The following is a 134788-nucleotide window of genomic DNA, read 5'->3' as shown; positions in this document are numbered from 1 at the left end:
GTGTCCATCCTGATTATCTTGTATGTACCCCAGTGTTTAGAACAGTACCTGGCAAATAGTAAATGCTTAGCAAATAACATTAAAAAAAACTGCAGTATTCAAGGGGGCAGTAGCCTGACAGGACTGGGGGAGGAGAGGGAGGTGGTGAGGGAAACATCAATTAAAGCACTCATCCCCAGTCAGAAGCAATGCCTAGGTTACAGGAATTTTGCAGAGGAATTCAATAGCCTACCCAATCTGCCACAGTGATGTCAGTGTGGGAGTCAGTGGACGAGGGTTCTAAAGCCTCCTCTGCCTCTTGTCTGCTGTGTGACCTTGGGCAAGTCACTTAACTCCTCTGTGCCTCAGTTACCTCATCTGTAAAATGGGGATTAAAAGTGTGAGCCCCACCTAGCACTTAGAACAGTGCTCGGCACATTTTAAGCACTTAACTAAACTCTTATTATTATGTCATAGCTCAACATAATGTTGTCATAGTTTCATATAATGATGCACTGCAGATCAAACAGGTGTAAGGGGAGCTAATGTTTGTAGTCAGTTTTGTCTAATTCCCTGATCGTGTTCAACTCAATCTGTAGTTTGAAAGAATTGAGTTAATTTATATTGCCTTTTCAGGGCCCAGTGGAAAGAGCACAGGCCTAGGAGTTAGAAGACCTTGGTTCTAATCCTAGCTCCTCCACTTGCTGCTTGCTTGACCTTGGACCTCAGTTTCCTGATCTACAAAATGGGGATTCAATGCCTGTTCTCCCTCCTGCTTAAACTGTGGGCCCTATGTGGGACAGAGACTGTGTTTGACCTGATTGATTTGCATATACTCCAGCACTTAGAACACTGCTTGACACATAGTAAGTGCTAAACAAATATCATAGAAAAGCACCAGGGGAAGTCCCAAATAATCCTTTGTAAAACCTGATTATCTAACTTAGAAACACACACATACAAATATGCAGAACAATCTACTGTTTCTTTATTGTAGCTCAAAGATTCACTATTTAGTATCAACTTCAATCCCTTAGATAACACTAGATGAAAGTTTAGTTTATATTACCCACATGTTTAAAGGAGCCATACCAATGAAATTGTGGATTTAATTGGTTTCCAGCCTTGCAGGTAATTGCTCCTGATTTGTTTCCCAGAAGTCTTTCTTTAGGATATTCTCTCTCTGCCCCTATTCTCTTTCTCCTCCCTCACCCACCACCCTCTCTCTACTCTTCCCTTCTAAGGAGGTTTGTGAGGACAACGTTCTAGTTTCTACACAGTATCCTCGTGCATTAAGCTCCTGTTAGGCAGGGACTATGCTTTAGCAACTTTGTTGCATTTCACTTTCCCAAGTGCTTAGTATAGTGCTTTGCACATAGCAAGTGCTTCATAAATACCATTGATTGATGGATTGATTTTAGGCAACATTAATGAGCAAAATAAGGGAGAAGGACATTTTCTATTTTTTACAATCAATCACCATTCTAAGTTTATAGGGCTGAGCACCATTTGGACACCTGATTTTCTTGCCCCAAGATTTAATCAGTGAGAGGATGAGGAGAGCTGAGGTCCTCCAAAGGTCTAGTCCTGGCTTCCGATTCAATTTTGACCTCAAACTCACTTCATCTTATTTTTGCTTAGTTTCCTCATATATCATGGGACTACCTCCAATTCCCATATTAAGAAAACACAATGATGAGCTTTTTGTTTTGCCCAAGCTTTAGAAAATGAGTTTGCATGTATTACAGAACAAAGCCAAGGACATATTATATTTACAAGAATCAATTTAGCTTCCCCTGAGGTACACAATAATATATCGCAGATTAAAGGATGAGGTACCAAATGAAAGGATTAGAAACTAAATCAGTTTGTCATGCGTTCCAGGATAGTTGGTGATGTGAGCCCCGCAAAACATGAGCTACCATTCTGGTATTCTGTGAAACTCCCCAACCTGGGTCAGTCCCTCACTGAGGTCACCAAACTAATGGTGGGAAAGAGAGATGCAAATGGCTCCCTCCCCACACCAGCAAATGCCTGTGGTTCAGGGATGCTATTCAAAAGCATTCCTTGGTTAGGGTAGTCAGTGATGGCTCTTTTGGATCCCAAATACAAAAAGCACCTGAGCTTAATGACATAATGACATTACAGGTAACATTCTGCGGAAGTCCACACCTGCCTGCCCAAATATAGAACGTTTCTCCGAAAGATCCTTAATCCTCCTCCCCCCACTCTGGAAATTTTGAGTTGCCCCTCCCAGGTCCCTTTGAACAGAGGGACCCCTTTCAAGCTATGGGATTTGGCAGCAAGAGCCAAGGCAGAGGGGGGTTGAACATTTAAAAGAAAAGTTAAGTATGTAATGGCGGCAAATGCTGTATTCGCACTGGACTGGGGACACATGATCTGAAAACTTGTTCAGTTGTGACTTGACCCTTGTTGTGAGGAATATCTGTCCCAGAGGTTGTAGCAGATCGGGGATTTGTAGAGCTAGGCAGATCAGAGATTGATTTCTTGTTAGAGGCACTTCCCTCTCCAAGTTGCAATGGGAGATGGGACTTGAGAGTTGGGGATGAGGGAATGAACCCCCCACAGAGGATGGCAAATGAGTCCTGAAGAATGAGCCTTCCCACAGTACTTTTGTGAGGAACTCAGATAACTAACCAAAGACAGAGACACAATAAACTCACTTGAAAGGTAGATCTATAAGCACTTAGTGCAAATAATAATAATGATAATAATAATTGTGATATTCATTAAGTGCTTGCTATGTGCTAAAAACTGTGCTAAGTACTGGGGTAGATACAGTGCAGTCAATCAGACCCAGTCCCTGCCCCACATGGGGCTCATATTCTAAGAAAAAGGAAAACAGGTATGGAATCCCCATTTCACAGGTGAGGAAACTGAGGTAGAGAAAAGTTATGTGACTTGCCCCAAGTCCAGCAATAGACAAATGGCAGAACTAGGATTAGAGTCCAAATCTCTTTACTCCCCCTCCTGTGCTCTACCCATTAGGTGACACTGCTTCACTGGTATTTAATAAATATAATTCATGGGATATCAAACAATCAGTGGTATTTATTGAGCACAGAACACTGTGCTAAGTGCTTGGGAGAGTACAATACAACAAAGTTAGTAGACACATTCCCTGTCTACAACAGGCTTACAGTCAAGAAATAATAAAGTAACAATGATGCAATGTGAAGCCATCTTGTCAGGGGCAAGCAATCCATCTGAAGAAAATAAAAAATACTATTTATATCCCCGTCATCAACAACATCACCGTAAATTGAAAACAGAATTGTCCATTTTTATATTATTAGATATGCAACAAAGAGCTTCACAAATCTGGAGTTTCAGAAGAAATGGAAATTATCGATGGATCTCTTTGTGTCTCCCTCAACAATAGATTTAATGATAATAATACCGATGGTATTTGTTAAGCGCTTACTGTGTGTCAAGCACTGTTCTAATCACTGGGGTAGATACAAGCTGATCAAATGGGACAAAGTACATGTCCCACATGAGGCTCTCAGTCCCAATCTTCATTTTATAGATGAGGTAATTGAGGTACCGAGAAGTTAAGTAATTTGCTCAAGGTCACACAGCAGACAAGAGGCAGAGATGGAAATCGAACCCAGGTCCTTCTGACTCCCAGACCTGTGCTCTATCCACCGAGCTGTGCTGCTTCACTGTCTTCAGTGACATTTCTCAGAAAACTGTACATAAGAGAGCGGTATCATGCACAACTCTGAGACCTCGATTATAACAAAAACCAGTCCAGTAGCCACTGTCATATCTCATGATTGGAATGGGCAGAGTTGTTGGAATAAACCTCAGTTGTCTGTGGTTGAGTAGAGTATGTAACTGAATGAAGAAAGAGATAGGTCACTTCTTCCTGGAAGGAGATGGAGGGGGAAGTTGAGTTCGCTCCAAACAAAATGCATCTCCTGTTTCCTGAATAAGGTGTCTAGCAAAAAAAAAGCCCCCTTCCACAAACCCCCAAGTCCTCCTCCTCATCAACCCCCAGTCTTCCATGTAATGAATTTCATCAGTGTTATTATTATTACATTTGATACTCCTGCTAGTCACCTGCTAAGATATTGCCCAATTGGCCCGTTACCTTTTGAAGATTTAATAATGCTTCTAACCTCTAGATCCAAAAAGCCCAATCATTTCTATAATTTCGTTTCCACCGACATGAAAACAGAAACCCCAAGCTACCTCTCTGTCTTCACAAACCAGTTAAGAAAAATGACTGAGGTATGATCTTGAGCCTCTTCTAGGCTTAAAATGAATGGTAGTTGTAAAACTCAGCCTGAGCTAAAGCTTTCCTAGAAACCTGATGATGCACTTGTACCATCATTTTGGTGGGTAAACAGTCAAACCACCACCTTGCCCTTAGAAACATTTTTTAAAAATTGTTTTCATCAGGAAAATGATGTTTCAAGCATCCAAATAAGAACACTTTCTTTGTACTCAGTTGCCTCATCTGTAAAATGGTGATTGTCTGTGAGCACTCTGTGGGATGGGAGCGGTGCCCAAACCGATTATCCCGTACCTATCCCAGCATTTAGTACAGTGTCAGGTTCACAGTAACTGTTTAACAAATACCCAAAACTAAACAAAAAAATCAACAGATGACTGATGTTGCAAAAGATAATAAACCCTAAAGGAGCTGGGGATTGAGCCAGCCTTTACTGTTGCCCTCTACTAAATGGCTGGAAATACACCTCCCACTCCCTCTCCTACATATTTTTCCCTCCCACTAGTCTTGTGAGAAATGACAGTGACAATCCTGGCAGCTTTTGCTTCAAATAAAAATTAGAACAAGAGCTGTTCAACTCCCCCTCAGAAATACTTTGCTGTGAAGGGAAACTGTTTAATTTTCCTAGGTACCATATTGCAACTGTATTTCAACGGATTTACTTGGCTGGATTTTCTGAACAATTTGACTGTCCCTCTGGCAGCCATTTTACACATGAGAGTAAAAGTCTTGTTTTTTGGTGGGAGAAAGAAGTGAAACCAAATAGAAGATGTGCATGCTTACTGATTTGTTAGCTTCAGCCATTTCTAAGCCACATAAATGCCTTAATAAACAAATGGGGGGGAGAGGCAGTCCCCTGCTTTACAAGTAAATATGGCCTGAGGATCCCAACTTATACCCAGAACCCCTAAAAACCAAACTGGCCTGCAAAATAATTTCTCGAGTAGGGATAGAAGAAAAGAACAACATGGGCTGAGAATGTTTTTTTGCCAGTATTCCATCCTTCCTGAACTGTCTGCCTCCTCCCTCCCCACATCCTAAAGTTTAGCTTTTCATTCAGTCCATGCCTTTCTCCATTGCTCCTACTCTTCTTTCACCTCTCTCCTGCCAGCTAACTCCTAAAAAAAAACCAAAAAAAAAAAACCCACTCCGGAAACTCCTAAGAGGCTCTAGTATTTCTAATTGTTTGCAAAATTAAAAATTTTAAGTGGTGATCCTGTTCAAATGTAAAGTCTTAAATGTGAAAGCAAGCTTACCGTGATTGAAGGAGCGGTTAGATCTGGAGAGGCTATTTGGCAAGAGGAGCTGGTGGAGGGGACTCCTTAAGGGAGTTTGAGGCACCTGAAATAGTGTTTGCAGTAACTTATTACTGTGCTTGGGAACTACAAAGGGGAGCCTGTGTTTTAACAAGAGAACTGTGGAGCATGCTCAGTGGCGAGCCATGCATTGGCTGCACATGGGAAGGTTTTGAAGTAAGAGAAAGATTGGGCTCCAGATTTGACTGATTTGAAGCTTCAAGGGCTGTAATGATGTATCTTGTAGAAGGTTGTGGTCATTTTATTTGGCGGCATTTCAGTACAGTTTTCTCAGCTAACCAGTAGAAGAACTACTCTATCGTGATGGTAAAATATACGATTTTACTGGACAAGATCATCAGTCCTGATCAGTTCAATTCTGTTCATATGGTAATGAATAACAAAAGGAATGTCAAAGTGGGTAGTGGCTAGAAGGAAAAGATGTATACCAAAATGACATCCTGCTTCAGGTACTGAAATGTAGCAGAAATCTTTAAGATCCAAAGGTCACCAAGTGTTTTCTCTCATTACCCCCACCCCCGCATAGAAAGGTGGCTGGAACCTTTCTGGCAATGAGCCCAACTGGGCTTATTTTCATTTTCCAACTGGGTACTTTTGCCCATGTTTTAATGCTGTTACAAAAAGGCCTGAATTTTAGGAAGCATTGTCTTGCCAAATCATCATTTTAGATATTGTATTCAGAATGACACCCGTACTTCTGTTTTATGGCCGAGTTTATTTACCAAATTCAATTTTAAGTTTGCAAGAAAACCATTCTTCGAACACTATCAGTACATCTGTGAAAGGTGCTTATCTAAACCTCTGGTTTATTTTCATGGGCTGGTGTGAGAAGAAAAATCAACACAGAATTGGGCAAATGGGGTCAGAGATGGGGATGAAGATTTTTCAGTGGTTCCTCTCTTGGGCTGTTTACTGGGGATCTCCAACCCCTCCCCACCACTACTAGTTCTGTCAAATGAAGGCAGAAGTCACGAATGTAAGCTTGTTCATTCATTCAAGCTTACATTTGTGACTTCTGCCTTCATTTGACAGAACTAGTAGTGCAGAGCACTGTACTAAGCTTTTTGCCCAGCTTTGAGGGCAAGTGTAATCTGATGAGCCTGTGCCACTGTTCAGAATCAATCAATCATATTTACTGTGTCCAGAAGGGTGGCCACTAATGGCACTCAAGAAGCCAGATACCCCTTTGCCACCAATCCACAAAAAGTGCCAGGCAGAGAACAGACCCACTGAATATCAGTCTGTCCGACATAAACCAGGATGAATGAACATCAAGTGTTGGCCCAGGATCCAGAAAAACCCAGGCAGTATAGATGTGGGCAGAAAATGAAGTGAAAATCAACCGTTTTTTCATCTCATTATCGGTCAGGTATAATTATGGTATTTCTTAAGCACTTACTATGTGCCAGGCACTATGCCAGGAGAAGCAGCTGGAGAAGCAGCTTGGCTCAGTGGAAAGAGCATGGGCTTTGGAGTCAGGGCTCATGAGTTCAAATCCCAGCTCTGCCACTTGTCGGCTGTGTGACTGTGGGCAAGTCACTTAACTTCTCTGTGCCTCAGTTCCCTCATCTGTAAAATGGGGATTAAGACTGTGAGCCCCACGTGGGACAACCTGATTCCCCTATGTCTACCCCAGCGCTTAGAACAGTGCTCGGCACATAGTAAGCGCTTAACAAATACCAACATTATTATTATTATTATTATTATTATTATACTAAGCCCTGGGGTGGATACAAGCAAATCAGGTTGGACACAATCCCTATCCCACATGGGGCTCACAGTCTCATCCTCATTTTACAGATGAGGTACGTGAGGCACAGAGAAGTGAAGTGACTTACCCAAGGTCACACAGCAGACAAGTGGCAGAGCAGGGATAAGAACCCCTGGCCTTCTGACTCAGTCAATCAATAATATTTCTTCAGCAGTTGAAGTGTGCAGGAGAACTATACTAAGCACTTGGGAGAGCACAGTTTAACAGAGTTGGTAGACAGGTTCCCATCCCATAAGGAGCTTAGAGTCTAGAGGATTTAGGATGGCTTAGCTAGTACAAGGGTCAGTTAAAATGCATCCCATAAATCAATCAGTCAATCAATCAATCATACTTATTGATTGCTTACTATGTGCAGAGTACTGGACTAAGTGGGTGAGTACATAGAACAGAATTAGAGGAACGCAAGTTCAGACAACAATATTCTTTGAGGAGTCATTTTCCTGAAGTTTCTTCTCTGGCAGCTTTTACTGCTGTTTCCTGGGTGCTTTTTCTGAGGAGTCCCCAGACTCTTTTCTCTGCAGAAGCATAGTTTAATTAGTGAAAGATATCTCACCTCCTCCAATGAGTCTGCCACATTTCTCTCTTTCAAAAAGACATAAATGCATGTCTACCAGGAAATAATCAGCATTCGAATAGTTGCTTTTCATTGTGGTTTGTGATAATGAATGTAACTGTTTCATGTTGGCTGCTTCAGATTTTATCTGTCACAGGCCAGCTTTAAAATGATTAGTAGAAAGTATTTTTCCTCTCTTCATTTCTTTTTTCACCTAGAAGAGCCATTCAGGATAAATTAAAAAGGAGATTTAGAGGATTATGGTTCAAGTTTTCAGATGTTGCCTCTAGATTTCATCAGATGCAGGCCTGATTTGAGGTCAATTGATGTAGAGTTCACTCATCATAAACTGCACAAGTTGAATCTATATTTGTCATTTTTTTGCTTTTTTGTGTGTTTTTAATTCACACGGCCCCTTCCCAAACCTTTCAGTACTTTATAAATCATGAGTGTTTTCTAATTACCTGGCTGTTGGGGTTATATTTCCTGATTCATTTTCTAAATCATAAAATTCATAATTCATAAAGCAAGGATATCCATCAGATCTGAAAGATTTGACATTATTGATGACTTTGCCAAGATGACTCTATTAAGTGCTGGGGCCTCCACATACTGGCTAGGAAATTATTCTTCAGAGAGCAACATCTTCAGGGCTGGAAAGTGTATTAAGATAATTGAAGAATTACTGCCATTTTGTGAAGATTTCTTCTTGGTGTGGGTGGAGATGAGGGTGAAACCACTCATGTTCTTCTAACAAGCCTTCTCTGATTAATACCCAATATTATATCTCAACTTAATACTTGTAGTATTTATTAAGAGCTTACTATGTGCCAAACACTGTATGAAGCATTTGAGTAGATTCAAGACAATCAGGTGGAACCCAGTTCCTTCCCCATATGATTTCATACTCTTAGTAGGAGGGAAAATAAGGGATTGAATCCAAATTTTGCAGATGGGGAAACTGAGAAGTTAAGTGACTTAGCCAAGGACACACAGCAAGCAAGTGGGAGAGGTGAGATCAGAACTCGGGTCCTCTGACCCCCCAGGTCCAAGCTCTTCCTATTAATCCACTCTGCTTCTCAACCCTACGGGTATCTCCTAGAATTTATATATTTATTCAACTGTACATTCAAAACTTTATTCTGATTCCACTACATGTGAGTATTTTTACATCTACCTCCCTGCATAGTGCCTGGCATTTAGTAAGCATTTAACAAATTATTATTATTATTGTTATTATCATGTAACAATTTGTGGGCAACAAATGCATTTTATGTTTTTGCTGGACTTTCCCAAGTGTTTAGTAGTGTGCATTGCTCTCAATGGGGGTTTAATAAATAATAATAATAATTATGGTATTTGTTAAGCGCTTACTATGTGCCAGGTACAAAGTAGGTTGGACACATTCCCTGCCCCTCATAGGGCTCACAATCTTAATCCCCATTTTACAGATGAGGGAAACGAAGCCCGGAGAAGTTAAGTGATTTGCCCGAGGTCACACAGCAGACAAGTGGGGGAGTAGGATTAGAATCCATGACCTTCTTACTCCCAGGCCCATAGGCCACTACTATTACAGATAGACTTCAAGAATAGAGAGAAATCCTTGGTTTGATTTAAATCTGCCCTGTCTGGTTTCCCATCAGCCTTGGCCTGAATCAATCAGTCAATCAATCAATCAAGCACTTCCTAAGTGCTTGGGAAAGCACAATACAACACAGATGTAGACACATTCCCCACCCACAAGGAGGATAGAGTTTACAAGGGGGAGACCGACTTTGAAGTAGATCATGGGTAGCAGAAATTGTAAATTGTAAGAATAATTACAATCTGCTTCTTTGCCTCTGCAAGTTTCCAAAATGTAGGCCTCCTTTGGGTCAGGATTGGAAAGGTCTACAAAGTGCGATTGATAATTTGCTCTTTTTCCTGCAGATACAGACACACCCAATTGTTCTTACAGTAGTGTCAAGTTTTTAAGGAAAACTCATGCTCTGGTTCTCATTTTGTGTAGCACAACATACATATGCCTTACTGCTTCTTCAAAAACAGGTTCAGACTTTCAGGAAATATTCCTTAATTCCCTTTCACTATTCTATACACCCTGACTTCAAACCTGCTCACATTTCCTTTCCCCTAAAAGATATCACTGGATCCAGATGCTCCTTCCAGTTATCATCCCATCTCCCTACTCCCATTTCTGTTCAGACTCATCAAATGAGCTGTATATGACAGCTGCTTTCACTTCCTCTCCTCCAATTCCCATCTTGTCCCTCAACCATCCATCTGGTTTCCTCCCTCTTCTCTGCACTGAGGCTGCTCTCTCCTGGGTCACTAATGACCTGCTCCTTGCCAAATGATTATTTTGAATCAATCAATCATCAAAGCCATTTATTGAGCACTATGTGGAAATCACTGTTCTAAGCGCTTGGAAGAGTACAATGCAACAGAACATGTATTAGCAGACATTTCTTTGCCCTGTACTAAGTGCTGGAGTAGTTACAAGCTAATTCAGTCCCTTGGGATCACATGGGAATCAGTCTCAATCCCCATTTTGCAAATGCGGTAACTGAGGCACAGAGAAGTTAAACGACTTGCCCAAGATCACATAGCAGACAAGGAGTGATGTCAGAATTACAACTCAGATCCTTCTGTCTCTGAGGCCCATGCTCTATCCACAAAACCACCTGGTTTCTCTTGTTCTAGGTCCCTTTCTCTTTTCATTTTTAACTGGTGCCTCAAGCTCAAAAGATATAAAACTGAACTCCTCATCTTTCCTCTTAAATCATCTCCTCCACCTAACTTTCTTATCAATTAGTCCATCAATCACTGGTATTTATTGAGAGCTTACTGTGTCTTATCACAGTAAAAACCACCATCCTCCCTGCCTCTGACGCCCACAATTTCAATCTCGGTCCCTTAACCTCTGGTCTCTCCCTCCCAAGTCCATACTTTATTTGGCTGCCCAGATCATTTTGCTTTGACATTATTCTCATTTGTGGTATTTTTTAAGTACAGGTCCAGGCACTGTACTAAACACTGGGGTAGAGACAAACCAATCAGGTTAGACACATAGGGCTCACAATATTAATCCCCATTTTACAGATGAGGTAACTGAGGCCTCGAAAAATTGTGACTTGCCCAAGATCATATAGCAAAGTGGTGGAGCCAGCATTAGAACCCAGGCCCTTCTGACTTCCAGGCTGCTTCCCTGCACAACACCCCACATCTCATTATTTACCCATTCGTCTCTTCATAAAAAGCAGAAACTCCTGACCTTTAGCATTAAAGCACTCAGTCAGTGGTATAGTTGTACAGTACAATAGAGCTGATAGACACCATCCATGACCACAAGGAGCTTACAGTTTGTAGGGGGAGGCAGACATTAAAATAAATACAGATATGGGAAATTAGTAGAATATGAGAATATGTACAAAAGTGCTGTGGGGCTGGGTGAGTATCAAAGTGATTAGGGGGTACGCAGCCAAGTGCATAAGATGCAGAAAGGGCAGGTAGTGGAAATGAGGAATTAGTTTTTAGATGTGGTTTTAGAAGGATTTTGCAAGTGGGAAGAGTGAGAGTCTGTTGGATATGAAGGAGATGGGAGTTCCAGGGCAGACACGGACAGAGGGTTGGCGGCAGGAGAGATGAAATCAAGGTTCAGAGAGAAGGTTGGCTTTAGAGGAGCAAAGTGTGAGTTCTGGGTTCCATTAGCTCTCTCTCTCCTACTTATCTACTCTCCTCCCACTACACCCCATCTTCACTCTTTGTTCCATGAAGGTGTAGTACTATACCTTGAGTGCCTGTTTGACGTGGTACACCCTACTAGGTGCCCGGGAAATGCATAATAGAAAGTGATACTTTCCCTGTCCACAAGGAACTTAAACTCTGTCTAACTTATTCATTCATTCAAAATTCATTCATATTATTGAGCGCTTACTATGTTCAGAGCGCTTGGGAGAGTATAGTAAAATAACAGACACATTCCCTGCCCACAAAGAGCTTAGAGTCTAGAGGACACCCAGCCTGAACCATCCAATAATAATAATAATTATTATTATTGGTGGTATTTGTTAATCACTTATCTACCAACCAACTTACCTACCAACTTCCTGGAACTCCCTCCCAATGAAATTCTCCCAGCTACTCTTCTCCTCATCCTCAAAGCCCTCTCAGAAATCACATCTCTCTATGAGATTGTCCCTGATTAATCTCCTGGGCAGGACATGTGAAGAGAATGAGTGACAACAGATACCTAATCAGCTGCTCTATGGTGAGTAGAAACAGGGTTATCACTCACAGGGTGGATAGAAGAAACCTCAAATGATGTGATATCTTTGGACAGTTGAGAGAGAGAGCCAGAGAAGTAAAAAAATGGATCGACTGCCTTTTAACAGAGCTTTCAGGAACTTTGTGACAAGTGGAAAAACAAAAATAGGGTCAACTACTGCAGCACTGTCAGTAACAAAGGCAACACTGCAGCAAGGGGCAATCATTTTATGCATCAAAGTGAAAGATTGTCAATCGCATATTTATTTTATCAGCCACATCAACACACCCTGATAATAATAAAATCTCACCATCTGGAGTGACATCTTCGAATGCAAGAAACAGCTTTGTATATATAAATTATGGACAATCTTGGTAATTTTGGTATAGGGAAATGCATTGCTAAATCTCTATACCCTGCAAAAAAGTAAAAAAAAATCTGGGCCTAATGAGATAAACCTATTAATGCAATTAAGTTAAGTCAGTGAGCTCTTCAGATGTACAGGAGGCTTTTGAATCAATTAGTTGTTCTTTTCAGCTTTATCTAATGTGCTGTGCCTTGTGTATTCCAGTTTTAACTGGAGACTTTGTGCCCTCTGGCACATATTAAGCACTTAGCAAGTACATATTTAAAAAAAACCCCAAAAAACCCAATAGAGAAAGGCAACAAAAGTGTGGCCCACTTTGTTCTGTGGGTTAGTTCATTCATTCAATCATATTTATTGAGTGCCTACTGTGTGCAGAACACTGTACTAAGCACTTGGGAAAATACCATATAACAATAAACAGACACATTCCATGCCCAAAATGAGTTTATGGTCTAGAGTTTCCAGTTGGTGTTTGTCCCTTCAACCCCTTCATCATCGCAGGTCAGTGGGGCACCTGGAAGAGCCACTATCACCAGCAGTGAGGAAGCTCCATTTTAGAGTCGGTGACGACAGAGATTCCTGTCATGACTTACAGACGAGCTCAGTCCTGAGACCTTCAGACAGAGACTCTACGTGAAAGGATTGATTACAATGAGAGTGGTTTAAGCAGTCCCCCTCACATGTGCTCTCTCTCTCTCTGTGTTTCTGCAAGGACTCCAAGTTCAACAAACCCACAGATGGGCTAAAGGTGTAACACATTGCCAAGAGCAAGCAAAAGGTTTTTCTTATAGGCAGGACATATTTTCTTAATGGTGTGTGTAAAGCATCTACTTTTTGCAATGCACTGTACTAGGCGCTGATGTAGATACAAACTAACCAGGACGGACACGGTCCATGTCCTCCATGTGGCTCACACTGCTAATCCTTATTTTGCAGATTAAGTAACTGAGGTGCAGAGAGGTGAAGTGACTTGCCCCAGGTCACAGAGCTGACAGGTAGAGGAGCTGGAATTAGAACCCAGGTCCTTCTGACCCCCTGGGCCCTTGCTCTATGCACTAGGCCATGCTGCTTCTTTACTAATGCTCCACTAATGACCGAGGTAAACGCAGCATAGGGCAGACGCTTCAGGGCTTTAATGCCATAGCCTGTCAAGCAATCCATCAATGAGTACTTACTCTGTGCAGAACACTGTACTAAGTGCTTGGGAAAGTACAGCAGAATTGGTGCTGCTTATAGCTGCCATAGTCTTTGCTGTTCATAAGACTCAGCTAGTTTTTCTGCCAAGGCTGTTTTATCCATGGAATCCCCCTACCTGGTTTTTCACCAGTGAAAGTATAGTTCTGGCAAGCAGAACTATAAAATAAATACAGATCTCCTGTTACCCACAGAAGCGCTCTTCCACTGGACCAATAGCAGGGTTATAGTAATGAGAAGCAGCTTGGCGCAGTGGAAAGAGCACGTGCCTGAGAGCCAGAGGACCTGGGTTCTAATCCTAGCTCTGTCATTTGCCTGCCATGTGACCTTGGGCAAGTCCCTTAACTTTTGTGCCTCAGTTTCCTCACCTGTAAAATGGGGCTTCAATACCTGTTCTCCCTCCCATTGAGACTGTGAGCCCCATTTGGGAGAGGTAGTGGGTCTGGTCTAATTATGTTGTATCTACTCCAGGGTTTAGTGCAATGATTGACACATAAGAAGTGCTTAACAAATACCACAATTATCATAATTTTTATTATTCTGTGAGTGAGAAATGGAAGAGAATATTCTATAGAATATTCCCGAGTTCCATTTTCTATTAAAATGATGATTAAACTAACCTGACTCACAATACCTCCATAGCACTGAGGCAGTGAAAATTATAGAGTTAATATTAAGAGATCATCTCTCTGCTCCCCCCGTAGTCTGAACAACCAAACATAGTTATGTGTGTTACTTAATTTTCTGCAGCTTACACCAGAATTTGGGGAACTTCCTTGGGAACGGAGAGAATAACATAACTTTCTGTGATGTGTCACTCATCCTCCCCTCACTTATATGCGAGTCCAAAATCTGGTCACAATTTAGCTCTATCTTTAGAAGCTCCTCTCCAGAGTTAATAATACAAGGTCCAGTCCTGATAAGAAAGTTTTTAGTTGGAATCTCCCTGCTTACAAGATTACCAGACTAAATACAGGTGTAAATTATTACTAATGAAAGTAAATCATTATTTGATTCCTATTGAGGTGATATTTATCAGTTGGTATTGAATCCAGTCAGTCACAGTACATACAAACAAAGATGAGGCAGAGAGCCACCAATTTCATGATCTCGTCCAATTTTTTTATGGTATTTGTTAAGTGTTTACTCTGTGGCAAGCACCGTTCTAAATTCTGGGGTAGGTACAAGTTAATCAGATTGGACACAGTCTCTGTCCTGCATGGGGGTCACAGTCTCAGTATGAGGGAGAACAGGTATTGAACCCCCACTTTACATTTGAGGGAACTGAGGCAAAGAGAATTTAAATGACTACCCCAGGTCACAGAGCAGGCAACTGGGAGAGCCGGAATCTTCTGACTCCCAGAATCGGGCTCATTCCACTAGGCCGTGCTGCTTCCACTTTGAATCAAGGGTGTTACATTCTCTCCTCAAATTCTGATGCCTGAAGTATATTGGGTGCAAGGTGAGTAGGCACATTACTGAGGGGAAAATTCAGCCATTAACCTTCAAATCCATATCCACTCTGTACAAAAAGCTTATTAATATTTACCTGTTGAAAGCAGGAAGGCTCAAAATATTAATCCCAGCCCATGTGTTACAGTTCTAACCAAATTTTCCACAGCTCTTCCAACATTTAGTTGTAATAGTAAAGTATTTATTGAGCAACCACTGGATGCAATGTGCTACATTAAGTGCTTAGGAAAGTTCAACAACAAAAAACAGACAGGTTTCTGTAAAAATAACTTACTCTTCTTAGCTTTAACACCCACATGAACTAAACTGCTGACTTTTCCTGCTTATTGCCCTCAAATGCATCTCCTCTAGGAGGCAACAGAAATCACAAAAAGTAGTGTTGACACCCTATCTGCTGGTAGCATGGCTGAGAAGTCTATGGTGCTGGATTTAGGCTCCAGTCCCTTCGAGGGGCATAGGTTCAAATTCCGTGGCTGACACATTCTCTTTCCTTCTAGACTATATGCTTGTTGTGGAAAGAGAATGTGTCTGTTATTACACTGTACTTTCCCAAGCGCTTAGTACAGTGTTCTCCACACAGTAAGCACTCAGCAAATATGATTGACTGACTACCTAGATATAAGATATGTGTGTATGTTTCCTACTTTCATTCCTGGTTAAGAATTTTAAACAGAAAAATTCTTACTTGCCTGAAGCTGGATTTATGAAGCATATTCATGAAGCAGTATTGCCTAGTGGAAAGAGCATAGGCCTGGGAGTCAGCCACTTGTATCCTATATGACCTTGGACAAGTCACTAACTTCTCTGTGCCTCAATTCTCTCATCTGCAAAATGGGAATTCAATACCTGTTCTCCCTCCCTCTTAGACTGTGGGGGCTGAAACTATCTTGTATATACCACAATGCTTAGTATAGGTCATTTTTTATAGTATTGTTAAGCAGTTATTATGTGCCAGGCACTGTACTAAGCACTGTTGTGCTTGTAGATACAAGCTAATCAGGTTGGCAGAGTTCTTGTCCCACATGGGGCTCATAATTTTAATCTTCATTTTACAGATGAGGTAACTGAGACCTAGAGTTAAGTGACTTGCTCATGATCACAGAGCAGAAAAGTGACAGAGAGGAGATTAGAGCCCAGGTCCTCCAACTCCAAGGCCTGTGCTCTTTCCACTAGGCCACATTGGTTCTCCATTGTGCTTGGCACATAGTAAGCACTTGACAAAAAAACCCACACATTTATTATATAAGGCCTGGCCAGATTTCTTCTAGGACTTGAGAACTTACAATAAATTGTATATTGTGAGAGCTTTAATAGCCAAAATGGTCTTACTCAGACTGAAAACCTCTATAGATGTATTCAATGCCCTTGAATACTGCTGATGTTATGGAGATACCCAATACAAGATGAACAATTGAACTGGATGGATTTAGGAGAAAGATGCCAGAGTGATATATGCTTAATCTAGTCTCAGTGAACTGTTGATCTTATACCTGCAAATACAAACCTCCCTTAAAAAGCCTCCTCCTCCAAGAGACATTCCCTAATGAATTTCCAGTCTTGGCCATGTGATCGGATCAGCTACTTTAGAACTCTTAGGTAGTTGTGTCTACCTTTTTATTTAACAACTTTGTTCCTACTTTCATTTTTATTATTTGTATCTATGCTTTCACTCTTTTGCTTATTGTGTGTGGGCAATAGAGTGGTCAATTACCCGGTTTTACTCTGAGCAGTTTTGTTTTCCTCTGCTCTGTTCCCTGTCCAGGGTGACTATGGCACTGGATACCTTTAAGTCCAGTATTTGCATTTTTAATTCATTCATTTATTCATTCAATTGCATTTATTGAGCACTTGCTGTGTTCAGAGCACTGTACTAAACACCTGGGAGAGTACAATGTAACAATGAACAGACATGTTCCCGGCCCACAGTAAGCTTACAGTCTGCTCAGCCTTCCTCTGCCTCAGTTCCCTGTCACTGAATTCTGTCACTCAGAGATGGCCCCCGGGGTTCCTTTAGGGAACGCAATGACCCTGAAGCCACTGTTGGGGGTCAGAAACCCTCTAGGTCTGGTGATCTTGGCATTCTTTGTCAAAATAACATGTACAATGCCATCTCATTATGCTTTGCTCCTAGCATATTATTATTATTATTATGTTTAAAGCACGTGATAACAAATACATCTAATAATAATAATAATTACAGTACTTGTTAAGCACTTACTATGTGCCAGGCACTGTTCTAAGCTCTGGGATAGATACAAGTTAATCAGGTTGGACTTGGTCCCTGTCCCGCATGGGGCTCACAGTCTAAATCCCCATTTTACCGATGAGGTAACTGAGGCCCAGGGAAGTTAAGTGACTTGCTCAAAGTCACACAGCAGACATCTGGTGGAGCCAGGATTAGAACCCAGGTCCTTCTGACTCCCAGCCTCATGCTCTATCCACTAAGCCATGCTGCTTCCTCATTGACCAAAGTGTTTGAGTGCCTTTATTGGTCCCCTTAGCTTGAAATCTATGTTTGTTTCTCTCCCCCATTACAGTGCAAACTCCTTCTTGGTGAGTTTTACTTCTAACCTAATGCATGTTCCCAAGTCCCTTGTACACAATAGGTGCTCAGTAAACTTCGATGATTGGGGGGGGGGGTAGAAAAATAAGTCTTTCCCCACTTAGCCCTCTTTTCTCCAACTCCCTTTCCCTTCTGGGTCTCCTACACACTTAGATCTGTACCCTTAGGGCCCTTGATATTCACCCCACCCTCGGCCCCACAGAACTTATGCACACATCCATAATTCACTCATTTATATTAATGTCTTTCTCCCCCTCTGGCCTATAAACTCGTTATGGGCAGGGAACATGTCTACCAGCTCTGTTGTATTGTACTCTCCAAAGCACCTAGAACAGTGCTCTGCATACAGATTGATAAATAACATTGATTGATTGATCTGTAAGCTCCTTGTGGGCAGGGAATACAACTACCAATTCTGCTATTTTGTACTTTCCCAAGTGCTTAGTTCAGTTCTCTGAACACAGTAAGCACTCAATAATTACGACTGATTGATCGGTTGATGTCGTGAAATTTCTGCGTTCAGATGACGGATTGATTTTGGTTTGGCAGAATTTGGTGTTTGAAAAAATGTGCATCCTCATTATGTTTATCAGATGTTGAGGCGGTTAAAAAATTCCCCATTTTTCTTCCCCCACGTGGGGTAATCAGATCTGAGAAACCACTGAGGAACTTGGCTAATTCAGAAGGAATTAAGTGCCAACTTTTGGGAGGGCAAAAGGCCATTTGCTGTGCTTGCTCCCACTGCCTGACTTGGCCACTCTATCTTTTAAACCACATTTGTGTGCTCTAATGATGTGCCATGGAAACCCACACCTACCCAGTACTAAGAAATGAAGTGGCAGATAAATAGATCATTACTCATGATTTCCATCTTCATCTTATCTGAGTCAGTCTTGTAAAAATCCCATGTAAAACATTCTCCTAGTTACAAAATGCAACTGGCAATTCAGCACAAAGCTAATCCGAGCTAGAATCGCAAAGATGGGTTCTAGGCTGTAAGCTCATTGTGGGCAGGGAACATATCTACCCATATCTATTATGTTATACTCTCCCAATTGCGCACAGTAAGTGCTCAATAAAGATGATTGATTGATTGCAGGTGTCCAGTGTGGTAGGTGGTATATTCAATCATATTTACTGAGCACTTACTGTGTGTAAAGCACCGTACTAAACTTTTGGGAGAGTACTATAATACAACAGATAGACACATTCCTGCCTACAACGAGCTCAGAGTCTAGAGGGGAAGATATTTGCCAGGTATATGTCAGACTGAGCTTGGGGTGAATTTTCCTTTGGCCACTGGGTAAATTTTGCCTGCTAGGGGCACTCAATTAGGTTGAAATCTTCTGCACCACCTGGCTCTGTGGCAAGAGCCCGGGCTTTGGAGTCAGAGATCATGGGTTCAAATCCCGGCTCTGCCACTTGTCAGCTGTGTGACTGTGGGCAAGTCACTTCACTTCTCTGTGCTTCAGTTACCTCATCTGTAAAATGGGGATTAAGACTGTGAGCCCCACATGGGACAACCTGATTCCCCTGTGTCTACCCCAGCACTTAGAACAGTGCTCTAGTAAGCGCTTAACAAATACCAACATTATTATTATTATTATTGTTCAGTGTCCTTTTATGAGCTGTAGGTCCTTGATGAATGAGCTGATTTGATCAGCAGTTCCCTCTGGAGCATAGATAAGTTCATTCCGCTCACGTTCATTCATTCATTCATTAGTATTTATTGAGCGCTTACTATGTGCAGAGCACTGTACTAAGCACTTGGAATGAACAAGTCGGCAACAGATAGAGACAGTCCCTGCTGTTTGACAGGCTTACGGTCTAATCGGGGGAGACAGACAGACAAGAACAATGGCAATAAATAGAGTCAAGGGGAAGAACATCTCGTAAAAACAATGGCAACTAAATAGAATCAAGGTGATGTACAATTCATTAACAAAATAAATAGGGTAATGAAAATATATACAGTTGAGCAGACGAGTACAGTGCTGAGGGGATGGGAAGGGAGATGTGGAGGAGTAGAGGGAAATGGGGGGAAAAGAGGGTTAAGCTGTGGAAAGGTGAAGGGGGGGTGGTAGAGGGAGAAGGGGAGCTCAGTCTGGGAAGGCCTCTTGGAGGAGGTGAGTTTTAAGTAGGCTTTTGAAGAGGGGAAGAGAATCAGTTTGGCGGAGGTGAGGAGGGAGGGCGTTCCAGGACCGCGGGAGGACGTGGCCCAGGGGTCGATGGCGGGATAGGTGAGACCGAGGGACGGTGAGGAGGTGGGCGGCGGAGGAGCGGAGCGTGCGGGGTGGGCAGTAGAAAGAGAGAAGGGAGGAGAGGTAGGAAGGGGCAAGGTGATGTAGAGCCTTGAAGCCTAGAGTGAGGAGTTTTTGTTTGGAGTGGAGGTTGATAGGCAACCACTGGAGGTGTTTAAGAAGGGGAGTGACATGCCCAGAACGTTTCTGCAGGAAGATGAGCCGGGCAGCGGAGTGAAGAATAGACTGGAGAGAGGTGAGAGAGGAGGAAGGGAGATCAGAGAGAAGGCTGACACAGTAGTCTAGCCGGGATATAACGAGAGCCCGTAGCAGTAAGGTAGCCGTCTGGGTGGAGAGGAAAGGGCGGATCTTGGCGATATTGTAAAGGTGAAACCGGCAGGTCTCGGTAACGGATAGGATGTGTGGGGTGAACGAGGGAGAGGAGTCAAGGATGACACCGAGATTGCGGGCCCGAGAGACGGGAAGGATGGTCGTGCCATCCACGGTGATAGGGAAGTCTGGGAGAGGACCGGGTTTGGGAGGGAAGATGAGGAGCTCAGTCTTGCTCACGTTGAGTTTTAGGTGGCGGGCCGACATCCAGGTGGAGACGTCCCGGAGGCAGGAGGAGATGCGAGCCTGAAGGGAGGGGGAGAGGACAGGGGCGGAGATGTAGATCTGCGTGTCATCTGCGTAGAGATGGTAGTCAAAGCCGTGAGAGCGAATGAGTTCACCGAGGGAGTGAGTGTAAATGGAGAACAGAAGAGGGCCAAGAACTGACCCTTGAGGAACTCCGACAGTTAAAGGATGGGAGGGGGAGGAGGCGCCTGCGAAGGAGACCGAGAATGACCGGCTAGAGAGATAAGAGGAGAACCAGGAGAGGACGGAGTCCGTGAAGCCAAGGTGAGATAAGGTGTGGAGGAGGAGGGGATGGTCGACAGTGTCAAAGGCAGCAGAGAGGTCAAGGAGGATTAGAATGGAGTAGGAGCCATTGGATTTGGCAAGAAGGAGGTCATGGGTGACCTTAGATTGAGCAGTCTCGGACCACGTCTCCCTCATCCTAAAAAAACCCGCTCTTGACCCCACTTCCCCTCCAGTTATCGCCCTATCTCCCTACTACTCTTCCTTTCCAAAATCCTAGAACGAGTTGTCTACAATCGCTGCTTAGAATTCCTTAACTCCCATTCTCTCCTGGACCCCCTCCAATCTGGCTTATACTCATAGAGGACAGTTTAGTCATTATGACTCACCATAGGATCAAACCCAATATTAATTTTCAAGCGTCTAAAGAATTAGACCTCACTATCAACTAGTAAAAATCAAAATACACCTATTCAACACAAGCCCAGAGAAGAGGAATGTATCCAGTGGGAAGGTAGGTAACGACCCAGAGGAGAAACCAGGAAACTTTTAAGTCAGTGATTGTCTGGGGGGGGATTCCAAAATGTATTCAACAGAAGTAAGTCTTGAAAGAGCCCTGTCAAGCCAAAACTCCTCACCACCAGCTTTAAGGCACTCAATCTGCTCTCTTCCCTCCTACCTAACCTTGCTCCTCTCCCACTATACCCCAACCCACACTCTTAGTTCATCTAACATCAACCTACTTACTGAAACTCAACCTTGTCTCTTTTGCCTCTTGCTTACACCTCCTCTTTGCCTGGAACTCCTTACTCCCTTCATATCTGACAGACCACTACTCTCCCCATCTTCAAAGGTCTTCGGAAAACATATATCCTCCCGGAAGCTTTCTCTGACTAACCTCTCATCTCCTTACCCTTCCTCCCTCCCTTCTGCCTCACTAAGGCACAGCAATTCATACTCTTGAGGGCTTTAAAAAAACTCAGCCTACTTACCCCATCCCCACCCTCCACAGCACATATGTACATATTCTTATACTTTGCTCCTTCTCTTACCTGTAATTTATTTTAATGTCTTTCTCCCTCACAAGACTGTATACTCCTTGTGGGCAGGAGTTTGTGTCTACCAACTGTATTAATCTTTCCCAGGGGCTTAATACCATGCTCCGCATACAGAAAGTGACAAATAAATACCACTGATTGATTGTTAGATGAAGGGGTTCAGGGGAGAGAATCTGGCAGGTCAGAGTGGCAAAGTATAGTCAAAATCAGGGAAAATATTGAAAAATCTGATCCTCGTGGTGAATGGGAAGCAGGAGAGGGAACCACTTCATTATGAATTGGCTTTCCCATCCATTTATTTATTTCAAGAAATAACCCTGCTTAATGGTCACTGACAAAAGTCAGTTACTTCTGGGGAGACACCCAAACAGCACCCCTGAAAAAGAGCAACAGCAGATCAGAAAACACTCATTTAGACAGAAAGTGAGACTGTCTTTAAACATCCCTTCTTCAGAGTTTCCCATTCAATTATCAGTGCTTCTTGGCATGTGGGCAGGACATAATCACTAACCACTAAACCAGAGTTTAACAAGAGTTCACAGATCATGACATTTTGAAATAATCCTTTCCCATTCTCTTAGTATCATACTAGTCACTGCTGACCAGCTTGTTTAATACTTCTCTTCCCCATCTTTACCTATGCAGTCTTCCTCGTTCGTCTCCTCCTCCTCACTGTCAGTCTCCAAGTGACAGTAATAATTATGGTACTTATTAAACATTTACTATGTGCCAAGCACTGTAGTAAATACAATTTAATAAGGTTGGACACAGTCCCCGTCCCATATGGGGCTCAAGGTCTAAGTAGGAGGGTGTAATATTTAATCCTCATTTTACAGATGAGGTAACAGAGGCACAGAAAAATTGAGTTGAACAAGGTCACACAGCAGGCAAGTGGCAGAGCCAGGATTAGAAGCCAGGTCCTCTGACTGCCAGGCCTGTACTCTTTCCATTAGGCAGCACTGCTTCTCATGTACCAAATGTGCATTTGGAGTTTAGAATAAGGTGTGCAGGAAAAATAAACACTTCCTCTCTTCCCCCGTGAATTGAGACAAAACACTACCACATCTTGGTCTGTTCCCAAATTGTTGTAGAAGTGAAAGTTTCTATAGGGAGGACACCATATCATCCTGTAGACTGTAAGTTCCTTGTAGGTAGGGATCACACCTACCAACTCTATTATATGGAACTTTTCCAAGTGCTTCAGTACAGTACTCTGTACACAGTAAGCACGCAATGAATATCTTTGATTGGGAAATTAACCACTGAGCAAGGTTCACAAATATGTTTCGATGATATATAATGAAATTGCCGATAGTTGCATTTTGAAATTGGAAAACCCAACAGATTGTAATTCAGTTGTTATTAAGATTAAGAAGCCAGAATTCCAAAGGTTAATTTATGTGTGTATGATTAGTCTCCTCACCATTCTATGCCATTGTGGTTTTTACTCTAGAACACAGAAGACATCTTATCTCAGTAGTGAGGGGCTCTTACAAAGCAAGTGTGCAAGATAAACAAGGGTCTCGAACATATCCATAATTTATTATCTTAATATCAGTCTCCCCCTCTAGACTGAGGTAAATACCTTGAGGGCAGGGAATGTGTCTACCAACACTGTTGTATGGTACTTTCACAAGGGCTTAGTACAGAGCTCTACACACAGTGAGTGCTTGATAAATACAACTGATTTATTGATTAACTGATAACTCATGGTTTGGGAAAGTTAATTTCAGCTGGACACCAATAGGAGAAATGATGTTAGGAAACCTCTATCTCCATTTTCTCCTCTGTAAAATTAGAGTTATAATTCAAAAATGACTCCTCTGGGACTTGTTGACAAAAAGTGATAAAAATAGCATTAACAATTTAGCCAGTTGGAAGTGTTACATCATTCCTTTTTATTTAGAAGTATTTCCCTTCCACTTAACTTTCTTGTCCATGGTGTCATCATCATCTTAAACTCTTACAAATGCACATTTTGTACTTGAGAAGCAGTTTTGCCTAGTGGAAAGAGAACAGGCTTGGAAGACAGAGGACCTGGGTTCTAATCTTGGCCCTGCCATTTGTCTACTGTGGGACCTTATACAAGTCACTTGAAAATGATATATTTGGAAGTGTTTTCCATTGACTTTAGTTTCATTCATTCATTCAATAGTATTTACTGAGCGCTTACTATGTGCAGAACACTGTACTAAGCGCTTGGAATGAACAAGTCGGCAACAGATAGAGACAGTCCCTGCCGTTTGACGGGCTTACGGTCTAATCGGGGGAGACAGACAGACAAGAACAATGGCAATAAATAGAGTCAAGGGGAAGAACATCTCGTAAAAACAATGGCAACTAAATAGAATCAAGGCGATGCACATTTCATTAACAAAATAAATAGGGTAATGAAAATATATACAGTTGAGCAGACGAGTACAGTGCTGAGGGGATGGGAAGGGAGAGGGGAGGAGCAGAGGGAAAGGGGGGAAAAGAGGGTTTAGCTGCGGAGAGGTGAAGGGGGGGTGGTAGAGGGAGTAGAGGGAGAAGAGGAGCTCAGTCTGGGAAGGCCTCTCGGAGGAGGTGAGTTTTAAGTAAGGTTTTGAAGAGGGGAAGAGAATCAGTTTGGCGGAGGTGAGGAGGGAGGGCGTTACAGGACCGCGGGAGGACGTGGCCCAGGGGTCGACGGCGGGATAGGCGAGACCGAGGGACGGTGAGGAGGTGGGCGGCGGAGGAGCGGAGCGTGTGGGGTGGGTGGTAGAAAGAGAGAAGGGAGGAGAGGTAGGAAGGGGCAAGGTGATGTAGAGCCTTGAAGCCTAGAGTGAGGAGTTTTTGTTTGGAGCGGAAGTTGATAGGCAACCACTGGAGGTGTTTAAGAAGGGGAGTGACATGCCCAGATGGTTTCTGCAGGAAGATGAGCCGGGCAGCGGAGTGAAGAATAGTCTGGAGCGGGGCGAGAGAGGAGGAAGGGAGGTCAGAGAGAAGGCTGATACAGTAGTCTAGCCGGATATAACGAGAGCCCATAGCAGTAAGGTAGCCGTTTGGGTGGAGAGGAAAGGGCGGATCTTGGCGATATTGTAAAGGTGAAACCGGCAGGTCTTGGTAACGGATAGGATGCGTGGGGTGAACGAGAGAGACAAGTCAAGGATGATACCGAGATTGCAGGCCTGAGAGACGGGAAGGATGGTCGTGCCATCCACGGTGATAGGGAAGTCTGGGAGAGGACTGGGTTTGGGAGGGAAGATGAGGAGCTCAGTCCTCATGTCACTGCTGTCATCATGCTGAGCAGTGGGGAACACATCCTTAAGCATTAATAGTGTATCTACTGATTTTTACCAAATCAGTTCAATAGTATTCATTCATTCAGTAGTATTTATTGAGTGCTTACTATGTGCAGAACACTGTACTAAGTGCTTGGAATGAACAAGTCGGCAACAGATAGAGACAGTCCCTGTCCTTTGACGGGCTTACAGTCTAATCGGGGGAGACAGATGGACAAGAACAATGGCAATAAATAGAGTCAAGGGGAAGAACATCTCGTAAAAACAAAGGCAACTAAATAGAATCAAGGCGATGTACATTTCATTAACAAAATAAATAGGGTAATGAAAATATATACCAGTTGAGCAGACGAGTACAGTGCTGAGGAGATGGGAAGGGAGAGGGGGAGGAGCAGAGGGAAATGGGGGGAAAAGAGGGTTAAGCTGCGGAGAGGTGAAGGGGGGCCAGTAGAGGGAGTAGAGAGAGAAGGGGAGCTCAGTCTGGGAAGGCCTCTCGGAGGAGGTGAGTTTTAAGTAGGGTTTTGAAGAGGGGAGGAGAATTAGTTTGGCGGAGGTGAGGAGGGAGGGCGTTCCAGGACAGCGGGAGGACGTGGCCCAGGGGCCGACAGCGGGATAGGCGAGACCAAGGGACGGTGAGGAGGTGGGCGGCGGAGGAGCGGAGCGTGCGGGGTGGGTGGTAGAAAGAGAGAAGGGAGGAGAGGTAGGAAGGGGCAAGGTGATGGAGAGCCTTGAAGCCTAGAGTGAGGAGTTTTTGTTCGGAGTGGAGGTTGATAGGCAACCACTGGAGGTGTTTAAGAAGGGGAGTAACATCCCCAGATCGTTTCTGCAGGAAGATGAGCCGGGCAGCGGAGTGAAGAATAGACTGGAGCGGGGCGAGAGAGGAGGAAGGGAGATTAGAGAGAAGGCTGACACAATAGTCTAGCCGGGATATAACGAGAGCCCGTAGCAGTAAGGTAGCCGTTTGGGTGGAGAGGAAAGGGCGGATCTTGGCGATATTGTAGAGGTGAAACCGGCAGGTCTTGGGAACGGATAGGATGTGTGGGGTGAACGAGAAAGACGAGTCAAAGATGACACCGAGGTTGCGGGCCCGAGAGACGGGAAGGATGGTCGTGCCATCCACAGTGATAGGGAAGTCTGGGAGAGGACCGGGCTTGGGAGGGAAGATGAGGAGCTCAGTCTTGCTCACGTTGAGTTTTAGGTGGCGGGCCGACATCCAGGTGGAGACGTCCCGGAGGCAGGAGGAGATGCGAGCCTGAAGGGAGGGGGAGAGGACAGGGGCGGAGATGTAGTTCTGTGTGTCATCTGTGTAGAGATGGTAGTCAAAGCCGTGAGAGCGAATGAGTTTACCAAGGGAGTGAGTGTAAATGGAGAACAGAAGAGGGCCAAGAACTGACCCTTGAGGAACTCCGACAGTTAAAGGATGGGAGGGGGAGGAGGCGCCTGCGAAGGAGACCGAGAATGACCGGCCAGAGAGATAAGAGGAGAACCAGGAGAGGACGGAGTCCGTGAAGCCAAGGTGAGATAAGGTGTGGAGGAGGAGGGGATGGTCGACAGTGTCAAAGGCAGCAGAGAGGTCAAGGAGGATTAGAATGGAGTAGGAGCCATTGGATTTGGCAAGAAGGAGGTCACGGGTGACCTTAGAGAGAGCAGTCTCGGTAGAGTGGAGGGGACAGAAGCCAGATTGGAGGGGGTCCAGGAGAAAATGGGAGTTAAGGAATTCTAAGCATCGATTGTAGACGACTTATTCTAGGATTTTGGAAAGGAAGGGTAGTAGGGAGATAGGGCGATAACTGGAAGGGAAAGTGGGGTCGAGAGCGGGTTTTTTTAGGATGGGGGAGACGTGGGCATGTTTGAAGGCAGAGGGGAAGGAGTCATTGGAGATTGAGTGGTTAAAAATAGAAGTTAAGACAGGGAGGAGGGCAGGGGCAATATTTTTTATAAGGTGAGCGGGAATGGGGTCCGAGGCGCAGGTGGAGGGGGTGGCACTTGCGAGGAGGGAGGAGATCTCCTCTGAGGATACTGCAGGGAAGGATGGAAAAGTAAGGGAGAGGGTTGGTGCGGGGGAGGGGAGAAGAGGAGGGGTGACTTGGGGAACTCAGATCTGATTGTGTTGAGTTTTTGTGATGAAGTAGGTGGCCAGATCAGTTCCTTCTCAGGCCCACTATAGTCGAGAAGTAATGATTCCAGCTAGTTGATTCCCCCTCACTCAGGGCTGGTGGCTGTGGAGATGGAATTCTAGTTGTGTCTGCCAGCCCTCCTAGCTTTAGTCAGTCCGGGGGAACCACTGTTTGGCACACATACCCCGAACAAATGACTCATGCTCCAGGAAAACTAGGCAGAAAGAAATGTGGAAAAGACTCAGAACATAGCTGTCCTAGGATGCTATTTCTGTGACACTGGTTACACCTACAATTGGAAATGATCCAGGCCTGAGTTTTCTCCATTATGTTCTAATGGTAGTCAAGCAGAAAAATGGATCAAGACAACCAGTGATAAATTTGGTTTTCAGTAGAAGAAAGATTATCCAGCTTTTGCCTATCCAAGCCAAAACTAGTTTACATAGTCCCAAAAGGCTAGGAGTAGTCTAGTATTAGGATTAGTAATAGAGTTAGATGCAAATCTAGCGGAGGTCACCAAAACTCGATTTACTTAGTGATTCAAACTTTCAGTTATAAGGACACTAATCGTGCCTTGTACTCTATAAAACATTTTTACAACAGTTATCTCATTTTATTTCATTTTACCTTCAGTGGGGAGCTGCAAATATTATTATCTCTATTTACAGATGGGAAAACTGAGGCCCAGAAAAGCTAAGTGACTTCCCCAAGGACATAAAATGGGCAGGACAAAGCAAAGATTTGAACCCAGCTCTTCTAACTCCCCAGCCTCATTCTCATTTTTTGAATTAGTTAGGAGAGCCAGGTTTCTTTAGGTACTTACTACTTTAACCTAAACTTTCCTCATTAAAAAAGTGCCTTTTGACATTCCAGGCTAAGTCCCAATCATAATTACATTTTGTGCCAAGCCCAGATAACAATAATAATAATAACTGTGGTATTTGTTAAGGACTACTATGTGCAGACACTGTACTAAGCACTGGGATGAAAACAAGCAAATCGGCTCAGGTGCAGTCCCTGTCCCACTTGGGGGCTTGGAAAAATCTGAGTGTATTTCCCCAGGGGGATTCCTGGAGATAGCTCCATTCCACAGGACCTACGTTCAAAGAGGCTTTGAACCTGGAAACCACAGCTGCTTGAACCCCAACCCCACACTTTCAATGTTCAAGATGCAGTATTTATACCCAGAGAGAGGCATTCAAAGATCAACAAAGGTGATTCAATTTGAGATTCTGAGAAACGATCAAAGAACAACAACACCTAGCAGAGAGGATATCCCCTACTGCAAGCTATCTGATTATAGGAATCCCATTCCGTATCCACCTCTTGACTAAGGACCTTGAAAATTCCGAAGCACAGAGATCACCTTCCAGAAAATTTCTTAAGCTATGCACTGCCTGGCTCTCAGTTCTGGATCTGAAAACTTCTGACTTGTCAGCCCTTATTCTGCTTCACACTCAACACCATCATTAGGTAACTTTGCACATGCAAGTCTTTAGAGTATCTTTCAGATGTTGTTCTAGTTAATACTGGCTCTTTTATCTTGGCATATTTTTGCTTCCTGTTGTGCTTGAAACATACACACACACATTCGCTCATTGGCTCTTGCTCAATTGATGCATGATATCACTGTATACAATGAATAAGATCGGTCCCCTCTGCCAGCAAGTTTCACGTTACTGAATATCTGGCAGGCCGCAAGAAGTTTCAAAGGCATACGTAGGATTTTTGGGCCAGGTGAGAAAGGAGAGACAGTGTCCCAAGCATACAGTGGGTCATAAAGAGGTAAAGAAATCAGGAAGATGAGAGCATTTATAAGTAGCAACTTGGTGGGTGGCTTTATCAACAAAGAGCAAGCATGACCTTTTTTCAAACTTTCTTCAATACAAAGAGTGCTCAAACCCACAGCTGTTTCTCTGGTACCACTGGGCTCTTAGCTCCTCCTATAGGAAAAAGAAGAGAAGTGATTCTCCTCCGGATTCGTCGCTTCGGTCCGGCTAGGCCGCGGAGCATGAATCCCATGGACTGGTAATTGTACCTCCTGCTGCTCAGTACTGTTCTGTAGCTAAAAACCCATGAAGCCTGCTGATGTGTTATTTTAGGATGACCATCTACCTCTTGCACCCACATTCACCGCTGTCCACCTACCAGCAGTTCATTCACATCCTCTAGATTGTAAGCTCATTGTGACCAGGGAACATATCTACCAACTGTTATATTATGCTCTCCCAAGTCCTTTCTACAGTGCTCTGCACATGATAAGCACTCAGGTGCTTAGCACAGTGTTTTGCACACAGTAAGTGCTCAATAAATACGATTGAATGAATGAATGAATGAATCATTTATGCACTTGGATCTTTACACTTGGGCATTTGATATTCACCCCACCTGCAGCACCAGAGCACTTATGTACATAACTGTAGCTTATTTCTTTATATTAATGTCTGATTTCCTCTCTAGACTGTGAGCTCATTGTGGGTGGGAAATGTGTCTAGCAGCTCTTTTGTACTGTACTTTTCCAAGCGCTTGGTCCAATGCTCTACACAAAGTAAGTTCTCAATAAATACTATGATTGATTAATTGATTGCCTCCCTAAGTCATTCATTGCCTGATTCTGGACTTGGACTTCCACTTAGGTATTTCCTACTCTCTTTCATTCTTCACCTCTTTTTTTTCATGTTTTTGCTAAACACTTCTTTTGTGGCCAACACTGTACTAAGCCCTGGGATAGAGACAACATAATCAGGTCAGACGCCATCCTCCTCCCACACGGAGCTCACAGTCTAAGGTGGAGGAAGAACAAACATTTCATCCCCATTTTACGGATGAGGAGGGACAGAGAATATGTGACTTGTTCAAGGTCATACAGCCGGCAAGTGGAAGAACCGAGATTAGAACCCAGATCCCCTGTTTCCTAGGCCAAGCCTCCTTGCACAAGGCCACGTGCCACTTCCCTGCTGCTGGTGTCATTTGCAATCATATTTATTGCCTGCCTTCTGTGTGCAGAGCACTTTCTGAGCATTTGGGAGAGAGAGTTAAAAGACACAATCTCCTGCCTTCAATGTACGTACAATTAAATGGGGGAGTTAGATACCAAATATTGCCAAGTAAATCATCTTAAATCATTCTGGGTTTCTCGGTGGAGTATATCTTTAATTATAAAGAATAGCTCATATGAATCACCCTTACTCTGGCAAAAACTGGAGTGTCAGTAATAAAATAACCAGTTAAATGACTATATAAATTGGTTTTAAACTGCAACTGAGATTTTTATTAGTTTTCTTTTTGCCATCCGAATACTGTCATTATAATGAACTAGTTATAATTAACTGGTTCATTATAATTAACTAGTAGGTAGGAGATCATGATAACATGGACCAAATGGTTTATTTTTCAATGGCAGGTAAAAATAAAGAATCTAACCTCTCATCTTCAGAGATGACAAATAAATGGCTGTTTTATATTTATGATGTAAACTTGGAAAATTGCAACTTCCTGAGTTGACTATATTGGACGCGGCCACAGGACACTTTTTGAGATGTGTAAAAATTCCTCTGGCTACCACAAGCCCCTGAAAATAGGTCACTGAGATTATCTTCCGAGTTACCAAAACACTGGTTATTTCTGCACTAAAACAGAGAAAGAGCAGGCAGGAATGTCTTGATGTTCAGACAAATCTTTCCAAGCAGGTAACTTTCCCTTCTCTTTCCCAGACCAAAACTTGGACGTCTTTAATTTCACACTCCAGATGGCTTTTTAGGGGTTATGTTCAGGGCTTGCTTAGGTGACCTCCTGCGTGAGGGTCTTCTTTAGGGGCTGGTAGGGTCCACTTAGCCTGAACAAGGTCTCTTCTTGTAGGTTCCTCTCAGTCTGAGCCAACTCTCTCCTTGTAAGTTCTTTTCAGTCTGAACTAGCTCTCTCCCTCAGCCAAGCAATCCTGTTCTAGACTCAGCCCTGGCAGACAAAGCTGTCTCTATAACTTCCCAACAGTAGAAGCAGTGTGGTTTTTCTACATCACTTGATGACAGCTTTCTATATCACGTAAGGAAGTTTTCTGCCTTTCTGGTCCGTGGCCTACCTCAAACCAGCAGTCTCCTGGCAATGCATACCCTGATTTTCTGGGTGTGTACGAACATGCCATGCCATGCCAGCCATGGCCCCTTCCCTGCAACAAATCCAGGGCCTGGGACGCACATGAAATCCCATGCATTATGGTGGCATGCAACTTGACAGGATGATAGATCAATCAATCAATCAAAGGTATTTATTGAGCGCTTACTGTGGGCAGAGCACTATACTAAGCACTTGGGAGAGTACAATGTTATACAGGTGCCAATTTGTGGAAGTCCACTCAGCTTGGCCTCTATCAGCCTAAACCTTGACCCTCCCAATTGCTGACGAGTGTTTAGGTTCCCTTCCAGGAAGTAATAGTAATGCTATTTATTGAGTGCCTACTGAATGCAGTGCCCTGTTCTAAGCACTTGACAAGTACCACAGAAGGACAAAACACGATCTCTGTCCACAAGGAGCTTATATTCCTAAGGGGAAGACAGACAGAAAATTCCACCAGCAATGGATCAAAATTAATAAAGTCAAATATTCAATAGAATATACCAAGAGTTAAGGCTGGGCATAAATTAATGCCTAATTGCAGGAGGCAGCTGAAGGGTTGATAAGATTCAGGGAGCTGATAAGCAGACCCTACAATCGAGTCATGAAACTCAGTGGGCGATGCTGTGGCGGAAGGAAGCTGTGTGCTGAAAATTGAAATTATAGAATTAAAAGCATTTGTTAGCAAATCAATGCCAGAAAAGGGACAGACCAGCCAAGAACTGACTCTTTGGTGAAAACTGGACAAATGGCCAACCTAGTTCTACACTCCCCTCCCTCCCTACCCCGTTCTGAAATCAGCTTACTTGGTTTGGTTGGTTTCCTGTTGCTGACACTCTTAAATTCTCTTTTCCTGGGTACCGGTCCAGAGCATAAAATGGTTTTCCCTAGCTCTGGATCATAACCCCAAATCTGAAAAATGGCATTAGATTCTCTGAGGCTCACAGCTTCAGTGCCAAGTGAGTGCTGCAGTATAAGGAGGCCATAAGGCAGTAAATGTCTAACACAGTAGACTCCAGTCTTATTTTTGAGCAGGGGTCTGGTAGTCAGAAGGACCTGGGTTCTTATCCTAGCTCTGCCACTTACCTGCTGTGTGACCTCAGGGAAGTCATTTAACTTCTCTGTGCCTCAGTCACCTCATCTGTAAAAAGGGCATTAAGACTGCCCCGTATGGGACATATACTGTGTCCAACTTGATTAGCATGTGCCTACCTGGAACATAGTAACCACTTAACAAATACCATTTAAAAATTATTATTCTTATCCATTATTCTCATCTCCCCTCTTATGAATCAACACCTTACTGTGGTAGGAGAGTATTTGCATGCCAATGAAGCATAGAGCTATGCCATAGAGCAATACTGTCTCGCTAGGGTTACCCATAATGGAAAGATTTAAGCTGAAGTGTCAGAATAAGTTGATTCACCTGTGCTGGGCAGCAGTGGCATGGAAAAGAGTCAAAGGTGGATGATTGAAAGATCAAAATGTCGATCAAAGACGACAGCAGAGACTCCAGTTTTCACCGCACAGAAGAAGGCAATGGTAAACCACTTCCGTATTTTTACTGAGAAGACTCTATGGATACACATACCATAATTCTGGAGAAACCATATCCATAGAGTTGCTATGAATCAGAGACAACTCGACGGCACTTGATAATAATATTCTCATCTCAGGAGACAATAATAATTGCGGCTTTTATTAAATACTTACAAGGGGCCATAGAACCATGCTGATTGTGGAGCAAATACAAGATTATCAGATCGGGCATAGTTCCTACAAAGACTCATAATCTAAGAGAGCAGATACCTTCTTCTGAATTTTAGAGAGGAGGAAACTGAAGCTTAGAAAGGTTAAGTCACTTACCCAAAATCACACTGCAGCCCAGTGGCCAAGCTAGGACAAGAGCCCGGGCCTGCTGATTTCCAGGCCTGTGCTCTTTTCTACTTTATCACACTGCCTTCCCAATGGGAAATGAGAATAAGCAACCCAACAAACGTTGCACTGGGGTTGCCATAAGAAAACCCTGAGCACTAAATAATAATTTCCAGGGTCTTCCCTTTGCCACACAGTGACTCCCAAAGCCATAAGTAGTAGCCCAGTCACCTCACCCTCCCTTGATCCTTCAGGCAGCCTAGAAAAAATAATACAAAACAGACTAAGCTCAACAAGAATTCTGATCTGCAGGAGATCTAGGTCCTGGGCACTGTTCGTGAACAGAGTGCACTTTTTCTTTTTTTAATGGTATTTGTTAGGCAGTCACTAGGTCAGACACTGCATTAAGTGATGGGGTGGATACAAGCCAGTCAGATTGGACACAGTCCATGTTCTGAAAGGGGATCAAAGTCTTAATTTCCATTTTATAAATGAGGTAACTGAGGTGCAGAGAAGTTAAATGACTTACCCAAGGTCACACAGCAGACCAAGAGCCAGAGGCAGAATCAGAATTAGAACCCAGTTTTTTCTAGGTTCTTATTAAAAGAAGACTCCAGGAGCAGCAAAGGGATCATCCCATTCTAACAGATACCATATCCCAAATCCAGCAAGTGAGAACCCCTCACAAAAAGGAACACCAAGAGACCCCAGAAAGGCACCCTTAACACAGGATTCCTCAAAACCCAACAAGTGATCCAGATAATTTCCAGCAGGCTCCTGGGAATGGAGAAAGACCCAAATGAATACCACAGTTATGTCTCACTTAAAGCCACAGGGAACAGATGTGGTCAAATGAGGAAAAGATCCAGCAAGAAGAGAACTAACACTTGGCAAAATGTCTAAATGCTGATGTAATGAAATTGTCAACTCGCTTATTTTTTTCCCTTTTATTGTTTTCAATTCTTTCTGCTCTACCAAAATGTTCTTAGTGTGTTGGAATGACTTAACAAACCATTTCCCTCTGGAATTCCCATCATTACTGAGCTCAGTCATGCAGCTGGGAGTTCAACAAGTGATCACGCAATCACCATTTCTGGCTTTTTTCTTTTAAAGATACAGTTGCCTCTTTTTATTTTTTTGAGCTGGCTAGAGAGGAACAGAACTGCAAGGTGCTCCCAGTTCCCTGACCTTGTAAATACTTTTCTACTAAATGTAAGTCCAAGGTGAACAAACCATTTTATGTTTCCTGTTAAAAACCACAGCACTATTAGCAGTCTCAAAATAATCCAAGATAATATCATTCAGAAAAGTCAAGAAAGATAAACCACGATAATGTTTGCTGCAAAGCATCTGACTTATATGGTCTGAATAGCTGAATTTTATGTGCTAGGCAAATAAAAATCCATACAGTTGAGGCGGAAATACTCTAGAATTAAGCAATCTAATGGAGCAATCCGTTTCTTTCTTGCAGTCCCTGTCTCCCACCTAAATCAGCCAGATTTAGTTGTGATTATTGAGTCCTTTTAATGCTAGTCATTCTCTAATAATTCCCTGGATAGGCTTGGTTTTCCAGTAATTAGAAGTCAATCAATCAATCAATCAATCAATCACATTTATCGAGTACTTATTGTGTGCAGAGCACTCTACTAAACGAATGGGAGAATACAACATAATATAGCAGACACATTCCCTGCCCACACCATGTTTACAGTTTAGAAGATTAATCAATCACTCAATCAATTGTATTTATTGAGCACTTACTGTGTGCAGAGCACTGCACTAAGTTGGTAGATACGTTCCCTGCCCACACTGAGCTTACAAGTATAGAAGGGGATAGGGACATTAATATAAATAAATAAATTACGGATACGTACATAAGTGCTATGGGGCCGAAGGAGAGATGGGTAAAGGGAGCAAATCCAAGTGCAAGTGTGACACAGAAGAGAGTGGGAGAAGAGGAAATGAGGGCTTAGATAGGGGAGGCCTCTTGGAGATGATGTGCCTTCAATAAGGCTTTGTAGGTGGGGAGAGTAGTTGTCTGTCAGATATGAAGGAAGTTTATCTGGAAGACAGTGACACCATGAAGGTTCCTGCCCTGCCCTGGTCAAAGTTTATCTGGAAGACAGTGACACCATGAGAAGCAACGTGGCTAAGTGGAAAGTGGACAAAGTCGGTCTGACATTTAGATTTCTGCCAGTCGTGCTATGTGACTCATGCGCAAGAACAAAGGAGGTGGACTATGGAGGTGATCCAGTGCTGTGGGTTCGGTGAAGGGATAGGGGAGCGAGTGAGTTGAGTTCAGTAGAGAGGGTGGTGTTGAGAGTGTCAATTTAGCGTGGCTCAGTGGAAAGAGCATGGGCTTTGGAGTCAGCCATCATGGGTTCGAATCCCGGCTCTGCCACTTAGCTGTGTGACTGTGGGCAAGTCACTTCACTTCTCTGTGCCTCAGTTACCTCATCTGTAAAATAGGGATTAACTGTGAGCCTCACGTGGGACAACCTGATTACCCTGTATCTACCCCAGCACTTAGAACAGTGCTATGCACATAGTAAGCGCTTAACAAATACCAACATTATTATTATTATTATGAAGGTCCCTGCCCTGCCCTGGTCAGTGTGATGAATGTGGCATATATCAGTTCCATGGAAGATTAGTATCATTTTGAACTATGACCTGTCGATCTTCAAGATGACTGGATATGCCGCTGCATTTTCTAACTGCCTCATCCATGGTCTAAGTGGTTTAAGTCATATAGTTGCTGGCCTAGAGACGAATGGGCAGTGACGGGGAAGAAAGAGGTGAGAAATTTTCTGAATCCGGCTCCCAGCCCTCCCAAAGTGGCCTCTGTTTCCCCTTCCCAGGCAGCAACTCAAGCACTCCCCTTCCCGAGAAGAAGCGTGGTTAGTGGATAGAGCATGGGCCTGGGGCTCAGAAGGTCATGGTTTTAATCCCGGCTCAGCCACTTGTCTGCTGTGTGACCTTGGGCAACTTACTTTGCTTCTCTGTGCCTCAGTTATCTCAACTGTGAAATGGGGATTAAGACTGTGAGCCCCAAACAGAACAGGGACTGTGTCTAACATGATTACCTTGTATCTGCCCCAGGGCTTAGAATAGTGCTTGGCACTATACTGAGGAAGAGGGAGGTTGGGCTTTCAGTCAGCCCAGCTCCTACTCCTCCTGGATCCACCTCTCTGTCCCTTTCCAGCTCTATGACACCCCCTTAGCTCCCCTCTCTGACCCTCTTCGTCCTCTCTGACACTGGAGTGGTGGAGGCGGCAGTGACACAACGCTGGAGTGTCCTAAACCTCCTGTCTGACCAGGAAGGGAGGTGATGAGTACAAAGGACTGGCAAAGATGGGGAAGGATATTGATTTTGATTTTTCAGAAACAGCCTCTCTTTCATTCTCTGTGTCCCACTATGATTTCACCAGGTCGGAAGATTGATAGATGTTCCTATCAATCGGAACTTGTCTACAGGAACCAATCGGAGGACATGACTAACGAGTATGTCATAAACCTGCACCTTCAGCTGGTAGAAGATGATCAGCTAGGGGCACCCAGGGACTACCATAATCCAATCAAACATACCTTTATGAAATTTGCACCTGTTTCAGGTATCCCATCATACTGGGTATACTTGGTGTCAGTATGAGATTACGTGGCTGTTCGTCTGTTCCTCCCTTTAGAGTGTAAGCTCCTAGAAGGCAGGGGTCATGTCCTGAGTTATACTCTCCCAAGTGCTCTGTGTAGTGTTGCACATTCTATAATTACTCAGTAAATAGCATTGATAGATGATTGACTGATTCTTCAACTTTTTTATGGTATTTGTTAAGCACTTACCAAATGCCAGGTACTGTACTAAGTGCTGGGGTACATACAAATTAATCAAGTTGGACACAGTGCATGTACTATGTGGGGCTCACAATCTTAATCTCCATTTTTCAGATGAGATAACTGAAGTGCAGAGAAGTTAAGTGATTTGCCCAAGATCACAGCAGACAAGTGGCGGAGCTGAGATCAGAACCCAGGTCCTCATACTCCCAGGCCCAGGGTCAATCCACTAGGCCATTCTGCTTATCTTTGTAGTCTTCCCTTTTCATTTTTTGGAGGAAGGAGAAGGGCAAGACACTGACACTGACTTTTCATTTCAACGTTGAGTGTGAGCACTTGGAAGAGGAGGATAATGTGGGCAACAAAGAGGCTCTCTACCTGTTGCCTCACTTCCAAACTTCCAGTCCTGTTCCCTTCCCTTGTCCATGGTCCAGGGCTCTTGCTCCAGGACCCCATCAGTTCTCCAAAGACACTCAAGTCATTCACTCCTTTCCTCCAAACATCCAGCTTTTTCTTAAAAACATTCTTTGTGAAGGTGTTTTCCTCAGTTTCTTCCCACATCTCAGAAAAATCTTCAGTCCTCCACCTTCAGCCCTTAAAGAAGAGAGCCTCCATTGATAAACCCCAGAGGTATATAGCCACCATCAGGACCTAGATTTTTCATTTTTAATGGTATTTAAGTATTTACTATGTGTCAGGCAACTGTACTAAACACTGGGCTAGATTTTTTATTTATTTTTTAGAATATTTGCTAAACGCTTACTTGTGCCAGGCACTGTACTAAGTGCTAGGGTAGATAAAAGATAATTGGGTTGGACATAGTCCCTGTCCTACATGGAGCTCACACTCTTAATCTCTCTTTAACAGATGAGGTAACAGAGGCACAGAGAAACTAAATGGCTTGTCCAAGGTTATACAGTAGATATGTGACAGAGATATATCCAGTTTAGAGCTAAGCACTTAGTAAAGTGCTCTGCACACAGTAAACTCTCAATAAATATGATTGAATAAATATGTCCATTTTCCCATTCTGCCCACCCTGGGGCTGCTGACTAATGATAATAATAATGATAATAGTTAATCTTCTTACTATATGCCAAGTTCGGTACTTGGCCTTCTAGTGTACCTGATCTGTACTTGACCTTGTGGACCTTCTAATTTCACAGCTAATCGATATATACAATTAAATGAATGAATAGTATCCAAAAAGACTGAAATACTTGTTAACTGATTGCATCATGGTGACGCTCAGAGGAAGAAGGGAAGAGGAGGAAGAGGAGAGTGGCAGACAGGTGACAGGAAGGGCGGCAAGAGACAGCATGACCTAGTGGATAGAGCATGGGCCTGGGAGTCAATCAATCAGTCATGTTTATTAAGAGCTTACTGTGTGCAGAGCACTGTACTAGTGCTTGAGAAAGTATAATAGAATAATATAACAGTCACATTCCCTGCCCACAATGAGCTTACACTCTAGAGGGGGGGACAGACATTAATAGAAATAAATAAATTACAGACAGGACATAAGTGCTGAGAGGCTGGGAGGGGGGAGTGGATAAAGGGAGCAAGTCAAGTTGACAAAGAGGGGAGTGGAAGACTTATCTAAGCACTTCTCCTACTACACTCCATTTCATAGGCTCTGCTCCTCTTAAGCCTTCATACTTACAGTGCTTCTCTCTTGTCTCTTGAGAAAGCAGTGTGGTTTAGGGGAAAGAGCATGGGCTGGGGAGTCAGAGGTCATGGGTTCTACTCCCGGTTCTGCCACTTATCAGCTGGGTGACTGGGCAATTCACTTGAGGGAGTCAGAGGTCGTGGGTTCTAATCTTGCCTCCTTCACTCGTCTGCTGTGTGATCTTGGGCAGGCCACTTAACTTCTCTGGCTCTCAGTTACCTCATCTGTAAAATGGGGATTAAAACTGTGAGCCCCCCGTGGGACAATCTAATTACCTTGTATCTACCCCAGCGCTTAGAACACGGCTTGACACATAGTAAGTGCTTAACAAATACCACAATTATTATTATTATTATTGTCTTTTTCACAGTCAATCTTTTGCTCATCTCCTTCCTCCTGCCTGGAAATCCCTCCCACCTCACAATCAACAGACAGCTGCTCTCCCCAACTTCATGAAAAGCGCTTGGCCTAGTTATTCTAATCCTCCTTGACCTCTCAGCTGCCTTTGACACTGTCGACCATCCCCTTCTCCTCCACATCTTATCTCACCTTGGCTTCACGGACTCCGTCGTCTCCTGGTCTCCTCTGATCTCTCTGGCCGGTCATTCTCGGTCTCCTTCGCAGGCTCCTCCTCTCCCTCCCATCCTCTAACTGTTGGGCTTCCTCAAGGGTCAGTTCTTGGCCCTCTTCTGTTCTCCATATACACTCACTCCCTCGGTGAACTCATCCACTCTCACGGCTTCAACTATCATTTCTATGCAGATGACACACAGATCTACATCTCTGCCCCGTCCTCTCCCCCTCCCTTCAGGCTCGTATCTCCTCCCGCCTCCAAGACGTCTCTACCTGGATGTCTGCCCGCCACCTAAAACTCAACATGACCAAAACTGAGCTCCTCATCTTCCCTCCCAAGCCCTGACTTCCCTATCACCGTGGATGATATGACCATCCTTCCCCTCTCTCAGGCCCGCAACCTCGGTGTCATCTTTGACTCGGCTCTCTCATTCACCCCACACATCCGATCCTTCACCAAAACCTGCCGGTCTCCCCTTTATAATATGGCCAAGATCCGCCCTTTCCTCTCCATCCAAACAGCTATCTTACTGTTACAGGCTCTTGTAATATCCCTGCTAGATTACTATGTCAGCCTGCTCTCTGATCTCCCTTCCTCCTCTCTCTCCCCACTCCAGACTATTCTTCACTCCGCTGCCCGGCTCATCTTCCTGCAAAAACACTCTGGGCATGTCACTCCCCTTCTTAAAAACCTCCAGTGGTTGCCTATCAACCTTCGCACAAAACAAAAACTTCTCACTCTAGGCTTCAAGGCTCTCCAACACCTTGCCCCTTCCTACCCCTCCTCCCTTCTCTCTCTCTACTGCCCACCCCGCACGCTCCGCTCCTCTGCCGCCCACCTCACCGTCCCCCGTTCTCGCCTATCACGCCGTCGACCCCTGGGCCACGTCCTCCCGCGGTCCTGGAATGCCCTCCCTCCTCACCTGCGCCAAACTAATTCTCTTCCCCTCTTCAAAACCCTACTTAAAGCTCACCTCCTCCAAGAGGCCTTCCCAGACTGAGCTCCCCTTTTCCCTCTGCTCCCTTTACCCCCCCTTCACCTCTCCGCAGCTAAACCCTCTTCTACCCCCTTTCCCTCTGCTCCTCCCTCTCTCCCATCCCATCCCCTCAGCACTGTACTCATCCGCTCAACTGTTTAATAATAATGTTGGTATTTGTTAAGCGCTTACTATGTGCAGAGCACTGTTCTAAGCGCTGGGGTAGACACAGGGGAATCAGGTTGTCCCACGTGGGGTTCACAGTCTTAATCCCCATTTTACAGATGAGGTAACTGAGGCACCGAGAAGTTAAGTGACTTGCCCAAAGTCACACAGCTGACAAGTGGCCGAGCCGGAATTCGAACCTGTGACCTGTGACTCCAAAGCCCGTGCTCTTTCCACTGAGCCATGCTGCTTCTCTAAACTCTATTTATTTTGTTAATGAGATGTATGTCACCTTGATTCTATTTATTTGCTATTGTTTTAATGAGATGTTCTTCCCCTTGATTCTATTTATTGCCATTGTTCTTGTCTGTCTGCCTCCCCCGATTAGACTGTAAGCCCGTCAAAGGGCAGGGACTGTCTCTATCTGTTACCGATTTGTACATTCCAAGTGCTTAGTACAGTCCTCTGCACATAGTAAGTGCTCAATAAATACTATTGAATGAATGAATGAATGAATGGAAGGAGCATGGGCCTGAGAGTCAGAGGACCTGGGTTCCAATCCTGGCTCTGCCAGTTCATTCACTCATTCATTCAATTGTATTTATTGAGCACTTACTGTATGCAAATCACTGTACTAAGTGCTTGGGAGAGTACAATATAACAACGAATGCACACATTCCTGTCCACAGCGAGCTCATGGTCTAGAGCAGGAGACAGACATAAATGCAAATAAATAAATGAGCTCTTTATTCATCCCCCCTCAGCCCCACAGAATTTCCATACATATCCGTGAATTTATTTATTTGTATAAATGTCTGTCTCCCCCTCTAGACTATAACCACAGTGTGTACAGGGAACATGCCTACCAACTCTATGTGCTCTGCACATAGTAAGTGCTCAATAAATATGATTGATTAATTGATTAATTGACCCTGCAAGAAGCTAGAGCTCAGCCTCCATGGTTCCTTTCTTCCTTGGTCCCTGCTTCTCATCTTTAGTAGAATTGAATCAGGGCCTCCTATGATTCTTCCTTTAATCTCCTTTTCCTATTTTGTTTCTTTTGGGAAATGTCATTTAGCATTTAAAACTCACTGGTTATTTTATATTTCTGAAGTGGTGTATGTGTGCGGAGAAAATGGTGCTTTAAATATTTCCCTGCTCATTGCTGGAAGGGTATCAAGCATTTGGACCATACTTTTCCTACAAGGTAGGTAGTGTTAGTCTAAACCAATTACTTGATAAAGGGAGTAATTTGGCCAAGGTCATACAGCCAGCAAGTGGCAGAGTCAAGATTAGTCAAGATGGGGGGCCTCAGACTCCCAGGCCCCCGCTCTTTCCTTATTAAAAGCACACCTCCTCCAAAACGCCTCTCCAGACAAGCCCTCATTTCCTATTCTCCCACTCCCTCTGTCGCTTTTGCACCATTACTCACCTCTCCTTCAGCCCCACAGCACTTATGTACATATCCGTAATTTATTTATTTATATTAATGCCTGTCTCCCCCTCTAGACTGTATCCTCATTGTGGGCAGAAATCATGTCTACCCACTCTCTTATTTTGTGCTCTCCCAAGCTCGTAGAGCACATAATAAGCGCTCAATAAAAAAGATTGATAATGTATATGTATTATATATGTGTATATCTGTAATGTATTTATCTATTTATTTATGTTAATGCCTCTCTCCCTCTCTAAACTGTGAGCTCCTTGTGGGCAGGAATGTGCCTGTTTCTTGTTATATTGTACTCTCCCAAGCACTTAGTACAGTGCTTTGCACACAGTAAGTATTCAATAAATATGATTGAATGAATGAATGAATGATTAAATGATGGATTTCCTCTAGACCAAACAGCTTCCCTCCTCTTCTGCCGTGGCCGTTGATGGCTCCACCACAAAACATTCTCTTGTCACTGCTTGGTGCCCCTCCCATCCCATTCCCTTTAAAAGCCCTCTGAATGCCATCATGCACCGCTCCCTGGCAGCTAATCTCTACCCACCCACCCACCCAGTGTCCTATTACTGCTGCTCACTATCTTCCCCAACTCAAAGCCATTCTGCTGCCATCACCCCCCATGCAACTCTCTCACCATGGCCCGCCCCATGTCCTGCCCCAATCCTTACTGGAAGATTCATACCACCCAATCCCATGTCTCTTCATACACTAGGCTGGGGAATTGGTGGAGGAAGGACTTGGGTTTATATGGTTTCTCAGAGAAGTGCTATAATTATCACACCATGAACTACCTCTTCATGGAACAAGTCTTTTTTTTTCAGAGTTTGTGGCCACAGAATGAAGCTCCCACAGATCCAGCAATGACTTGCAACCTTGAAAAAAGCTTCTACTCATATGGTGTTTGGTGGCAGAGGCGGGGGGAGGGGGTTTCCAGTGTCTTTCTTCCTGTACCTTTACCAATCCAGGTAATAGATGATTTTCTCCTGTTGGCTTGTCTTCTCAAGTGTCTTACTCCAGCAGATTCTTATAAATTAACATTTATTCATTCATTCAATCACATTTATTGAACTATTACTGTGTGCAAAGCACTGTACTAAGCACTTGGGAGAGTACATTATAACAACAGACACCTTCCCTGCCCACAATGAGCTTACAGTCTAGACGTGACCTTCATGCATATCCCTCAAAAAGTAGTCACTGATGATTGTACTAGTAGCCATGAGAGGCAGTATGGCTTAGTGGCAAGAGCACAGACTTGGGAGTCACAGGACATAGGTTCTAATCCCGGCTTCACCACTTGTTTGCTGTGTGACCTTGGGCAAGCCACTTCACTTCTCTGTGCCTCAGTTACTTCCTCTGTAAAGTGGGGATTAAAGCTGTGAGCCCCATGTGGGACAACCTGATTACCTTGTATCTACCCCAGTGCTTAGAACAGTGCTTGGTACATAGTAAGCACTTAACAAATATCATTATAATTATTATTAATCCCTTTATTCATCTCCCCTCCCAGCCCCACAGAACTTATGTACATATCTCTAATTTATTTATATTAACCGTCTGTCTCCCACTCTAGATTGTAAATTCACTGTGGACAGGGAAGGTGTCTGTTTATTGTTATATTGTACTCCCCCAAGTGCTTAGTACAGTGCTTTTCACCAAGTAAGCACTTAATAAATACAACTGAATGAATAGTAGTAGCAGCAGCAGTATTAATAGAAAGAGTAAAAGAAATAGTAGTTGGAGGAGAAGTAGGAGGAGGAGGAGTGATAGTAGTTATACCACTATACTAATATTACTATTAGTGGAAAAAGCACAGGCCTGGAAGTCAGAGGATCTGGTTCCTAATCCTAGCTCAACCACCTGTGTGCTTCGTGACCCTGGGCAAGTCACTTCACTTCTCTGTGACTCAGTATTCTCATTTGGGAAATGGGGATTCAATTCCTGTTCTCTCTCCAGCTTAGGCTGTGAGCCTCTTGTGGGGCAGGGATTGTGTCCAACCTGATTAACTTGATTACCTTAGTGCCCAGTACAGTGCTTGGCACTCAGTGAGAGCTAAATACCACAATTATTATTATTAGCAGCAGTAAGAGTATCTATTTGAACAATTCAGCATCATCATCAAGGGCTGTACGATTCACAGAGGCTCCACTGACACACTTTCCCCAGAATGTCCTACCTTCGCCATCTGTGGACATTCTGGTATGTGTATCCATTGAGTTTTCTTGGTAAAAATATGGAAGTGGCTTACCATCACCTTCTTCCATTTGAGCAACTACTGAATGTAATTAAGCATATAAGAAGTTTACAGAAGCACAGAGCATTTTCCCTAGACTAAAAAAACGCTATCTTGCTAAATAATCTCTACTTCTCCGATCACTCTCTCCCTCCACCCCATCACCTTTCTCTCTCCCTTAATAAATAATACGACTTCATTTTGAAAGATAATTCAAGCTTATTTCCATGGAGACCAGAATTCTGAGTAATCTAAGGAGGTCAGCAATCCTCTCTTCACCACTGGACCCCACCAGCCCCAGCTCAGGGAAGCCTATTCAAAAACCTGGGGGGTGACAGAGAGACCCACAAAATTGGCCTGAAATGGAAAAGATTGTTTGCAGTTAAAAGTCTTCACAGAGCCTGATTTACAGTAACAAACAAAACTAAAAGTTGTGGTAACTGAAAAGAGGCAAGAAATCACCCACAGTATTGCACATTTGGATTTTTATTTTGGCCAGTGATCTGAGATGTGAGTATTTTTGAAATTTGCTTGGGGTAAAAGTGCCATGATTTTAAAATTCATAATTTTCTCCTAATGGCTTTTTTTTAAAGTTTTCCGTCTTTAAATTAATTGAGGGTTTGGTTTTTTCTGTCACTATTGTAGTTCCCCTCTGGAATTAGGCAGCATGTTAAAATGGGCAAGTCTATGATTTCACTCTGAATTCCTTTGTTTTCACCTCATGGAGAAGTAGCGTGGACTAGTGTAAAAAGCATAGGCCTGGGAGACAAGTGACCTGGGTTCTAATCCCAGCTTCACCACTTGTCTGCTGTATGACCTCGGGCAAGTCACTTAACTTCTCCATGCCTCAGTTTTCTTATCTGTAAAGTGGGATTCAATTCCTGTTCTCCCTCACACTTGGACTGTGAAACCCATGTGGGACAGGGACTGTGTCTGCACTGATCAAGTTTTATCTACCCTAGCACCTTGACCAGTGCTTGTTACAAAGAAGTACTTAACAAATATCATAATAATAATAATAATAATAGAATTAGAGATACATATACATATCAGAACAAGTAAAGCATGCATTGTTATTATTATTATTAGGACCCCAGGAGGAAATAAAGCTGGCAAGAGAGTAGCTGTCCCCCTTAATCAACCTTGTAAATTTGGTTTCAATTTCTGCAAAACAATCAGATCTGGTTAGGATTTCATCGTGTGTTTCACGCTCCTTCTTCTAATAATTAGCTTTGATTTCTTTTTCTAGTTTTGCTCCAGTTTGCATCCAGTTTTCCCAGTGCCCAAAGTCAAGAACGTAAGAGTATAATTCCTTTCCTGGTTCAGTCCCCTGGTCCAGTCAGCCCAATATTCTGCCTCTGACATGACCAACAAGATGACTGGAGGGTACATCATCATCATCATAACTGTGGTATTTATTAAGTGCTTACTGTGTGCCAAACACTCCTCCAAGCCCTGGGGTAGTCAGAAGATAATGAGATCAAACACTCTTCCTTCCACAGTCTAAGGAAGAGTGAGCACAGGTTTTCAATTCCCATTCTACAGTTGAGGAAACAGAGCTACAGAAAAGTTAAGGGACTTACTCACAGTCTCACAGCAGGCAAGTGGTAAAGCTGCGATTAAAACCCACTCCCTCCAACTCCTAGGCTCGTGCTCTTTCCACTTGGTCACACTGCTACTCTATGGAAAGACTTAATGTCTCTCCCAATTTGCCTCACTTCCTTTGATATGATAACAGGGAATCTTAACTTTAGGGACTGGGGGAATTGGGCCCAACAATAATAATAACTGTGGTATTTGTTAAGTGCTTACTGAGTGTTAGGCACTGTATTAAGTGCTGGGGTAGATGCAAGCAACTTGGGTTGGACACAGTCCCTGTCCCAAATCAGGCTCGCAGTCTCAATCCTCATTTTAAAGATGAGGTAACTGAGGTAAAGAGAAGTGAAGTGACTTGCCCAAGGTCACATAGCAGATAGGTGGCAGGGCCAGGACTAGAACTCATGACCTTCTGACTCGCAAGCCGATGCTCTAGCCATTAAGCCATGCTGCTTCTCACGCAGATACTGAAGACAGAGGTCTATAGAGTGTCATAGAGGGAAAAGGGCAGCATATATAGAGAACAAGTGTCTGTAGGGATTAAGGACGTAATTTGGAAAGATGTTTTCGGAAGAAAATATTTCAATTCGCCCATCAATAATACCTAATATAATGCCTAGTAGATAAAACACTTGCCTGGGAGTCAGAAGGATCTAGGCTCAATCCTGGCTCCACCACTTGTCTGCTGTGTGGTCTTGGGCAAGCCATTTAACTTCTCTGTGCTTCAGTTACTCCATCTGTAAAATGGGGATTAACACTGTGAGCTCCATAAGAGTCAGGGACTGTGTTCAATACAATTAGTTTGTATCTACCTCAGCGCTTAGTACAGTGCTTGGCACAGAGTAAGTACTTAGCAAATACCTTAAAAAATTGCTTTTGGTCCAATGGAAAGAGCCCTGCTCTGGAAATCAGGAGATCTGGGTTTGAATAATCCTGGTTCTGCCTGCTGGGCTCTATCATTTGTGGTGAAGGATTCTGACCGAAGCGTTTCCCCCTTCTAGACTGTGAGCCCATTGCGGGGTAGGGATTGTTGCTATCTCTTGCCGAACTGTACTTTCCAAGCACTTAGTACAGTGCTGTGCACACAGTAAGTGCTCAATAAATACTGAATGAATGAATGATTAAATGAATGAATGGATGAATGAATCGGTTATGTGTTCCGTGCGTTGGAAGGGCCCGGCAGAAATCCCGGAAAGTAGTTGGCTAACGTGGGCGGCAAAAGCCCATAAATGCTACCAATGCAACCAATCACCTGCTGAGTCATGGCGCTTTAGCTCGACATCAGCAAGAGGCTGAGGTGCTTTTGGTCACAAATGGATCCTTCAGGGAAAAAAAAAACTTTGTACACTCTTCACAGTGTGCCGTTTCCCAGTTGCCTACTCATTTTTTCCATTCCACGCCCCGGCTGGGGACACCAAGGGCAGGGACAAGAGAGCACAGGTGGGGCTGCATAATCCGGTAGCAATTCCTTCATGCAGGTTCTTGGTCCTCAAGCCTCAGGACCATGGTTATCCATCATTCCTGAAGGGAGATTGAATTTAAGTGCAGAGCACTGTACAAGGTACTATAGAAGGAAAAGATACAACACCTGCCCTCAGGAGAAAAAAGCATGGGCTAGTGGAAAGAGTCTGGGCCTGGGGGTCAGAAGGACCTGGGTTCTTAATCCTCCCTCTGCCATTTGTCTGCTGTGTGACTTTGAGCAAGTCACTTTTCTTCTCTGTGCTTAGTCTCCTCAACTGTAAAAGGGGGATTAAATACCTGTTCTCCTTCCTGTTTAGACAAGGAGCCCCAGGTGGGACAAGGACTATGTCTGACCTAATTAATTTGTACCTACCCCAATGTTTAGAACAGTGTTGGACACATAGTGAGGGCTTAACAAATACCCACTGAAAAAAAAAAGCTTTCAATCAAATGTATTTTTGGCCTAAGTCTGTACAGGGCATGCCCCACACTAAACCCCAACTTAATGTGAATGGTGCTTGATCCAGATAAATGCAACCTATTTTTTTTTTATGTACTCTCTACTACTCCTGTCTCTAAGTCTGTCCTAGGAATTCTGACCTAATAATTATCATGGTATTTGCAAAGCACTTACTATGTGCCAAGCACTGTAATCGATACAAGATCATCAGGTTGGACACAGTCTATGTCCAACATCAGGCTCGTATTCTAAAGGGAGACAGAACAGGTTTTGAGTGCTCATTTTCCAGATGAGGAAACAGAGGAACAGAGAAATGAAGTGACTTGGCCACGGTCACCCAGCAGGCAGCTGGCAGAGCTGGGATTAGAACTCTGGTCCTCTGACTTCCAGGCCTGGGCTCTACTCTCTAGGCCACACTGGTTCTCAGCAAAATAACCTGATTGACAATTAATATTTCAGTCTGTTCTCTCTTGCCACTATCTGTAAGCCTTGGGTAATCATCAGGGAGCTTATGAGACCTCTGAATACTTTATAGACCTGGATCAATCAGGTGACCCAGACAAGGAAGCAATCTTGATCATCCCACTCCCTCCACAACATAATCCAGTGTTTTTCTGACATGAGGAGCAGAATGACTGCCATCTTAGGGCTCTATTTATTCAATCATATTTATTGAGCACTTACTATGTGCAGAGCACTGTACTAAGCATTGCTCAGTGGCTAAGGAGTCACATCACTGGACACCACTAGTACTCATACAAATCTGAAAATCTTTTCAACCCTGGCCACAGTTTTGCCCCAAGCAGGTCTAAGCAAGATTTCAATTCAACTCAATAGCAGTACCTATTGAACTCAGAACACTGTACTAAGAGCTTGGTAGAATACGTCAATCAGTGACATTTATTTAGGGTTTACTGTGTGCAGAGCACTGACATTACAGCGCTTGGGAATCATAATAGAAGTAAGATAGTGATCCTGTCCTTGAGGAGTTTACGAGCTAACAGGATAGACAGGCAGATATGAAATTTATGCTTACAGTGGGTACAGGAGGACAAATATAGACACAGTGAGAAGGGCAGACTACTCAGAAACCTATTCCCAGGTATCCTTTAGTTCCCCAAAAGAACACAAAGGTGAACAAGCAGTTTACCGCTTTCATGCTCAAACCAAGCAAACCTCAAAACCCTTAACTGAGTTTTACTTTGAGTCTCACAGGCCTCTAGAGCACAAATCTCAAAGATCACCTCCGAGCAGGGGGAGCATGGGAATGGAAAGAAAAGCAGGGTTGTCTCCAACCTTTGAATTCTCAAACCGGGTGCCTGTGATGAAGAAGCCGAAGGGTGGGCAGTCGCCTCGGGGAGTCGCCTTGGGGAGTAACTGTTTTTCAGGAAATTGAATAGGTTCAATTTTTTCCTTTGACACTGCCAGTCTTGCTGGTTTGCAAATTCGGACGAGCTGTTTTTCAGAGTCATCCAGAGGGTGGGGTTGACATTCCATAGGTTGTATGCACTGTCTCAAAATGGATGACTTCTGGGTAAGGGAATCCCCCATTGTTCTCTACAAAAAAACACATCTCCATGGGGAGCAGTAGGGTGTGGAGCTGAGACTTCAACCATCCATTTAAGCTGTAAATTCACTGTGGGCAGGGAACGTATCTATTAACTCTGTTGTACTCTCCCAAGTGCTTAGTACAGCTCTCCATCACCTTGCCCCTTCTTACCTCTCCTCCCTTCTCTCTTTCTACCACCCACCCCGCACGCTCCACTCCTCTGCCGCCCACCTCCTCACCGTCCCTCGGTCTCGCCTATCCCGCCGTCGACCCCCGGGTCACATCCTCCCGCGGTCCTGGAACGCCCTCCCTCCTCACCTCCGCCAAACTGATTCTCTTTCCCTCTTCAAAACCCTACTTAAAACTCACCTCCTCCAAGAGGCGTTCCCAGACTGAGCTCCCCTTCTCCCTCTACTCCCTCTGCCATCCCCCCTTTACCTCTCCGCAGCTAAACCCTCTTTTTCCCCTTTTCCCTCTGCTCCTCCACCTCTCCCTTCCCATCCCCACAGCACTGTACTCGTCCGCTCAACTGTATATATTTTCGTTACCCTATTTATTTTGTTAATGAATTGTACATTGCCTCGATTCTATTTAGTTGCCATTGTTTTTACGAGATGTTCTTCCCCTTGACTCTATTTATTGCCATTGTTCTTGTCTGTCCGTCTCCCCGGATTAGACCGTAAGCCCGTCAAACGGCAGGGACTGTCTCTATCTGTTGCCTACTTGTTCATCCCAAGCGCTTAGTACAGTGCTCTGCACATAGTAAGCGCTCAATAAATACTATTGAATGAATGAATGAATGAATGAATGAATGCTCTGCATGCAGTAAGCGATCGATAAATACCACTGACTGATCACCCACTGACCTGACAGACATATTGAAAGACTGAATCTCCTTATAATTATGGCATTTGTTAGGTGCTTACTATGTGTCAAGCCCTGCTCTAAGGTGCTGGGGTAGATGCAAGATATTCGTTCATTCAATCATATTTATTGAGCACTTACTTTGTGCAGAGTTCTGGACTACAATCAGGTGGCACACAGTCCCTGTCCCACATCGGGATCAAAGTTTAAGTAAGAGAGAAAACAGGCAATGAATTTCCATTTTACAGTTGAGAGAACAGAGGCACAGAGAAGTGAAATGACTTGCCCATGATTACACAGCAGGATGGTAGCAGAGCTGGGTTTAGAACCCAGATCATCTGTCTCCCAGTGTCATGCTCTTTCTGTGGGCAAGTCACTTCACTTCTCTGTGCCTCAGTTCCCTCATCTGTAAAAGGGGGATGAAGACTGTGAGCGTCACATGGGACAACCTCGTTCCCCTGTTTCTACCCCAGCACTTAGAACAGTGCTCTGCATGTTATAAGCACTTAACAAATAACATTATTATTAAGCCTCACTATTTCCCTTATAGTCTCCATTCCCCCATTTGTGGAATGGGAATAGGATCCCCATCCTTAAAACCTGATTCATTCACATGTTGGGTAGGAAGTACAGCTTGGGTGTTGATCCTAAGCAGGCAGAGACATGTTTCTCGGTATTGGGAATTCTACCCTGCCACCTTTTAATTTTCCATCCTCATTTACCAAGTGTCTAATTGAGTGCTAAGAACTATATTAAGCACTTAAGAGAGTGAAACAGAAACAAGACCCATAGTACTAGATGGCAAGCTCACTGTGAGCAGGGATCATGTGTACCAATTCTGGTGTTATTGTACCCTCCCAAACATTTAATACATGCTCTGCATAGAGTAAGCACTCACTCCTCATTCAATCAATCAGTCATATTTATTGAGAACTTATTGTGTGCAGAGCACTGTACTAAGCGCTTAGAAGAGTACCATATAACGGTTGGTAGAAATGTTCCCTATATCACTGATTGATTGACTGATGGCCTAAGCAGGTTTTTTTTAATGGTATTTGTTAAGCCCTTACTATGGGCCAGGTACTGTACTAAGCGATGGGTAGGTACAAACTAATGAAGTTGGACACAGACCTGTCCCATATAGGGCTCACAGTCTTAATCCTCATTTTACAGAGGAGGTAACTGAGGTCCAGAGAAGTTACGTGACTTCCCCAAGGTCATAAAGCAGATGAGTGGCGGAGTGGGGATTAGAATCCAGTTCCTGTCTCCTAGACCTTTTCTCTATCCAGTGGGTCATGGGTCATAGGGGAGGGCTACAAAAGTGAATCACCTTCTTGGTCCCAGTAGCCCAGTGGCCAAGTGAGATGCTGGGGGTCCAGACTGGATCAAAGACTCTGGTAATGATCCATCAGTCCTTACCTCAGCCTCCCCAGACACTGGAAAGACTGTTCCAGGAAGGGATACATTTTCCTATTGGGCATTTCCAAATTGAAAGAAGTCACTGAGATTATAATCGTGGCATGAATTGCTGTTGACTTCACTGGAGATCTCTATAAGTCGTTGGTGGCTTCTGTTAAGTCTGATTATCAAAACCTGGGTGGGGAGGAGGGAGAGAGAGAGAGGAGAAATTGAGAGCCCCATTATTCAATGGTAATTTTAATCATACTAGATATAGTAGCAGTAGAGATAGTAGCTGCAGTTTAATAGGAGGAGGAGGAGAAGGAAGAGTAATTGAACTGAAGCTTCCTTTCATCGTTGACCTTTTCCTGACCCAGTCACTACTCCTCCTCACCCTCATTGAAAACCAGCTTTCCCCACATGACACGGTCTCCTCTACTGCTCTCTCCAGAGGGGACCACATCTTCTCCCACTTCCTCAGACTCAGTGGGAAAGGAGGAGGTGTCGGCTTCCTTCTCATGCCCCAGTGCAGCTTTCACACAATATCTTCACCACCATCTTCTTTCCCTTCCTTCAGAGCCCATATCATCCACCTCTACCATTCCCTCTAGATTCTAGTAACAGTCATCTACCTCCACCCAGGTCCCACCTCCAACTTTTTTAACCATTCATTCATTCATTCATTCATTCAATCATATTTATTAAGAGTTTACTGCCTACAAGCAGAGCAGTGTACTAAGCACTTGGGAGAGTACAATATAACAATAAAGAGACACATTCCTACCTAGAATGAGCTCACAGTCTAGAGAGGTAAGCAGACATTAGTATAAGTAAAATACAGCTATGTGCACAAGTGCTGTGGGGCTGGGAGGGAGGTGAATAAAGGGAGCAAGTCAGAGAGATGCAGAAGGGAGTGGGAGAAGAGGAAAGGGTGTCTTAGACAGTGAAGCCCTCTTGCAGGAGATGGGCCTTCAATAAGGTTTTGAAGGGAGGGAGAATAATTTTTATCCATTTTGATCAATTTTAACCATTTCAATCCCCTTCTCACATTCCTTCTGCCTTTCTCCATCTCTACATTGACCCTTGGGGACTTCAAAATCCAAACGGATGTTCCTGACAGCAGACCCATTGCCCACTTTCTATTATTCCTCAACTCCACTGTTCTACTGCTCCACACCACCTCACCCACTCACCAACTCGCACACACGCTTGAACTCATCATCTCTAGTCACTGCACAATTTCTACCTTCACCAACTCTGACCACAACCTCCTCTCCACCTTCTTTCCCACACACCTCCTCCTCACAAATCTGTGCTGTTTCCCCCACCGAGACCTCTGATCTTTTGACCCCATCCAATTTTCTCAACTCATCATGCCCCATTTAGTCTCCATACACAAAATCCCTTCTTTTGATGGATAATAATAATAATAATGTTGGTATTTGTTAAGCGCTTACTATGTGCCGAGCACTGTTCTAAGTGCTGGGATAGACACAGGGGAATCAGATCGTCCCACGTGGGGCTCACAGTCTTAATCCCTATTTTACAGATGAGGTAACTGAGGCACCGAGAAGTGAAGTGACTTGCCCAAAGTCACACAGCTGACAAGTGGCCGAGCCGGGATTCGAACCCATGATGGCTGACTCCAAAGCCCGTGCTCTTTCCACTGAGCCACGCTAAATTGACACTCTCAACACCACCCTCTCTACTGAACTCAACTCACTCGCTCCCCTATCCCTTCACCGAACCCACAGCACTGGATCACCTCCATAGTCCACCTCCTTTGTTCTTGCGCATGAGTCACATAGCACGACTGGCAGAAATCTAAATGTCAGACCGACTTTGTCCACTTCAAGTTTATCTTTGTATGCTTTAACCCTAACTTCTCTTCTGCCCAGCAAAATTATTTCTCCATCCTTATTGACACCCATGCCCATTGTCCTCACCATTTGTTCCAGACAGTGAACTCCCTTGTCAGGCCCACAACCCTGCCTCCCCATCCCTTGCCTCTGATGATCTGACCACCTATTATTTTATTGAGAAGATTGACACTACCAGGCGTGATCTCCCTAAAATCTTTCCAGCCCCTCTCCAGTCTCTCCCACCTCCTGCACCTTCTTCAACTCTCCCCTCTTTCCCAGTAGTATCTCGAGAGGAGATCTCCTGCCTTCTCTCAAAATCCACCTCCTCTACCTATGCATCTGACCCCATCCCTTTGAATCTTGCTCCTTCCCTTCCCCCCCACAGCTGCCATCTGTTTGCTTTCCATTGGCTTATTCCCCACTGCTTCCAAACATGCCCGTGTCTCCACTATCCTAAAAAAATACCCTCCCTTGATCCCATGGCTCCCTCCAACTATCATCCCATCTCTCGTCTACTACTCTTCTCCAAACGTCTTGTGCTAGTTGCCTACACCTGCTGTTCCTTTCCTCCAATTCTCTCTTTGACTCCCTCCAGTTCTATCCTTGATCGCCCATCCCCTTCACTCCACAGAAACCTCCCTCTCAGAGATCACAAATGATCTCCTTCTTGCCAAATCCAATGGCCTATACTCCATCCTAATCCAACTTGACCTCTCAGATGCCTTCAACCCTATAGGCCACCCCCTTCTGGAAACATTATCCAACCTCGGCTTCACTGACTCTGTCTTCTCCTTGTCCTCCTCCTATCTTTCTGGCCATTCATTCTCAATCTGTTGCAGGCTCCTCTTCTATGTTCACAACATTGCTAAAATCCTCCCTTTCCTCTCCATCCAAACTGTAAAGATATTAATCCAATCACTTATCCTACCCTTCCTTCCTGACATTCCTGCCTCCTGTCTCTCCCAACTCCAATCTGTACTTCACTCTGCTGCTCAGATCATTTTTCTACAAATATCCTCAGGCCATGTTTCCCCACTCTTCAGGAAACTCCAGTGGTTGCCCATCTACCTCCTCATCAAACAGAAACTCTTCATCATTGGCTTTAAAACATTCGATCCCCTTTCCACCTACCTCACCTCGCTACTCTCCTACTACAACCTTGAACACCCACTTTGCTAACTTCTTACTGTACCTCAATCTCATCTATCTCACCACCGACCTCTCACCCACATCCCGCCTCTGGCCTGGAACTCCCTCCTCAAATCCGACAATTGCTCTCTCCCCTTCAAAGCATTATTGAAGCCACATCTCCTCCAAGAGGCCTTCCCTGACTAAGCCCTTCCTTCCTCTTCTCCCTCATCCTTCTGCATCACCCTGACCTGCTCCCTTAATTCATCTTCCCTCCCAGCTCCATGGTACTTATGCACATAACTGTAATTTATTTATTTATATTAATGTCTGTCTGCCCCTCTAAACTGTAAGCTCATTATGGGCAGGGAATGTGTGTGTTATATTGCTATATTGTACTCTCCAAAGTGCTTAGTACAATCCTCCGCACACAGTAAATCCTCCATAATAATAATAATAATAATAATGTTGGTATTTGTTAAGCGCTTACTATGTGCAGAGCACTGTTCTGAGCGCTGGGGTAAACACAGGGGAATCAGGTTGTCCCACGTGGGGCTCACAGTCTTAATCCCCATTTTACAGATGAGGGAACTGAGGCACAGAGAAGTGAAGTGACTTGCCCACAGTCACACAGCTGACAAGTGGCAGAGCTGGGATTCGAACTCATGAGCCCTGACTCCAAAGCCCGTGCTCTTTCCACTGCGCCACACTGCACTCAAAAAATATGATTGACTGTACCAAGTGCATGGGAAAGTACAGTAGAAGCAAAACACACATACCATGGCCAAAGGATCTTACTGTCTAATAGGGGAAAGTCCACTATAAACAGTGGAACCAGAATAAATATATTGAATGTTCAATCACATATAAATTCATAAAAGTGGAAAGCGTGAGAATAAATAGATGCAATAGGGAAATGAGGGCTGAAATGATTCAGGGTGCTGTTAATTGAGGAAGTTTGTGGACAGAGGTGGGATTTAGGTGGGATTTTCCCAGGAAATGTGTAGTGCTGAAGTCACTGGAGGAGACTCCCATATCCTCATCAGTTATTATGAGTTCTTTAAGGTTAATTTAAAAAGTCTTAATGTAGCAGTCTCTTGACATAATTTTCCCTCAGTTGGGATATTGTCATCCAACTCTTCATTGCCCAGAAACAGTGCAGTTTCTATGGGAGACAGGAGGTGGCTGTTCAACACTGACTCCAAAATCCTCTTGCTCAATCAGTCAATCAATGGAATTTATTGAGCACTTACTGGACCAACTCTTCTATACTATTATATTGTACTTTCCCAAGCACTTAGGGAATGTACCTGTTTATTGTTATATTGTACTCCCCCAAGCGCTTAGTATAGTGCTCTACACAAAGTAAGCACTCAATAAATACAACCAAATGAATGAATGCATTAGTACAGTGTTCTACACACAGTAAATGCTTAAAAAATGCAATTGATTGAGTGATAGAAGACTTAATCCCTGCCCTCAGGCTATACAGTGCAGTTAAACAAAGTGCTTTAAAAACAAACTGACATAGAACATCCACAGGATGAACTCCCTCCCCAAATGACAAGAATTTCAACATGACTGCCAAGATTGTCTGTTATTGTATTGTAGCAGTCACTGCACTAAGTGCTGGGGTGGATACAAGCAAATTGGGTCGGACACAGTCCCTGTCCCATGTGGGGCTCACAGTCTCAATCCCCATTTTACAGATGAGGGAAATGAGGCACAGAGAAGTAAAATGACTTGTCCACAGTCACACAGCAGACAAGCTGTGGAGCTGGGATTAGAACCCATGACCTTCTGAATCCCAGGGCCTTGCTCAATCCACTACACCATGCCGCTTCTCAAAAATGGCAACTGCATTGGCCAGGAATCAAATGTTGGCCTCCCGCATATCAAAAGAGAATTCTACCAGTGAACCGCCAATACCATTGTAGACTCCTAAATGCTTAGTATAGTGCTTTGCACCCAGTAAGAGCTCAATAAATGACTGAATGAATGAATGAGTGTCATCATACATACAGCAGGGAATGAGTTTATTGTTTTATTGTACTCTCCCAAGCGCCCTGCACGGAGTAAATGCTCAATAAATACAATTGAATGAATGAAGTAATACATACGTAAAGACCCCACCATGGTTATCCTGGAGACCCAACCCAGATCCAAAATCAGCACTGGGGCTATGGAAAGATCAAGCTTGTAGGACACAAACTTGCATTGCTTGTTAGGAGATAGTATCAGACCCTGGAAGAAATTGCACCTATCGCTGCTAACAATCTGTGGTGGTAGGATCTTCCGCAAGCCTCACATACTTTTAAGAGGGAAGCCCGCAGTGGAGTCAGGGGAATCTAAATGGCTCAGGAACTGATTTTTTTAATCCACTTCCCCATCCAAATTTGCCATTTTAGCAAACTTGGCTAGAGTGGAGAATGAGACTGTAAGCTCATGCCTTCCGATTCCACAGGATTTTAGTTTCCCAAGCACTTAATCCAGTGTTCTTCATACAGTAGGTGCTCAAATAATAATAATAATAATGGCATTTGTTAAGCACTTACTAAATGCCAAACACTGTTCTAAGCACTGGAGGGATACAAGGTAATCAGGTTGTCCCACATGGGGCTCATGGTCTTAGTCCCCATCTTCTAGATGAAGTAACTGAGGCACAGAAAAGTTAAGTGAATTACCCAAAGTCACACAGCTGACAAGTGGCGGAGGTAGGATTAGAACCCAGGACCTCTGACTCCCAAGCCCGTGCTCTTTCCACTGAGCCACGCTGCTTCTCACTTTCATAGAATCAATAAATCATTTGTATTTACTGAGCACTTACTGCACACAGAGCACTGCTCTAAACACTGGGGAGAGTACAATATAACAGATTTGGTAGACTGGTGTCCTGCCCAGAGTAAGTGCTCAATAGATACCACTGACTGATTGACTGATTGACTGATTGACTGATTGACTGAATTGGGCTGGGGAACTGCCCTGAGCAGAACGGGGAGGATTCTGAGTGTCATTACCGCTTGCTCCGCTTCACAAAATTCTCCACCACCAGTGGCCTTGTTGACCCAAAGGCAAATCGACCCTGCCACTTCTTCCAATGGATGCACAAATGCAGGTGGCCTTGGATCTCAGAGTTGAGCGAAAACAAAATTCACTCCAAGCCCCATAAGGAAATGTGGATTCCAGGGTGAGTCACTTGCGTGATTCAGCTATGCCTTAGCCTGAGTTCGCTCAGAGAAGAGAATTGGGTTTAGCAGCTATTCAGCGGGAAATCTGAACCCATTTGTGCCAAAGACTCAGTTCCTGGACCCCTTAACAGATGAAATAGTTTATTTATTTGGATCGGGGCACTGGTCATGCTGAGTAACCAAATCACTGAATCTCTGTTCCTGCCCCAAGGAGAATACTGTTTTCTTGAAATGTGAAGATATTAAAGGCCAAAAAGTCAGTTAGTCAGTCAATCATATTTACTAAGTGCTTACTTCAGGCAGAGCACTGAACTAACTGCTTAGGAGAGTACAAAATAACAATGCAACAGACACGTTCCCTGCCCACAGTGAGCTAACAGTCTAGAGTGGGAGATGGCCATTAATATAAATAAATAAAATTACAGATATGTACATGTGTTGTGTGGTTGGTAAATATTTTCATGTCTGTTTCATTTGTTAAAGGGTAAGTTCCTTGGGGGCAAGAATATGAGTCTTGCTTCTGTTGTGTAATTCTCTAAGCACCTAGTACAGAGCACTCAATAGGTACTCAGTACATACTATTGATTGATTGAGTAGCCTGGGGCCCATCATTCCTGTATTTCTCTCCTTTTGGTGTTTTTTTAATGGTATTTGTTAAACGCTTACTATGAGCCAGGCACTGTTCTAAGTGCCGGGGTAGACACAAGGTAACCCGCTTGGATACAGTCCCTGTCCCAAATGGGTCTCACAGTCTTCATCCCCATTTTACAGATGAGGGAACTGAGGCACAGAGAAGTGACTTGCCCAAGGTCACAAAGCAAACAAGTGGCAGAAGCAGGATTAGTTTCTCCCCTGAGAGACACTGGGCAAAATCTAATCAGCTCACCACAAGTGTTTTGCAAAGCTAATATGAAGTCACTTTTTCCATTGGAAAGGAAACTCCTCAGGGCTTGCCAGAGGACAGATCTGCATTCAAAATGGGGATTTAAATTGCAAGAGAGAAATCTGGCTCAGAGTCAGAGGCTTCCCCTGGAGAGACTCACAAGCCCCTATCTGACCGATCAGAGGGGAGGGGGTGTAAGAAATAGCATATGCAGGAAATGGAATTGTGGGGGTGGTTTGGTTAAGAAAAAAAATGGTGTGCTTTGAAAGGTCCAGCTTCTCTGGGTCTATGAAAAGTTCAAAGTTGTGCATTCTGTCCCTCCCTCTAGTGAGAAAAATCAATTAATTAGGAAGCAGCGTGGCCTAGTGGGAAGAGCATGGACATGAGAGTCTGAGGACCTGGCTTCTCTACCTAATAATAATAATAATAATGTTGGTATTTGCTAAGCGTTTACTATGTGTAGAGCACTGTTCTAAGCGCTGGGGTAGGTACAGGGTAATCAGATTGTCCCGCGTGAGGCTCACAGTCTTCATCCCCAATTTACAGATGAGGGAACTGAGGCACAGAGAAGTGAAGTGACTTGTCCACAGTCACGCAGCTGACAAGTGGCAGAGTCGGGATTCAAACCCCTGACTTCTGACTCCCAAGCCTGGGCTCTTTCCACTGTTGCCTGTTGAGTGACCTTGGGCGAGCCACTCAACTTTTCTGTAACTCAGCCTCCACATCTGTAAAATGGGGATTAATTCCTCCTCTCTCCTACTTAGACTGTGATCCCCATGTGGGACAGGGACTATGTCCAACCAACCTTACATACATCGCCTTATATCTACCCAACACTTAGTACAGTGCTTGGTACAAAGTGCTTTATAAGGATCTTTTAAAAAATCATAACTATTAAGCATCTACTAGTAGAATGAGAAGTGATGCATGCTTTTTTCTTAAAAGGAGTAAGATGCAAACTCTTCAAAAAATGGCATTACTGGCTGTAAAAGCCATAATACGAAACACATGGCTACTCAAGGTGTAGAAAGATTATGCTTCCTAGAAACCTAGTCTATGGAAACCTGAATAGGGAGAGAGGTTAGATCACACAAGGGCATGGAAACATCCTTGCAGATAGAACAATAATTGGAACTTTTTCGCCGTCTAGACTGTGAGCTGGTTATGGGCAGGGAATGTGTCTACCAACTCTGTTGTATTGTACTCTTCCAAGTGCTTAGTACAGTGATGTGCACACAGTTAGCATTCAATAAATACCACCAGTTGGTTGATAGATTGCTTTATCCTTGACATGATTGCTGTCAAGAAAAAAAGAGCAGTTAAAAGTCAACTTCTCAGTAGCAAGATTTCTTTTGGAGACATGTGGGATATGGTGAAGTCCCGCAGTGTTTCTGTCTAATCCTGTTCCAGGACCCGTGACTGGAGTGATGTGGGTGAGGCTCTAGGGGTTCTGAGGAGCTGAAAAATTAAAAAAACTTCCAACCCCTCTCTCCTCAAATGCTACAATTACTTTCCCCACCTTCAAAGCCTTATTGAAGGTACGTCTCCTCCAAGAGGCCTTCCCAGACTAAGCCCCACTTTTCCTCATCTCCCAAGCCCCACTGTGTCACCCTGTTTTGCTCCCTTTGGCTCTTCCCACTCTCCCAGCCCTACTGTACTCATGTATAGATCTATAAGTTTATCAATTTGTATTAATATGTCTGTCTCCTCCCCCTCTAGATTGTAAGCTCATCATGGGCAGGGAATATCATTGTTTATTGTTGTATTGTACTTTTCCAAGCACTTAGTACAGTGCTCTGCATACAGTAAGTGCTTAATAAATATGATTGAATGAATGAATAGGTACCTAAATTTAATATGCATACATCTACAAAATTAGGTCGCAAGATGTTTGTATAAGTGTATATCCAGCAGGCCTTAATTTTCAAAAATGTCGTTACTGAGAGATTGGATCCACTCATGACTGGAGTCAATGCATTAGTGTGGTAATCTGGGGTTGCTCTGGCTCTTCTGCTATCAGAGAGGGCTCCAGATTTGCTGGGAAGAAGGCACTCAGGACATCTGGAGGAATCCTCAGAAACCAGGAGCCCTCAGATTATCTTCCTTTCCAATATAGGGGCCACCTTTAGGAGTTTGTAACTTGTACCCCAAAACACCCACCCCCCAAATTTCACTGCCACCTCCACTTTGGCTTTCTGATTAAGTCCCCAAAAGGCAAGGACAACTTTTGTGCTTTCGCCTGCAAATCCCTACCTCTAAAGGGATGCTTGGCAAAATAATACCATAATAATTATGGTATTTGTTAAGTACTTAATATGTGCCAGGCACTGTACTAAGCACTGGGATGGATACAAGCACATTGGTTTGAACACAGTTCCTGTCCCATATGGCACTCACTGTCTCAAGCCCCATTTTACAGATGAGGTAACAGAAGCACAGAGAAGTGAAGTGACTTACCCAAGGTCACACAGCAGACAAGTAGCAGAGCCAGAAGTAGAACCCATGACCTCATATCTCCCAGGCCCGTGCTCTTTCCACTACACCATGCTAGTAAGCACATATACTATTACTACTATTACTAACAATAACTACAGGAGCTTCACCCATCCCACTATACCCATGTCTAAGTCCCAGGCATATTTCCCCTGGCCCACATCCTCCCACTGTCCTGGAATGCCCTCCCTCCGCCAAACTAACTCTCTTCCCCTCTTCAAAACCCTACTGAGAGCTCACCTCCTCCAAGAGGCCTTCCCAGACTGAGCTTCCCCCTTTCCCTCTGCTCTCTCTGCTCTCTACCCCCCTTCACCTCCCCTCAGCTAAGTCCCCTTTCTCCCCTTTCCCTCTGCTCCTTCCCCTCTCCCTTCCCCTCCCCTCAGCACTGTGCTCATTTGTATAGATTTTTATTACCCTATTATTTTGTTAATGAGGTGTACATCCCCTTGATTCTACTTATTGTGATTAAGTTGTCTTGTTTTTGTCCATCTGTCTCCCCTGATTAGACTGTAAGCCCGTCAGTGGGCAGATACTGTCTCTATCTGTTGCCAAATTGTACATTCCAAGCACTTAGTACAGTGCTCTGCACATAATAAGAGCTCAATAAATACTATTGAATGAATTTCCCACCTTTCCTCTTTCCCTAAGGAGGCTTGAGTCCTCCCCCGACACCTTCGTGGGGCTCACAGCTTAAGTAGGAGAAAGAAGGGCCATGGGAAAGTCCTTATCCCATTCAGAGCCATCCACCCAAAACTACCTGGAATGATATTTGATAGTAGAATGTGAGTCATTATAAGCTTGGTTTTACATATAATGTTTGCACCAAGTGATAAGGCATTTCTCAAACAAGTAACAATATATCATGGGTTCTAATCCCAGCTCTGCCACTTATCTGCTGTGTGACCTTGGACAAGTCACATCTCTTAACTGTGCCTAGTTACTTCATCTGTGAAATAGGGATTCAGACTGTGAGCCCTATGTGGGACAGGAACTGTGTCCAACCTGATTTGCTTATATCCACCCCAGTGTTTAGCACAGTGTCAGGAACACGGTAAGAGCTAAACAAATACCACAATTATTACTATAAAAATATATATACATTCCCCACCCCCCCACCCCCCGACCCTAAGTTCACTTTCAGTGTGGCCTAGTGGAAAGAACATGGGCCTGGGAGCCAGAGGTTCTAATCCCACCTCTGCCACTTGTCTGCTGTAACTTCACTTCTCTGTGCCTCAGTTCCCTCATCTGTAAAATGGGGATTCAATACCTGCTCTCCCTCCCACATAGACTGCGAGCCTCTTTTGGGACTTGATTATCTTGTACCTACCCTAGTGCTTACAACAGTGTTTGATATATCGTAAGCGCTTAGCAAATGTTATTATTATTATTACAGGCAATGTCTCTAGTCTGCCCCAGTGCCCTCTGGAAGTGAGAAGAAGCCAAGGGAGAAATGGAGAATTTCTGTCCTCAAAGAGCCAAAATGGGGCCTTCCCTGCTTCAGCTGCCAGCCCAGCCTCTGAGCTCTGGGGCTTGTTCAGGCATCTGCTCCTTTTACTGAAGTGATGGCAGCAGTGATGACATCCCACAATTCCTCTTGCCACTACCCCAATCTGGTGGCTGCCCATATTTCTAGATATCCAAATACATTTTAAAGACACGGCCAAATTGAACTCATTTTTATGATCTGTTTATGGATTGATGGACAGTTGGCAACCATATCAGGAAGCAAGAATGAAAACTCAAACTTTGTAACCTGTCTGTTGGTTCGAAACATTTTCTTCAAACAAGTCAAGTTTGCGGTTTCCCTCCAAACATAAGCAGCCAGTTGGAAACCCTCATCAGTCAGCCAAGCTCCTAATGAGCAGACAAGCCATCGAGTCATCCTGAACATAATATAAAAAAAATCAAGAAAGACTAGGCCAACTTTGGGCCAGGAGAGACAAGAACATTCTGTCTCAATCTCAGCTCCTCTGTGAAAATGCTTTGTGACTCACTCCTACTATCCTCAGTAGGGTGGTTTGTGAATGAATGAAATCAGCCATAATACTAGCCCAGGGCCTAAAATAAATCAAGCCAGGTGCAATGGAAATCAGGCAATGGACTAAAAGAAATTCAATACAGTAATCTCTTCCTCTTTTTTCTAGGTCATTTTAGCTGGCTTGCAGGGTTTCTAGGAGACCATGGTCTCTTTTTGGAAGGCAGATACCTCTTTTCTCTGAGCTGAGTAACAACAGCAACAGGAAAAATAGTTGAAGAAGCCTGGGGTGGGGAGGGAGGGGGGATTTGGGGGAAACAAGTCCATTAAGTCATTCCAAACATAGGCTGGGATTTCACTTCTGGCTTCGACTTTGAAGCAAAAGGCAGAGAGACATATGAGGGAAAGAAGGTCCATTTCCAGGATCCAGTTTTGGAGTCAGACTCCCATCTAGAGGTTCTTCTCCTTTCTGGTCCTGAAGGATTCCTGGCACAGTCTCAATTTGGGGCAGCCTGGCTTCACTGAGGCCTGGGCACAGGAGGCGGTGTGACCTAGTGGACAGAGCACAGGCCTGGGAGTGAGAGACCCAAGTTCTAATCCCAGCTCTGCTACTGTTCTGCTGTGACACCTTAGGCGTGTCACTTAATCATTGTGAGCCTCAGGTTCTTCATCTGTAAAATGGGGATAAGATACCATCTTTTGGTTTGGGACATTTTCTTAAAGTATGTAGAATTTGAGGGATTCCTCTGAATATAAGCAACAAAGTGATGACTCTCAGCAGAGAGCAGGGCTCCAGAAGAGCTCCTCAGTTTGTGAACATTGTGAATCTAGTGCAGGACAATTCTTATGTCTGTACTTATTAGGCTGAATTTATCCCACCACTTAGTAGCGTAGTTGTAGTTGTGGTAAAGAAGATATTTATTGAGCACCCACTGGGTGCAGTGCACTGGTCAAAGCACTGGGGAAAGTACAATAGAAGTATGAAATGTATTTCCTGCCCAGAGGAACTTAAACTCCAATGGGAGAGACAGACAAGAGGTAACAAATATATAGATAGTACAATCAAACTATATATAAATATAAATGTATTGAGGGAGAGTATAAAAGATAAGTATTTAAGGGCTAGAGGTCACTGAGGAGTTGCGGGGAAGCCTTATTGATAAGGGTAGGATTTTTGGAGGATTTTGAAGATGGGGAGAGCTGCGGTCTGTCACTTGGAATCTACAATGTGTTTAATAATAACAACAGTAATAGTAGTAATAGTAGTAGTAGCAGCAGTAATTGGATTTATTGAGTGCCTAGTAGTAGAAATATTATTAGTTGTAAAAGTAGTAATTCTAGAAGTAGCAATGGGATTTACTGAGTGCCTACTGAATGTAACAGTGTAGTCTGCCTTAATTTGAGACTGTGCTGGAAATCTTTCAGGACCGGAAAGGAGAAGAACTTCTCGATGGGCGACTGACTCCAAAACTGGCCCTTAGACACAGTCCTGTGTTAAGCTTTTGGGAAGTTTACGGTGCCTCTCAAGTCATATTCCCTGCCTACAGGATGCTAACACTTACACTCCAGTGGGGCACACAGAAGGATCCACAAGCAGGAAAATCAAGATAAAGTCGAATGTTCAATCAAATATATATATATATATACACACATAAACACTGCTATTGGGCATAAATGCATAAGTGAAAATGGTAGTTGAAGAGTTAAAGAGATTTGAGAAGATCCAGTATTAATGAACACCAGAATTACTGGGCTGAGGTAAATCCTTAAATCAGAGGATTGGCTCAAGGAGGAGCCCTCACCCTCCTTCTCCAAGCCTCTTTTGGTGCTGCTGGAAGAGCTAGATTTCTGGACTGGATGGACAGTTGATCTGACCTCATATGAAGTCACTTAGGTCAGTCAATCGTATTTATTGAGTGTTTACTGTGTCCAAAGCATTGCACTAAGCACTTGGGATTGTAATATTCCAATAAACAGGCACATCCTCTACCCACAGTGAACTGGTCTTATGTAGTGTGGCTCTAGACCATTACCCAGACTTGTGCTCAGGAGACCCCTGTTAGCTGTGACAGAACATTTTTATTCTTGAAGAAAATCGACTTCTAAATATGTTTTCAAATAAATCTGATCCTGAACATACAAGGTTGAAGTTAAAAGCCCCAGGCTGAGTTCACGGTGTTTTTAAGATTCAGCCAATAGTTGGCATTTAGTGAGTGCCCACTGAGCACAGGGTATTATTCATTCAATAGTATTTATTGAGCGCTTACTATGTGCAGAGCACTGTACTAAGCGCTTGGGATGAACAAGTCGGCAACAGATAGAGACAGTCCCTGCCGTTTGACGGGCTTACAGTCTAATCGGGGGAGACGGACAGACAAGAACAATGGCACTAAACAGCGTCAAGGGGAAGAACATCTTGTAAAAACAATGGCAACTAAATAGAATCAAGGCGATGTACAATTCATTAACAAAATAAATAGGGTAACGAAAATATATACAGTTGAGCGGACGGGTACAGTGCTGTGGGGATGGGAAGGGAGAGGTGGAGGAGCAGAGGGAAAAGGGGAAAATGAGGCTTTAGCTGCGGAGAGGTAAAGGGGGGATGGCAGAGGGAGTAGAGGGGGAAGAGGAGCTCAGTCTGGGAAGGCCTCTTGGAGGAGGTGATTTTTAAGTAAGGTTTTGAAGAGGGAAAGAGAATCAGTTTGGCGGAGGTGAGGAGGGAGGGCGTTCCAGGACCGCGGGAGGACGTGACCCAGGGGTCGACGGCGGGATAGGCGAGACCGAGGGACGGCGAGGAGGTGGGCGGCAGAGGAGCGGAGCGTGTGGGGTGGGCGGTAGAAAGAGAGAAGGGAGGAGAGGTAGGAAGGGGCAAGGTGATGGAGAGCCTTGAAGCCTAGAGTGAGGAGTTTTTGTTTGGAGCGGAGGTCGATAGGCAACCACTGGAGTTGTTTAAGAACTGTATTAATTACACTGAGGTCTTGAGAGAATACAGTAGTAGCAAGACATCCATTCCCTACTTCAAGGAGCTTATATTCAAATGGGGGAGACTGAAAAAATGTATTTGCCAGTAGTGAAAACCTGGGGAGAAAAGGATAAATCAGGAAGCGGTTTGAATACATCAGTTGAAACATACCCCTGTTCTCTGATGATGTTGTAGGAGTGTCTCTTTCTGTAAGGTGGCTACTATTTCTGGAAGCCAACATGAAAACTACTGCAGCTGCCTTTTTTTTAGCCATGGGCTTCCATCACGATCCATTTAACTTTGGTCATTCACTGGTCAGCTGATACCAAAGATATGCAAAAAGTTCCTTAGTGTTTGTGAGATGGATCAGAACAAATATTTCTCAAAACAGAATGACTTTGAACTTAAAAAAAAATTGTTTTGGTTTGAAAAGGGCAGATGGCTAGTTGGAAGAGGGACAGAGCAGTCACTTCAAAAGTAACAGTGAGCTAGATTCTTTCCCATTTTGAAGTTTTGGGGAGGAAGCAAATGCAATACTGAAGGGTTCCCTGAGGTAAAGATATTGAAAACAGAGAAATTGCCACTACCTTCTGGTTTCTGACCTCTTTGCCCTGCCCAATCCAATGTTGCTTGTATCCAACCCAAAGCTTAGTATGGTGTCTCGCACATAGTAAGCATTTAACCTATATCATAATTAAGTGCCGGAACAGATTCAAATTAATCAGGTTGAACATAGTCCCTGTCCCACATGGGGCTCGCTCTTAATCCCCATTTTACGGATGAGGAAACTGAGGCCCAGAGAAGTGAAGTGACTCGCCCAAGGTCACACAGCAGACTCGTGGCAAAGCCGGAGTTAGAATCCAGGTCTTTCTGGCTCCCAAGTCCGTGCTCTATCCACTAAGCCATGCTGCTTCGCAATCCATTGAGAACCCATTCCTTCCTTCCTGCTTAGAGTGCCAGTTCCCAGCTCCATTCCCAGCTGAGGGGATGGGGACAGGGACAGGCAGAGGGGCAGAATTCATTCACTGAATCATATTTATTCTCTGTGCCTCAGTTACCTCATCTGTAAAATGGGGATTAACTGTGAGCCTCATGTGGGACAACCTGATTACCCTGTATCTACCCCAGAGCTTAGAACAGTGCTCTGCACATAGTAAGCACTTAATAAATACCAACATTATTATTTATTGAGCGCTTCCTGGGTGCAGAGCACTGTACTGAGTGCTTGGGAAAGTACAATCCAGCAATAAAGAGAGAAAATACCTGTCCTCTAGAGCTCACTGTCTAGAGGATGACGGCCTACAGCTGTTGCTGTGTGCACAGCTGCCAGAGCTTCCCTCCCCAGCCTTACTGCCGACTGGGGTCAGGGAGGGGGATCAATTAATCAATTGGATTTGAGCACTTACTGTGTGCAGAGCACTGTACTAAATGCTTGGGAGAGTACGATATAATAGATCTGGTAGACATGTTCCCCGTCCACAGGGAGATTGCAGCCTAGAGGAGGAGGGGTCAATGGAGTTAACTGTGCCGAGAGCACCACCTGTTACCTCATCCGTAAAATAGGGGTAAGATACCTGCTCTTCCTCCCCTTTAGACTATGAGCCTCATGTAGGACAAGAGCTTTGTTCTGTTTATATTGAATCTATCCCATGCTTAGCACAGTGTTTCGCACATAGTAGTAACAATAGCAATGATAATTATGCTATTTTTTAAATGCTTATTACGTTCCAGGCACCGTACTAAACGCTGAATACTGGTGGGTCGGACACAGTCCTTGTCCCACATCGAGATCACAGTCCTAACAAATACCACAAATGCTTTTTTTAAAAAAAAATTATATATGTAAAATATATGTGGAAGTACAGGTGGGGGGTTGGGGAGAACCTACTGCAAAGGCAGGAGAGTCAAGAGAGCCCCTAAGGAGAGGGAGTGAGGGACGAGGGGAGGAAAAGAGGAAGGAAGCTTTTTCGTCTTTGGCCCAGAGGGGGAGGTAGAGCTCCAGGGCTGGGGTTGAGACTACTCCCCGCCTGCTCTGGAAAATTCATTTATTCCTCAGCTTGGCTAAGCAGCATGGTCTAGTAGGAAAAGCACAGGCCTGAGAGTCAGACAACCTGGGTTCTAATACCTGCTCTGCGAATCCCAGCTCTGCCACTTGTCGGCTGGGTGACTGTGGGCAAGTCACTTAACTTCTCTGTGCCTCAGTTCCCTCATCTGTAAAATGGGGATTAAGACTGTGAGCCCCACGTGGGACAACCTGATTCCCCTATGTCTACCCCAGCGCTTAGAACAGTGCTCGGCACATAGTAAGCGCTTAACAAATACCAACGTTATTATTATTATTATTATTTGTCTGCTCTGTGACCTTGGGCAAATCACTTAACTTCTCTGGGCCTCAGTTTCCCCATCTGTAAAATGGGGATTAAACCCTATCCCCTCCTACCTAGACTGTGAGACCCATGCAGGACAAAGAATGTGTCCAACCTGATAACCTTGTATCTGCTCTAGTGTTTAGAACAGTGCTTGGTACATAGTAAGTGTGCAATACGATTTTTTTTTAAAGCTCAGAACGCAGAAGCACCTGCTTATTGGGTATGGAAAAAATGTTGGGCTCCCGGCTCCACCACTTATCTGTTGTGTGATCTTGGGGAAGTCACTTCACTGTGCCTCATTTACCTCATCTATAAAATGGGGATTGAGTCTGTGAGCCCAGTTGGGACAGGGGACTGTCCAACCCGATTTGCTTATATTCACCCCAGAGCTTAGTACAGTGCCTGGCACTTAAGTACTTAACAAATACTGTTATTATTATCAATATTATTATAGGAGGATGGTGGGGAAGATTGGTAATGTAATTTTAACTTACCTGCAGGGCTCAGTCATCACATTAGGCTGGTGCTGGAACAGAATCTAACCAATTGCACATAAGTCTCTGGGAAAACATATCCTTGATATGGATGAACATTTGAGAAACATAACCTGACTGTATCGTGGGGTAAATCTGTAGTAGTCGAGGCATATCTGGGCATGACACATGGTACTAAGGTAGAGGTGAACTTTGGCTCGAAGATGATGTGTGAAACTGCATCTGTGAACGTCAGGAATGGAGAGAATCTCTGGCACACTCGGTCCCTGAAAATAGTTGGCTACCTTTTCAGGGACCTTGCCCTTAGAATTGCTCAGACACCAACGGTTAATAGTGAAAAGGATGTCCTAACACCAGGAGGAAACACACTAGAGTTGTTCTGCTGTAGAGATGATGGACCATACTATTTGGGAATGTTCAACAGGTATTAAGAGACTCATGCCCTGCACACAAGGCATTTGCAATCTAACAGAAACATTCATAATTTCAATGCAACTTGATCCTGTGACCCTTCTTGGATGAGAATTTAGCACCTACTATTTGTTCTTTTGGGGGTTGGGGGTGATATTAAAGAACCAACTTTTCTCCCTTTAATATTGACAGGAGGGAGAGGAGGAGTGGGGGAAGAATGGGAGGAAGGGGAGGGAAAGAAGGTGGGGAGGTCAGGTAGGAATTAGCTGATTCAAAATCACGATGAGCAAGAACTTACTTCTCATTTTGCGGGATGCCTTTTTTATGCTTTAGGAACCTGCCTGCAGTAAACAATGAATAAATTCTAGCTTCTCCGCTTGGAACAATGGATGGATTTGGGCTTTAATTAGTTACTTATGATCTGTATTAAATGGTGACTAAGTGTCCAGCACTGAACCATTTATTTTTGGTGAAACAAACACTTTGGGAGCACAATTTGCAAAGAAAATTCGTGGTTTCAAATGGCATCTTTGGTAACTAATAACGAATTTCTGAGCAATGGTGGTTACTCTCGGCTACTGTAGAGGTATATAACCTGCGGTTATAATATTATACACGTTTCTCTACAAGAAGATATGAGATCTGAGAATGTGAATTAGAGAAATGTCTCCATTGTAAATTGTTCAGACATTCAGACCTTCAAAGGCTCCATCCTCCTGTGAAGACTAAACTAGACACAAACAAACAAACAAACAAAAATGACTTGGAAATGAGGATTTGAGAGAGTCTCAGAAATTGCTATTTCCACGCTGGCCAGAAGAGGGAAAACACAGATGGGTAATGTCCCTCGATTTGGAAAATCCCAGAAAGCAGAAATGTGGACACAGAAGATCGGAGGCCTTAAGAGGGTTATCAGAAAAGAGCTGCAGATATAAACCTCACATTTATCACAAACTAAAAAAGTTAAAGTTAACCTAAATGCAAACTTCCCTCCCTCTGATTCTTTTCTTTTTAGGATGAAAGACCTGGAGTTTTTGAAACTTTTCATATGACAAAGGTTGAGAAGGCAGCTGAGACTTCCAGAGCTGCCCACTGTATTGGGGGAAAAAAAATCTATTCAAATGGGATTGTTAGGTACCTAGAACCGAGAACTGGGTCTTCCTTCAGCCCAAAAGTGGGTTAATTCCAAATTGGAACAAGAAGTCTAAAGATGAAATGAAAACATCATCCCTTCGATAAAGATCCATAGGCAACAAACACCCTGAACGGCCAAACGCTATCTAGTAACCTGCTACCCATCAATCTAAAAACCATTTGCCAATGCATCCGTATCTTTTTTGTAGGACCATTTAATTTTTGTTAAAACCCACAATCCATAGAAATGCAATAAAATTAAACATACAAATAACCTTCAAAATTTTTTTGGTTTGATGAAATATTTAACATCCATAGCATCTGAGGTACAAAGGCACGACACCAGGCACTCGATATAGTGAACTTTCATTGTTGGAGGAGACTGAAATAGACCACGGGACAGAGAGGAGGCGATGGTCATCGAACAGGCAATGATAAACACCAATAGTTCCCAAACCAGGTCTGTCTTCCCTAGTCAGAATCCACTCGGCTGTGTTACAAAAATTCGATCCCACTGATTGGCCGGTTCTCTTTAGAAACAGATGGGTCCCTTTGGAGGAGTGAACTGGAAGACGGGCAGAAGACGTACAGGGGGTGAGGGTATGGCTGGGGCAGGAAGTGACATTCAATCAACTTCTGTGGATCCGCAAGGCCGCAAGAATTCCTGTCCTCGTTCATGGAACCATTTATTTGAAACTGTGAACGGATTAAATATCCCAAATTAAATCACACACTAAAACGAGAGAATCACCAAAGCTACGCACGCTCCTGAGAAATTATGTTCTACTACATATAGCTTATCTCTTCTTTTCTTTATTGGTTTTGGACATCTATGGGCATTTCTGACTTTGTTTCAGGTATTTGCCCCCTGGCTAACTTTGAAGAACAGTGGGTGCCCAGCAAAATTTCACCCCTCCAGTTCATCTATAGGAAATGCAGTGTTGTAAGCTCCTCTCTGGTCTTGTGGGCAGGGAATGTGTCCATCAATTCTATTGTACTGTACTCTCCCAAGTGCTTAGTACAGTACTCTGCACACAGTAAGCACTCAATAAATACCACTGATGGATTGATTCCTAGGCATCCAGAGTAAAAAACCTGCCGGCCCTGCTCTTCAGGCCTCTGAAGGTCCCTTTTCCAGGCGTATTAATTCTGTCTGTGACCTTAGCTTATGCTGCATCTACTCAGGACTGGCTGCAGATGGTAAACAAGATAAGCACCTGCTGATGGGGGTGGCTGAGTGATCCCCCAAGATGGAGGCCAGATGGCCCCTCAAAAAGATAGCAGAGGCTAGGACTAGGTGTCCTTCTGCCCCTCGTGAAGATGATGACAGCAGGGTTGTATATTTTGCAGGAAGGAAATGATCCACAGCAGGGTGGGCGTTGAGGTCATGCAGTTAGGCCACTCAGGGCCTTTGGTTAACAGGCAATGCTGCTGTGGGTCACTTTTGCGATGCTCTGCATATGTCATTGCCTTCTGCTACCTGCATACTCAGCTTGAGGTAATGAGGCCATATGGAATGGGGGAGGGGAGGCCGCTTTTTCTCCACCTCAAGGCGGCCAACTGTTTGAATCTCACCCTATGTGGGCATTTTAATCACACTGCAGTTTCATCTCTAACTGCGTTTGTTTCTGTGCAGCTCAAATGAAACCAAAAATAAACACTTATCCTGGGTATGCTGGGCACTTGGATGAACAGAATAAACCTCTGCTCCTTCTCCCAGGGTGTGTGGAAATGGGATAGGATAGGATAGAAAGCAGGGGACCCCAATGCCCTGTTATTACTGTTATCATAATTATATGTGTTAAGTAATAATACTAATAATAATGCTGGTATTTGTTAAGTGCTTACTATGTGCCAAGTACTGTCCTAAGCGCTGGGGTAGATACAAGGTTATCAGATTGTCCCATTTGGGGCTCAGAGTCTTAATCCTCATTTTACAGATGAGGTAACTGAGGCACGGAGAAGTGACTTGCCCAAAGGCACACAGCTGACAAGTGGCGGAGCTGGGATTAGAACCCGTGACCTCTGACTCCCACACTTGTGCTTTTTCCATTAATCCATGCTGCTTCTCTTCTATATGTCAAGCACTGTACTAAGCACTGGGATAGATACAGGTTGGTGAGTTGGACCGATCCCTGTCCCACATGGGAGTGAGAACAGGTTTTGAAACTTCATTTTACAGTTGAGGAAACTGAGGCACTGAGAAGTGAAGTGACTTGCCTAAGGTCACATAACAGTCAGGTGAGAGAACCAAGAGTAGTACCCAGATCCTTCTGACTCCCAGGCCCAGGCTCTTTCCACTAGGCAATGCCACTGCTTCTCTCTTTTTTATGGTATTTGTTAAATGCTTACTATGTAATAATAATGTTGGTATTTGTTAAGCGCTTACTATGTGCCGAGCACTGTTCTAAGCGCTGGGGTAGACATAGGGGAATCAGGTTGTCCCACGTGGGGCTCACAGTCTTAATCCCCATTTTACAGATGAGGGAACTGAGGCACAGAGAAGTTAAGTGACTTCCCCACAGTCACACAGCTGACAAGTGGCAGAGCTGGGATTCGAACTCATGAACCCTGACTCCAAAGCCCGCGCTCTTTCCACTGAGCCACGCTGCTTCTCCGTGCCAGGCACTGTTGTAAGAGCTGGGGTAGATACACAGTAATCAGGTTGGACTCAGTCTATATCCCACATGGGGCTCACAGTTGTAATCCCCATTTTATAGATGAGGTAACTGAGGTACAGAGAAATGTAGTGACTTGTACAGGGTCACACGGCAGACACGAGGCAGAGCCGGACTAGAACCTAGGTCTTTTTAACTCCCAGGCCCATGCTCTATCTATTAGGCCATGCTGCTTCTTGTTGAGGTCATGCTCTCTGGTTGAGGAAACACCTAAAGTCTATGTTTATTAGTTCCTGCCTCCTGGTTAGAGCTTGCTGATTGTTTCTAAGTCCAACCAAGCTAACTTTCATAAATCTCTTTCAAATACAGAAATCAGAGGCCTGGGCCCCAATGGCCTTTAGTCAAGCAGGACCACAGGCATGAGCATCGTGGGAATTGGCCAATCATCAGGCTTCGGCCCTGGCCTGCAGACCCGGGGCCGGAGGTGACCTTCACTTACCCCACTTGCACCCTACTAGTACCGGACAAGCCGCATGTCGTGTCCTGTAATCTCCCTCTCCGCTTCTGAACAGATTATACCAAAACACCGCTGTCCCCTGGAAAGAAAAGGGCACACTATAATTTGTTGGTGAAGCAGTGTTCACCCTCACAGCCCCCTCATCCCCACCCAACCTCAACCCAAAGCCGGTGTGCTGGTGGGGTTTGGAAATGAGTGCAAAGTTCAGTCGCTGACCACTCCCCACACCCAATATGGGAGAGCTGGCAAGCACAGAGGGTCCCTGGGGTTTGAACGGAAAACACGAGGCTAAATTAATCCAGGGACAAAGCTGTTAGGAAGAGATCCATTCTACCCACCGCGCAGCCCCAGGGACCCAGAAGCAGAGCAGAGACATAAAGGTGATAGGGGGCATAGAGAGCGTGACTAACTCAGTGATTTGTTCGTTCCCAGCCGATTCCACAGTTGCATCATTCTTCCACTTTCTGATGGTGGTTTACACATAATTAGCATCAGACATTGTGGTTTTTATTCCACCCAGGCACACCCGACACTGTTCGTGGAGCCAAAGTGTTTTAAAAAGCTCCAGATTCTCCTCCTCAACCAAGACCGGGGAACACTGTTGAGTGTAATCAGGTCCATGAAGACAAAAGATCAGAGCTTTGGGGTTTGATTCATGAAACGCGAACCTTCAGGGCAGAGCCGTGCCTAGGCCTTGGAGGACCTCACCCTTCCAGCCACCCCAGAGACACTTCAACAGACCCATCGAACATTTAGACTGTGAGCCCGTTATTGGGCAGGGATTGTTGCTATCTGTTGCCGAATTGTACATTCCAAGTGCTTAGTACAGTGTTCTTCAAATAGTAAGTGCTCAGTAAATACTATTGAATGAATGGATGAACTGGCTCTCACTGTGGGCAGGGAAAGGGTCTGTCAATTTTGTTGCATTTGTTGCACTCAACAAATACCATTGATTGACTAATTGACCCAGGGGATGGCAGCCAGGGCAATTGTATTCCGATCCACTATGCACCCACCCACTCATGTGAGAGCTCCGGTTGCCCCAAGCCAGACTGGGGTAATCCCAGATACTGCCCTGCTGAGCAGGGATTGGTATGCTCCTCAACGAGGGGGGCAAAGGATTCGGGGGTTGGTATTTGGGCAGGAGATGGGAGTGGGGAGGTTGAGGAGTCTCTCCCGTTGGCAGGGAATCACTCTGCTCTTACAGCTGGCTCCTCTCAGTTGCTCTAGGAAGCCATCGTTGACAAGGCCAAGCCCGGTATTCGAAGGGAACGGGACAAAAAATGGCATCAAGTACCATAGCATTCTCCCAACTCAACCCTTGGGCTGAGCAGGGATGGAGCAGACCACTTACCTTCTTGGGCCAGATTGCAGCCCCAAAATCCGGGAACACTGTGGCACCACCGGCTTCGACGTCACTCATCTACAAAGACAAGACCTCAGTAACAGACCTGGGTGTAGGGCTCAGGGCAAACCATGCTGTTTACTGATTATTATATCTACCCCAGCACTCAGTACGGTGCTTGGCACATAGTAAGCACTAAACAAATCTCATTATCATCATCGTCGTTCCTCTAATCAATTCTTTCACACAGGTGGGACCCAGGCTTGCCATCATTATGGATGAGAGACTCCTTCACTCTGCGGGATTTGGATGTGACTATTTTTTGGAATGGATTCCATCCACCAGTGCCTCTGCAGGCTGCCCATAGGCTTGGTGCCAGAGTGCAACCAGTCCAGAAGAAAAGCTGTCCCAGGGTTCAACCTGCACGCGTAGTGACAATTCACTATTTACTTGTTTTCTTTAAAAAAGTAAGTATCTTTACTTATTGGAGACCCTGATTCTCTACTGATACATTTCCTGTTACTGTTTCTAATTCCCCCATTCACCGCAAATGGGGGCCACAGATGCCCATTCTGGAGATCCATCCAAATGGCTATCGTGCTGGTACAAGCTGTCATAATAACCCGGTTGGATTATTGTGTCAGCCTACTCTCTGATCTCCCTTCCTCCTGTCTCTCCCCACTCCAGTCTATTCTTCATTCTGCTGCTTGGATCATCTTCCTGCAGAAATGCTCTGGGCATGTCACTCCCCTCCTTAAAATCCTCCAGTGGTTGCCTATCAACCTCCGCACGAAACAAAAACTTCTCACTCTAGGCTTCAAGGCTCTCCATCACCGTGCCCCCTCCTACCTCTCCTCCCTTCTCTCTTTCTACTGCCCACCCCGCATGCTCCGCTCCTCTGCCACTCACCTCCTCACTGTCCCCATTCACGCCTATTCTGCCATCGACCTCTGGCCCACGTCCTACCGCTGTCCTGGAATGCCCTCCCTCTTCATCTCTGCCAAACTCTCTTCCCCTCTTCAAAGCCCTACTGAGAGCTCACCTCTTCCAAGAGGCCTTCCCACACTGAGCTTCCCCTTTTCCCTCTGCTCCCTCTACTCCCTCTCTGCTTCCCCTCTGCCCTCTGCTCCCTTCCCCTTCCCCCCCTTCACCTCCCCTCAGTTAAGCCCCCTTTCCCTCTGCTCCTCCCCCCTCCCTTCCCCTCCTCTCAGCACTGGGATCATTTGTATATATTTTTATTCCCCTATTTATTTTGTTAATGAGGTGTACATCCCCTTGATTCTATTTATCATGATGTTGTCTTGTTTTTGTCTGTCTCCCCCAATTAGACTGTGAGCCCGTCATTGGGCAGGGATTGTCTCTATCTGTTGCCGAATTGTACATTCCAAGCACTTACGATAGTGCTCTGCACATAGTAAGCGCTCAATCAATACTATTGAATAAATGAATGGATAACCTGCCAGGGTTAATAATTAATAATAATAATACTTATGGTGTTTGTTAAGCACTTACTATGTGCCAAGCACTGTTCTAAGCACTGGGGTAGATACAAGGTAATCAGGTTGTCCCAAGTGGGGCTCACAGTCTCAATCCCCATTTCACAGATGAGGTAACTGAGGCCGAGAGAAGTGAAGTGGCCTGCCCAAGGTCACCTAGCAGACATGTGGCAGAGTCGGGATTAGAACCCATGACCTTCTGACTCCCAGGACAGTGCTCTATCCCCTATACCATGCTGCTCCTCTACAGGACTGTAGACTCCAGAGGAACTGTAACTCGCTTAACCCTGAGAAGCAGCGTGGCTTAGTGGAAAGAACACAGGCTTGGGAGTCAGAGGACGTGGGTTCTAATCCCGACTCCGCCACTTATCTGATGTGTGACTTTGGGCAAGCCATTTAACTTCTCTGTGCCTCAGTTACCTCATCTGTAAAATGAGGATTGAGACTGTGAGTCCTATATGGTATAGGGACTATGTCTAACATGATTAAATTGTGTCCACCCCAGCACTTAGTACAGTGCCTCATACATAGTAAGCAATTAACAAATAGCACAATTATTATTATTATTATTATTATTAGGCTGTAAGCTCCTTGTAGGCAGGGAACGTGTCCACTAACTCTATTGTACACTCCCGAGAGCTTAGTAGAATGCTCTGCATACAGTAATCACTCAATAAATACCACTGGTTGATAAAAATTTGCACAGAAAATTGCAAACCATGTAGGAGGGAGTGTCGGTCACAAATTGGACTATTCAGCAACCCTCACAGGCGTGAGGAGGTGCTCACCTTCAGAAGCGCCAATTCTGAAAACAAAGACTCGCTAGACATATGCACAGATACATCTACCATATGCTGTAGTTTAATATTCTCCAAACCATGCTCTCAGCTGAATCACGATGGATGGAAGACATCTTAAATTTTGATCCCACTGTGCATTCTTGTTTCTCTTTCCCCCAAAATGCTGGTGCAGACAATGTCATAGGGGTGTGCACAAAAGGAAAACCAGATTCTGATTCTCATTTGGACAGAGCAGCAGGCTTTGGGATGGATTATGTCAACCGCTCACTCAGAGCATGCTTAACGGATTAAAATAGGCCTAAAAATATGATCTACAGCACTGGATTTGCATGTAGAGAGCCGGTGAAAATTTAGTGGGCTTTTCTACAAGGCTACTCTTAAAGGCTCCATCTTTCCAATTGCTTTCTGTTCAGTGACTTTCCTATTTTAAGGAATTCCTTACCCTCAGACATGTACTGGCAGTTACTATCACACTGTCAAAGAAGACCCACTGGTAGTTAAATTCAGAGATGGGGGCACATTATGGGGCATACAGTCTTGACTGTATTAGGCACTCACACATCCTCTTTCTGACTGCCCCTATTTGTGCTGCTGTGTTCGTTACTTGTAGCATCTGGCCCTGTTTTTGCTTTGACCTCTTGTGTCATGATCCTTAGTACTCCAGACTAAGCTTGTTGTGGGCAGGGAACATGTAGGGAAGCAGCGTGGCCTAGTGGATAAAACACAGGTCTGGGAGCCAGAGGACCTGAGTTCTAATTCTGGCTCTGTCACTCACCTGCTGTGTAACCTTGGGCAAGTCACTTAACTTCTCTGTGCCTCAGTTTCCTCAACCACAGAATGGGGATTCAGTACCTGGTCTCCAGCCCCATTTGGAACAAGAACTGTATCCAGCCTGATTAAATTGTATCTACCCCAGGGTTTAGAACAGTGCCTGACACAGTAAGTTCTTAACAAATACCATTTTAAAAAACAAAAAGCCTCCCATCTGTGTCATATTGAACTCTCCCCAAAGTGCCTAGTACAGTGCTTGGCACACAATAATCGCTCAATAAATACAACTGATTGACAATAAACATCTCCTCAAAAAGAACAGCTCCTTTTCAGAATGCAGGGTGCACTGCTAGTTTATCCGGAACAATTGGCTCCCGATTTTCAGCTGAGATGCAGCACTGTCTAAGGCTGCGTTATACTGAATCCTTCGAAAGTTTTTCCTGCCTTCCCTTTTTTCCTGATTTCAGCACACGACTCAGGAGCTGTTTGGGAGTCCTTTGCTTCATAGGATATAGGTGGTTGTCCAGGTAGTCAACGTCCGAGCTTGAAAAAGGCCTTTCAAGATGGTATTTGGATAGCCCATCCTGCTCTAAACCAACAACAGAAAGAGGGGAGTGAGGCACAGCTGCACATCCCTGGCTCTCCATCCTCCTCGAATGCAGAGGGAAGAATTCAAAAAGGCTTTTCATGAGGTTGGCACTGCTTCCTGTGTAAATTGGAACCGTGTCCTCGGAATGGCCTCAGATGAGGTAACTGCCTGCGGAGCGCTGCAAATTCCTCCCTGGGTTTAGCACGCAGGCCAGGAAGGCAGCCCCGTGGTCCCATTTATGTTCAGTCACCAAGCAACGGAGGCTGCTTTTGCTTAAAGGCCCAGCGGCTGTTTCTCCTCCTGTTCCCAGGGGGACAGTAAGGCTGGAACCTCAGCCATCCTTCAGATCTGCCTGAGGTAAAAAAAAGTTCGGTTGACCGAGACGGCTCAGATCCACATTTCTCAATGGCATGCAGGGAGACAGCCTTCTTAGACTTTGTAAGCGAAATTTATAATTGGCTTCTGGGATGCTAGGGTGAGAGAGGGCAAAAAGAGTGAAATTGTGTCCTCTGGCAGGGCCCCTGAAGGGCCCAGAACCTGCCTGAAAGTCCACTGAAAGAGGAAAACTCCGATGAGTTTCGTTCTTTTCAAATACAAAATATCATTCCACTGAGTTGTGTGTGGATGGCACCACAGTGACGGCCGGTCACCGTTTTCTGACCTGAAGGAGGGGACTTCCAGGATCCTACTACTGCTAGACTGTGAGCTCTATATGGGACAGGGACTGTATCCCACCTGTTTATCTTGTATCAACCCCAGTGCTTAGTATAGTGCCTAGAAAATGGTAAGCACTTACAAGGTCCATAATTAATCCTCTTTCCAGGGTCATTCATTCATTCATTCAATAGTATTTATTGAGCGCTTACTATGTGCAGAGCACTGTACTAAGCGCTTGGGATGAACAAGTCGGCAACAGATAGAGACAGTCCCTGCCGTTTGACGGGCTTACAGTCTAATCGGGGGAGACGGACAGACAAGAACAATGGCAATAAACAGCGTCAAGAGGAAGAACATCTCGTAAAAACAATGGCAACTAAATAGAATCAAGGCGATGTACAATTCATTAACAAAATAAATAGGGTAACGAAAATATATACAGTTGAGCAGACTAGTACAGTGCTGTGGGGATGGGAAGGGAGAGGTGGAGGAGCAGAGGGAAAAGGGGAAAAAGAGGGTTAAGCTGCAGAGAGGTAAAGGGGGGATGGCAGAGGGAGTAGAGGGAGAAGGGGAGCTCAGTCTGGGAACGCCTCTTGGAGGAGGTGAGTTTTAAGTAGGGTTTTGAAGAGGGAAAGAGAATCAGTTTGGCGGAGGTGAGGAGGGAGGGCGTTCCGGGACCGCGGGAGGACGTGGCCCGGGGGTCGACGGCGGGATAGGCGAGACCGAGGGATGGTGAGGAGGTGGGCGGCGGAGGAGCGGAGCGTGCGAGGTGGGCGGTAGAAAGAGAGAAGGGAGGAGAGGTAGGAAGGGGCAAGGTGATGGAGAGCCTTGAAGCCTAGAGTGAGGAGTTTTTGTTTGGAGCGGAGGTTGATAGGCAACCACTGGAGGTGTTTAAGAAGGGGAGTGACATGCCCAGATTGTTTCTGCAGGAAGATGAGCCGGGCAGCGGAGTGAAGAATAGCCTGGAGCGGGGCGAGAGAGGAGGAAGGGAGGTCAGAGAGAAGGCTGACACAGTAGTCTAGCCGGGATATAACGAGAGCCCGTAACAGTAAGGTAGCCGTTTGGGTGGAGAGGAAAGGGCGGATCTTGGCGATATTGTAGAGGTGAAACCGGCAGGTCTTGGTACACTCCACTCCTCTGTCGCTAACCTCCTCATGGTCCCTCTTTCTCGCCTGTCCCGCTGTGACCCCTGGCCCACGTCCTTCCTACCGCTGACCTGGAATGCCCTCCCTCCTCACATCCGCCAAACTAAGTCTCTTCCCCTCTTCAAAGCCCTACTGAGGGTTCTACTCCTCCAGGAGGCCTTCCCAGAATGAGCCCTCCCTTTCCCTCTGCTCCTCCTCCCCATTCCTCCTACTCCCTCCCTCTGCTCTATCCCCTTTCCCTCCCCATAGCATAGCACAGTAATAAATAATATTAGTCTATTTTATTAATGATGTGCATATATATATATATGATTCTATTTATCTTGATGGTATTGATGCCTGACTGCATGTTTTGTTTTGTTGTCTGTCTCTCCCTTTTAGACTGTGAGCCCGTTGGGCAGGGACTGTCTCTATCTGTTGCCGAATTGTATATTCCAAGTGCTTAGTACGGTGCTCTGCACACAGTAAGCGCTCAATAAATATGCTTGACTGAAGCGTGGCTCTGTGGAAAAGAGCCAGGGCTTTGGAGTCAGAGGTCATGAGTTTGACTCCCGGCTCTGCCATTTGTCAGCTGTGTGACTATGGGCAAGTCACTTCACTTCTCTGTGCCTCAGTTCCTCATCTGTAAAATAGGGATTAACTGTGAGCCTCACGTGGGACAACCTCATTACCCTGTATCTACTCCAGCGCTTAGAACAGTGCTCTGCACATAGTAAGCACTTAACAAATACCAACATTATTATTAATGCCCCCTTCTTTCCTCCCTGACAGCCATCTTCTCTCTCTTTGCCAAGTGGGTGAAAATATGAAGATTCTGGGGAGGATGGAACCCTTAGGTCTTATTTTCAGACTCAGCGGTAGGTTCAGAGAACCCCTCTGGACTCTGCCCAGGCAGCTCCTCCATTCTCAATTCCTTCCTATCTCTGTTAAGTTACATCAAGACCCTGAAACCCACCTCACCACAGGAAATATCTGTATTTGGTTCCCTGAGATACACTCAGCTAATTTCTAATTTACAGTTTAGGAAACTTCCTGTTTGCCATTTGGTCTTCCTAATTCTTCTGCCCTCTAAAGACAACTTCTCTTTCCTGAGGTGTTTTGTGCTTCCTGACAGTCAGTCACCTGGGAAGTAGCATGGCCTAGTGAATACAGCCTGGGTCTGGGAGTCAGAAGGACCTGGGTTCTAATCCCAGTTCCACCATTTGTCTGCTGTGTGACTCTAGGCAAGTCACTTAACTTCTCTGTGCCTCAATTACCTCATCTGCAAAATGTGAGCCCTTCGTGGGACAGGGACTGTGTACAACCCAATTTGCTTGTATCTGCCCCAGTGCTTACACAACCTGGTACTGAGTAAGCGCTTAACAAATACCACAGTTATTATTATTACTACTGCAATGCCACCCTCTTTCTCTGTCCACCTTTGCTCCTTTCCTCTCTCCCTTCTCCTCACCTTCTAAAGATGCCTGAGCTACAAGCTGAAAGAGAGAGCAGAAGATTAAGTTCTGTTCTGTTAAGTTTTGAAGAAGAAATATACCCTCTCAGCTTTGTCAGAGGGAGCCCAAAATAACTGAAAGCAGGACAAGAGACTTTATGTGAACACTACTGCTGACCTTAGCTGGGCCACTGTCCTGCTTCCCCTTGACCCTCCACTTCCCTGCCCTGTACTGTTGAGAGCAGAAACGTACTGTTCCTTAGTTAGTGGCAGAACCAGGACTAGAACTCAGAACTCTTGAGTCTCTGCTGTGTTGCTTAGAAGAGCCCCAGTCTGTTAATACTGGGGCCTGGGTAGGGCCCTCAGTCATGAACAGCTGCTTCCCAGCTGGAGTGCAGGAAATTTTCCCCACAAGTGAATAAAAACTGGCCAAAAACATAATCAGGGTTGAGGCCGGCACTAAAATTTGGGGAGAGAGATCAAATCACTCTCGGCTTGATCTGTCGCTGGCTTCTTATATGCCCCTCAAACAACTTTTGCAGAGGGTTAGCTTCCTTTGCAAAGTCACCATTTTGAGATGCAAACCCTACTATGATTCACAGTTAAGTCTTCTCATCATCTCAGCATCCCACTACCAGAGTTGGGGGCTGAAGAAGTGGCTGGACGTACCGTGGGTCTGATCCACGAATAGTGTAGCTTACGGCCCAGTGGTCTTTCATGCTCTGTCCTTGGACCCCTCACGCTGACCAAAAGTGGTCTGGAAGGCCCAGAGCATGATTCCCGGGGGAAGGCCCAGAGCACGATTCCCGGGGGCTGCCCCAGACCACCGCCTCAAAGATTTCAAGTGGCAGTGTGACCTACTGTTGCAGACTGTGAGAACACTACCTTCCTGTCACTGGCTTGCAGACTAAGACATCTCCTCAGCAGATTCTAATTTATGGCCTAATTCTGCTGATCCATTCCACACTTCGACTCCCTTAGTGTTCCTTAAAAAGCTCTAACACCACAAATTTCCAAGTGGTTTCCCAAGACACTTTCAGGGTCAGAATGAGAGGGAGTGTGATTTGTCACCACTCACAAGCCTCCCAATTCTCTGTTATCCATGTGGGGACGAGAAGAGCCCAGGTAACTGAAAACCACAGAGAAACCCCACAAAAAAAAATCATCTTCACTATTTATTGCAACCTTGGGCTCCACCAAACCTCTGCCTGAAACTTCTAAGGAGCTCTTCTTGAATTTCAGTTCCATTTCCTACCCTTGTAAACCCTCCTGGGAAAGAGCTAGCGAATAGAAAAACGGCCCATAAAAAGGCAGTGGGAAGGAAGAGAAAATTTCAACTCTTTCAAGCAGGCCTTCCTCAATGAATTTCTAATCTTTCCTCCATATATTCCCCTGACTGCCACTTCAACAATTCTGTATAAATCTTCATATTCTATTTTCTCCTATCTATAATTTATTTTAGTACCTCTCTCCCTTTCTCCTACAGAGACCGTAAACTCTCTCCGGGGAAGGGTGACGCCTACAAGTTGTGGAGAAGATAATGGCCTGGAAAATTAGCTGTACTAAAGGGAGTTGGGCTGTGCTAAGGTCATAGAGAATAACCTGTGGTGATATAAGTCAGTACCACGGTGGGTTTCTCTGGAAGATATGCTCGTTAAAATGGAAACTCCTTGCGGGCAGGGAATATGCCCCACGCTTTTGTTGTGTACTTTCCCAGGTGATTAGTACAGTACATTGCACACCCTGGATGCTCAATAAATAACACATCTATTACTATTCATTTTTACTGAAGCTCTCACTCCGAGGGTGCGGGATAATAGTACTTACGTAGTTTAAAAAAGTGGCCACACGATTTCCAGTCCCTAAACGCTTGAAAGCATCTGGCTCATCTTTCTACAAAAATTAAATGAGAATGAACCGCAAACCTCAAGGACACAGACAAGGACACACAGGTACTTACATAGTTAAGAAACGTCGCTAGCCTATTTCCTTCCGTTTTGAGACTGCTGTCAAAGGGTCGCTGCAACAGACAACAACTTTAACCTGAGTTTGAGGTTGGCCCACACCGGTGTCACGTACAGGACGCACAGCCCAGAAGTCTAAGTCAAAGTAATCCTGGCCCCCTCCTTGGTGCTTTCGCCATCTAATTGGGACTATACTCAGTTCTGCCATAACGGGTGTCCTCGCAGGGTGTTTTAGATAAAATGGTACTAGAAGATTAGGGACATTTTTCCGACAACACTAGCAGGTCTGGATGCAGTGCACTGCAGTGTCCAAAGAAACCGTTTGCGTGCATGCTTGAGGAATCATAATGGGTCAGTTCTACAACAGCAGTTTTCCTTAACACGGTGTTTTGAAATAGAGCAGTTCCCAGGTTCTAGGAGAGATGAGTACTTTTAGCAACGGGGGGTGGGGATGTCAGAGCTTGAGATTGCAACTTCCATTCAAAACCTAGCCAAAGTGCATCTCTCAAACAGTCTGGGAAATTCCATTAAGGGTGCATTAGAAGAATAAAACGGGTCCTCCTGATTTCAGAGGAATCTGAACAACAAAGAGATTTCCCCAGGGCAAACAGAACTTTAGGTTATAATGTATCCTGATGAGATGATGGGGATTCTCGATGAGAACTTGGTGGTTCCAGGACTGGTGGCCAGCCATCCCAGGGCCAGAAAATCAATCAGAAACTTAACAACTGAGAAGCAGTGTGGCCTAGTGGACAGAACACGGGCCTGGGAGTCAGAAGGACCTGGATTCTAATCCCAGCACCGCCACTTGGCTGCTCTGTGACATTGGGCAAGTCACTTAACTTCTCTCTGCCTCAGTTACCTTATCTGCAGAATGGGGATTAAAACTAGGACACCCATGTAGGACAGGTACTGTGTCCAACCTGATTACTTTGTAATTACCCCTGCACTTAATTCAGTGCCTGGCACATAGTAAGTGTTTAACAAATACCACAAAAACAAACAAATAAACAAGCAAACAAAACCAACTGAGAACCCCAACCCAGGCTAAGGAAGCTCCGGTGTCCACTCACTGGCGATATCTCAGTCCTTGCTCAGGAATCGAGGAACTGGCAAAACAGGGTGTTTGGCTATGGGACGGGACAACCCCCCCCCCCACCACCACAGAGACAAGATAGTGCCACTTCACAGTTCTGAAGGACTCAGAAGCCAAAGACATTTTGACATGCTGAGGAACTACGGAACAGGAGATTTCAGGGAAAGGCTCATTTGATGTAGGGAGGGTGAGAATAGTCCCAATCCACCAGGTGTTAAGCTCCTCACTAGACTGTTAGCTCCTCAGAGAGCAGGAATCATGTCTACCAACTATACTGTATTCTCCCGTGCTAAGTACAGTGTTATGCATACAGTAAGTGCTGAATATCATTGTTTGATTGATGACAGAAACTTACAAATAAAAGTAATTTTAACTTCTCAGCAGGGCCTAAGAGAAGGATTACTAGTTTGGAAGTCAGGAGGCCCATGAGCTAGGCCCAACTTTTCCACTGGCCTTCTGTGTGACCACTTAACCTGTCTGGGCCACATTTTCCTCATCTGGAAAATGGGGATAGGACACCTGCTCTCCCTCCCTGTCTCTGACTGTGAATCCCATGTAGGACATGGACTGTATCCAGTCTGATCATCTTGAATCTGCCTCAGAACTAAGTACACAATATGCAGAATAAAGTAGAAAACACTTAAAATCAAAATTATTAGCTTGATTTGAGGGATTATCTTTTCTGAAATGGATTCTCGAAGATTTTCGAGATTAAACAATGGGCATTGGTGGGCCCATATCATTCTCAGACTAGAACCAACTGTGTCAAGACTAAAGTTCAATTCTGAAACTGAAAAAAAAGAGGCTTTCTGTTTTAAATACCATGCAGACATATTGAAGGGTTTTCTTCCAATAGTGTGTGGTGGAAAAAAGAGCCAAAAAACAAAAACCCAAGCCACCTCTGAGTGGGTAGTAAACTGCAAAGCTCTTCCAAAATGTAGCCCAGTTCCGATCTCTAAATTTGTAATGACTACAGAGCCAGGACCAGCCAGGCCAATCTTTAATGAAATCCAAATGTTTACTGGCAGTAACTTTGGCAGTCCCAAGAGGATGAAAATTGAACTGTGTCTCCTCCGCCTCCCTGGCTGGATAGTGCCCAGAAAAGATGGGGCCAAATCTTCCAAAATGCGTCGGGCTTCTCGGTTTGAGAGGCGGGCAACACACTTTGTGGAGCTGACCTCTGGAGGAGAGTTTAATACTGCTCCAGCCCAGCCAGCTCATCACACGACAATCACAATCCAATCCGGCCCCGACCCTTTATCCTGGCCAGGCCTTCAGGGAGGGGCCGGCTTCAGCAGGGCCAGAAAGAGTATGCATCATTCAGAGAACGATGGCCATTGAAGATTAGAAAGTCTCCTTTTACCTCAGCTCCTACCATCGAGTTGTGGGGTTCAGAATCAGAGGGACCTGGAATGAGAGCACAGTGGCTCTGGAACATCGACTGGGAGGGTAGAGGGGGAAGACCAGGGGTCTTCCAGAGAAATGTTCTGGGTCCAAGCCCTCTAGGTTGGCTGTGTGATGTCATTACATTATGCTGTGTGCCTGATAGAATACACATGGCATCATGTACCCTCCAGTATGCATAACCTACGGAGATGGTAACTTTTTTCCCACTTCAAGGCGGTTAACTATCCAAAGCTGGCCCTGCTTCAGTGTTAGGTGACCGAGTCCTGATTCTCAGTGAAAATTATACTGAGATTTCTAACTTCTCCAGACCCCTTTCGGTGACCACGGAAAATCAGTTCCGATAAATTCAGGGACCTTGCACTCCGCGTTGTTTGAAGTCACTTGGAAAAAACTAGGTGCTTACCCTGGAGAAGTCAAAGTGCGGTTCGTACTGTCCTCCCATCCCATAGTTAGCAACCTGGAGGAAGAAATAATACAGGTTTAAAAGAACCCAACACAAACATTCTCGCAAGCATAAATAAGCAATGCCCTTCCTGTGGAAGCCACATGTCTAAATCAAGCCTACAATTGACATTTGCTAAGGGAGCTGTGGTAATTGCCTGTGTAAGGAGAATTTACCTGTCGGCTTAGCCTTGGCAGAAAAAAGAAAACTGAAAAAGAAAATGGGTCATTATTCTGGGTATATTGGTTGCAATTAAGGTTTGGCTACCTGGGAAGGGGTCTATCTACAATAGGGATCTCAGAAAATGAGGCAGAGAAACTCCTACTTCCTGTCACAGCAGGGCAGTGACGTGATTCCAGTCTCTCAAACTGATTTTAATTTCCTTTCAGTTCTGCCCAGAGACTAACCGAAGTGATGAGAGGAGGGAGATGGGTCAAAACTGGTAGTTGCCTCAGGGCACTCCAAGTAGTTAGGTGCTCAGGGGGTTTTTAAGGGAGGGATAAAGCGATTATCAAGGAATCTTAAAAAGAAGCAAGAGAACGAGAAGACCACAGTTGTGAGTCTGAGCCTTCCCCAGATGTTTCCCATGGACCCACAGGCATTTTCCATTTTAACCTGGAATTTCTGTTTCGTTGCTGATTGGTTCCACTGCCTCAGCATGACAGTGTGGAGAAACGTGACCACATCCGCGCACCACTGATCCTCGGCCCTCCCTACCACGCAACGTACCTGCAACAGCTCGGCCGTTTTCACCGTCAACCCGGTGATGTACTGCATCCGCCGATTAACTTGGGCGACGACGGGGTCATCCTCTTCCTCCAACCACGAGCTGGGAGGGAGGGGAAAGGGAAAGAGGGGGAAAATGCAACTGAAGAAAAAGCTCGGGCCGTCCGACCATAATGAGGGGGTGGCAGAGAGTCATGGGGGTCAATGAGTAACCTTGACCTGTCACTGAGAACCCCAGGGACCTGGAGAAGCCTCACATCAGTCCCCTGCTTGGTCAACAGGAGACAACCCAGAGAGGTCTTACATGGGCAAGGGAGGACAGAGTGGTTTCAGTGGGTGAAAGTAGTGTGCCTTAATGGAAAGAGCATGGGACTGAGAGTCAGGAGACTGGGATTCCAGTCCCAGCTCTGCCACCTGCTTTTTGTGTGACCTTGGTCACTTCATTTCCCTATGCTTCAGTTTCCTCATCCATGAAATGGGGATAAAATGCCTGCTCTCCCTTCCTCTTTGACTGTGACCCCTGTGTGGGACTGAGACTGTGTCCAATCTGGTTATCTATAACTGCGCTTACCTCAGTTCTTGGCACATGATAAGCTCATTATTATTGTTATTATATCATCATCATCAGGCCTGGCGGGGACCAGGTGGGGTGGGTCCTGGGGCAGATTGAAGATCTCCACTTGGATATAGGCTTTAAATATTATTTAGTTAGTTGGCCACTTGATGGTGCCTGTAGGTAAAATGTATTTCTGCTTTTACAGGATCCACAGATCACTTCCTCTAGGCCCAAAGTAAATTTAATCATACGCTGGGCATTAAAGCACAGCTTTTCCCTGCCACTGGGTGAGGAGAGGAAGGGGTGGACTCAGACTCGTTTTTTGTAGATGAAATGGCTATTTGCCCTCATGGGTGCATAACCCTTTTTGGAACTGTCACCACAGGGGCCCAGCCTCCCTTTCCCCATCTGCCAACGGGGTGGGAGGTTGGGGGCGGCAGGCTTCCCTGCCCATGAGTCACTAGAGCCTGGATATGATCCATATGGATGAACAACTGGAATTCCTACTCAACAAGTCATCGACTAGGCACCCCACAGCCTGAAGGGATGTGGTGCTCTGAAAGGTGCCGCCCACAATGTATGGCTGTAGTTTGCTGCTGATTGATAGTGAGGACGCATACAATAAGAATTCAAAGAGAACTCTGCATTCCCCAGCCCAGGGTTAGTGGGGATGAAAGATAACCATCAGCAATATCAAGAGGTTATGCCAGTTATGCATGCAAAGGAAATCCTCCCAAGCAGGTGGGAAAAGAGTTAAATGAAATAACCCCATGCAGATAGGCGATGATACCCTTGGGGTCAATCTGCCCCTGGAACAGGGAGAGAGGACAGGGGTCAGTCCCCACCACTTACCTTTTGGATACCCGGTAGTTGGCTACGGTAAGGACACCCGTTTTAGGGTCGCGAACTGTGGCTCTTGCCAACTGGTAGAAACAGCCAGAAAGGAAAGGACAGCAGCTTTAAAGAAGGGACTCTTCCCCTCCTTCCAGCCACCCCTTCCCTTGACCTAATAATTCTTAATGATTATGGTATTTGTTAAGCACTTACTCAGTGCCCAGCACTGTTCTAAATACTGTGGTGGATACAAGATCATCAGATTGGGTCTCATAGGGAGTAGGATTTAATTCCCATTCAACAGATAAGTGTCTTGCCCCAGGTCACAGAGCAGACAAGTGGCAGAGTGGGGATTAGAACCCAGGTCCTCACTCTTTCCACTAGGTTATGCTGCTTCTCTAATCCTCTTCAGATTTCAGTCGTGCAACAGTTACAGAGTGAGTTTGGGGGCTTGGCTTCTCCTTCAAGTTGCGCAATTGTGCATACTTTGAGAGTGAAGTGAATCTGGAAGATTTCTCAGGCCGGCATCAATACCAAATTATCCTAATGTTAAGACACAGCTGAGGCCGCCCCCTCAACTAGCTATGTGTCCCTAATCCACATGATCTAGTAAAAGGCACGGGACTTGGAGTCCGGAGACCTGGGTTCTAGCCTCAGCTCTACAGCTGGCCTGCTGTGTGATTCTGGGCAAGTTACTTGGCCTCTTTGGGCTTCAGCTTCCTCAACTGTGAAATGGGGATGAGCGACCTGCACTCCTCCTTTTAGAATGTGAGCCGTGTGTGAGTCAGGGAGTGTGACTGATCTGATAATCTGGTACCTACCCTATTGTTTAGCATGGAATTTTGACCCACGATAAGTGCTTAATAAATACCATAATTAACTTAATCCAGTGGGCACTTTTCTCTCCAGCGAAACCTGGAATATAGATAGATCCAGGCTGCATGGGTAATGCCAAGACCAATGCTAGGCAACCTCTGGGAATTTGATCAGGGTCATGTGACCAATCTCCATCCATGGGATGACCACCCTCCAAACAACATCCATGGGACATGGAGTCACTGAAAACTGAGGGTTGGAAAGGATAAGAGGCGAGTGGAGAGAGGGCAAAGTGATATCATTTTCCCAAGGTCCCACTGGTCTCCAGGCCACCCTCTGCCATCCTACCCGCCCTCTCTTGAATGGTTGAGTCCAGTCTTTGCTGGCTTTCCCCTTGCTCATTGGAGGATCTCAGGAATATGTCTGTTATATTGTTCTACTGTACTCTCCCAAGTGCTTAGTACAGTGCTCTGCACACAGTAAACACTCAATAAAGATGACTGACTGACTGACTTGATTGATAATTTGTTCTATGTCCCTCAGTCCAAACTCATTGGTTGGTTTAGAATTACTCTCTTACACCCCCTCAGGAAGGGACACAGGAAACTTTCTTCTGGGGAAGAGAGGAAGAAGTGACTTTCACACCTCCCACTAGTCTAGTAGTAAGGTGAGACGGATGGGAGAAAGGTCACTGAAGGACAAGAGAAGTCATGACTTAGTGCCAACTGATGAGGTGAACTGGGAAATGGTTAGTAGTCAATTCTCCCCTTGGAAGAAATGAGCTCTTCAGAGAATGACTGCTTGTACTTGAGAACTCAATATCTGTTGCTACCCCTATTCATTTCCAACTCCTGGAAAGCAGTTAATTACCAATGAACTAAATTAATTAACTGAGAAGCAGCATGCTCTATTGGAAAGAACATGAGCCTGCGAGTCGGAGGATCTGGATTCTAACCTTGCTATGCCAGTTTGCTTGCTGTGTGACTTTGGACCTTACTTTCTTCATCTATAGAATGGGCATTAAATTCTGCTCCCTGTGAGCCCCATGTGGGGCTTCACTTCTCGGTGCCTCAATTTCCTGTAGGGTAAAATGGGGATTAAATACCTGTTTTCCTTTCTCCTTATACTGGGAGCTCCACATGGGGCAGGGACTGTGTCCAACCTGATTAACCTGTATCTACCCTAGTGCTTAGAATAGTACTCAACACATAGTAAGTGTTTAAACAAACAGAAAAACAATAATAATAACAATAATTAACCTGCAAGGAGGAAGAAGTAGATAGCAGGAGAGGCTAAGATCTAGTGCAATATAATGAGGATTTTAAGTCACCTAGCAGCCCACTAAGTCATCATCCCACACAGCGGTACTTCACTTTTTCCTTCATCTTTTCTCCAGCTGTTTCTTCTCTCCCTGTCTGCTGTCTAGCTCTCTCACTGTCCCTTCCAACTCTCTCTCTCTGTTCCATGGACTATTGCAAGTTGGGTCAAAATGTTCCTCTTCCACCCCCACTCCTTGGACCATGAATTGAAATTGGGTTAGTTTTGAAACTTGGACCTTCGCTCCATCCAACTCAGCCTGCAGTTTCTTCTTGTACAAGTACTCAGATACTTGTAGCTGAGGGGATCAGGTGAAACCCAGATCCTCTTCCCTCTTGATAAATGGGAGTCTCTTTCCCTCAGCACACACTGTCCAGGAAGAGGGCCTCCACAGACTGGTAAGATTATCCCTGACATAGGAGTAGACTTTATATTCGGGAGGCACCGTGAAAAAGGGAGATAGGAAACTAGGGCAGTCAATGAGGGCCATCGCACTGCCCCCTCACAGAAATTTGACTGTAGGGATGGAGCCATTAGCTTGGTCCCACCGATTTTGGAGAGGGGCAGTCAGCCAGAAGCAGAGCTCCCAAGATGGCAGCTCCACTTCTGATTCTTCCCGTCCTATTAGAAGCCGTGGCTCTCTTCCTCAGCCGGGAGTCTGGCTGGGATTCTCAGGGAGAGTCAGGGCTCCCTCTCATCTCTACAGGGTCCTGGTGCTTAGTCTTGGACTTTCCTGTGGGCTGCGGGGTCAGTTTTTGGCCAGCTCAGAGGAGGTCAGGGTACCAGATTCCCTCCAAGCCCAGTTCCCAAGAGGTTTCGCCTCTTGGAAGCCCCACCACCTCTCAGAACCACACCCCAGGTTCACCCTCCTCTGCTCCAAATGAAAAGTTGGCAGCTCAGGAAAGGTCGACTGATCGAAACCAGACCTAGCCAAAACCGTCCCTGACTTCCATGGTAACAAACAAGGAGAAACAGCATGAAGTAGACACTTTCTAAACATCGTCTAAAAATGTGAGTGAAATCAGCCTCTAGCATGTGGAAATTAGAGATTTAAAAGGAATGAATTGCTTGTCCCAAGCATGAACTTCCTTTTTAAACTGTGAAAATGGGAGGTTGTTGATATTCAACAATTGTGCCCTAATTCCCCATATGTCTCAAGCTTTCACCAATGGATTAATACTATCTGTGCTGCTTTCTGGGTCAATTTTTAGTTTCCCTTTAATAGTTCTGAGGCAGGAATTCACAGAGATGTCTCAAGTTTTAATAAGTTATTTCATAGTGCAGTCTCACTAACAACTACATTTCTCTGGGATCCTTTGGTTCTGACTCTTTGAAATCTACTGTATTTCAAGGACACTTATGTTAGCCCCTCACCATCTCATTCAATAACACCACCATCTTCCCCTTACCAGAAACCCACGGCCTTGGTGTTTTCCTCAACTCTTCACTTCCTTTCAGCTCTCACATTCAGTCTGTGGCTAAATTTTCCCTCCTTGGGTCTGCTCTCTACTCTCTAGGCAAACTGCTTCCATCCCAAGTCAGACAGAGGAGTCGCATAGGCTAGGCTGAGGGGAGGGGGGCTTTAGCAGGGTATTCAGGAACACAGCCCTTCACCCCTCTTCTTTTTCTTGCTCCCGTGCAAACAGGAGGCTGCCATAGCCCTTCATATTTCACTAGTCTACATCACCTGTACTTGTACCCCTAATTCCCTGACCCCTCCCCTAATGACTTCTAACTCGATACCTATACTTCCGCCCCATTAGAACAGACAACCGTAAATCGTGGAGGGGTCGGTCTCACTCCTTAGCTAGAGGAACTTGTGGGATTACATCCTGGGTACTCTTCTTCTACCTCTAAGAAAGCCAAAAAATATATCCCAGCCGCAAAGCACGGTCGCAATCTGCCGGGAAAACACACCGCCTCTCGAATTGAGAGCAACCCTCCAATAGCCGAAGGGAAAAACAGGCCCAGGGAAAGAGGCAATTCCTACCTTGGGTTTAGCCAGCTCTTTAATCTTCTCAATCTCTTCATCGGACAGGACGTCGTAATAGCGGACGATATGAGGGCTATCCCACTCATCCTCTTCCTTAAAGGGGGCGATGAGCAGCTGGGGGGTTCTGTTGCCATCATGATATCTGCAGAAAAGTCTCTTCTGCCTCCGGGGTGTCTGAGGTAGACACACACACACAAAAAATACATTAAGACACTGGCATTTTCCCCAATTAGTTCACCACACCACACCAATTCAACAACCACTTTACTAGTAGTAATAGTACATTTATTGAGAGCGCACCAGATGCAATGCTTTATACTGAATGCTTGGAAAATTCAAACGTAGCAAGTGACACATTCTCTGCCCAATTATATATCTGTACATTCAATTATTTAGTCAACTATTTCATCCTGATGCATTTATGTTAGTGGCATTAATAGAGGTAGAAACCACATTTAATGAGCACCCATTTGGTGTAGTGCACTTGGGAAAAATAGAATAACAAAGTGACACATTCCCTGCCTATAAAGAACTTACATTCTAATAGGGGAGACAAACAGTAAAAAATTTACAATCACAGCTGTCAAAATAAATACACTGAGCAGACATATATGTAGGTAAAGGAGGGAGGTAAATAAATTCAGAAGTGCAAAGACTGGCTAAAAGGATGCTATAGTTCAGAGTGCTGGGAAATTAACTGGGGAAAGCTTGCTGAAGGTGATGGGATTTTAGGAGAGATTTGAATGGTGGAAGAGCTGTAGTCTGCCTGATGTGGGGAGGGAGAGAATTCCAAGCCAGGAGAATTGTGTGAGGGGGGAGAATTGAGAGCCAAGTGTAGATAAAAGATTGTCTTTGGAGGAATGGAAAGAAAGATTTGGGGAACAAATAGATAATACACAGCCTGAGGATGGAGAACCTTGAAGCCGACTGTGTTTGATGTAGCAGGACACAGGGAGCCAGCAGGCTTTGTGAAAAGGAGCGATGTGGGCCAAGTGAGGCTTGAGGAAAATGATCCGTGCAGTAGCAATAGGAAGAGGCTGGAGGCTTGGAGGACAGCAAGGCAGCTGAAACAATAGCTTAGTTAAAGTAAGTCCAGACCTTGCAGGAGGGTGGAAGCAGTTTGAAAGAGAAACAGTGTGGCCTAGCAGCAGGCTCTGTCACTTGCCTGCTGTGTGACCTTAAGCAAGTCACTTCACCTCTATGTGCCTCAGTTCCCTCATCTGCAAAATGGGGATTCAAAACCTGTTCTCCCTCCTATTTATATTCTGAACCCCATGTGGGACCTGATTATCTTGTATCTACCCCAGCTCTTAGAACAGTGCCTGACACATAGTAAATGCTTAATCAATCACTCAGTGGTATTTACTGAGCACTTACTGTATGCAGAGCACTGCACTAAGCACTTGGGAGAATACACAGTACACAGTATACATTCCCTGCCTACATAAACAACATAGACACATTCCCTGCCCACAATGAGCTTACAGTCTAGAGGGGGAGACAGGCATTAGTACGGATAAACTACGGCTGTGTTCATAAATGCTGGGGGGCTGGATGGGGTGGGTGGTGAATAAAGGGAGCAAGTCAGGGTGATGCAGAAGGGAGTGAGAGAAGAGGAAATTAGAGTTTATATGGGAAAGGCTTCATGGAGGAGATGTGCTTTTAGTAAGACTTATAAGGTAGGGAGAGTGGTGGTCTGTCGGATAGGAAGAGGGAGGGAGTTCCAGGCAAGAGGCAGGACGTGGGCAAGAGATCGGCAGCAAGACGGATGACATCAAGGTACAGTGAGTATGTTAGCATTAGAGGAAAGCAATGTGTGGTCTGGGTTGTAGTAGGAGGGTAGCAAAGTGAGGTAGGAGGGAGAAAGGTGATTGAGTCTTTAAAGAGCTTAAAAGTGATTAACAAATACCACAAAAATTATTATTTGGGTGGCGAGGAAAGGGAGGATGTGGGAGATATGCAAAAAAACAAAACACAGCATGAATTGGTAGTAGACTAAATGTGAGAGTTAAAGAATAGTGAAGACTTGATGATACCACCTGGAGGCTTTTGGGATTGGGAAGATGGTGGTGGTGTTGATGAAGATGGAAAAGTCAGTCAAGGGGAAGTGTGGTTAGGGGGAAAGATAGTGAGTTACAATTTAGAATACCTGTCATATTTTTGTTCTTACTTTCTGTTCCCACTATTTGTAAATAATTACATAAGCCTGTCTCCCCACAACTATATTACAAAATCCTTGAAAGTAGGAAACATGTCTGTCTCTGGCCTGGAACATCCTCCTTCTTCATACCCAACAGACAATCATTCTCCCCACTTTCAAAACCTTATTAAAAGCACATATCCTCCAAGAGGCCTTTCCTGACTAAGGCCTCATTTCCTCTTCTCCTACTTCCTTCTACATCACCCTTGTACTTGGATTTGCACTTTTTACCTACCCCTTCCTCAGCCCCACAGGATTTATGTATATATCCGTAATTTCTTCACTTATGTCTGAATCCCTCTCTAAACTGTAAGCTCACTGTGGGCAGGGAACGTGTCTACCAACTCTGGTATACTGTACTCTCCCGAGCACTTAGTACAGTACTCTGTGCACAGTAACTGCTCAATAAATATCATTGATTGACTGACTGCTTCTGAAGCATCCACCCCAGTGCTTAGAAAAGTGCCTGGCACATAGTAAGTGCTTAACAAATACCATAATCAATGTTATTAATTATTAAGTACTCTCCCAAGTTCATTAATTGATTCGTTCAAGTGCTCAGTGCCACGCTGGCACTCAGTAGGAGTTCAATAAACACCACTGATTGACTGATGACCAGTGGAATCATTGCTCCTGTTGCTGAGGATTCCCCAGCGGTTCCCCTCCAGGCCCTCAAAATCACATGGAAAGTGGGAAAATTAGCCTCTACCTCGCAGGCAACAAAGCGCTGTCAGAAGGAGCTAAACAGAAGCTGAGAGTTCGCTAACAGGCCAGCTCTGAAAGTTCATTCAGGGGGCACTGAAACGTGGTCTATGTGCTCCCTAGAACAGCCCTCTTCTGTCTCGTAAGACCAAACCGCCTTTACTATGAAAACCCTCCCCGCCACAAGCGCCTTTGTTGTTCAAATACAAAACCCGAGCAACCCACTTGCTGTGATCTGGTTCGGGCACCAAGCCACCCTAGCTACTACAGCAGAAGGTGGGCTTTGGAAGCAGGCGGCTACAGCCCTCACATACTGGTTGGTGGTGCTTGTTGGGTGCTTACTATGTGCCAAGTACTGCCCTAAGCACTGGGGTAGATACACTGCGGCTCAGTGGAAAGAGCCCAGGCTTGGGAGTCAGAGGTCATGGGTTCAGCTGTGTGACTGTGGGCAAGTCACTTCATTTCTCTGTGCCTCAGTTACCTCACCTGGAAAATGGGATTAAGACTGTGAGCCTCACGTGGGACAACCTGATTACACTGAATCTACCCCGGCGCTTAGAACAGTGCTCTGCACATAGTAAGTGCTTAACAAATACCAACATTATTATTAGAGAAGCAGCGTGGCTCAGTGGAAAGAGCCCGGCCTTGGGAATCAGAGGTCGTGGGTTCTAATCCCCACTCTGCCACTTGGCTGCTGTGTGACTTTGGGCCAGTCACTTCACTTCTCTAAACCTCAGTTCCCTCAGCTGGAAAAGGGATGAAGACTGTGAGCCCCATGTGGGACAGCCTGTTCACCTTGTTCCCCTCCGCCCCAGCGCTTAGAAGAGTGCTTTACACATAGTAAGTGCTTAATAAATGCCATCATTATTACTCTATTTATATTTTTATTACCCTATTTATTTTGTTAATGAGGGGTACATCGCCTTGCTCCTATTTATCATGATTACGTTGTCTTGTTTTTGTCCATCCATCTCCCCCGATTAGACTGTGAGCCCGTCATTGGGCAGGGATTGTCTCTATCTGTTGCCGAATTGTACATTCCAAGCACCTAGTACAGTGCTCTGCACATAGTAAGCGCTCAATAAATACTATTGAATAAATGAATGAATGAATACACAATAATCAGGTAGGACCCTATCTCGTTGTGGGCAGGGAATGTGTCTGCTTCTAGTTGTACTCCCCCAAGTGCTTAGTACAGTGCTCTGTACATAGTAACCGCTCAATAAACATGATTGAATGAATGAATCCCTGTCCCAAATAGAGCTCACTGTCTAGATCGGAGGGAGAGTGGGTAATCAATCCTAATTTTATAAGCTGAGGCCCAGAGAAGTTAAGCAACCTGCCCCAAATCAAACAGCAGATAAGTACTTATGTCACCCACAGCACTTATGAATATATATGCATATCTATAATTCTATTTATTAATGTTGATGCCTGTTTACTTGTATTGATGTCTGTCTCCCCACCTCTAGACTGAGAGCCCATTATGGGCAGGGATTGTTCCTCTTTATTGCTGTATTGTGCTTTCCAAGCACTTAGTACAGTGCTCTGCACACAGTAAGTGCTCAATAAATACGATTGAATGACTCAATGAAGGGACAGATTCAGGATTAGAACTCAGAACCCGCCTCCCAAGTGGTGCTCTTTCCACTAGGTGGTGCTGCTTTCCACATTTACAGCTACTCCTTAACACCCGGCCTGCAGCTGGGTGATTCCCCTGACAGGAAGTACTGGAGCAGATGATGAGCAAATGGCCCAGCTGCCAAAGTCCCTGCAGAGCACCTAAATACCTGAGCTACTTTTAGGAGACAAAGGCCGGTTCCCTGGAGAAACTGGAGGATCGGTTCAAAGGGTTCCCCATCATCCCCCAGCCCTTCCCTGGGACAAACGATACCGGGTACCGTCCCAGGTTAACGTCGGGAGAATTACTGGTTAGATTTCCCGTCCCTAGCTGCATTCTTGGGCAAAGGGGCACCGTGTGAATGTGAGCGACTCATTCGTTCGATCATATTTCTTTCATTCAATCGTATTTATTAAGCACTTACCGTGTGCGGGGCACTGTCATAATAATATTGGTATTTGTTAAGCTCTTACTATGCGCAGAGCACTGTTCTAAGCACCGGGGTAGATACAGGTAATCGGGTGGTCCCATGTGAGGCTCACAGTTAATCCCCATTTTACAGATGAGGTAACTGAGGCACAGAGAAGTGAAGTGACTTGCACACAGTCACACTGCTGACAAGGGGCAGAGCCGGCATTCGAACCCATGACCTCTGACTCCAGCTCTCGGGAGAGTACAATAGAACAATAAACAGACGCATTCCCTGCCCACAATGAGTCAATAGTCTAGAGTGATGTGGAAGGAGTGGACTGATCTGAGACTGACCTCTCCCTTGTCTCATTCATTCAATTGTATTTATTGAGCACTTACTGTGAGCACCGTATTAAGTGTCTGGAGCGTCTACCTTAGGCAAGGAGAGCCCTGCCCTCCGCACCCCCAGCAGACCCCCCTGAGACCCCAGTGAGCCCTAAGGGAGAAGGCAGTGACCCTCCATGGAGAGGGGGGCCTGGGGCTAGGCTGCGATGTGGGAGGATCAGTGTCCTTTGGCTCTAAAACCTTTCATTCCACGGAGGCTGGGTGATGGTGGGCTTGCACTGGATAGCTTGGGCTCTACGGGAAATGGTGGCCCGTGGCTCGGACAGGATTTGGTACAGGCAGCTGGAGGCCAGTAACTGATCTCCACATAGCCTGCTAGGGGAGGCTGGGGATTGGCTGACTGGTGCAGCTCAATCCCATGCAGACTCGCTTCATTTCGTGATGTCTCCATGTCTCCTCCCCCAGGACAGGAGCCTCATCAGCCTCTAAACTGTAAGCTCGTCTCTAGACTATTTGCTTGCCGTGGCCAGGGAATGTATCTACCAACTCTGTTGTGCTCCATGTGCTTGGCACACAGTAAGCACTCAATAAATACAAAGGGGAAGGAGAAGCAGCGTGGCTCAGTGGAAAGAGCCTGGGCTTCGGAGTCAGAGGTCATGGGTTCGACTCCCGGCTCTGCCACTTGTCAGCTGTGTGACTGTGGGCGAGTCACTTCACTTCTCTGTGCCTCAGTTACCTCATCTGTAAAACGGGGATTAACTGTGAACCTCACGTGGGACAACCTGATTACCCTGTATCTCCCCCAGCGCTTAGAACAGTGCTCTGCACATAGTAAGTGCTTAACAAATACCAACATTATTATTATTATTATTAAATACGACTGACTGATGTATCGTACTCTCTCAAGCACTTAGCACAGTGCTCTGCCCACAGCAAGAGCTCAATAAATACATTTGACTCGGTGATTCTCCAGACTGTTGGCTCCTTTCTAGAGTGTAAATTCTTTGACAGCAAGGGATGTGTTTACCAATTCTGTAGTACTGTACTATCCCAAGAACTAGCACAGTACTCTGCACCCAATAAGCACTCAATAAATACCACGGACTGAATGACTATCTAGACTGTAGACCCCTTTCTAGACAATAACCTCTTCGAGGGCTTGGGGGTATGTCTATGTCTGTTGTACTATACTCTACAAGCGTTTAGTATACACTAAGCGCTCAATAAATACCACTGATTGACCAGACCCACGCCAGGGTAAAGGGAAATGGGGGTTGAGCATGTTGTAATGCATGTTGGGTCAGTGTGGGGCCTTTGCACTTAGTAAGCACTTGCACACAGTAAGCGCTCAATAAATACAATCGATTGAATGAACTCTCCTGCCTTGGGCCCCTCGACTCACGCATTTCCCTTCTCGGAGTCAGGAATGGCCTCTTCCCCACAAATCTGTCAGATCAAAGCTCTTCCCATCTCGAAATCCCTCCTCCAACAGGCCTTTCCCGAGTGAGTCACAGCACGCTAACACACCAATCCATCAGCTTTGCATTCAATCTGAGTGCTTACATATATGCAACTGTTATTACTTGCATATTTATACATTTATTTGTACATTCAAGTATAGATTCACCTCTTTTGCCCTGATGTATCCATGCTACTACCAGCTACATCCTCGTTCTCCCTCCTGCTCCCACGATTTGTGAATAATTGTGTCAGTCTGTCTCCCCCTTCCATTAGCTTGTGAACTCCTTGAGGGCAGGAAACATGTCTTGCTTCTGTTGAATGCTCCCAAGCACTTAGTACAGCACTGTGCATACAGTGGGTGCCCAATAAAGTGGACTGATTTCTTGATTGATCGACTAATCCCCTCCAAAAGCCCCTGGCTTCAAAGCCAAACAGAAATTCCAGGAACGGCCAGCATTCCAAGTGCTGAGGGGCAGAAACTCCAGTCACAAATCCAGATTTCACTTTATCCCAAGATGGCGACCAAATGCCAAAGGTTTCTTGAAGCTGTTGCTTTTGACCTGGTTCCTTCAACTGTGAGCTTGGCAACACCCCAGAGGGTTGATTAAAACAACTGTTTTCATGCCTAAGAAGCAGCATGGCCTAGTGGAAAGAACATGGGCCTGGGAGTCAGAGGACCTGGGTTCTAATCCCAGCCCGATCACTTGCCTGCTGGGTGATCTTGGGCAAGTCACTCATCTGTAAATGGGGATTCAATCCCCGTTCTTCCTCCCACTTAGACTGTGAGCACCACGAGACAAGATTTGTGTCCGACCTGATTATCTGGTAACTTCCCCAATACTTAGTACAAAGTAAGCATTTAAAATCATGGTTATTGTTATTATTATCATTACTATTAATGCCTCGTACCAGCTTGACACCCTCTCCTCTGCATAACCCTTCATACACATCCCTTTCGGGCAGGTAATCCGGAGGTCTTTCATAGATCCCTCCATGTGTCGCTGGTTTACTGGCTGATGTCCTGTTTAGAGGCTTCTCCATCCTTTCTTCTTCGAGCAATTTCTCAAAATATCGTAAGTTTCCTCCAGCTCGTTCGTGACTGGAGTCTAGACAACAAAGAGGAAAAGAAAAGGAAACAGTTAGGTAAGTCATTTTGTACTCTCCCTTAGAAGGTGGGAGGGAGGGGGATTACCTTCCTGAAGAATCTCCCCCCGCCGACCCCGTTAAGGAACCCGTGTTCTAGTAGGTGGGTCTTGATTGGTGGAGGTGTGCTTATGACCATTTCTTCCTACTCTCAGCACTTAGTACAGTGCTCTGCACACAGTAAGCACTCAATAAATACCATTTACTGATTGATTCCTAGGCCACGTCTCATTCTACCCAGACACAGGCTGTTGAAAGAACACTCCCTAGTTCCTCAAGAACGTGCTATCCAAAATAAGTAGTGAAAGCACACCACATAGGAGAAACGGAGGCTACCTGTTGACGTTTCACTTTTTGGCTTTATGTTGTTCCAAGGGTGTTTATGGCTCCATAGAGCTTTGCTCACATCCCTTAGACAAATAGATGAATTAAGCTTAGAATTGCCAGTGTTTATTTGTTCAGGTATAGACATTTCTGCCTTGCCATAGTGGCTATGATTCTGAAGAATCTTATTTAGAGGAAAGCATAGTATCGTAACTCTGGACTCACTGGAAATTAGTGAATTAGTGACACATTGATAAAAATTCCTATATCGTTATTTGGCTCACCACTAGAATACTTTACCCTCTTGCCACTCATTGTTATTTTACTGCATGAAATTCTGTGAAATTGGAAACACAGAAAGAAAAGTAGTGAGGCAGAGCCTGGAAAGTGTAGCTACATCACAACTTGGCCAACGTCATACCCAAAGTTCACATGCATTTCTGCCCACACTCAGTCTATCTGTGCTAACTTGCGGATCATTTTATACCAGAACAGACTTCCAGCTGTTCATTCATTTATTCAATTGTATTTATTGAGCACTTACATATGCAGAGCACTATAGTAAGTGTTTGGGAGAGTGCAATGTAACAATAAACAGACAGACTGTGGGAAGAATGTTGCCTAGTATTTTCTTGGGTCAAATCCAAATTATGCAATGAAAACACGTTATAGGAAAGTTGAATGCATTCAGTTCATTGTAGGAAAGAACATGTCTACCAACTCCGTTACACTGCACTCTCCCAAGCGCTTAGTTCAGTGCTCTGCACTCAATAATTATGACTGTTTAATTCCATATTTATGTGGCCACGAAAGGGGTATGGAACATTGAGAAATGGAATAAAGACAAAACGGAAATAGTTTTCCAAGAGACCTGTGGCCAGGGAAGTCCAAGGGTCACACTTTTAGACCAGATGGTTGGAAGCAGTTGAAGAAGAAGAGGGAATTAAGAAACTAAAGCTGTGCCCCCTGTTAGGAATAATAAAAATAACTGTGGTAATTGTTGAGAGCTTACTATGTGCCAAAAATAATAATAATAATGGTATTTTTAAGGAATAATTATGTGCCAAATCACTGTACTAAATTCTGGGGTAGATACAAGATAATCAGATTGGACACAGTCCCCGTACTTATTAGAGGAAGTAAGATTTAATTTCCATTTTATAGATGAGGAAATTGAGGCCTAGAGAAGTGAAATGACTTGCAGACAAGCGGCAGGTTGTTGGTTAGATTAGAATCCAGGTCCTCTGAATCCCAAGCTTGTGCTCTTTCGACTAAGCCAGGCTACGCTAAGAACTGTGCTAAGTGCTGGGATAGACATGGGATAATCAAATCAGTCACAGTACCTGTCCCACATGAATATTACAGTCAAAGGGGAAATGAGAACAGGTAATTAAACCCCATTTTACTGATGAACCCACAGAGAAGTTAAGGTACAGCAGCGTGGCTCAGTGGAAAGAGCACGGACTTTGGAGTCAGAGGTCATGGGTTCCTATCCCGGCTCGGCCACTTGCCAGCTGTGTGACTTTGGGCAAGTCACTTAACTTCTCGGTGCCTCAGTTACCTCATCTGTAAAATGAGGAAGACTGTGAGCCCACGTGGGACAACCTGATTCCCCTGTGTCTACCCCAGCGCTTAGAACAGTGCTCGGCACATAGTAAGCGCTTAACAAATATCAACATTAATTAATTACTTGCCCAAGGTCACACAGCAAGCAAGGGGTGGCTCTGAGATTAGAACCCACGTCTCCTGGTTTCTATCCTCTGCACTATCCACTAGCCCACACTGCTTCTCAAGGATTAAAGCCAACCACCTCACCAGAATGATCCAGAGGGAAACAAAATCAACTGATTTTTTCCATGATACTGCAGAGGATGTCTGCATCCCTATCCCTTCTTCTTGCAGCCCCCATCTCGCCTCGGGCTGCCTGATAAACACCAGCCTGGTGCTTACCCAGCGAAATCAAGCGCCTGGTGAGCTCCACCGCTCTGTGTAGATCTCCGAGCTGAAAAACGGCATAGCTGAGGTAATCCAAGACCTCCACCTTGGAGGTGACTGCATCCTCCCCCTGGTCGTGCTGCTTCAGGGCCTGCTGCATCCAAAGCACCGTGTGATAGTAATCCCCGTCATTGTAGGCCGTCTTGCCCATGCCGAAGCAATCGTCTGCCGTCAGCGTCGATCTGTACTTGGTCCCTGAAGCACATCGAAGGCTGTAACAACACTGCGTACAGCGGCCTTGCAGATAGGCACCAGCCCACCCTCCCTTTAAAGGATTACTGGGAGTAAAAGGAATGAAATCTGCATTACTTCCTGAATTGGTATAAATGTTATCCCCCACCCTTGCTGGGTGGCTACCTCCCAACCTAAAGGGCAGAGGTTTTGTTGAACCAACACATATTATGTGTGGTGGAGTTTTATAAATTTTACCAAAAAAAAAAAAAATCAGCAGAACACAGTGAAGGATCTTTTCAGCAAAGCATGAGGTACTAAACTCCTTGTCTTTGTGAAAATTAACTTCCCTCAGTGGCTTTGAAAAGGAGAGGCAGTTATGTTTTCACCTAGTTTCTCCAACTCCCAAGCTAGATAGTGAATTCTTGAAACCATCCCTTCCACCCATAGCTCAGTACCCTAGATGGGCAAATAGCCTCAGGCCGAAGCAATGGTCCATAGGGACATAGCCATTCTGCTCCTGGAAAAAGCAGTTTAAGCCCAAATCTTCTCATTCTTCTTTCTAACAGGACATTTAAGAACAGAGCCCTTGAGAGAGTCCAGTTAAAACACAGGGATTTTTTTGTTTTTAATGTTATTTGTTAAACACTTATTACGGACCAATTATTGCACTAAGTGCTGGGGTAGATACACGCTAACCAGGTTAGACACAATCCATGTCCCATGTGGGGCACACAGTCTTAATCCCCATTTTACAGATGAGAAAACCGAAGCAACTTGCCCAAGTTCACCCAGCAGACAAGTGACGGAGTCAGGATTAGAATCTAGGTCCTCTGACTCCCAGGTCCATGCTCTTTCCACTAGGTCACACTGCTTCTCAGCCTAGTTACACGGCATTTGCTTTGCAGGCATCCCTCTGGCTCGATTGCAACTGGGCAGGATATAGGGGATAGGAGGAAGAGGGAGGAGAGTTGGTTGCGATGGTGGGAATGATGGCCAGAAAAAGCAGGCCCAGGAGAGTTCAAGACAGGAGAAACAAGAAGACAACTGACACTCATTCCACTGGGGAGATTGGGTCTGCTGTTTCTCTCAAGCCCCACATCTATCCCTCCCCCCAAAACTCCCCCCTAAACCTCCACACTCCCCGACCCTTCTGCCCCTCCTTGTGTTGTCCTTGGGACAATGGCAAAATGAATGCTGTTTGGTCAGAAATTCCTAACCCAGACTCAGTGTGTCGATATCCAACCAAGATTCTAGCTGCGTTAATACTAAAGACACTTTCAGTTGGGGTAATTCTCTAAACAATAGAGTTATCCAGAAAGGCTAAATTGCTACCAAAGCTCGACCTGACGGTTTGAATGTTACAGGGTAGTAAGATGAAAGAAACAAAGAAAACTATTGGGGGAGGGACTGTGGCAGATCTGCTAACTTAGTTTCCACCCCAACATTTAGTAGGGAAGCAGTGTGGCCCTAGTAGAAAGAGCCGGGACCCGGGAGTCAGGGGACCTATGTTCTAATCCTGCATCTGTTATTTGCCTCTTGTGTGACCTTGGACAAGACACCTTCTCTGTGCCTCATTTTTCTCCTCTATAAAATGGGGATTAAGATTATGAGCTCCACTTGGGACATAGACTGCATCCAACCTGATTATCTTGTATCTACCCCAGCACTTAGTACAGCGCTTGGCACATGGTAAGGACTTAAATACCACAATCATGATTATTATTATTATCTTCCTCTTCTATCCTGGGCCACAGGCACCGTCCTTGGACATACACTAAGATTAAGTAAGCACTTTAATGTCATAATTACTACTGTGAGAAGCAGCATGACCTAGCATATAGAGCACAGGCCTGGGAGTCAGAAGAACTGGGTCCTAATCCCAGCACTGCCACTTGTCTGCTGTGTGAACTTGGGCAAGTCACTTTACTTCTCTGTACCTCAGCTACCTCATCAGTAAAATGGGGATAAAGACTGTGAGCTCCATGTGGGACACAGACTACATCCAACCTGATTATCTTATAATAATAATAATAATGTTGGTATTTATTAAGCGCTTACTATGTGCCAAGCACTGTTCTAAGCACTGGGGTAGATACAAAGTCAATAGATCGGGGCTCACAGTCATAATCCCCCTTTTACAGATGAGGTAACTGAGGCCCAGAGAAGTTAAATGACTTGCCCAAAGTCACACAGCAGACAAGTGGCAGAGCCGGGATTAGAACTCACGACCTCTGACTCCCAAGCCCGTGCTCTTTCCACTAAGCCATGCTGCTTCTCTATCTACCCTGGTACATAGCATAATAATGGTGGTATTTGTTAAGCGATTACTATGTGCAAAGCACTCTTCTAAGCGCTGGGGGGATACAAGGTGATCAGGTTGTCCCACGTGGGGCTCACAGTCTTCATCTCCATTTTACAGATTAGGTAACTGAGGCCCAGAGAAGTGAAGTGACTTGCCCAAAGTCACAGGCCGACAAGTGGCGGAGCCGGGATGAGAACCCATGACCTCTGACTCCCAAGCCCGGGCTCTTTCCAATGAGCGTGCTTCTCACACTACATAGTATAGTGCCTGGCACAAACTAAAGGCTTAACAGATGCTATTTAAAAGAAAATATTATAATAATGAATTTCTTTTGATCCACAGTTCTCTGGGCCAATCTACTCATTTTAGGCATTGATGATGCCACTGACTAATTTATCCTTGAGTGAGGGGAAAGGGAGTTTATTTTGGACTCTTCCCTCCACTAGCCCAACAGGGTCCAGCCTGCTTATGCCCAGGGGTGCATTGCTGTTAATCTTGGAATTAATATATGATGGTCATTGTTGTTTTATGTATTTTAATCCGACTATTTGCACTCCCAGCTCTGTTCTAAGGGGATTGCACATTCTTGCAGAACTCCACGTTTCAGAAAGCTTATTGTGACGGTCCCTGCAAATGCACCCAATGTTTTCTTCCAACGCCACGCTGGGCTCTATCCAGACAGACATGTATTGTTGGGAGAATGCACCCCAATTGTGTAACTGTGTCTTAGCCAAAGTACTTTGTGACAACAAATGTCCTGGCAGATTTGAGTGCTCTTGCTTCTTGGGGTGATTTTATCAAGAAAGATGCAGATCTAACAAATTACCAATCACTGCTTGAGTGGGATGTTTCAGGATGAAAAGTTCCTAGCTCACTGATCAGAGAGCTTAACTTGGGTCTCCAAAACCCCATGACAGAGCTCAGGTTTTTGTTGTGTGTTCACGTGATACTTTGAGGATTTAAAAAACACACAAAGTGTTTCTCCAGAGATACCTGCCTGATGCGGGGAAAGAGCAGTGACAGAATGATTATAAGCTCCTCAACGCCAGGGAACATGTTTCTTGTTTCTGGTGAACTCTCTCAAAAGCTTAGTTCAGTGCTTTGCACTGGGGAAATATCATTGTTTGGTAAACTGATTTTTTTGTATAATATTTGTTAAGCGCTAACTATATAGCAAGCACTCTTTTAAGTGCTCAGATAGATACAACTTTATCAAGTCTGATACAGTCCCTGTCCCTCACAGGGCTCACAGTCTAAGTGGGAGGGAGAACAGGAATTGAATCCCCATTTTTCAGTTCAGGAAACTGAGACACAGAGAACTTGAGACTTGCTCAAAGTCAAATAGTCAAATGGTAGGGTCAGGAATAGAATTAGAAGGTCATGGGTTCTAACACCAGCTCCATCACTTGACTGCTGTGTGACCTTGGGCAAATCAATTCACTTCTCTGGGTCTCAGTTACATCACCTGTAAAATAGGGATTGAGACTGTAAATCCCATGAGCGACAGGGACTGCATCCAACCCAATTTGCTTGTATCCACCCCAGTGCTTAGCACATAGTAAGCATTTAACAAATACTATTATTGTTATTAATTGACTGACACTTGGGAGAGCACAGCAGAATCAAGACACAAATTTCTGCCCTTCAGGAGTTTACATCCTAATAGGAAAGACACATATATAGAGATGATTTACAAATAGAGGGAGGACAAAGAATAAGAAAATATAGGCAGTAGTACAAATGTGAAGCTGAGAGAACTGAATAAATGGTTTTACAAAAAAAGAAGCATATATACTTAAGTGCTCAGGATGAGCATAAGTATTGCTGTTGGGAATTGGGGAAGACTTCTCAGAAGATGAAAATGCAATCCCAATTTTTTTCCCAGGATCTCTGTAGATCCAGACCCAGGGGCAAGGTGCTGATCAGCACCAGGGCATCCAGCAGCCCTCACGTCAAGAAGACGTGACAGAGTTGTACTGGGGGCTCAGAACAGCGCTCTACACATGGTAAAAGCTTAACAAATTTTACTGATTGACAGGTATGGTCCTGGTGTTTATGAAGGGGCTCCGAGAAAGCGGCAAGTGCCCAAAAATAAATTCAGTTGCTTTCTCAACTACTGATGGGCAAGTGATGGGAGGGGTGAGAAGTTGCAGGCCTCCCACCTGGAAGGTCCCCTTTAGCAATGGTGTCCGGGTCCAGTTTGTAAGTGTCTTGCAGACGCATTAAGGCCTTGGCTGCTCCGGTCTCATCCTCCTCCGTGGGGAAGAACTGTCGCTGCACTGTGAGGTTGGCGATGAAACCTGGAGATCGGGAGAAATCAAATCACAGATTTTTATAATTTATTCTTAACACCTTGTTTTTAATGGTATTTATTAAGCACTTACTCTGTGCTGACAGGGTAGATCTGAGATCATCAAAATGAATAGTCTCTGTCCAACACATGGCTCACAATCTAAGGGCAGTATCTGTCGGCCACCATATAGATAAGGGAACTGAGGCATATAGAAAGGCTAAGTGGCTTAGCAAGGGTGTCCCAGCAGGTCAGGAGGAGAGCTGGGATCAGATTTCAAACCCAACCAATCCACTAGTATTAGAATCCCAACATCATCCTCTATTGCCCTCGTGCTAGATTATTCTGAGTTTTAGAAAGCATCCATCCATATCCATTAGTAATCAGCCAATGATATGCAGCATGGTCTAGTGGAAAGACTAGAGGACCCGGTTTCTAGCCCTGGCTCCACTACATAACTGTTTTATAACCGTGGGCAAATCACTTAACTTCTCTGTGCCTCAGCTATCTAATCTGTAAAATGGAGAATAGGACTGTAAACCCTATGAGGGACAGGGACTATGTCCAATATGATTCTCTTCTATCTATCCCAGTGCTTACAGTGTCTGGCACATAGTAAGCACTTAATAAATTCTATAAAAAAGCAACAAATACAAAACAACAAAGAACACCATCCATGACCATTAATAACCAGCCATTCAAGGACTTAATGAAGATCTTCTTTAGGGGAGAATGGAATGAGTAGCAGCACAGCCTAGAAGAAAAAGCCTGGGCCTGGGAGGCAGAAGGACCTGGGTTCTAATCCTGGCTGTGTTACTTGTCTGTTGTGTGATCTTGAGCAAGCCATCCAGAGAAGCAGCGTGGCGCAGTGGAAAGAGCATGGGCTTTGGAGTCAGGGCTCATGAGTTCGAATCCCAGCTCTGCCACTTGTCAGCTGTGTGACTGTGGGCAAGTCACTTAACTTCTCTGTGCCTCAGTTCCCTCATCTGTAAAATGGGGATTAAGACTGTGAGCCCCACGTGGGACAACCTGATTCCCCTGTGTCTACCCCAGCGCTTAGAACAGTGCTCTGCACATAGTAAGCGCTTAACAAATACCAACATTATTAACATTATTATTATTTGACTTCATTTCGCCTCAGTTACCTAATCTGTAGCTTTACCTATCCCAGCCCTTAGTACAGTGCCTGGCACATAGTGAGTGCTTAACAAATACTATTTTTAAAAATGGAGAGAATGGTATGTTGTAGGAACTTACATTTGCAGCTTCTTGCATTGTACAGACAAAAGTCAAAATCACAGTTTAAAAAAATGTTGAACAGGTAACTCTGAAGGAGTGAGTTCGAACTCCCTTCCGAAGTCACTTAGATTAACAACAGGATGCTCAATCCAATCAGGAGGCTTGGACACACACAAGACTTCAGTTTAGAAAGTCTGTGGAATCAAGTTATTACAGATGCTCAGTAGATTTTGGACTCCTGAGGACTCACTTATTCCAGGATCAAAAATGCTTGATCAAACCACTACATCTGAATCAAAAGGGAAATGCGGGGTATATTTGCTTTCCTCCTCTTCTTTCCAAGAGTCCAAAATAACAAAAGCAGCATTGAGAGGCACTTAAGCAAAACTCTAGGGGCTTGGTTCTTGTTTTGGAAAGCGGTTTGAAGTAGATGAACAAGGCAGGTCTTTTCTGGTGGCTCTGATACTTGCTGTGACCTACATATCTGATGAAAGCCTAGCTCTCTCACCTCAACCTGAGCCTGGAAGAGCAGTGGGAATGGGCATATCCACTCCCTAACCTTTCCCAAGTTGGAGCAAACTTCTCCTATCAGGGTCCTGGAGAGTGAGCATTATCCTGCCTTTCAGAGCAGTGAGAAAGAGCCCTCCGGAGATGAGAGCGGACCCCAGCTACCTCCAAAAGGCTTAGAAAAGACATAATCTAGGCCAAGAACAAACAGACCCTGGCTGCCATGCATTAGGCTGGCAGGGCTTGGAGGAAGGTGCCTGCCCACAACAAAAGTCACAAACTAGAGCAGCAGAGATCCACAGATCTCATTAGGAAAAAAGAAGTTATTTGTGTGTTTACGCGTAACATGTGCACGCATGCACGTCCACATACATATACGCAAACACACCTGTGTCTCAAGGCCAGGAGATAACTGAGACTGTGATGTCCGGCTGGAGAGTCGTTTCAGGCGATCCACAGTCCAGAAGAGACACCCAACAGTGCCCTTGGTAGCGGTATTTATCGAGCACCCTCTTGGTTTGGTACTCTGCACTAAGTACTTGGAAAGCACAGATTAAGGATGTACCATGGACCTCACCTGCCAGAACTTCATAGTCTAAGGGAGGAGGCAAACATAAAGCTATTTGCAATTAGGGTAGTCAATATAAATACACTGAGCAGAACTACCTGTATGAGTGCTAGAAGGGTGGAAATTGGTGCATAAATCCCAGGGTTGGCTGGGCAAGTCACTTCAACTTCTCTGAGCCTCAATTCTCTCATCTGTAAAATGGGGATTAAGAATGTGAGCCCCATGTGGGACAGGAACTGTATCTAACCTGATTATGTTGTATCTACCCCAGTGCTTAGAACAGTGCCTGACATACAGTAAGTGCTTAATACAATCATTACTATTACTATTATTAGGAATTGAATCAGGGAAAGTTTGTAGGAGGAGGAGGTGGGTCTGCCCTCTGGATACCAACTATCCCAGCTTCTCCACCTCACCATTCGTCACATCCTCGAGGACTAAGTGCTCCAGGGCCAGCCAATCTGTGTTTAGTCGCTTCACCAGCTTGTAGGCATTCACCGGGTGTGCCAGGTAGCCCTCAGGATCTGACGTGGACTTGCTTGTCAGCAAGTCCATTTTTTCAGCCCAGCTGTCGGGGGAGAAGAAAGATGAGCGAGCTTGGATCCATTTCACCTTACCAAGTCACTGCATTTCTCAAACGAGGTACACTGTGCACTGTCCCTCATCTCAGAGCTGGACATTCTGTCTGGACTCTGAAAGGGGCTGGGAAAAGCTTGGCCTCCATATAATCAGCTTTTGGGATAAAAGTGACTCCTCCTTTATTATTAGCTTTATTATTAGTTGAGAAGCAGGTGGCCTAATGGATAGACCATGAGCCTGGGAGACAGAAGGACCTGGGCTTTAATCCCAGAGCTGCCATCTGTCTGCTGTGTGACCTTGGGCAAATCACTTCACTGAACCTCAGTTACCTCATCTATACAATGAGAAATAAGACTGTGAGCCCCATGTGGGAAATGGACTGTGTCCAACCTGATTAGCTTGTATCTATCTGTCCCAGGTGACCCTGGGGTACCGACCATCTCAAGGTCAAATGCTACCTCGTGACCTCCTGAGCCAGCAGGCAGAACTCGGAAGTGAGGGTGGGACACCGCCCCCACAACCGAAACTGCCAGATTGACAGCCCAAGCTGGGAATACCGAAGGTGCCCCTCGCCCCCGTGCCAATCAAATTAGGAATGGAGGAGGGGGGAGGGCAGAGATTGGATAAACTGAGGCTGGAAGCTGGACTGGCCTAAGGGCACAGGTGATAAATACCTGCCGCCTCTAACCTTCTGTGCAGAGGAATGGAACTTACAGCGGCCGGCTGTGGGCCGCCTCTGTCCAGAACATGAGAAGGCCGCTCTGCCTGCACCAAGGGAGGAGCCGTGGGATGGGTGAGTATCCTCTCCTGCTGAGAGCTCGTGGGGTTGGAAGCCAGATGCCTCACCATGGGTATGTAACGTTTAAAATGGATTTGATGTCTAAGTGGGTGCCTCCCCAGGGGGACGTGAACCGGGTGGGAGCTAGCCGCCTCACCGACAGCGAGTAGCACATAAGTGGATTTGATGTCTAAGTGGGTGCCTCCCGAGTGGGATGTGAACAGGGTGGGAGCTAGCTGCCTCACCAAGTGCCAGTAACCATAAGCGGGTAATGCATAACTGGGTTTAACGCATAAGTGTAGGCAACTCATTAGTGTTTAACGCATAAGTGTATTTAACGCAAAGGTGGATTCCTCCCGGGTGGGGCGAGCACATGGTGGGAGCCAGACGCCTCACCACATTGTGAGTAAATCATAAGTGGGCTCGGGTGTCCGCCCACACGCGAGTAACATACCAGTGTATTCCTCCCGTTAGGGAAGCTCTAACCCCATATTCCTCCCAAAGGGGAAGCTTTGACACGATGTTTCCCCCAAAAGGGAAGGCCGATTGTCATGTCTAAATAATTAATTAAATTCAATCCGCCCTGCGGAATAAATTCTATACAAAACTCAGGTTTTTCCATCCCCGGCCTCTCTCTGTCTCTCTCGCCGCGCCGATTCTGAAAGAACCTGTCCCTGGCGACGGGTGACACTATCCCAGCCCTGGTGCAGTGCCTGGCACATAGGAAGCACTTAACAAAGACCATTAAAAAAAAGCATCTACTATGTTTCGCACACTGGACTAGATTCAACTGAATCAAATTGGATACAGTTCTGGTCCTACAGGAGGTTGCCATCTAAGTAGTGGGAATATCTGTTATCAGTGGTCCAGGGAGCCACTGGGCACACAGTGTGCATGCTGCAGAATAAAAGCAACACAATACCACCCACACTGAGCCTGCATCAGCCCTGAGCAGACAGTTTGGTCATTTTTGGAACTGCTCAAGGAAAAGGTCCATCCACACTAGCATCAAAATAAAGCTCTCTCAAAGAATGTGTACCTGCATATTATCAATAAAGGGTGAAGGAATCAGAATTGCCTACTCTCAAGATTGTGAGCTTAGTGTGGGCAGGGAATGTGCTTACCAACTCTGTTGGATTGTACTCTCTCAAGCGCTTAAACGCAGTGCTCTTCACAAAGTAAATACCACTGACTGATTGCTCTTCAGAACAGGAATTTCTTTGAGAAGAGTTTCCCATGTGTTCATCAGAAAAATGGAAAAAATTGCTCATCCCGAAGGACTCTTTTTCAATCAATTTAAGATATTTATTGAGTGTTTACTGAGCGCTTGGAAGAGGACAATGCAATACAACAGACACATTCCCTGTCTACAATGAGCTTACAGTCTAGAGGACAGTCTTTCTTGGGCTAGGAACTAAGGGGAGGAAAAGGGGAAGAATTTGGGAGTTGGGATTTCTTTAGCTATAGAAGATACAAGCCTTTGCTGTGAAAGTGTGCATCTACCCGATGATGCTGGGATGAGATACCCTAGCATCTGGGGCTGGCGGGTCACTTTGATAAAGAGGATATGTTCTAAACCATGATCTTGGTGTGAGTGTGTGGTCCCTTCAGTAACAGTTACCTAGCGGGGCAGTCTGTCATACAAGTGAGTTTAGTGGTAACAGAATCTTATTTCTTGTTTCCGATGAGGAAATTCAGGCCCAGAGAACTTAAGTGATTTGCCCAAGATCACACAGGTTTTCTACTTCCCGGTGCCAAATTATTTACACTCGGCACGAGGCCCGATGACAATTCCCTCTGCAACGGAGTCTCCTGGAGTCACAAATCTTCCCACTAACGATAGAAGAGGTGCAAGCGGTTACTGCAGCACCCATTCTGAATGAGCTTGAGTGAAGAAGAATCAGTTCTTGTGCCAAGCCAAGGGAAATGGGCCTTACCTGTCAAAATGCCTGTTTCCCCACTACCTCTCCTCCCTATATAGAGGGGAATAGGTAAGTGCCAAAGTGTTAAATAATTAAAATATCATGAATTATACCACATTTTTATATGCCCAAAGGTCTCTTACATTTGTCATCCCATTTTTGTCCTCATACTATCCCTGTGAGGTAGGGATTTTCCCCATTTTCCACATAATTATAACCATTTTATTTGTTAAGCACTTTCTATGTGCCAAGCACTGGGACAGATACAAGATCATCAGGTCCCACATGGGGCTCATAGTCCAAGTAGGACAGAGAACAGGTTTGAATTCCCTATTTGCAGATGAGGGAACTGGGGCACAGAGAAGTTAAGTGACTCATCCAAGGTCATACAGCAGGTAAAAGAGGGAACCGGGATTAGAAACCAAGTCCTCTGGCTCCTAGGCCCATGTTCTTCCCACCAAGCCTTGGGATTTATTAGATGAGGAAACTAAGGTTCTGAGACAGTAACGGATTAGCCCAACCAGGACCCAGTCTTCGGACTTCTGGGCCCATGCCCTTTCCACTAGACCACACTGCCTGCCTAAAAAACAAAGCAGCCAAGACTTTGGAGAGAGATACACAGCCCAGGGTGCGTCCCCACAGGAAGCTCCAAATTACCTTTTAATTTTCGAGAGCTTGGCCTCTTCCACCTGGATGTATTCCTTCAAAGACTGCACCAGGTCTTTCTCTGCATAAATCAGGTCTGTCATTTGCCCTGCAGAGGAGAAGAGGAAGAAGCATTCAAGTCCACGCTGACACTCTGTGCAGACAGTCTTCCACAGGCCGGGAGGACCCACAGCAGCTAAGAGTGAAAAGCCAACCCTGCCGGTCAGGAGAAGGATCTCCGGGATTCTTCCCTAACTACACCAGATCAGAGGAGTAGCGTGACTTAGCGGATAGAGCACAGGCCTGGAAGTTAGAAGGACCTGGGTTCTAATCTGCCACTTGTTTGCTGTGTGACTATGGGCAAGTCACTTCACTTTCTAGGTTACCTCATCTGCAAAATGGGATTAATACCTTCTCCCCGTAAATTAAACTGTGAGCCCCACGTGGAACAGGGACTGTGTCCGACCTGATAAACTTTATCGACCCCAGCTCTTAGAACAGTTCTTGGCACATAGTAAGCACTTAATAAATACCATAATTATTATTATATTATTACCTATGGAGGTGAAGAACTCGGCCTGGACATGAACGCAGGTACTGAGGCAGGCCCACAGCAGAGACGGGACCCAGAGATGCATCCTGAATGAGGTTAGACCTGCAAAACAATTAAACAGGGGGGTTACTGGTGAGCACGGCAAAGAGGTAGAAAAGCCTACTATTCCCTTGGGTAAATAAAGTCAGTCAGTCAATTGTCTTTATTGAGCATTTACTATGTGCAGAGCACTATTCTAAGCACTTGGGAGAGAGAACAATACAACAAAGAACAGACATGTTCCCATAAAGTGAAAATCCTCTCAAAACCAAACTCTTCTGCTTCCATAATGTTCACGCTGTTTCTCCAGACTGTATCTACCAAATCTAGTATGCTGTATTCTTCCAAGTATTCAGAACAGTGCTCTGGACACAGTAGGTGCTCAATAAATATGGTTCATCGATTGATCAGAGTCATTGCAAGAGAATCTCCAAAGGGTGCAACATATGGTTGAGAAAAACTGGTCCCTAGACAAATATCTTGCTGAACTGCTATACAGTTATAATTAATATTATTGTATTTATTAAGCCAGTCTGTCAATCATATTTCCTGAGTGCTTACTGTGCGCAGAGTACTGTACTAAGCCCTTGGGGTTAGTAATAAAACAATATCACAGACACTTTCCCTTCTCAAAGTGAGCTTACTGCCTATTAAGAACTTACGGTGTGTCAAACACTGTGTCAAGCACTGGAGTAGACACAAAATAATAATAGCAGACACAGTTTCTGTCCCACACGGGGTGGGGAGAGCAGGTATTTTATCAGCAGAAAAAACAAGGCTCAGAGAGGTTAAACAATTGGCTCAAGGTCACACAGCAGGTCAGGGGCAGACCTAGGAGTGGAACCTGGGTGTCCTGGCTCTCCCTCTACGCCCTATCCCAAAAACTGGCACCCCTCCTCTGACTGCAGGCTGATGACTCCTGCTGATATCCCGGGAGACACATCTCATCTCCTGCAGAGGAAGGAGGGATTGGCGAGAGCAGGGAGAAGGAGAGAGGGACCAACTGGGAAGGGCAGAGTGGGCAGACCCTGGAGGCACTGGGTGGAGCACTGAAGAGATCGGGTGTGCTCCAAACGGAAGAGATCAGGGATTGTATTTCCAGTCCTGAATGGAAAGGGAAATGCCGACCCCAGTGAGCCTTTGCGGCAACTCCCCAAAAGAAGCCTTAGGGTGGGAGAGGCAGGCACCAAATCTTTAGAGCCCTTGGCTTCTCATCAGAACCCTGCTCACCGGCCCAGGGCAATACCGACTGGCTCTTATGCCAGGCTTTCCGCCGGCTCGGGTTTCACGGGTTTTGGAGCGGAGGCCCCTGGGGAAATGTTCTGAATCCATATGAGAACAGATGCAAAATAGTTGAGAGAGAGCCACGGCCCTACAGAGCCACAGAACCGAAGGCAGAATCGATAAAAAACCAACCCGATGGAGTTAGAGCGCCAGGCCTGTGTCTGACCAGGCTCCCGAGGGGCAGGGTGAGGCCTGGCTTCTGGCCAGAGGGCGGTGCCAGAGTAGGGTCCAGACTTCTCATTTGATTGTACTGCTTTGATTTACTGTGCCGTTCAAGTCTGGAGCGCCAGTCTGCTTGGCCTCAGGAGGCTAGTTTACAGTCATTCCGGTCTGGACTCCCTCCAGCCCCAGTCCAGACGTGTGGGCAGCGGAGAAGGGAAACTCAGCCAGAGCTGGTCGTATTTCCGGTTCTCCTCATTTTACGTTCTTTGGGATCCAACTATTTTTAAAAACATAACAAAACAAAAAACCCACCACATTTCCAATTTCACAGTGTTATACTCTGATACCCACAACTCAAAGGGTAGGGGACTGATACCCGGGTCGAATTCTGAATTTCAGTTGTCCCAGGGTTTATGTTCAGCATAAGCTGCTGCTAGTTCTAGTATGGGGTTTAATAGCCCTGGCCATAAAACTTATTGTGCGGATAAGCAGTGAGAAGTAGCCTGGCCAAGTGGATACAGCATGAGCCTGGGAGTCAGAAAGACCTGGGTTCTAATCCCAGTTCCACCAGTTGTCTGCTATGTGACTTTGGGCAAATCACTTCACTTCTCTGGCCCTCAGTTCCCTCGACTGTAAAGTGGGGATTAAGAATGTGAACCCCACATGAGCCTCTCCATCTCATTGCTCTAAAAGAGTTGGGGTGGAAGCGGTGGGGGAGGGATGTGTCTATGCGTACGTGCATTTGCGTGTGTGTGTGTCTTTTTTTATAATATCTTTTCAGTACTCACTATGTGCCAAGCACTATACTAAGTGCTGGGGTACATACAAGCTAATCTGGTTGGACAAAGTCCATGTCCCACATGGGGCTCACCTTCATAATCCCCATTTTACAGATGAAGGAACTGAGGCACTAATAAGTTCAGTGACTTGCCCAAGGTCACACAGCAGACAACTGGTAGAATCAGGATTTATTCATTCATCCATTCATATTTATTGGGCAGAGCACTGTATTGAGTGCTTGGGAGAGTATAACAGCAAACAGACATTTCCTTCCCACAACAAACTTACAGTCTAGCAGAGGAGAAAAACATTAATATAAACAAATAAATTACAGTTATATATAAGTGCTGTGTGACTGGGAGGGAAGATGAATAAAGGGAGCAAGTTAGGGTGACACAGTAGTGGGAAAAGAGGAAAGGAGGGTTTAGTCAGGGAAGGCCTCTTGGAGGAGATGTGCCCTCAATAAGGCTTTGAAGTGGGGGAGAGTCATTGTCTGTCAGATTTGAGGATGGAGGGCATTCCAGGCCAGAGTCACAATGTGGGTGAGGGGGTCGACAATATCAGGATTAGAACCCAAGTCCTTCCAACTCCCAGGCCCGTGCTCTACCATTAGGCCACACTGCTTCTCACAGCATACCCATACCAGAGTTTTTTTAACCAGAAAGGATCTGTAACTTAATTTTGCACTGATTCATTTTGCCTCGAGCTTCCTCTGAAGGCAAACCCAATGTAAAGCCGGGGGGGCCTGTAATTTTTGATCCTTGGTTATGAGACCTTCCAATCAATCAAATGTATGTATTGAGTGCCTGTGTGCAGAGCACTGTACTAAGCACTTGGGAGAATACAACAGAGTTGGTAATAATAATAATAGCAATAATAATGGTATTTGTTAAGCACTTACTATGTGCCAAGCACTGTTCTAAGCACTGGGGTACATACATGGTAATCAGGTTGTCCCACCTGGGGCTCACAGTCATAATCCCCATTTTACAGTTGAGGGAACTGAGGCACAAAGAACTTAAGTGATTTGCCCAAAGTCACACTCCTGATAAGTGGCAGAGGCGGGATTAGAACCCATGACTTCTGACTCCCAAGCCCGTCCTCTTGCCACCAAGCCACGCTGCTTCTCTACTGTGGTAGACATATTCCCTGTCCACAATGAGCTCACATTCAAGATGGGGAGAGAGACATTAATATAAGTAAATTACTGATATATAAATTATGGATATATAAATTACAGGTATGCGCCTTCTCAGGATGGAAGCAGTAGCTAAATAATAATGTCACAGGCACACCCTCTTCACCCCATTCCTCCTCCTCAGTCCAATCCGGTAACCTACACATCTCTTTTCCATCTTAAATCATTTCACCGGTAGTGAAACGCTATTTCCAGTGAAGCTTTAGAACTGCTCTAAGAGAGGCAAGACAGGAACTCTCCAGATGGAACAAGAGCTGCTCAAGGAGCTGGCTCATCACAGTCTGGATTCCCTCTACTCCATTCATTCGTGTTTATTGAGTACTTACTGTGTGAAAAGCACTGTACTAAGCCCTTGGGAGAGCAAAATATAAAACAGACACATTCTCTGCTCACAGGTTGATTCCTCCTATCATCATCATCATCGGTATTTATTGAGCGTTTAGTATGCATACAGCACTGTATTAAGCGCTCGGCAGAGTACAATACAATAAAGTTGGCGGAGAAGCTCCCTGCTCGCAATGAGCTTACACAAAATCCATGAGCAGCTCAGAGGTCCCCAGAGAGTAGACTAGTGAAAAAACTTATTTCCTTCTCCTTATCCAATTATTCACCTCAGACACTATAATTGGGTTGCCTACATGGCAAACCCTGCTTAATTTTGACCTGGGTTTTCCAGTGTTCCGCTAACCTTAAAATAGATGGTGACATTTTTCATCCCTTAAATATATAATAGCCATTGTCTAATGAGCTCTTCCAGGCAGCATATGAGTGCAGCTTTTGCCAGAAATGATCTTACTCAGAACAGCAAATTTCACTTCCCAGCTAAAGTCCTCCCCAGCAATCACTCCTCTGGACAGGGATTGAGCGTGATTTGATTACTCTGTATATTCCCTGGGGTTTAATACAGTGATGGACAGTTAGGAAGGGCTTAACAACTACCACAATTATTATGTGGTACTAAGGAGATGAGTACTCAGAAAAATGAAAAGTTGCAGCTCAAGCCTACCCACATGGTAATTTCATAGGGGCCTCTCTCACTGATATGATGGAAAGAACTGCTACCTGGGCCTTCCTCTCTGCATCTCAGTTTGCTGATATGTAAAATGGGGATCAGGCTGTGAGCCTCATGTGGGACAGGGACTATGTCTGACCTGATTATTTCATATCTACCCCAGCACCTGGTACAGTGCTTAGCACACAAACACTTAAATGTCACTATTCTTATTAGAGAAGCAGTGTGGCCTAGTGGAAAGAGTACGGGTCAGGGAGTCAGAGGATATTCATTGCTAATCCCAGGTGTGGGAGTACTGAGGCCCAGAGAGGTTAAGTTCATTCATTCAATCGTATTTATTGAGCGCTTATTGTGTGCAGAGCACTGTACTAAGTGGTTGGGAGAGTACAGTACAACAGTAAACAGACACATTTCCTGCCCACAATGAGGTAATTTGACCATGGTCACACAGCAGGCAAGTGGCAGAGTCAGGATTAGAACCCAGGTCCTCTGACTCCCAAGCCTGGACTCTTTTCATTGAGACATGCTGCTTCTCTTATTAGCATTTCCAACAAGGAGTTATTTACTCCAGCATGCTTGAGAGAAGTAAAAACCTTGAGGAAAGGAAGGGGAGAAGGAATGAAGCATACATGCACTGTCAGTGTGGGTTTTTGTCATTTGGCCATTCTGTCGCAGAGAAAAATTTGCATGTCTCCCCAACCCCTAACCCATTCCGCATAACATCACAGTCTTTTTATACCTGTTCATAAAGTGTTCAGGATCGGTATGACATCACTCAAAAGTCCATGTGAATCCCAAACCCAAAGTGTTCCTCGAGGGCCCCCTGATTGACTCACCTGGCTCCAGAGCCATACTGTTCCTCTCCCAAGTCCCTCTGAATACAGGTGCCACTTCCAAGTATGACAAGCTCTGTCATATTTTATTATTAATAGTAATAATGTACTAAGCATTCTTGGGCAGATCCAAGATAATCAGGTTGGACATAGCTCCTATCCTACAGATGGCACAGTTTAAGTAGGAGGAAGGAGTACAGAATTCCCATTTCAAAGATGAAACTGAGGTACAGAGAGGTTGAATGACTTGTCCAAGGTCACACAGCAGGCAAGTGATGGAGGCAAGATTAGAGTCCAGATCTCCTGACCTGTCCTCTTGAGAGGCAGCATGACGTAGTGAATAGAGCATGGGCCTGGGAGTCAGAAGGTCACGGGTTCTAATCCCAACTCCACCACTTGTCTGCTGTGTGACCTTGGGCAACTCACTTAACTTCTCTATGCCTCAGTTCCTTCATCTGCAAAATGGGGATTAAGACGGTCAGTCCTATGCGGGACAGGGACGGTGTCCAACCCAATTATCTTGTATCTACCTCAACTCTTAGAACAGTGCCTGACACATAGTAAGCGCTTAACATACACCTTAATTATTATTATTATTTCAACAAAGCCATATTTGTTTTGGATAGGGGAGGAGATGGGAGTCAATGATCAATAACTCTCATTCACTTGGTGTTTTAATTGGAAAGTAAGTGGCTTACACATATGATCACATTTATTCATTCCATACCCTTGAGAAGTTAAAATTGACCCCGCCTGTAATAAAAACCAAAGATCTTTTGACGTTGCCTTCTCCAGGTTGCAGAGTTCATCAGTGGAAGAGTCTGGACTAAAACCCCAGTCTCTTGGGTTCCTGCTACATATTTTACCCTAGACGATGGGGCTCCATTGAGCCTGGAATACTGAAATGAGGTTGGGATGAGGAGTCAGAAAGCTCAGATTCTAAATCCACTCAGCCACTAGTCTGTTGAGTGACCTTGCAGCATGGCCTATTTATTCCATTTTATTTATTTAGTGCTTACTGTGTGCAGAGCACTTTACTAAGCACTTGGGAGAGTACAATATAACAATAAACATACACGTTCTCTGCCCACAACGAGCTCACAGTCTAGAGGCCTAATGGAAAGAGCAGTGACCTAGGAGACACAAGACCTGGGTTCTAATCCCAGCGCTATCATTTCCACCAGAGTTCTAATCCCAGCTCTATCACATCCTGCTGTGTGACTTTAGACCGGTCACCACTTCTCTGTGCCTCTAATTCTTCATCTGTAAAATGGAGACAATACCTGTGAGCTCTATGTACTGTAAGCTCATTATGGGCAGGGAACATGCCTGCTAATTCTGTTGTACTGTACTCTCCCAAGCACTTAGTACAGTGCTCTGTGCATAGTAAGCACTCAATAAATACCACTGATAATCCTGTATCTACCCCAGAGTTTAGTACACTAGTTGGCACATACTAAACACTTACCTAGCACAATTATTAATCACTTACCCCCTCTGTGCCACAGTTTCCTTATCAGTAAGATAGGGATAAGATACCTGCTTCTTCCCACCTCTTTCTTAAATTGTGAAGTCTGTGTCGGGGACAGACTGTCTCCGATTTGATACGATATTTATTCCAGTCCTGGAAACACAGTAAATAATAAATACCATAATTATTATACTGAAACTCCCTTTGGAGCAACTCTCTAGAAATTCTCTCTCACTGGTAAAACATAATTACTCATAGCAACTGAAAATCCTTCTCAAGAGCAGCCAGCTCCAATTTTCTCCTCCAGAGCACAGAGGAAATAAGATCGCAAAATCAGTTACCATTTACAGTTCTTAAAGGGCGAGTACAAGGAGGGCAGGGAATGCTTCTACCAATTCTGCTATATTGTACTCTCCCAAGCGCTTACTACTGTGCTCTGCATACAGTATGCGCTCAATATATACAATTTAGGATTAAACAGTGTGGCCTACCAGAAAGAACAATGGGCCTAGGAGTCAGAGGATCTGAGTTCGAATTCTGACTCTGCCACACACCTGCTGTGAGACCTTGGGCTCACTTAAGGTCTCAGTGAATTGGTTTCCTTATTTATCAACAGGGGATTCAATATGTGCTCTCCCTTCTACTTAGATTGAGCATCCTGCGTTGGACAGGGAATGTTCTGACCTGATCGTCTTGGATCTACTCCAGCACTTAGTACAAAGCTTGATGCACAGTAAAAACACTCCACAAATACCACAGTTATGATTACCAAGGCCCCAAGTGGGGTTTCATTTCTTCGATTCTAGGGCTGGATCCTGTCTTGGAGGAGTTTCCAAGCTGAGACGAAGATCTGAAGCCACAAGAAAACAGGACTGGGTCCTGTGCATAGATTTCTTCCCAATTTTCTATTAAGTAGCCCTGCATTCTGATTTTCAGGCTACCCTCAGCTGTGTACATGCCACCCTCCTGTCTTTTCGGGTGGAATCCTGCCACCAACTGAGACGCTTGAGTCACCGCATCCCGAGTGATGTTGGCTGCCCGCACTGATCTAAGTTCATTTGGGCCAATTGTCTTTTCAGGCCAGAGAGACGCTTTTGCAGCCAACCCAGAGGACCGTGACTGCTCTAGCCATTCGTCTGACTCCACACCATATACCTGTATGATGGAAGGATTTGGGCCAGCTAAAAGAGAGCCAACGAAGAGACCTGCCAAGGATGAAGCTGCAGATTTGGAATAGGACTCTGCTCCATTCAACGCAGACGCTCTCTGATACGGAAAACCCAGCTGGCATGTTCATGTTTCCTGGAACCCGTCGTTGGATACCATGTTCGCAGCCTGAACGAAAAAACAAGGAAAGAGTTCCCAGCTCGCGCACAGCTGGGACTCTCCCGCTCCTCCCTTTCTTCAGAGTCTGAGATGCTGTGCCAAGGGGCCGGGAGCTTCCCAAGTCGAACAGCTTGAGCTTTACAATGTTTTTAGCAGCCTAGTGGTGACTGCAAACTTGCCAAAGCCAATAAACAGGCATTTGCGATCAACAAAACCCTCGCCTGCCCAAGCACCAGAAGCGCTTTTATTCGGTTTTACCACAGCTGGTTCCTCTGTTCCACCCCAAATCTGGAAGCCACCCTAATAGAGCAGAGCTTCCCCTCCCAGGGGGCCTGATCCCATCAGGAAACCGAACCTTAGCGGGTAGAGAAGCAGCATGGTGTAGTGGATAGGGCACGGGCCTGGGAGTCAGAAGGTCATGGGTTCTAATTCCTGCTCCACCTCTTGTCTGCTGTGACCTTGGGCAACTCACCCTCCGTGCCCCAGTTACCTCATCTGTAAAAAATGGGGATTAAGAGTGTGAGCCCAATGTGGGACAGGGACTGGGTCCAATCTGATTAACTTGTATCTACCCCAGTGCTTAGAACAGTGCTTGGCACATAGTAAGAACTTAACAAGTACCATAATTATTATCTTTAGGGTCATCATTTAATCAGTCAACCAATCAATTGTATTTACTGAGCATTTACTCTTTGTGGAGCACTGTACTTGGTGCTGGGAGAGTACAAAGGAGTTGGCTGACGTTCCCTGCCCGTAATGAGTTTACAATCTAGAGGAAGAGTTTACAGTGCAGGGTTGATCTTTAAGACCTGGGAGTATTCTTTTCCTCAGTGGTTTATGTTAAGTACTTATTCTGTGACAGGCACTGTACTAAGTGCTGGGGTATATATGAGTTAATCAAGTTGGACACAGTCCATGTCCCACATGGCGCTCACAGTCTTAATCCCCCTTTTTTTTTTTTTTTACAGATGAGGTAACTGAGGTACAGAGAAGTGAAGTGATTTGCCCAAGGTAACACAGCAGACAAATGGCAGAGCTAGGATTAGAAGTCAGGTCTTTCTGACTTCCAGACCCGTGCTCTATCCACAAGGTCACCCTGCCTATTTTCCTGATAGGCCACTTGCTGTGAAAGGAGGATTTCTCAAACGTTCAAGGGAGAGGGATTGATGGAGAATACTCAGCTCTAGACAAAAGAGGAGACCAAGACCTCCTCTGAGGTTCCCACAAGGTAAATTTAATGCATACTCCTAAGATATGTTATGTCTGATAATACCAACTTCCCATAAAACTGGATGGAAAAGCAGGATCACTTCAAATCAGTGAGTTAACTGGTGCCCACGTGAGTACAAATGGTTCCTGCAGGAGAGATGGGAAATGTCCTAGTAAATAAGCTGACAATGTTTGACACCGAGTCTGAGATTAAACCACTCCTCCAATCCTGCCAAGAAAGCAGTATAACTGCATGGCATGGAGGAAAGAGCATGGGGCTGTGAGCCGGGAGTACTGGGTTCTAGACCTAGCTTCGCCACCGGCCTGAGGTGGGACCTTGGGCAACTCACTTTACCATGCTGGTCTCAGTTTTCTTCTCTGTAAAATGGGGACACTATACTTGCTCTACCTACCTCTTACATTGTGAGCCTTGAACAGGGCAGAAACTGTGGTTGAGGTGATTATCTTGCAACTACCCTAGCCTCTACCACATTGTAAGCATTTAATAAATACCATAATCGGGATCTGGGGAACGAGGAACAAAAGGAGAAGGGAAATTTGCACAAACTTTCAGGCCTGCACCAGACTGACCTGGGAGAAAGTCAGGTTTGCCCCTCCAGCCCTTGCCCCAGATGCAAAATCACCTTTCCATATTGAGCACTATTATTATAATAATACTAATAACTACTATTATTATTATTATAGCCAGTACTGTCACTCAGCCTTCCTAAGTAGGAGGGTTCCCGCAGCAGGCTGTACCGGCACAGTCTGTCCTCTAAAAGAATAAACTTCTGGGCTGTTGTTATTGGAGTGGAGCCAGGGTTAAGTTCAGTAGAAAGCCACTTGTTGAAACAACAATTAAGGTGGGCGGACTCAGATAACCAGCAGTCTAGATAAGAGAACAACAAACAACTCTAGGATGGGCACTTCTCCTGTTGATTTCTGTTGTTTCAAGCAGTGAGGCCTCTGTTCAGACCCAAAGAGCCTCTGGGATCATGGAGGTGCAGCTTTCTGGCTTTCTGCTGTATGGAGAAGTACCGTGACCTAATGGAAAGAACAAAGGCCTGAGAGTCACAGGACCTGGGTTCTAATCCCGGCTCCGCCGCTTGTCTGCTGTGTCACCTGGGACAAGTCACTTAGCTACTCTGTGTCTCTATTCCCTCATCTGCAAAACGGGGATTAATAATAATAATAATAATAATGTTGGTATTTGTTAAGCGCTTACTATGTGCAGAGCACTGTTCTAAGCGCTGGGGTAGACACAGGGGAATCAGGTTGTCCCACGTGGGGCTCACAGTCTTAATCCCCATTTTACAGATGAGGGAACTGAGGCACAGAGAAGTTAAGTGACTTGCCCACAGTCACACAGCTGACAAGTGGCAGAGCTGGGATTCAAACTCATGAGCCCTGACTCCAAAGCCCGTGCTCTTTCCACTGCGCCACGCTGCTTCTCTTCCAATACCTGTTCTCCCTCCTACTCAGACTGTGAGCCCATATGGAACCAGATATCTTGAATCTGCCCCCCTAGTGCTTTGCACATAGTAAGCACTTAAATACCACAATTATTATTATTATTCCAGTAGCTGAAGCCCTGTTTCCTCTTGGCTATTCATCTCTGCCTCATCTGCCCTCATCTCCCTCTTTTAGCCCCACTGTGGCCAGAGCTGGGGGGAAGGAGGCGAGAGAGGGGATTCAATGGGAGCAGACCATGTATCTAACTCCCCTTCCCCGACCATCATAGCCTGCCTCACACTAACACTGGCCCAGATTTGGAATTGCTGTTATTTTTGGTTTCATCTCTCACACCGGCATGACACTGAAGCCATTTATTTTATCTTGTTCCGTGAGCAGGCAATGCTGCCTTGTTGAACTCCTGTCAAAATGTCTCTCTTACCAAACCTCTTGTCTCTTAGTTACACACACACACACACAAATCCACAACCCCAGAGAAGACTTACAGACTTTAAGTCGCTTTACAGCTGTGCCTCATCTCAGCCCAGCGAGGCCTCGACTTGAGTGGATTTTTCCTTCAGTAACAGAGCCAAAATTTTTCTTGGAGCTGGTCCAAAATGAGGACAAGTTTTGTGGAGCTGAAAATCATAATCCCCATTTCAGCCTCAATGTTGCTAGATGCAAATTCAATTATGTTTCCCAGCTGTTATATGCCTTCCATTGTTTCTTCCCAGGTTCACTTTATATTATCTCTCTCACTTACATACTTCTATTGTGTCTATGTCAGATGGACAGAGAATATGATGCATTTACTATTTCCTTTGCTTCCTACCATCTTTACACACAGATCCATGCTTGGGCACATTCATTTCAAATTCTTTTCTGCTTGATGACACAGGCACCAAATATTCTCCCGTCCCCATTGGGCTCATATCCAGCACGGGAGACGTAATAGCTGGTAAAAGTAGAATATGGTTTTCAGAGTCAAAACCTGGAAACGGGCCAACTCAAATACAGTGTTGATTAAAAAAAAAGGCTTTCCCCACCTCTCGCCTCTCCTCCCCCTCAACTATTCAACTCACGTCTCAGATCTCCTATTTTGTTCATTCCTTTAAGGGAAATGTTAAAGAAGCAGCATTGGCCTAGGGGATAGAGCACAGGCCTGGGAGTCAGAAGGACCTCGGTTCTAATCCCGACTTCACCACTTGTCTGCTGTTTGATCTTGGGCGAGTCACTTCACTTCTCTGACTGAGGGCCTCAGTCACCTCATCTGTAAATGGGGACTAGGACTGTGTGCCTCATGTGGGACAGGGACTTTGTCCAACCTGATTAGCTTGTATCCACCCCAGCGCTTAGAACAGTATTTGACATATAGTAAACTCTTAATACTATCATTATTATATTATTTTGAAAAAGTGAAAAATTAAGGCAATTTCACAATAGTACAAAACTAAACTCATGAAAAGGCAGTTTGTCTCTGATACAGGTGTGTGCGTGTGTGTGTATAAAACCACCAACCAGATATACCCCCAGGAACACACTCAGAAAGAACTGGCCAATTTAAAACTTAAAATCCTTCTAAAAATTGCTGATGGCAGCTTTTAACTGGACTTATTCATATTAAAGCCTGCCTTCCCCTCTAGACCTTGAGCTCTTTATGGGCAGAGAACGTGTCTCCTAATTCTGTGGTACTCTCCCAAGTGTTTAGTGTCTCCCAAGTGTTTAGCACAGTGCTCTGCAGATAGTAAGTAGTGCTCAATAAGATTGATTGACTGAGCTGTTCCCTTACAGAGGGTAGAGAGGAGGAAGGAAAAAAAACTGTCTCCGGGGGCCCAGAGCCACTGTTTGGGTTCAGAACATCGGCCCTGCTGGTGTGTTTACACTCCAGGCGCCGTTCAGCCGTCTCCCTCTTGAGAACAGACACTAATTGGAGGTTACAAGGACTGCCTAGTGCCGTGGCAGCTCACCCCCTTCCACCCTCTCCACCCCCCACCCAATGCCAACTAGCTCCTACTGGCTGTGCCTCTGGGCTAATGACAGCTCCTCCGGCCCCACCCTCACTTGGATTTTAAAAGGCATCACTGGCAACACTCCTCTTTGCTGTCATCAGTCAACTTCCAAATCTGAAGCGGAGTTGGCTGGCTTCCGCCCAGCTGTGGGGCTAGCGTAGGCCCCTGATGGACTTCACAAATTCTGGACAAGGAGACACCCGTGATGTCACACGCATCACACCAGGTCCCTGGCCTATGATGACATCACAGGCGCCAATATGCAGCAGTGCGCCCGAGTTTGGCTGGTCTTACAATATTGTTCAATTTCTTGAGTGCTTATTTTTACGATATTTATGTTTTTAGGCAATTCGTTATGCACTTACTATGTACCATAATAATAATAATGTTGGTATTTGTTAAGCGCTTACTATGTGCCGAGCACTGTTCTAAGCACTGGGGTAGACACGGGAATCAGGCTGTCCCATGTGGGGCTCACAGTCTTAATCCCCATTTTACAGATGAGGTAACTGCGGCACCGAGAAGTTAAGTGACTCGCCCAAAGTCACACCGCTGACAAGTGGCTGAGCCGGGATTCGAACCCATGACCTCTGACTGCAAAGCCCGTGCTCTTTCCACTGAGCCACGCTGCTTCTCTGCGTGTCAAGCTTCGCTGCTTCTCAGTACCAGGCACTGTACTAAGCACTGGGATAGAATCAAGCTAACCAGGTTGGACACAGCCCCTGTCCCATGTGGGGATCACAGTCTTAATCACTATTTTACAGATGAGGAAACTGAGGTACAGAGAAGTGCAGTGTCTTGCCCAAGGTCACACAGCAGACAAGTGGTGTTGGCGGCATTAGAACCCAAGACCTTCTGACTCCCAGGCTCATATTCTATCCAATACGCCATGCTGTTTCACGCAGCTTACTGTGTATACAGTCCTGTACTAAGCGCTTGGGAGAGTATAATACAGTAGAGTTGATAGCCATGATCCCTACCCACAAGGAGGGTAAAGTCTATACGGGGAGACAGATAGTAAAATAAATTACACATAGGGGAAACAGTGGAGTATAAGGATCTGTACTTAAGTGCCGCCCAGCCTCCCAGCCAGTACTCCCAGATCTTTGCGTTCTCCTCTTATCTCTGCACCAACTCTAATGCTGCTGTGGAATTCAGTGACGGAGGTGCTCAGCACGCAGAATTAAAAAAATCAGATATAAATGCATCTGGTTCCAAACAGGTACCAGGCAGAGGGTGGGCCAGCTGAAAACTGGACTTTCCAGTAACTCCGGAAGGATGACCACATTAGCCAGGGCTGTCCACTGGGGGTCAAGAGCAGGCCCAAAGGGGCATCGTAAACCATAAACACCTCGGGACTTGATGAGGTGGAAGCAGCCACCCTTCCCTGGGAGTGAAAAAGCCAAAGTTTCTGAAATACTGCCACAGTTCTGGATATTCATCTGAAAACACAAGATGCTCCAGCCTCGAAGGTCTGTGACTCACTGTGCTTCCTTCCTTGTCTCAGGAGGAAGGTTGTCTGTCTAGCTACCCAGAAAAGCCAACCCCAGGCCAGGAAAATACGTGATGTTCAGCATGAGGATTGGACTTTTGGAGATGAGTAGTTCCACGCTTGGACCACAGCAGTTTTTAGTAGAATTCCTGAGGGCTCAAACTTTTTCTGGCTACGACGGATCAGCCCAACCTGGGCTGAGGCTAAGCAACCATCTACTCAGGACCGTAGGCACGCTGTGGGCAGGGAATGAATCTGTTTATTGTTATAATGTACTCTCCCTAGCGCTTAGTTCAGTGCTCTGCACATGGTAAGAGCTCAATACTATTGAACGAATGAGTCAATCAACAATGATGATCAGCAGAGTCTCCCACGGAGGGTGATGGAGGAGTCTCGGTCTTAGGACTCCCAGACCACCACCCCGAATGGCTAAAGGGTTAGTATCTCTTCCCAGGGTGGCCCACTTCTGCAGGACCCCAGGACGATGGCTGGTTCACTTTCCAAGGCCACACTTAGGGCCCCGAGATAGAACAATCACCTCAAAATGCCTGCATCACCAAGGTTTCTGCCAATCCTCATCTGAAAATGATTAAGCACGCCCAGGAACTGATAGACTCAGCTATGTGCTCTGTTCACCATTTGTTTTCCGAGCCAAGAGGAGCTTCTGCCAAGTGCAATGCATCAAATTCTACCCAAGAACAATTTCAATAGCAACGAATCGCTCCGAGGCAACACGGCTTAGTTATGAAAGACTAAGCAGCGTCTGAATCAGCACATCTCCGCACACACACACACACACACACCCCCGCCCTCCTGGTAAAGAGGAAGTTTCACACCCACTCACCAAATCTCAGGTGTTGCCACTAAGAATGATTTATCAGGGACCAACAGCTAAGGAAATATTTTTGTCACATTCCTGTCCAAAATACAGCTGGTCCAAAAAGAGAGGAGGCAATCTCAACTCAATCATTTTCCCTTGAGTTACCCTCAGCCAAAAGCCAAAGGCAGGCCTTGGTTTGGTTTTCCTTAACCAGATTCAAGATGTCTTTTACAGTTGGTCAGACAAACCTTTCAAATTTATTACCTGCAAGTCCCCTGCCGCCCTCCAGTCAAAAATGTGCTTGTGAGACTCTGGAGGCAGAGGTGCTCTTGCTTTTAGAGGGAGGAATAAACAAAAAGCAAATGAAAAAAGTAAACATGGACAAACCACACCTGAGTCAACTGAGAAGTCTCAATTCCATTTTAATACCACAGTCCTTTTGAATAATACAATGGCTTCTTGAAAATTGCAACCCAATTCCAATTTTCTCAAAAGAACAATGTTATACATGGGGGACTAATTCCTGAACTAGAGGAGTAGCATGAACGAGCACAGGTCTGGGAGTCAGAGGATCTGGATTCTACTCCCGCCTCTGCCACGGGCCTGCTGCGTGACCTTGAGCAAGTCACTTAACTTCCCTCAAGTCACAGGCCTCAGTTATCTCATCTGTTAAATGGGGATTCAATACCTGTTCTCCCTCTTACCGAGACTGTAAGTCCTGTTTGCGGCAGGGACTCTGTCTGACTTGATTATCTTGTATCTTCTCAGTATTTAGAACCATGCTTGACACACAGTAAGCACTTAATAACCACCACAAGTGTTATTATTATCAAAATTACCCAGAATTGTACACTCCAATGGGTAATACAGCTCTATTAATATGTGTCTAGACTCAGAAAGCCTCCATGATAGGGAAACAACTTTTACTTCACTGGAAGTAAAATGATGTCAACCTCATCTGGGACTCTATCTGGTTACCGAATCCCCTGCTTCCTGGCCTCTCTCATTCCATTCTTGCCACCCCCAACATCTACCCTCTTTAAACTTTCCCTCCACTCCATCACCGTTTTGAAAATTGTTTTGCCACTTCCCCACAGCTCCTAGGTCTCTCCTGGCAACCATCCACGCCAGCTAGCTCAGTAAAGGAGGCTAATGTTGTAAAGTTGAAACCGACGTGTTGTAAAGTTGAAACCCGATGTAAGCCGGGAGACCGGCTACGTGCGGCTCGTCTCAACTCAAAACTTCGTAAGTCGAGGATTGCCCGGAGTACCCCTTTCAAGGTTCCACGGAATGAGCAGCGTTCCTGTTATTCTTTTGGAAAAGCCCAGAGGATCAGAGAACGATTCATTAGGTAACATCCTCTTTCCAACACCAAGTTTTACCTGAAAGCAGCTGGAGTTCTGGGATCTTCTCCTGAATCACTCCAGTCTGCAACACAGCAAAGATAAAAGCACATTAACTAACCGATTCAGGGCAAAATGCCTCGACCATGTTGTAATTCAACAAGACTGCGATCCAAAGCAGCCCCCCGGGGCCTATGTGCAGATGGAGGGAAGGAATCATCCATCACTGTCTCATCTACTCGATGGCGGTAAACCCCGTGCATGACGGGAGCGGGCTGGCCTGGCTCAGCCTCATGTCCACACTGCACATAATTCTGTTGAAATCCCTTCCTCAGCCCTTGCGGTCCAGAGGCCCACCCTCCCGCTCCCCCTCATCCCTGCAAAGGGAGCTGGGAAGATCCACGTAAATTTCCTTACTCGCCAGGATCAGACGCACCACGGAACTGTACTCTTCTTTCCCCCTACCTCCAACACAAACTTCATTCTCATTTTCAGCTCCAAAGAGCTCTGACAGATTGCTTCCTGTACATCTTCTTCTGTCAGAAGCATTGAGACCCCTTCGCTCATGCCCAAGGGTTCAGGGGGCGAGAAGGGGATTCAAAATGCTCCCAGCCCTGACTGGGGGCGGGGGGGGCGGGCTGGATAAACAACTTCTTCTGATTAAGCCCTCATTTCTTCTTCTCCCACTCCCTCCCACATCACCCTTGCACTTGGATTTGCTCCCTTTATTCACTCCTCCCTCAGCCCCACAGCACTTATGTACACAACCAAAATGTATTTATATTTATTTCTGTTCCCGCTTCTAGGCTCTAAACCTGTTGCAGACAGGGAACGTGTCTGCCATTTCTGTTGTACTATACTCTCCCAAGTGCTCAGTTCAGTGCTCTGCACACAGCAGCGTGCAATAAATACGATTGCCCGATTGGCCCATTGGCAATGTGGTGAACCAGACTGAGAAAACACACAGCTTGGCTTAGTAGAGAGATCACGGGCCCGGGAATCAGAAGAACCGTACTAATATCCGCTCTGCCGCACATCTGCTATGTGACCTTGGGCACTTCACTTCTCTGGACTTCGGTTACCTCATCTGTGAAATGGGGATTAAGACTGTGAGCCCCACATGGGACAGGGACTGTGTCCAACCCGATTAACTTGTATCTCTTCCAACGCTTACAACAGTGCTCGGTACATAGTAAGCACTTAACAAGTACCGTAATTATCAATTATTTTTATCATCATCATTATTATTAAGCACTCTCCATCATTCGGGATCTCCCAGCACCCGAGAGGGTTTGTTGGCCAACAATAGGGGCTGGAGGAGGAGGGGAAGGGGGGTAAGGAACCGAAGTCCCCCTCGGGTCAAAGCTCCAATCCTGGAGTGGACAGGCGGAATCCAGGGGGAGAGTCCGGTAGAGAGCAGGCAGAGAGCATCAAAGAGGAGTCGGATGGAGGGTGCCTCCGCCGGGCAGGGTTGGAGAGTCTCCTACTGCTGGGGGCTGGACCCACTGACCGGGGGACCCGGCCCCTGGGGGTGGGGGTAATAATAATACTAGTAATTAGGATGGTACTTGTTAGGCACTTACTACGTGCCAAGCCCTGTTCTAAGCCCTGGGGTAGATACGAGTTCATCAGGTTGGACACGGTCCCTGTCCCACAGGGGACTCCCGCTCTTAATCCCCATTTTACAGATGAGGTGACTGAGGCCCAGAGAAGTGACTTGCCCAAGGTCACACGGGAGACACGTGGCAGAGGCAGAATCAGAACCCAGGTCCTTCTGACACCTAGACCGAGCTGCTTCTCTAATCAGGGGGATGGAGGGGGGGAGAGAGAGAGAGTCCCTTACCTCTCCCCCAGCCCTGGTTTCCCGGGGGGCACGTTCCTGCCGGGCTGGGCTGGAGGACAGAGAGGGTCCCCGAGACCCTCACCCCAGCGCGCAATCTCTTCAGCGTGGCTCGGTGGAGAGAGACCGGGCTGGGGAGTGGGAGGTCATGGGTTCGAATCCCAGCTCTGCCACTTGGCAGCTGTGTGACCGTGGGCAAGTCACTTCACTTCTCTGGGCCTCAGTTACCTCATCCGGAAAATGGGGATGAAGACTGTGAGCCTCCCATGGGGCGACCCGACTACCCTGTATCCACCCCGGGGCTCAGAACAGTGCTCTGCACATAGTAAGCGCTTAACAAATACCAACATTATTATCAGCATTCACGCAACGCGCTCCCCGGGCACAGCAGGGCGGTGGAGAGCGCCCTGGGGTCGGGATGGAGGGGTGGTCCCGGAGGGGACGTCGAGGCGGGGGACCTGGGGCCGGGATGCAGGCGAGGGTGCAGGGACGCAGGTGTGTGTGCGCGCGTGTGTCCGCGGCGCGGGGGGAGCCCCATCCCTCCACCCCAGGAGGCGGGCGGGACACGGCGGGGGGGGGGGGGGCGGGGGGGCGCCCAGCCCGCCGCAGTTTCGGGGCGCGGATCCCGGGGAGCTGGGGCCGGGGCGGGGACCTCCCCCTCCATCCCCCCGGGTGGCTCACCCGGGACGCGCAGCGCCGGACTTGGCAGAACAGGCGTCTTCTTCCTCCCGCCGCTGCTGGGGCTGCTGCTGCTGCTGCTGCGGCCGCTGCGGCTGCCGGAGCTGAGGCCGGCGGGGCTGGTCCCTCCCGGCGCTCCCCGCCCCCGCCTCCCGCCGCTCCCCCCCGACCCCCTCCCGCCGCTCCTCCCGCCGCCTCAGCCCGATTGAGCGGCTGCCACGTCGGAAACTCCACCTCCCGCCGGGCCGGGCCGGGCCCGGGCCCACCCCCACCGCCCGCACCCGTAATCCTTCCAATAGCGCCGCCACCCAGCCCGCCCCCACCCTGCCCCTGCCCCTGCCCTTGCTCCTGCCCCAGCCCCTGCCCCAGCTCCCGCCCTTGCCCCTGCCCCAACTCCTGTCCCAGCTCCTGCCCCTGCTCCAACTCCTGCCCCTGCCCTTGCTCCTGCCCCAGCCCCTGACTCAACTCCTGTCCCAGCTCCTGCCCCTGCCCTTACTCCTGCCCTAGCTCCTGCTCCTGCCCCTGCCCCTTCTTCTACCCCAGCCCCTGCTCCTGCCCCAGCCCCTGTCCCAGCTCCAGCCCCAGTCCCTGACCCAACCCCTGCCCCAGCCCCTGCCCTAGCTCCTAGCCCCTGCCCCGGCTCCTGCCCCCTCCCTTGCTCCTCCCCCACCCTTGCTCCTTGCCCCAGCCCCTGCTCCACCTCCAGCCCCTACCCTAGCCCCTGCCCCAGCTCCTACTCCTGCCCCAGCCCCAGCTCCTGTCCCTGCCCCATTAATAGTAATGATCCTAACTCTGGTATTTGTTAAGCACTGACTATGGGCCAGGCACTGTATTTAGAGCTGGGGTAGATACGAGACGGTGACGTTGGACACAGTCCCACATGGGGTTTACGGTCTCAATGTCCCACGTGGGGTTTACGGTCTCAATCCCCATTTTATGGATGATGTAACTGAGGCACGGAGAAGTGAAGTCACTAGCCCAAGATCGCACAGCAAACAAGTACCCCAACCCCTGCCCCAGCCCTTCCCCTTGCTCTTGCCCCAGGCCCTGACCTAACCCCTGACTCAGCTCCTGCCCCTACCCCAGCCCCTGCCCCCTCCCCAAGCCCAGCCAGCGACGGGATCCACACTGTCCTTACTCCACCACCCGTCCCGACCTTGGGAGTCCGCCCAA

The 134788-nt window shown here is 45.5% G+C and overlaps 1 protein-coding gene across 6 annotated transcripts; it reads right to left on the bottom strand.

The window, feature by feature from the left end:
* Window positions 1-70584: 70584 nt before the first annotated feature.
* Window positions 70585-133752, bottom strand: P4HA2 (prolyl 4-hydroxylase subunit alpha 2). 6 transcript variants are annotated; one of them, XM_039910229.1, is made up of 17 exons: window positions 133619-133752; window positions 131137-131182; window positions 114671-114769; window positions 114127-114223; window positions 110607-110758; window positions 107749-107886; window positions 103066-103305; window positions 100558-100754; window positions 92906-93082; window positions 88801-88871; window positions 87396-87495; window positions 86628-86681; window positions 83718-83777; window positions 83585-83650; window positions 74877-74945; window positions 73505-73601; window positions 70585-71083 (listed from the first exon to the last, which is right to left on the bottom strand). In XM_039910229.1, the coding sequence occupies exons 3-17, from the start codon at window positions 114750-114752 to the stop codon at window positions 71013-71015; spliced, it is 1671 nt and encodes a 556-aa protein (XP_039766163.1). In that variant the 5' UTR covers window positions 114753-114769; window positions 131137-131182; window positions 133619-133752; the 3' UTR covers window positions 70585-71012. The 6 variants fall into 6 exon arrangements, with proteins under 6 accessions (XP_039766163.1, XP_028906839.1, XP_028906838.1 ...); XM_029051006.2 differs by lacking the exon at window positions 83718-83777 and adding an exon at window positions 130019-130086 and having other exon boundaries at window positions 133619-133718; XM_029051005.2 differs by lacking the exon at window positions 83718-83777.
* Between the last annotated feature and the right edge of the window lie 1036 nt (window positions 133753-134788).

The sequence above is a fragment of the Ornithorhynchus anatinus genome, chromosome X1 (assembly GCF_004115215.2).
Source record: "Ornithorhynchus anatinus isolate Pmale09 chromosome X1, mOrnAna1.pri.v4, whole genome shotgun sequence".
Classification (NCBI taxonomy): domain Eukaryota; kingdom Metazoa; phylum Chordata; class Mammalia; order Monotremata; family Ornithorhynchidae; genus Ornithorhynchus; species Ornithorhynchus anatinus.
The sequence above is the reverse complement of the archived record's forward strand: the minus strand, read 5'-3'. Positions and strand labels throughout refer to the sequence as shown.

Bases quoted from the DNA above. Each gene is read 5' to 3' on its own strand.
- P4HA2 (XM_039910229.1), bottom strand. From the start codon at position 114,752: ATGCATCTCTGGGTCCCGTCTCTGCTGTGGGCCTGCCTCAGTACCTGC. The intron at 114,224-114,670 runs GTAATAATATAA...TCTCCTCTGCAG, and splicing joins CGAGTTCTTCACCTCCATAG to GGCAAATGACAGACCTGATT. The intron at 110,759-114,126 runs GTAATTTGGAGC...CTCCCCCGACAG, and splicing joins AAGCTCTCGAAAATTAAAAG to CTGGGCTGAAAAAATGGACT.